The sequence below is a fragment of the Haliotis rubra genome, unplaced genomic scaffold (genome assembly GCF_003918875.1).
Source record: "Haliotis rubra isolate DU_JTF1 unplaced genomic scaffold, ASM391887v1 Scf503, whole genome shotgun sequence".
NCBI classification, from domain to species: Eukaryota; Metazoa; Mollusca; class Gastropoda; order Lepetellida; family Haliotidae; genus Haliotis; species Haliotis rubra.
In genome coordinates this window covers 380,657-500,673 of record NW_025767195.1, presented here as the reverse complement: position 1 = coordinate 500,673, position 120,017 = coordinate 380,657, and the positions used below count along the sequence as shown (strand labels likewise).

Sequence of the window (120,017 nt, the reverse complement as noted above, 5' to 3'; positions counted from 1 at the left end):
CGAACCTACACCGAAATAAAGCGTCACCTCACTTCCTAATGGGTAAATGAGTAAGTTGTTCATCTATATATTATATCCTTCCTTCCTTCTCTTTACTTTACCTGTTTTGATCGTTTTGTTTGTATTTTTCTTTTTAAAAGATTGTTTTAGGAACATGTCATTGAATCATGCCAAACAACATATATATTTAGTCATTATTTGTAGCCTGTTTCTTTGCATATTGGCTAAGAACATCTCTTTAACATTGTACGAACATTGTCATTCACATAGTGAATTGATATCTTCAGTGATAATCAAATTGCCATCATTCCACCGTTTGAACTTTGCTACTGTGTTGCCTGTTTTGAAACATGGAGTCGACATAAGAAGCTCTGTGATCACTTTATGGAAGGGGCCCACACATCCATCCTCAAATATTCAGCAGGCTTTTTTGAAAGACTAGTCAAGAGGACTAGTGGAAACCTTATTTGTAGAGAGTCTTGCTTGAGCAAGACAAAAATGTGAAAACTAAGGGTGCTTCTAAATGTTGTCTACAACAGTGCTGTAGTAATTTGTTATAGTGTATAAACTGTTGCAGGAACAGTGGCTTAAGGACCCTCATGTACTGTCAGAAAATTGTAATTTTTCCTTATCCTGACTCATGCTATATGCTTATCTCCCTTTTCTTTCGAACGGTACGTGGAAACTTGAATCCCTTTGCTCCCTGAAGCAAACATAAACTCACTCACCCAGTCGCGTTGCCTCCCTTTGCCTTTCCCGCCAATAGTGTCCCACGTGACCAGCACATTGGCATGCTCTTGTCACTCTCTCTCCTGAAGTAAGCCCGCACTCGAACCTACGGGGAGATCCGAAGTCCTGAGAGGGAACGGTTGATGCCCTGGAGTATCCATAGAAACGCCCTCTAGCATGAGTCAGGATAAGTATAACATATCAATTTTATCATAAAAATTATATTTTTACAACTTATCTTCACATCAAACTGCTTGGCCGTATCTCCACTTTATATGCAGTTAGCTGGTCTCCTCATGCATGGATGTTTATGAATTGTTTCGTATTGAGTGAGCGAGTTTAGTTTTATGCTGCCTTCAGCAATATTCCAGCAATATCATGGTGGGGACACCAGAAATGGGCTTCACACAACGTGCCCATGTAGGAAATCTAACTTCGACATGAGCAAATGCTTTAACCACTAGGCTACACCACTGCCCCATTTGGTATTGAACCACATCAATAAGTCATGTTACTTTAAATATATCACACCCTCTTGCCATGAATTAGATACTAGTAGTCCTTATATACAGGACTTTTATTTTGAAGTTTAAACTCACTCTTTGAAACACTTTGTTGAATGTTTTTCTTGAACATTGGCTAAAAATAGGAACAATTTGTCTTAAAGTTATAAATAGTCTTTTAAATATCTTCAAATATGGACAGAGTTTGATGTATTTTGTTACATACAGCTGTGACAAATGCTTATGCGTTGAGTCATATTTTTTTCTTTATACATAATTCATTTGTCAATATTTAGGATGTGAAGTACATGATTGTCATAATACAACTGAATGTATGTAAAGTTCATATAATCTATGTGCACTCACCATATATACATACATTCCTTCATTCATCAAGCTGTACAGGAATGTGCAAATGAATATAAAAATACTTGTAATATATAAGGTTTATATTTGCCCTTGTATTTGTGTGACTTCTTTTACAGATAACTGAATGGTAGTAGCATATTTACTTCTTTCATAACATATTTTCATGTATGTAGAGGCAATAAGTATTTTGAGTCCCATGACTGAATTCGGACCATGGACCTCCAGATGCAGGGTCAGATGCCTTGTCCTTGTGATGAAATGGGTTAACCCTGTCAAAGTTGACTAAACATGGATGTCATCTTTGGTATGATGCAACACGCTGCTACATGTGGTGCGAAGTTAATAATGCAGTCATTGACAAATGTCTTCCCAGTCTCATCTTTTGACCTTTGACTTTTCACCTTGTTTTTGACAGTTGGTTGTCTTAATATATGGGCTGGTATCCCTTTAGTATAATAAATGATTACAGAATTTTTGTGACGTTAGTACATTAGAGTATGGAACTGAAAAATGCAATAATTGTTATATTGAATAAAAAAGAGACAAAAGTGTAATAACACATCAAACTGTTAGCTTGAATCTGAGATATGGACAGTTCCCATCATGTGTTGTTCCTTTTCTGTGTTTAATAACCCAAGTCAGTGTCGTATTAAATATGACCACTTATTGGTCAGTGATTATGGCAGAAATGTTTGTGTTATATAATAATAATTATTGAAGTGATAATGTGAACAACTGACGGCCAGCTTTAGATAAAATACCTCTGACCTGGGCCCCATGTCAGCCTATTAATAATCAAAATAATTATGCTCACATCTGTTGACAGTAGTGTGACAAGACAAGATTGGGGTTCGAACATTTATGGGCCAGGGTCTCCAGGAAGAAAGCGTTCACAGCCCTACAACATGACATTCGTAAGCCTATGGTAACTACTATATGTCATGACACTATGAAGCAAAAAGAATGCTTTGTAGATTGGATCCCTGACCTGGTTATACTTGAGTTGACCTCAGTCTGGAAGGGAAGTTGTTAGAAGATATGAGGAAGTGCTTGACATTGTTTTGTTGTACCCTGTGTTGCTGGTAATGTTCTGCCAAATGTGATTGTTCATCTTCATCTCAAATAGATTTCTGACTAGCTATTCTCGAAAGTTTGTAGCCCTACGAACTTAAAGCCCATTCTAACACATTGGCTACGATCAAAGTTAAGAATTCTTAGAGCTACGAACGTTTCGAGAATAAGGGCCAAGGTTCTTTCATTGGCTCAATACATCATTAATGGACTAAAAATTATCTGTGATTATCTTCAGTATCATACATTCAACCCGTGTCTTTCATGTTTGTGTTTGCTTACATAATAAAGATCAGTTCAGCATCTGTTACCTGTTGTTTTTTTATTGATTAGGAATGAGCTACAGGTGTCTATGCAGATTTGCGTCTTTCATAAATTGAGATTTTTGGTTCAAAACCAGAACCGGCCATGATTGTTATCCCCTGACACTCGTTTAGCAGGATATAGTATTAGGCTCCGTCCGTACATACGTACGTACGAATTGGAATATCTTAAGAACTGTTAGATTCTTTTCATACTTGGTACCTAGGTTCATCACAGTATGCGAAAGGTCCCAGTCAAGTTTGGTGACCTTGACCTTCATTTCAAGGTCACAAAGGGACTTTAACGTTTTACCATTGTCTGCGAGATATTTCAAACAAACGTTCACTGGATTATCTTCATATTTGACTCCAAGCTTCATCTAGGGAAGGCGCAGGGCAAAGTTACTTTCACATAATTTTCAAGGTTTCAACAACACTTTGACGATTTCACATGTTAACCTGCATGGTAAGCTTGTCAGCGAGATATCAGATTCTCAAGAACCGTTCACCAGATTTTCTTCATATTTGACACCAAACTTCATATAGGGACGGCGCAGGGCCCATTCGATGGTGACCTACACGTTGGTGACCTACACGTAATTTTCAAGGTCACGACGACACTTTGAAGATTTTAATATGTTAAGATTGTCAGCAAGATATCTCAAGAACGGTTCACTGGATTTTCTTCAAAGAGTTTCAAGACTTATCTTGAATGTTTTCTTATAAGCAATTTCTTTATTACTATTTTTTTCTTTATTTCATACACCATGACATTCATGTCAAGGTCAAAGAAAATCAACTTAGTAACAACTGCTTGTTCTTGGTTTGGCAGCAAGGTTTTGTGGGTAGGTTTGGATTTCTCCAAAGACTTTCTTGTTATATTTCACTGACACCTCAAACTAAAATACACAGACTACCAAATGAAACCCATATGCTGGCTGATTGGTTGGATTGATGTTTAACACTGCACTCAGCAATATTACAGCCATATGGAAACTCCGATTGGGATAGGTGAATCGAAGTGGACATGGACTTCTGGCTGCTTTAAAGATTACTGCATGTGCTTAGTAATATGTATGTTGTATTGGTGTGTATACATGTGTGTTCGTGCGCGTGTGCTTTGGTCCTGACTTGTCGAAACCCTCTGAATAATTGGTCTAGCGGATAGAGTGCTTTCCAGGGAATAGGATAGGGCGTTCCTCTCCTTTTGTCCTACTGAAGACTTTGTAAGATGGTACGTGTTACTCTGCCTTGTGCTTCAGGGAAAAGCAGAGAATATCCAGTAGAATGTGTATTCTCAGTAAACTAGGACATGGTAACTGGGTTGGTTGAGTTGGGTTATTGTTTTACGCCGCACTCCGCAATATCCCAGCTATGTGGCGGCGGTCTGTAAATAATCCAGTCTAAACCAGACAATCCAGCATGTGTCAACCAAGTCGGCGAGCTTGATCCCGTCAGTCGCCTCCTACGACAAGCATGGGTTACTGAAGACCAATTCTAACCCGGATATTCACCGGTCCATTTTATCTGGGTTTCAGGCATGCATGCGAACACACAGGCTATATAACTGAATCAGTTTTGAACTGCATTAAATACTATTTCACTTCACTTTTCCCAGTAGTAGCATTGGCGACGTTAAACAGTTCACCCCATGCCACATTCGGTATTATTCCACCAAATACCCAAGTCTGGACCAGGCAGACCAATGGCTGACAGTGTGAACATCACTGTCAGGAAATAAGGACACATCAGCCAAGTCACCGGTTCACTACAAGACAGTTATGTGGGGTCAGTTTAAGCAGCACCTATACAATTAGACCAACTCTTACCTTATAGTAACAGTGAAACACAGAATACAGGGAGGGAGTGAGTGAGTACGGTTTTACGCTGCCTTTAGCACTATTCCAGCAATATCACGGCGGGGGACACCAGAAAAGGGCTTCACTCATTGATCCCATGCGGGGAATCGAACCCATGTCTTCGGCGTGACGAGGGAACGCTTTAACCACAAGGCTACCCCACCGCCCCTGAACGCGGTCATTTGTGAGTGAATGAGTGAGTTTGTTTTTACGCCGCTTTTAGCAATATTCCAGCAATATCACTTCGGTTGACACCAGAAATGGGCTTCATACCTTGTACCCAAGTGGGGAAACGAACCCGGGTTTTCAGCGTGACGAGCCAACACTTTAACCACTAGGCTACCCCACAGCCCAGAACGCAGTCATGAAGTCATTAAGTTATCATACAGTCACCCAAAAGACATACCCCTTACTTGCAACATCAGTCGTCATCCAACTACATGCATCATAGAAATATTTTAGAAAGCAAACACAAGACCGATTAACTGTGACTACAGCTAACCCCCAGGATGCTGGAGTAATCTTCTCAGCTACATATCTTTCTTTTACAAAATTTTCAAATAGTACTTTGTGCTGAGGATGCTCTGTCAAATACAATGCAATTTTGACATGCTCGCTTTTAAACCTGACTAACATTAATTTCAGATATATCATTTTCAAATGTCGTATACTGTATGTTTGCTGAACATGACCGTATATGGTAATGTGGGGAGGATTTCCCCCAGAATACAAATTATATTCCAAGCATGGGGATTAAACATGAGGTACTTGTTTCGAATTTCCCATAAAGGTAGGTAAAGTAGCTGTATCAATTTTAATGTCTTTGCAAGTGTTTGTTCAGTATAATTTACTGGTGACTGGTCAGTTCAGGCGATAGCTAGGCTTCACGTTACTTTTGTATTTGGAATATTTTTATGTCTTGAAGTCTTTGAAAATGATATGACGGCATCTGGCCAATTTAACTCCAGTGCCGTTTCTCTATAAGGTTAATTTATCTTCATTATCTGTCCAACCATATTCCAATAATCTAATCAAAATCAGTGAATGCTGTCAATCCCTCGCCAAACGTGCGGGGGGTATTTAATAACATTCAGCAACCCACACGTTGTAAGAGGCGACTAACGTAATCGGCTGGTCAGACTCCACGACTTGAGTGATGTATATCATTGCATCCCACTTGTGAAGATCAAAGCTGATGTCCAGACTCGATTATTTACAATCGGTCGTGATAAAGCTGGTATATTGCTGAATGCCGTGTTAAACAAATAACAAGCACACTCTTTACAGATAATCCGTAATTCCTCTCAGCCTCGACGTTGAGTTTGAGTTTGAATTATTGTTGTTTTACGCCGCCCTCAGCAATATCTAGCTAAAAGTACTGAGATCGCTTTGAACACGTGGACACTGGACAAGTATGGAGAATAATGATTTAGTCTTCTTAAGTTTTAGTTTCAGTGGAGAGTGGATGCGTCGCCACAGATGAGAGCTTCCGGGCCCTGTACCTCTCGGCACAGATGAGAGCTTCCGGGCCCTGTACCTCTCGGCACAGACGAGAGCTTCCGGGCCCTGTACCTCTCGGCACAGATGAGAGCTTCCGGGCCCTGTACCTCTCGGCACAGATGAGAGCTTCCGGGCCCTGTACCTCTCGGCACAGATGAGAGCTTCCGATGGCCCTGTACCTCTCGGCACAGATGAGAGCTTCCGGGCCTGTACCTCTCGGCACAGATGAGGGCTTCCGGGCCCTGTACCTCTCGGCACAGATGAGAGCTTCCGGGCCCTGTACCTCTCGGCACAGATGAGAGCTTCCGGGCCCTGTACCTCTCGCCACAGATGAGAGCTTCCGGGCCCTGTACCTCTCGGCACAGATGAGAGCTTACCTTTGCTTGAAATCGTCATTCCCTCTTTGTTGAAATACCCATCATGACATATGCTGCAACACGCTTTGATTACTGCATGTAGAAGGTTTACATCTCCACCGGAACTAAAACATATATCGATCTATAAGAAGACTAAATCATTATGCAGTATGTAGAAGGTTTGCCTCTCCACTGGAACTAAAACATATATCGATCTATAAGAAGACTAAATCATTATGCAGTATGTAGAAGGTTTGCCTCTCCACTGGAACTAAAATGTAAGAAGACTATATCATTACACAGTATGTAGAAGGTTTGCCTCTCCACTGGAACTAAAACATATATCGATCTATAAGAAGACTAAATCATTATGCAGTGTGTAGAAGGTTTGCCTCTCCACTGGAACTAAAATGTAAGAAAATCAAGAAGACTATATCATTACACAGTATGTAGAAGGTTTGCCTCTCCACTGGAACTAAAACATATATCGATCTATAAGAAGACTAAATCATTATGCAGTATGTAGAAGGTTTGCCTCTCCACTGGAACTAAAATGTAAGAAGACTATATCATTACACAGTATGTAGAAGGTTTGCCTCTCCACTGGAACTAAAATGTAAGAAGACTAAATCATTATGCAGTATGTAGAAGGTTTGCCTCTCCACTGGAACTAAAATGTAAGAAGACTATATCATTACACAGTATGTAGAAGGTTTGCCTCTCCACTGGAACTAAAATGTAAGAAGACTATATCATTACACTGGAACTAAAAAATGTAAGAACACTAAATCATTACACAGTATGTAGAAGGTTTGCCTCTCCACTGGAACTAAAACGTAAGAAGACTAAATCATTACACAGTATGTAGAAGGTTTGCCTCTCCACTGGAACTAAAATGTAAGAAGACTATATCATTACACAGTATGTAGAAGGTTTGTCTCCACTGGAACTAAAATGTAAGAAGACTCTCCACTGGAACTAAAATGTAAGAAGACTAAATCATTACACAGTATGTAGAAGGTTTGCCTCTCCACTGGAACTAAAATGTAAGAAGACTAAATCATTACACAGCATGTAGAAGGTTTGCCTCTCCACTGGAACTAAAACGTAAGAAGACTAAATCATTACACAGCATGTAGAAGGTTTGCCTCTCCACTGGAACTAAAATGTAAGAAGACTAAATCATTACACAGTATGTAGAAGGTTTGCCTCTCCACTGGAACTAAAATGTAAGAAGACTAAATCATTACACAGTATGTAGAAGGTTTGCCTCTCCACTGGAACTAAAATGTAAGAAGACTAAATCATTACACAGTATGTAGAAGGTTTGCCTCTCCACTGGAACTAAAATGTAAGAAGACTAAATCATCATTCTGCATGTAGAAGTTGTCTCTCAACCGGAACTGAAACAGGAGAAAACTAAATCAGTATGCTACAAGGAGACGTGCCTCTAAATATACACTCAATACCATACATTGAAAGACGCTCAATATAAGTGTTTAAATATGTTCGCATCAGTAGGGCTTTGTTTTCCGGCTAATGCAGTGAAAATATCAACAAACACAAGTAACACAGTAACATAATAAATGGCAATGTAAAAATAAGCACTTCACTAAATGTATTTGGTCAGAAAGCATGAGTATCGGATGACCAACCTCGAGCGAAGAAAACTCGCAGAGATCAGCTGATCGCCATATTGGGGCGGCGGAGTAGCCTGGTGGTTAAAGCGTTGGCTCGTCACGCCGAAGACCCGGGTTCGATTCCCCACATGGGTACAATGTGTGCAGCCCATTTCTGGTGTTCCCCGCCGTGATATTGCTGGAATATTGCTAAAAGTGGCGTTAAACCATACTCACTCACTGATCACAGAGGCCAGTTCACCGACAGTGAGCGAGTGGGACTGAGTGACTGTCCCACTCTGCCTTGCGTCGAGTCCGTGCTGAAGTGCGAGTTTACCTCTGTTCAGAACACTTAAGAAACCTTTGTGTAATGATATACACAAAACAGCGCGGGTATATATTTATAAAGGTTTCTCGAACAATTAGAGTTTGAAAACATTTGTAGTTTTGGTCAAATCCAACTCTAAACCGTGCTTTCATTTGCCAAACAGTTTATGTTTTGAGTAAATAAACCTCATGTTGTGTAGTTCGGTTTAGTTCATGACGATGCCTAAACCAACAGGTGTTCAAGCAGAACAGTGGACGCGTCTGTGCATGTTCTGAATTGGAACACATAGGCCATATATAGAACAGGCGTGTTCTGTTTTAGAACACATGTGTTCAAAGTCTGTGAGGTAGGTGTTCTAATTTCAGAACACAATGTGTTATCAGAAGACTGTGATTTCGTAAATACAAAACGAATGAAATACTTTTGACATAATCATTAACCTGTTAAGATATTTTAAGACAATGTTGAACATTATACAAGCGGACATTTAAAAAAGGTTGTAAGGAATTTATAATAATTTCTGTATTTTAACTTTAACCTTTTCTTTCCAGAAGGAGAATAAAAATACATGTATTTTGCAAGAGGAAAATGATTCCTCAAAATGTTCTAAAAAGCTTGGTAAATTCTGGTTATATGTGGTTTACAATTGATAAATAACTGAATAAGCAACCTCTAAAGTAGACTATCAGAACGCATAGTGTTCCTTTACATTTGATAAAATGAACACGTTAGGACGGTATCTGTTCTGTATGGTTTGATTTGGTATCTGTTCGGACGGCGTGTGTTCTGATTAGAACAGTTGATGTTCTAACAAAGTGACGTCGTGATAAGCATGCGCAGTTGTCTCTTCCCCAACGCTACCGAAAGCCGTTTGGCGCCACAGGTCAAAATGAAAATGCTGCCTGTTATTCAGCTTATCGAAGACAAAACAAGACTCAATCAGGGTGGAAAATCCAACAAGACCGCAAAGAGGTCATTAATAGAAGTTAAAAGGGTGAGTGGTATATTAAAATTCATGTGTTACATTATTTTCTATCCTGTAGTGTTAGGAAACTGATCATTAAGTAGGTGCATGTTACAAAGATTCTTCCACAATGTTCAAACGTGAATGCATATTCTTACAAAATGGAACCTGTTTTGTATATTGACTAAAACCGTTGGATAAGCGTTTTTCATGTTTGTTTGTGGGTGAAATAAAACAGTATTTTCATTCCAAATTGTGTGTCATGGATTAGAGTTCAGTTGAAATTTGAAATCACGCGTATGCCACATCATATATTTCAAAATGAATTATTTAGTGTAAAATTGTATATTATTTATTGTAGGATGTGACCGTTGATGAGATTGACGGGGCTCTGAAGACAAGCCTCAGAGGGTCCAAAAATCGTCGCTTTCGTCAGAGGTGATGTTCTGGTCGGCCTCCACATCGCTGCCGACACCGTGTCATGCGAGGTGAATGTCGCATCATGGCCATGGTATTGAAACTGATGGCGATGTACTACATTTTCAATTTAAGCTATCCCAGAGCATACACGATGTTTTTGTAGGTTCAGAGAACTGGGGAAGTTATCTCATCCTTGCCCGACCCTGAGATATAGGAGCTCTTTTTCAGTGTTTTCTTCAACGATGTGAAACTTTAACTGCATATGTTATAAGATGTGCACGAATGAGTTGTTGCAGTTCAAGTTAGCTTCTTCTCCTACACTCCATTTAGTCTAACAAAAGGATAATAACACATTTTCGTATTCAGTATTGGTGTTAATAAAGTTTTGAATCATTTCATATTGTTGTGGTTTTTATTCGTTCATGTTAGGCTGATGGAAGTGTGAAAACACTAGTGTTCTGAAATAAAGCTCAGAACACTCAAAGGGCGTTCTAAATCTGTTACAGCGTCCGAGGCGTCCGAGGGTGTTCTGAATTGAACACATACAGAACACACAAAGAGTGTTCTGAAATCTAGAACACGAGCGTTCTGTAAGTGGAACACTAGTGTTCTGAAATCAGAACACATAGTGTCTAAATCAGAACACTCTGACTGCGTTCTAAATCTGTTATAGGAAGGGTGTTCTCATAGTGTTCAGAACTAGAACATTTAGATTTAGAGTGTAGGTTTGACTTTGATTGCTTATAGAATATCAAGACTACCAGTGTCTCAGAGTCAGTTAACGGGGGGTCCGGTATGATTGAACGGTATCATTTCATCTGATGTATTTGAGGTGGGATATTGTTAGGTATTTTACAAGCGCTTCCAACTTAAATTGAACAGCAGGTTTTGGGAAGCAGGTGCGTGATTTTAAGAAGGGTGAGTGGGTTAAACTATACAATATATCTCTTATTGGGGATTGGGTGACGTCATTTAAAGAAACAAAATTCGAGTAGTGTAATTATTAATGTAATAAAGACATTCGATCTTTGGTTACAAGAAAACTATGCATGCATGCAGGCAGACATACAAAGGCATAGCCAGGAGGTTAAAGCGTTCTCTCGTCATGCCGAAGACCCGGGTTCGATTACGCACATAGGTATAACACGTGAAGTTCTTTTCCTGTGTCCAACGTCGTGATATTACTGGAATGGTGAAAAACCCAAGTCACGCGCAGTTCAATGTGGTTATAGAGCAGGAAATACCAATCACCAGTATTCGCTCCTTATGTAATATTTCAAAGTACACGGTGTATCTAGGCTCTAACTAACACTGACTATTAAACTGTTTTCATTATTGAGTCCCCGTGAGAAGATTTTGTAGTATTAATAACTTGATGAAAAATGAATAACTAATCAAAACAGAACAGAAATCTAAGCGAAAAAAATCTTCTCACGGTAAGTGTACCGCCCGTAACCCACGCTTGAAATGTACTTATATTATGATTATTTCGAGGGTTTATGGTTTAAGGTTTGGGGTTTCAGGGTTTAGGGTTAGGGCTAGGGCTAAGGTATTTCATAAAAAAACATCTAATCTTAGGCACAGAACGATAAAAACAAGGGTTACGGGCGGAAATCTTTCCCTTTTCACAATCATAAGGAATGTCTATTTATGTTATTGGGTGAAATGGTTATTGGTGAGGCAATACATGAATAAGTTGTATAATAGTACTGAGATTGGTTAAACTTCGCCATCAGATTATTATTTCTTTCCTATATGTCAAACTAATACGAAGCTCCTGAAGGGACATTTGCGTAACCAAAAATAGTAAAATAATCTCGTAATAACGACTTTAAAACTCGTTATAACGACTTTTAGATCTCGTTATAACAACTTTTCAAACACTCGTAATAACGACTTTTAAATCTCGTTATAACGACTTTTGGTGGCCTTCATCTACTTCTGAATTGGGTCTTCTGCATGGACTGCTTGAACATAGAGTTCATGGTTGGGAACGACGTGATGAGCATCTGTTCTTTAGAGTCCTGCGTAACATCCTTGCTTCCCTTGTTTGATCTGTAGCCTGGCTGAAATGTGCTTCCCTGACATAATGTGAACATAGTACATATTTTGAAACTAAACACAAATGCCACCTTTCTTCCCTTTCTGAACTAATTTCCGTTTTATGTATTTGCTTTTTATCTCTGTGTATCTCATCATGATTAATAAAAGACCGGTATAGTTATGTGTACTGACTTTAGCAAATCCTGAGTATATTTATGTGTGAAGGTTAGTGCTCTGTATAAGAGGCCATATTATTTCATTATCACAATGGCCAAGTTATAGCAAGCAGTCACTGTGCATGTTTTACCTGGTACTTCAGCTTAAATTTTGTCCGCTTGTTCAAGAAGTCATATGGCTGCTATGGCAACTAGGGTCACTCACTCACTCGCTCACCCACACTTTCACACACTCGCTGTCATCCACTCACTCACTCATGGGCAGTGGGGTAGCCGGGTTATTCCCGCTTGTCCGGCAGGCTGAGGGGATTAAGAGTTATGGGTGAATGGTTGTGCAAAGTTTGTTGATCATGAAATGTGTAAAATAATTGTGTAACTGTGTGAGATTATTTTCCTTTTTGTACTTAAAGTCATCATTAAATATTGGGTGACCAAATATCACAGACCGACAGGGGAGCAAAATAAGAAGTTCACCTTTTGTTCTCAGGGATTATCGCGCTCCACTGATCTAGAACCTTTAAACAATGTGCCGGACAAGTGGGAAGACCCCGGGTAGCCTAATGGTTAAAGCATCCTCTCATCTCGCTGAAGACACGCGTTCGATTACCCAAATGGGGACTATATGTGAAGCCCATTTCTGGTGTCTCCCGCGTAATATTGCTGGGATATTGCTAAAAGCAGCGTAAAAACATACTCACTCACTCATTCACTATCACTCACTCACTATCTAGCTCTCACTCACTCACACACTCAATCTGTTCCACTCGGCTCAGCCACTCATTCACTATCGTACGCTCACTCATTCATTATCGTATACTCACACGGCTCCGCTCTACCCTGCTCAGTCACTCACTCACTCACTCACTCAGCTCATTCACATCCATCCACATAACAGGAACATTTCCTTGTCCTAGTGATGTATTAGAACTGGATCAGATCTACAAGTTACTGCTGGTGGTGATATTAATAATCCACATCACCGCATATATACACTACACTTGTTTTAAGACTCTTGTTTCCCGACAAGAAGTCAGTATTCTTGTCAGACTTGGCTTGATGATATGTTCACAAACAAGGTCAGCTGTCGACATTATCCGGTAGAACGGCACTTCCCCAAGCATTCTTATCTGATTCCTTCCTTCATCAGATAGAGGTATCGGGAAGGGAAGTAGGGATGCTACGCAGGATAAGACCAGATGCTCATCAAGTCGTTCCAAACCATGAGCTCTATGTTCAAGCAGTCCATGCAGTAGACACAATTCAGAAGTAGGTGAAGGCCACCAAAAGTCGTTTTAACAAAAAAATTAAATTCGTTATAACGAGATTTAAAGTCGTTAATAACGAGATCTAAACATCGTTATTACGTGATTATAAGTCGTTATTACGAGTTTATTAGTCGTTATAACGAGATTTGAAGGCGTTTTTACGAGATTATAAGTCGTTATTACGAGATTTCTATTTTTACTTTTGATTACGAAAATGTCCCTTCAGGAGTGCGCTGTTGAACTTTTATTTGTATTGGTGGTGCAGCGCAGGCAGACTCTCTACATTGCCACCACTATAAGGAATGTTGCGAGGAGCTTTGAGAAATTCAGCCAATCACGTTAGAAGAATTCTGCGTGCCCTGACGTAGTGTCATTTTGCTGCAAAATGGCGGATTTTCAAAATAGTTGATATTTGCCAACTTCATCGTGTCAATGAATTACGCTTGATGGTCAGTATGCGTTAGAAATGCTATTGCATGCAGATTCAAGTAACCTCTTTCGTCGAAGTGAAAGTGAACATTTTGCTCTGCCCGTGAGTGACAAAAACAAAACATCGTGAGTCACCAGCGATCACGTACCGCGAAATTCGAGAATTTATCAAAACATGTATTGTAGGGAATTGTTCACTCGAGTGATGTTAACAAGAATGCTGCTAACCGAGGGCGGATGTGTTGACTCATCTACACTGATATCCCGTGATTTCGCCATCATAACCCAGTATGCTCAAGGGATTAGTTTTGGCTTTAAATTTAATGTTTGGGCCGAATGTTGTAACTTCAGTTTCTTCACTTTGGTACTTTCAATCAATCGTTAGGTTACATTTGTCAGTGCCAGCGAGCCTCAGCTGAAATGCCTCCACATTGAAATGCAAATAGACATCTTGATAGGGTCCACATGTATGGTGACATTACTTTTGTTTTATTTATGTAAAAAGCGTTTTGATGTTAGAAACGTTTTGATTATAAATCACTGCAGTGTTCACGAATAGACATTTTGGTCAGACAGAAGTTTACAACCCGCCGCCCCAGTGTATGGTGACTGAAGTTGTTTTATGTGACTTTGACACTTGTTTGCTGTTTATAAATCTTATGTTTGTTAATAATTTCAATGTCAATTATAAGATATTAAATCAGAAATGTGTATTCAATTTTATTCCAGTGGGTCCTGAGCATTTTCAAACGTTTTGAAATTACAGGACCCAATGTCCTGTGACTTTGATTCGTGAACACTGCACTGGCTAACAGATTGTTTCACCTTTGACCTCCCTTAGGGTCAAGCTGTTGCCCACTACCCCATAACTACAGCGATAAAGTTGTAAACCCTAGCTGTAATTATCAAACAGTCTTATGTGTACTGGTAGAGCTTGGTTGCTTTAAACAAAAAACAATAAAAACCTTTAAAATACAGCACCACAAACTTTAAAAATACGTCATAATACCCTTTTACGTAATGTAATGTGATTTTGTTCGAAAGCACATTCTTGAAACAATGCCCTATGACGCCTGCATGGCAACACGGTAGTCTAGCTCTGCGAGTGCGTATAAGCTCTGCTCACTGGTGTTTCATCTCTACAAGCTATGTCATTGCATAAGCCCAACAATGTTGAGAGTTTCCAGTAGTTGTATACTGGCGGATGCGCAATTTTTTGCAAGCACCAGTTTGAAATATTTTTCTTTTTCACTAATACACTCATATTTATTTGTATTACGGGTGCTGAGGTGTTATGTTTTGTGTATTATTGTATTTTGTATTTTTTAAATTTAGCGAGAATGCGTTACACCAGTCTATATTATATATATTCGATTATTCGCAATTTTGGTCAATGTTATTATTTAAATTATGTAAATATATTTTATATTTCGGTTTCTAAGTAACTATAAGTCTAAATGATTTACCAATGTGAACTGACATACATATATATATTTTTTCATTCAGTAATTTGCACCATTACATAAAAACGTTTATTATTAGTATTTTTATTTTTCGAAGTGGTAAAAATACATATTACTGGACACGTCAGTCATGTTTGTGCCGGTTCGGTCGATGCATTCTATTTATTAGGATTATTTCAAGGGGTTAGGGCTGAGGGGTTAGAGTTAGGGACCTAATCCAATATAGTAGTTACATGTCCGGTGTAATACGTGAATACCATTTGTTGTTTTTCCTTTTTGCATTTAATACTTTTTTCACACAAAAACGGGAAACCAAAAACGTTGAAAATACATTATGAAATGGTTTAATGTAGAAATTTTGGGCTAATGGAAATTGGCCTGGAATTTGCACTCAAGCCTCTTTCACACGCAACATAAATTTTGTTCAGTAATGATTCGAAGGCTAACTCACCCTCATGCCCTCACTACACATGCTCATGTCTCCCTCGGTCCTTAGTGCGATCCACATTATCCTTACAGTGTTCCCTACATCACTTTTCTGTCACAAAATCACAGATTTATATAAAAGCGCGGCATTCATGCATGCACCATGAAATCTACGTCTGACGCCTGACGTCAACAACCTTTTCAGTTTAAGGCATATCGGCTCATTCCACGCCACACGTTATCTTGCAGATTACGGAATGGGACGAGTGTGCCAAATGGCATCGGATCCATTCGGCAATTGTTCGTAGATAAAAATCACGAGATACCAAGTCTACCCATAACCTTCGTAATTGTCCGTGACCTATTCAACTCTTTCCGTTCTTTCCGTGACGTCACAGGAATGACTCGATAAATTTGCACATTGTGCAACAGTGTGGACGTAGCTCAGTCGGTTAGCTGTCGAGCTAACAATCCGAAGGTTCCGGGTTCGCGTCCGGCGGGTTCTCACAAACTGGTTGCTTGTCTTAATGACACGTGACCTACAGCAGAGATCGTCCTCACGAGAAGTTGTGGTGCTGTATTCTAAAGGTGCTCCGGGATTACGAGTAAAGATTTCTTTTGGAAATGTAGTTCACTGGTATTTTCAACTCTTTTAACAGTTTATCCATATTTGAAATACATCCCACAACACCTTTAATAAATGATTTCTGTAAATGTTTGCAATAAATGTAGATTTGTATAAACAGGTTACAGAGAAAAATAAAAATGGATTCCCAGGACTCCCTATACCTTGGGGAAGATTTCAGCATGGTTGCTGCCCAGGGAATGCGTCAGTCCATTGACAACCAGACACTAGGAGCTCCCCCAGCTCCTGTTGCAGCTTCCACTGTAGCCAGAGATCAACAAAGGTAAGGCTTGACATGGTTGTATAGTTCTGATAGAACTTTCAGGATGATTTCAATATCTTTTGCTGAACATGAATTTCCTGAACAGGCTGAAAGATGGTAAATACAGGTGTTAATTTAAAATTAGTGCATATTTTTTCATATATCTTACCTGTTTAGGTTTCCATAATGTGATGACAAATGTTAATGTTATAAGATGTACTAATTTGTTTTAGTGTAGATCATGTCATGTACTAAATTTGTTTTTGTGTAGATCAGTGTGTAAATCATGTGAGGTCATCAAAGTTTGACTTTGGAGAGACGTCATTCATAAGTTTGAATGTTAGGGTTTTCAATATTATTATGCTGGGGCGGTTGGGTAGCCTAGTGGTTAAAGCATTTGCTCATCATGCCGAAGACCAGGGTTCGGTTCTCCACATGCGCACAATGTGTGAAGCCCATTTCTGGTGTCCGCACCATGATCAATGGTGATATTGCTGAAATATTGCTGTAAGTGGCGTAAATCTAAACTCACTATTATTATGATTAATTTATTTTGCTCATTGTTGATGAAGGAAGAATGGTGTTATTACTGTAAATCAATAAAATAATGCGAGCTACTTATTAATGTGAAAAATGCGACTATATCTGAAGCGCATTAATAAATCTCGCATTATTATATTGTCTTTTGCACTCGATATCGTGATTACTAGTATTTGGTTTGGTTATTACTAGTATTTCAGGTTTGGATGCGAATACTAATAATCTCATTAGACTCATAGTCCCTGAAACTAGTGGAAGACTGTTTTTCTTCTCTTTATGAGCAAGAACTACTTATGTCTCAGGGACCACTGGTCTAAATTGAGTCCATGACCTACAGAAGTAACACCAGATGTAATGCATTTGTTGCAGGTTTAAAGAACTATCAATTGTAGATCCACGTGGATCTTTCTTAACATCCTCTGAGACGTCCCTTGTAAACACACCCAGGGATGAATACCCAGGGATGAAACTCTCCTTCAGTGGTTTTGACCAGCCAGGGGGAAACCAGAGCCAAGGCTTGACCAAGCAATCGGTCAATCTCATTGAATTTTCCAAAACCAAACATGAAACTGACAGGTTTGTCTTGTAATACCACAGCTTCTTATGGATAAAATATGTGTTGGTGGTTGTATCTGGTGAAAATAGTATGGGTTAACCGGGTTTAATTTATTGTTTTAAATGATAATTTTGAAGTCATGAAAATACTCACAAGTATTTGATTTTCATTAAATAATGTTGGCTCATCTACTATGTAATTGAGTGCTAATGAATGTAAGTATTATTATAATTATGTATTTACAGTGGCAAAAGGAAAGTACTGGACTTTAGTATTTACAGCACTATTCTGGCAAAATGAAAGTACTGGAAGCTTAGTAATATATATATGCAATTTCTGCCTTTGATAAATATTTATGTTCCGCTTTTAGACGGAAGGCAGATAAATCTCAGAAACAAATCTCAGTCATGGCTAATAGATCATACTCTCTCCGTTACCACTCTACGACAGTGGCAGAGCCTCCATTGGGACTACTCACATCAGCTCAAGACTTGACACTCAGAGGCAGGCTTCACTATGCGTCCATTACAAGTCCTCATCAATGCTCATCTCGAGGACCCTCTACCGCTCAGTCTACCAGATTACGTGAAACCACATCTACTCTGGTGGACCAAGAGATTGAATGTTTATGCAGGCGCCTCCTTAGTAGAGCCGAATCGAAAATTACATCTCTCACGAGACGCGTCACTAAAAGGTTGGGGAGCCCACCTTGCCGGCAGGACAGCGTCAGGCCTATGGAGCAAGCAAGAGAGCAAATGTCACATAAATCTGCTAGAGATGCAAGCAGTCATAAACGCCATAAGTCACTGGAGCAACCTACTACAGAACGCTCAGTTGATGATTCACACAGACAATTCAACAGTGGCGTTTTATGTGAACAAACAAGGTTCAACAAGATCACTGAATCTACTCAATCATTGTTTCAGACTGTTCGGATTTAGTCGACAATCTAAACATACATGTCAGAGCTTGCCACATTCCAGGAGCAAAGAATGTTTTAGCAGACGCCTCTCTCTCGGCCACACCAACTGTCACGACAGAATGGATGCTCCACACATAGATATTCAATCAAATAATCATGGAAATAGGATCTCCATTGATAGACCTATTTGCCACTCGATTCAACAAACAACTGACAACCTTCGTATCGCCAGTGCCAGACCCACTAGCATGGGCAACGGACGCACTAAGCATATCGTGGGAGGGACTCAACGCCAGACGCTTTCCGCCTCCTGCGTTAATCCCACAAGTCTTACAGAAAATCAGTCAAACGAAGAGCCTCGATCTCATTTTGGTTCCACCATACTGGCCTTGGAGAACGTGGTTTCCAGATCTCATGCTAGGAATTGGAAAACCAGTACTTCAGCTACCACTGCGCACCAATCTATTGATACATCCAAGACACCCAACAAGTGCACAAGACACCAGAAGCATACCAACTTCACGTGTGGATTGTATCAAGGCATGTTTGAATAAGAGAGGGTATTCTGCCAGAGCTGCTAAAGCGGTCACGCTTTGCACTACGTGAACTCAACTCGTGAACTTGTACGATGACAAATGGCACAGCTTTGTCAATTACGCTGCTAAGAAAGGATTTACAGCCAGATATGCTACACATCCTCAAGTGGCAGATTTCTTATGTTATCTACGCAAACTAAGAATCTAAAAGGCTCAACCTTGTCCACTTATCTTGCAGCCTTAAGTTCTGTCATAACTATGAGAACGGGCGCCAAGTTGACCAAAACACCGGAGTTACTCGGCTTTGTTACGAAGCGTTCGATTGGAAGATCAGAAACGGAAGTTTCAAGCTCCAGCCTGGGATCTAAATATAGTACTCCAACACCTCACGAAAGTGAGGGCTTATGAGCTATTGTTATCTGCTTCGCTTTTGAATCACTGGACCCACAAGACCTTATTCCTGTTAGCATTAGCTACTGCCGCCAGGATGTCTGAGATTCACGCTTTGGATTACGTAGAGAACACGCTTTGATGATACTCATAACATCGCCATCTGGGACTCCGCTGGGATTTTGTAGCAAAAATCAACTGCCAGGTCAACCAGACAGGTTGTTCCATGTCCCAGCTCTCTCATCCATACTTGGACCGCATGATACGATGGACCAATCACTTTGCCCTGTAATGCACTGAAAATATATCTCCAACGATCCAAGAAAAGTAGAGGGAAATTCAAAAGATTGTTTATCCTTATATCCACCGCTTTGCGGACAGAAGTGTCGCATACTACCAGAAGTGTCGCAGCACGATTTCTATTTGGATCAGAACTGTCATACTCACGAGCCTACAAGGCTGCAGAACTCGACCCTCCAAGAGCTTCTAATCCTCACGAAATTAGAGCGCTTAGCCTCAACTCTCGCTTCTACATGGAAATTGCTTTCGTTGAATACCATTATGGAGGGATGTTTTTGGAGATCCGATATGGTGTTTGCCAACCACTATCTGAGATATCACCACCAAGGATGTCTCAGGTATCCACCATTTCGGTCCCATGGTCCTCGCTCAACAGTTGACAGTTCAACGGAGAAGATAAGTTTATCTTACAGATTTATACTTATCTGATAACAGTACTAATAGCTACATGCTATCTATATATTGTTGCTTAAGTTCAATTTATTATCTTAAGCTCAGTACTATGATTCTATATCATACTACAGTGAAGCCTCGTTAATCCGGACGGTTCGTTTCTCAGTAAATTCGTCCGGATTAGCGAATAGTCCGGACTACTGAATCAAGACCCAAGTTGCTTCCCTAAGAATTACAAAAACGCGACCGAATCTGGATAAAACAAATAAGCATTTAATGTAAAGCTTAATTCATCACATCAATAATTTTACCGAGTGACATCCGTGATGTTGATCTGACGTGTCTGATCACGCCCTTCCTCAGCACAGGTGAGGTAATGTCTAACAAGCGATCTATTGTAGTATGCCTTGAATGTCCGAATTATTCCTGCATCCATCGGTTGAATATGAGGCGTGGTATTTGGTCACATTTAAGCAAAGTTAGCGGCTAGCACACTTGTGACTTGCAGCATTGTCGTAAAAGCAAAATCACTTTTTAGTCCACGTGACGGATCTGTCTGTCAAAGTACATTTACCAATCACAAAACAGTTAACTTGTCATCCACGCCTTTGTATTGTGGTGTCAATCAAAGTGTAAATGTACAGTATCTTCAGTCGGAGCTTTTATGTCTAATTAAAACAACAACCCAGTTGGCCAGTTAATTAAGTAAACATCGCCCGGCGCGGTGTTGTTACTGGTTAAATGAACACGACTTACAGCGTCGGACTGTGAAGCAATTTACTGTTTATTTTACTGATTGGTGACAGCTACTTACCGTCCGGTTCGGAAACCCGAATTTCCGGATTATCGAGGCAAATTATATAGGCATAGATTGGTAACAAGCTGATATCGGCCGGGGCTGAGACTTCGGATTATCGGAGTCGGACTAACGGGCTTCACTGTATATATATGCTTTCAACTCCTAGGAGTTCTGCTATTATATATATGTTCAGCAAGTTATCAATCCTTAAGCTCAGTCATATGTGCAATTCATAACATGTATTAGTTAACAAACTCTAAGTAGTTGGTTACTATTATACAGCTTAAGTTATATTATTTCTTAAGCACAGTACTATTATAGCTTATATATATGCATATTGTAAGCTTAATACTTTGGTTCATTATAAAAGTATTCACTATAAACTCTCAGAAGTTTATACTATCACATTAATGGCTTCAGTTTACCTTAATGTTGTATATACTTTATTATCTTCACTAAATTTGTAATAACCTTTATATGGCAGCTGATAAGTTAACAGCAGGAATTCTTCAGTTCAGTGCCTTTATGAAGTTCCCATAGGGTTATTACAATCATCTCAGTTCAAAATCACTAATTATTAAAATCCAAAGTATATATAATCCCACCTCCTGTTCCATGGGATTCTACAAGCAATAAGCATGAGTCAGGATAAGGAAAAATATGAAATTTTTAGAGTAAAATTAATATTTTATACTTATCCTGACTCATGAGGTCAGCCCTCCCGTCCTCCCCACTAAACACTTTGGATTTCTTCGGAAGTGTCTGGCTCAAAACAAAAAGGAGAGAGTGAGGCACATGGGTGCAGGTGGCTCTCCCTGCGTTCAAGCTTGTGGAAAGGGAGGTTACTCGTGGTGAGTACTAATGAGTGATTTTTATTGAAGGAACTTCAATTGGGAGATACATGTGTTCCACTAGGTTCACAAGAAGAAGAAGACAAGCAATAAGCATGAGTCAGGATAAGTATAAAACTATTAATTTTACTCTAAAAATTTCATATATGTGCTTCTTACAGAAACGAAGACTCTGACGAATATCATGGCAATTTGAGTGCAAGGTCCTCCTTAGGAATTCTGCCTGTAGAAGCTCTGAACGGTATGTAATCTGTTTGACAGTCTTTGAACCTTGCATTTGCATGTCACCATGGTAACCAAAGGCTGAACTGAATGTGAAATTTAGTGCTAAGCTTGTTGACTGTAACATATGACTATGTTTGTGGTGTCAGATTGTTTGGAAAGTTCACATGTACAGTTTGGATATATACCATGTCCATTTTGTAATTGACAGGGTTGTTCCAATTTAGTGAATTCATTGAACACTGCTTCTATCCAAGGAATTGAAAATTATCATCTCTTTCTTAAAGGTCACATGCAACCAAAAAGTCAAACATAATTAAAACACAATTATCACTTATTCATGACATATAATACACACTGCTGATTTTGAAAAAAACATATAAACAAAATTATAAGCGTACAATCGCAAATCAAAAGTGCAATATTTTGTACTTGGGTTTACTTCCCTAGAAACGAAGCAGCCGGGATACAGAACCCAGTCAGAGCGGGTGGGTGTGCTCTCAAGTGTAACGGCTGGTTCATTTGCCGACGTGCCCTCACGGCTCATTGTGTGTGTATATATAGAGATGTTGGGTTTTGTAAATACATGCTCATTTGTTGTGTATAACATTTTGCGATCAATTTTGACATCATAACATGTCATGTGTACAAGTATCACATCTGCCTGTCTGTGTAATAACATAATGTGACAGAGACCGAACTCGGGCCATAAATCAATGCGTTTTGTTTATGGTGTTTAGCCTGATAGGTGTTAAGTTCAAATTGCATGTGGTCAGTGATCGAAGTTGTGTATTGAATATTGTCATTAGCAGACAGGCAGGCAGACACATAGGTGTCAATAAAACAGACACTGAGTTTTGTCTGTGACAACGACATATCTATATCTCAGTTAGAAATTCTGTCTGCTAAATAATGACATTGCTTTTAAGTATCGAACTGAGAAAGTGACTTGGTAAGAAGAACGTGTGGTGAAATAGACAAATGAAATTATATAAACAGTTAAATCAGTAATCTACTGTCATAACATATAAAAAGCTCGCACAACTGCAATAGTATTAATCATATTTTCAGGAATAACAATTGTGACAATCAATGTAATTGGAAAGGAAAAAGGGGCGGTGGGGTAGTCTAGTGGTTAAAGTGTTTGCTCATCATGCCGAAGACCCAGGTTTGGTTCCCCACATGGGTGCAATGTGTGAAGCCTGTTTCTGGTGTCCCCCCGCTCTGATATTGCTGGAATAAAAGCATCGTAAAGCCAAACTGACTCACTCATTGAAAAGGGGGAAAATGCTTCCATCCCTCCATTTTCTTCCTTTTTACTGCTCCAAACAAAGGGAAATAACTCATTTTTCCCTCGTTCACTGGATGTCAATCTCAACGGCACATCGTATTGTCAGTCTCAACTTCCTGGGGAGCATACAGTTTACTGCTCAAAACAAAGGGAATTAACTCATTTTATGTTTGACAGAGTCATGAATTTCATGAGTAATGCGTCTTTTCTTTACAAATTGCAACTATTGAAACTAATCATGTGCTCATTATTGACAATCCCATCAGCAAATTTAAATGTTACTCAGTATGGTGCGAACACAGAATACATTGATATTTGTAGTTACACTCTTATTACATATGTTATATGATGTTTATAACTCGGTATTTAAAATTTCCCAGACTATGAGTTATTACCCATGGGTAAGTATTGATTCATCGTTTGTCTGAAGTTTGAGACCGATGCTTGAACCATGTAGAGCTATTCTGTTGGTCATGTTCTGTCATGTTGGTAGTTCCTTGTTATTGTTCCTTTGTCATCTTGGAATGTCAGCATGTCTTTCATTATTATGATTATCATGATTATCAAAACTCCTGAGCATGGAACCTCTGTTTCGAACTGGTACTGAGATTAGATTGTTGATGTTTACCAGACTAGAGACAGGAATGCTGCTGCATGACACAGTATGTATTATTATACAATTATAGACTGGTGATGAGGTCAATACCTGTTTTTATGGACCTGCGAAAAGCAGTATTGACCGAGGACGAAGTGAAGTCCGAGGTCAATATTGCTTTTTGCGGGTCCATAAAACAGGTATTGACCAAATTCACCAGTCCATAAGTGTTTTATTATGTAATTACCAAAAAAAGCTTCTAAACACCAAAACATGTCCATTTAGTCAAGAAAAGAAATTTATTTTTGCTACAAACCAATAACGTTATGTCAACAATACTGTGACATGTAAACAATAGAATGACGTAATAACTTGACGTCAAAATCTCTTTGTAGTAACTCAAGTCAGTATGACTTTTGGTCGGACCTGGGTTGGAGTCAATATGCTTTTCTGTTGACGGTCACGTGACCGCCTCTAGACCAATCAGGTAGCCGGAAATATATGCTTACATAATAATGTATGATGAGGTGCTTCCAGTGTATTCTACATGTGTCATCATTGTGTTCGATGTTGGACAAGTTGAGGAAATCAGTTTTTCATCCTACATTGAACTTTTCAGCTGGTCCCAAAGAGGTATCAGTTGTTTGTGAGTTTAAATCATCCAATCTGAAGTAACTCTTCTGCTTGAGACTTTGGTTTGGTGTGTTCCTACAGTCAATCATGATGAGGGGCGCTGGGGTAGCCTAATGGCTAAAGCGTCCGCTTGTCACACTGAAGACCCTGGTTCGATTCCCCACATTGGTACACTGTGTGAAGCCCATTTCTGGTATCCCTCACCATGATATTGCTGGAATATTGCTAAAAGCCACATAAAACCAAACTCAATCATGATGATAGAAACTGTCACAGAATATAAACTCTTGGATAATGTGATGATTTCTTCTCATTATATTCATGTGTTTGTCCTCTTTTAGTGCATTAAATAGGATCAGAAAATCTCTTTCCACTCACAAGCTTTTTCACTAAGCTCTAATGCATGAGTTTGAAAGTACTGATATGAAAATATACTGAAACACAATGAAAATCTAATATTGAGTACAGATAATCTCAAGGTGCTTCTACCTTCTTCTGATTTTAATGACATTATTAGTGACTAATTTCTGATTGGCTGAATTGACCATAACCTCAGACAGGAATTCCTTGTTTGGAGATGAATACCAAAGGCATTTGCCTATAGAAACTGAACATTTTTAAAGTGAAACAATTTATAGGATCGTAACTAAATATATCAAGGAACATGAATGTTATGTTTTCATCGTGTTTCAGTGCAGTGTGTTGGAACCATGGTGATTGTAAAAGTTGTGTTAGTTGTGAGCATGCAAAGGAAAAAAAACATGTTTGATCATGTTCATTGGAAGATCCTTTCTGAAGCTGGGCTGAAAGTCATTCAGTAGTGAAGCTTGACTTAGCATCAAGCTTGCTTCAATTTGTTTCAAACTCTCCAACTCATTTGAGACAACATGATTTTGGTAACTTAATTTGTGTAGTATCGTGTCTTTTTAGCTGTTCCTTGTTCGGAGGGGAAGGGATCCCTAAGGCTGTTAGTGACTGTAATCTTGATTTAGCTGTGTGTGTTTAAACTGTTACTGTTTGTATTGGCTTGCACCTTCCCTCCTTGCTATAAACAGGATGGGGGTCTGGCGCTCTTACTTGGTTGGTGCATGTCATTGTGTCCCAATTACGTGATCCGTGAAGATCCGGGTTAGAATTGATCTTCAGCAGCCCATGCTTGTCATAAGAGGCAACTAAAGGGATCGGGTGGTCATGATCGCTGACTTGGTTGACACATGTCATCGTATCCCAATTGCATAGATCGATGCTCATGATGTTGATCACTGGATTGTCTGGTCCAGACTGGATTATTTACAGACTGCTGCCATATAGCTGGAATATTGCTGAGTGTGACGTTAAACAACAAACCAACAAACAAAACCCACCCAATTATGTAGATAGTTACTCATGATCTCAATCACTGACTTATCTGGCCCCAGACTGGATTATTTACAGACTGTCACCATGTAGATGGAATATTTTTCTGAGTGGGGTGTTAAACAACAAACAAGCAATTAATATTCAAATGATGTGAGACAGGTGAGTGATAGACCCATTAGTTGTTTCATTTTTTTCGACCTCGTTAGCTTGTGCCGAGATGAGCTCCCAATAGGTCCCATTGGTCAGGAGTTATCACATTTCCATGTCAATAATTATTACTCATTTATCATCACCCATACTGATTTTACAGATCTGTCGGCAAGTCTTCTCCCTGTGACCTTGACCCAAGCCAACATGGAGAAACAGTCCTCCACACTTCCAGGATCTTTCAAAGACTCTGTAGACTCTGCTGATTGGTCGAAACAATACTCAAAAGACCCACCAATAGGCATGAGCCATGTGGTTGACACTGTCAAAAAGAGGCCAACAGATCGTGAAGAACCAGCTACTGCAAGACGAGGAGGAACTAACATGTGCTTGTTTAACGGGGGAGGCTTAACTGAGGTTGCTGAAACATCAGAAATGGAACAGAGCATCCTGGATGTCAAGTTCGAAGAAGATGAATTGAAGATGTTAGATGAAGACTTCAGCGACATTGAAGTGTCAGATTTGTCAGATGAAGACAATGAAAGCAAGAAACCCTCTTTATTTGGTCAGACAGACTTGAGTGATTTTTTAGAGATGGAGAGAAAGGTGAACGAAGGAAGTCCCTCCTTGGAAGAGGATGATGAACATGGTCAAGGTGAAGGTCAGGAGTCTGAGGAAGATGAGATACTTGTGTCTTCAAGGAAAAGTGTCAATGACATGTCTGTTGGTGAGTAGAATTCCACTGTTTGTATGGCTACTCAGATAAGATGCTATTTTATCATTTCGCATAAATATGTTGAAAATGTGTTGTATCATCATGTTTTGGAAATATCAGGTTTTTGTTTTCAATTGGTTTTTACTTCTTGATTGTGTCATCTTGTGTAAGACTGATCTTTTGCAGTTGTTATATTGAAACAAAACCTGTTTACAGGCCTTGACATGAAGTATTTCCGCCCAAGTCCCGTGCCCCCATTGCATAACACTGGAGATGGTGCAGATAGCTACAGACATCAGAGCAGCTACAGACCAGATAACACTGGGATCACATCAGGCCCTCAAAGTAATGCAGGTACTTGCCCCTTTGATGAATTATACCGGCACACTCAGGAGTCATAGCTGCCAGAGACCCGTGAAGATCCGTGTTAGAATTGGTCTTCAGCAACCATGCTTATCATAAGAGGCGACTAACAGAATCGGATGGTCAGGCTCACTGACTTGGTTGACACACATCATCGTATCCCAAATGCATAGATCGATGCTCGTGATGTTGATCACTGGATTGTCTGCTCCAGACTATTATTTACAGACCACTGCCATATAGCTGGAATATTGCTGAGTGCAGCATTAACCAACCAACCAAATAACCATACCTGCCACACCAGAGTTGTATCCCCTTACTGATAATGGCCATTAATACCCAGGGCCTAGATTTTCGAAGCTATCTTAGCGCTAAGATAGTCGTAAGTTAATGTTAATATATGGCACTTACGACTATCTTAGCGCTAAGAGAGCTTCGAAAATCTAGGCTCAGGTTCTCAATGATTATGACCTTTGGTTTGTTTCTTCATGTAAACATCAAAGATAATGGTCTTCCCTCCAACCTGCTGAATGTAATAGATTGATATAAAACCCTATGATTTTTGTCTGGATTTTCTTTTTGTGATGGGAATTGTTTACAGGGTTTTTAAGATGTCTTGGCAGTCTAGCATAAACAAATTAAACAAACAATTGTGGACATAAGTTCTCCGTCTAGACCTTTAAGATAAACCTAACCAAGTACAAATCCTGTTTGGAGATGTAAATTTGTTGACATATTTTCTTGATTAGTCATGTAATTTTACAAACCATGAATATCCCATCTGGTTCCTGGAGTTTTTCATACAAAAAGTTAATCAGAGATATGTCACAGTGTCCAGTGAGTGAGTGTCTGTGTTCCAGTAGACTTCAGTGGACCAAGTTCCCTATCCCAGCTGAGGAGGCAGTACCGCAGTGGAGACGGGAGTGAGATCGATACTGAGGATGAACTGGAGGCAGCCAGACAGGTGGGGAGATAGTAGGGTCATTATGACCCAGTCAGTAGAAAGAGTGGGTTTAACTTCCAGATAGTTTCTCAAACCTGATTAATTAGTTGAAGCAATATGAGACACATTGTGCCATGATTCTGTACAAATTGATCATATTACATCAGTTGAACATGCATTGGGTTTAGTGGCTATTTAAATATGTATTAAACAAACTTAACATCTTAGAGACTGACTAAACTAGCGCTGACTATGTATAACTTCACTACAGAGTCTAGCCCTGGATGAGGAAGACCCACGTGCTAGGCAGGTGCCCCGTCCTGGCCTGGAGGGGCAGCAGGATGAGAGGAGCCAGTTCTCCATGATGTTGAGACAGTCTGCCGAAGGGGACGTGGTTTCCTCCCCAGTCCCGGGGGATGGAGGAGGGGGTGGGGATGGTAGTAGCGGCTCAGAAAGGTAATCTTACCTTTGATTAGGAATTACATTTTCACTAGTCCCATGCATTCATAATTACTGTCAGTTAGTATGTAGAAGTGTAATAGCAGTTGCTGGTTTGGTGTCCACATTAGTACGCTATTGTAGTAAGGAAGTTTTCACTGGAAAACAATAGTATTCATGCACACTCAGATAACCTGTGGGGACGGTGGGGTAGCCTAAGGGTTAAAGCGTTTGCTCGTCACGCCGAAGACCCGGGTTTGAATCCCCACATGGGTACAATGTGTGAAGCCCATTTCTGGTGTTCCCCGCCTTGATGTTGCTGGAATATTGCTAAAAGCGGCGTAAAACCAAACTCACTCAGTCAGTCAGATAACCTGTCAATTTGGTAGGCGAGTGGTTAGAGTGGTTTAAGAATAGGCATATCTTTCCAAAGAAAGTGATATGCTACAATAGCTTTGTGAAACAAGCCCAGGTGGCCACGATGTGATTGGAGAAGAGACAGGAGTACAACTGTACTGACTCAATGTTTAATTGTTCCAGTGATGGACAAGTTGGATCCCAGCAGAACCACTCCCTGCTTCATAGGTTTGCACATGGTCAGGTCTACAGGCAGCAGTTTGACCAGGGAGATGCATTTCCAGAGGTAACTAGCTCATTTGATCCCTGATCAACAAAAAGATATCCAAGTGATCCTTGTCATACTGATAATGTAAAAGTTGTCAGGTCTCACATGAAAGTAGCAGCCTTTATAAGGTGATTGTGAGATAGCAAGACTATACTACTGTACTCTGAGTAAAAATGGCAGCCGGCTTATTTATACTTAAGAGCTGCTTGGATAAATAGAAAATCTATTTATGTTTAGATTGGAAAAGAACATGCTCTCTGTTTGAAACCAATAGGTGAAGCCCATTTCTAGCTGTTGATCACTGGATTGTCTGGTCCAGACTTGATTATTTACAGACTGCCGCCATATAGCTGGAATATTGCTGAGTGCGACGTAAAACTAAACTCACTCACTCAACTCACCTGCTGGGATTGTAATATACTGACATTTCAGGAGGCAAGAGTGCGACCGATGGGAGATGACCTGCTTTCCAGAGACGAGTTTGCTTCCACTAATGGTGACAACAACTCTGTAGCTGGCATTGACAGATTCTCGACAATGGAGGATGGCCAGAACTACCTGGTAGGTCTCTTAGTCAGGCACTGATGCATGACTCAGGTCTCAGATCAGGTACAGTTAGCAAGCACTTACAGTGGATTAGATCAGGGATAGAAATACTATTTTTTCTAAGTGTGCCTTAGGGCACCAGACAAATATTTTATGTGTGCCTTTCAGAAATCGAGTATGCCCACGTTTTTAGAATAATTAACAATGATGATAATCATTTGAAATTTATTGTTAAATAAAGAAATGGGTTTATGAGCATTCAAATATGTATGGTATTATTCAATTTGGAAAAAAATAATTGCTTTGGGGATTAAATGACTAAATGTGAGTTATGTTTCTAAAAAAATATTAGGCGTGTCGAAAGGGCACCGAGAACATCTTTTATCCGTGCCATTTCAATATTTACCATGCCATGGCACACTAATATATGGGGTATTTCGAACCCTGTAGATGGTTGCTTGGTGAAATTCTACATCAGTCTGATAGTTGCTTGGGCTACAGCTTTGCCCATCAGCAAAGTTACTAAACCTGGTATCACCTATAAACACATTTGTTGCTAACTGTTATAGAATAAAATGGAAAAAGTGCTTGCTTTGATTGTTTACTACCTGGATTGCTATGGAAGTAAACAATTAGTAAACTGATCCATTGACCAAGCAACAGTACACAGTGTTGTGGATTTATGCACTGTAAGAGTGACCCTGTCATTGTCAGGATAACTTTTCTTCACACTGCCCTGGTGAAAAATGATCTCGATGCTAAGGTGATCATATTTCCCTTACCTTAACATAGACTTATTAGAATCTTTGCATAGTGATTGTTTTGAACAATGGCACCAGACTGTTGCACCGAGTGTCACTTTAAGCTCAATGAGGATTGTTGTGTTGACCCGTTTTTCAGGCCTCTACACTGAGGAATGACATGGAAGACTCCAGGCTGCAGTCCCGCTTCCTAGCCCCTGTGGGTCAGTCAATGCGGTTCAGCGACACCATCTCCCAGCAGGTGCCTCTCAATGCCAGCTCCTTCAACATCGAGGACATGTTCCAGCCGGGTCAACCCAACACTTCCCAGGACAGCGGCATCAACACGGCCACCAACCAGGACCAGGGGCCACGGCTGGATGCTTCAGGATTCAATGCTGATGATTTCCCAGAGGTAGGGCTGCTACAGTAAAAATATTGTAATGCACTAGTTACTGCATTCTCTTCCCACAGAGCTTACTTGTCATATCTTCCTACGTAACCTCTCTTCTAATACGGCCCTTTCATGGTGTGAGCGTTCAAGACTCGTGATTGGAGGCAATCAGATTTAGTTGTGCAATCAGCGACGTTTCAAAAGTGATCATTCGCAAGGCCTCGGTAATTTCCGTATGCTTCGCGAAAACTAAACTTCTTCCCCTGCGCGATGCGCAAACGTTTCTTCTAGACAGAACTCAGTCATGTTATGGCGGATCAGTGGCGTCTCCATCACCCTCGTTGACAACGGACAAGCTAGCCATTAAACGTCTTGTGTGTAGCATCAACACAAGTCCCCGGCAGATGGGGGATATTTGTGGCCCCACATTTGCTTGTGTTAGTCAAGTTGAATCTAAGTCGATGTAACACGTGTTCTGATTGGATAGAAAGAAGGGAGATAATTCGTGTTGCGATCTTTTGTCGCTAGGGGATTTTACGAGAACCGGGAAATATGGCCATATTAGAACAGAGGTTCGTAGGAAGATATGACAAGTAACCTCTGTGGGAAGCGAATGTAGTTACTGGCAAACAAGGATAAGTTGGACCGGCGCAGAGAACGTGTTTACGAGAAGTAGGCTGTGCACGGCATTGAGCAAACCCATTTGGTTTGTGAAAGGTAGAACAGATGTAGGCTAGTGCACGTGCATTGCATGCCGATGAAATTGATTCAGCGCGTAGCTGCACACGCCTTGCTCATAAGACTCTCACATCGGTGTAGCAAGTTGCACTACACTTAATTGCGGACAGCCTGGTGCCCTTTCGCTAACAATGGCAAGCACCGGTGGGCGGCACTCATACATGCTAATACGGGTCAGTTGTCAGGTCAGTGCTCAACTTATCCTTGTTTGCCAGTAGTTTGTACACTGCAATGCTTTAGCCAGCTGTCCCTCTTTCCCCCGTCCAAAATTGCTTTTGTAGTCAAGTCCATCCCCAAACACACATACGAGTATTGTCCGATTATCTCATGCCAACATTCCCAACTTAGTTTGATTTTGTGAAGAGCATCAATAGTACACTGTGATGAGTGTAAGGATTTAGTAGATGTCATGAGGTTTTATCATGGTAGACAGTATTTTGAGGGAGTGAAGCTCCTTGAAATGAAATGTGTATGCAACAGGTATTCGGGTGTTTTTTTTTAAGATTCTTCCACTTTTCCAGGTTAAGGATCCCTTTGCTGCCTTCAACTCATCCATGGGATCTTTTGGCTTAAATTCCTCTGTACAACTTCATCAACCAGGGCATGACAGCCCTCCTGATTGGTCAGACAAAAAAACACACCAGCCAATCGGAGGCAACCAGTCTGTATCAAGCTCAGGCCTTGGTCAGAGCTTTGAAACAGGAATGGATCGTCAGTCGATGAACAGTGCCAGAGCTCCCTCTGGAGTCATGACTCCCTACCCCATGGTGAGGATGGTGGGGTGAGTCTGGGGGGAGATGCACAAGGACCCATGGCAGCTGATTCAGGACCAGCTGGGTCATGTACTCCTGCAGATGTCAGAGTCAAAGAGGCTCCTGGTGAGTGGAGATGGAAAGTTGCAAGGGACATGTACTGGTGTTATTTCTTGTTGCCTTGTCTTTGCCATCTGTATTAGCTGTAGATATTCTGTTTCTTAAGAACTGACTCCCAACTATTTTTGCACTTGTGGAGGCAAAAACATAAAAAGCAGTCTGTGTGCATCTGTGAAATCCCAGAAAACCTTGCAAGATACTTATTTGATATTTAAAGCCATGGTTACAATGTATGAAGCCCATGTCTTGGGTCCCCTGTCATGATATTGCTAGAATATTGCTGAAAGCTGTGTAAAATGAAATTCACTTACTCACTGATATTTAAAGCTGTGAAGAACTACACCACTGTGTACTATGACAACAACGGTGAGGGGTGGCGGATCTAGCCTTCCATAAGTCTCTGATGAAGGAGGCTTGTGAACAGAAGCAGCTTCTCAAAACTGAGGATGCCAAGTTGGCCGAAACTAAAGCTGCTGTACCAGAAAGTGAAGATTTCTTTGACATAGGTAAGCCAAGTCTGAATGTGCTTTTCATTTAAGGAAAGGATCAGAGTGTGATGTCGCATCTTCTCCAGCCCTCTTAATTCTTTATGAGCTTGATTTTCAACATGGTAATTCAGTCCTATTTATGATGTATTTGTTTTGTGTGATGTTGCTCATTAATATTCTGGGGTGGTGGGGTAGCCTAGAGGTAAAGCGTTTGCTCGTCACACCAAAGATCCAGGTTTGATTCCCCACATGGGTACAAAATGTGAAGCTCATTTCTGGTGTCCTCCACTGTGATATTGCTAGAATATTGCTAACAGCGGTGTAAAACTGAATTCACTCCCTCACTCATTAATATTCTAGGAGATGGATCTGTAAATAATCGAGTCTGGATCAGATAAAAAATGATGGTCCAGTGATTGATATCATGAGCATCAAATTGGGCCTGACTTTAGAGTTCCCTATCTGTTTGGACCTTTATTTATAATGAGATACAAGTCATCTGAAACACCTCCCGTATACACCTAATGAACATGGAACCGGTGCCTATGGTTTGTGTGTTATTTCTCCTTAGATCATGGAATTGCTATGCTGGATGCTGATGAAGAGGAATTTGAAAAGGAGAATATCTTCATGCAGGTTAGTGTAAATCTTCTATTCATTACATGAAGTTGATATGATTGGCAGTATCAAAAAGAGTCCTGGATGTCATGTTTCACTTTGTGTGTTATGTATAGCAGCATGGTTTTACGTGAAATGTAAATGTGGGTCCAGTATACACAAATGTGGAGATTTGACCCAGAACAACAATTCACTGTGTCCAGAGAGACTCAAAATATTATTCATTGTACCCACATCTATGATTTTGCAAAGTATTGAGTTGTTTCATTCAGAGCAGTCAGTGCATCATTTCATCCATCAGTCCATTTGATCAATGATTCATTCCAGGCTCTAAAGAAATTATCAAAACGTACTGTTCTCTTCACTGTTACTAGGGGTGCCACAATACATAAGTTTCATGAATCGATGCGTATCACGATACCCATGTCACGTTTCGATACATATCACAATACCTATTTAGCAGCATTATAGCGTAAATTTAGTTACATTTTGAGCATTAATATTTCATATTTTATGATTGTCCATGAAAAGATCAACATTTTTGGTTCTCTGAGATTAAAAAAGTTCTAATTTCCCATCTTTGTGCATGAAAAATAATCATAACTCTCATAGCATCAAAAAACATGATACAATTGCAAAATGTAAACAATACATAAACATATTTAAGCTGATACTTTCAAAACTAAATATTGATAATTGTATCATCTTAGAAAAAGTATCGATGCATCAATGTATCGTGGCAACCCTAACTGTTATTGCACAGAACCCTCGTATTGCCTGCAAGGACTATTAAAACTAATAAATAGGTGTCCGAGTGACCCCCATGTTTGTGAGTCGAGGTAAAACCCTGTAGTGGTTATCTGTGCAAATGTTCAAGGTTATAGCACATATCCAGCAATTGGGCTGATTAGGTATGATCTTGTGCCAAGTCTATACTGAGTGTGTAAAGGCTGATATTAAATATCTAGAAGTTGCTAATGGGCATATGGCAGTATGCTGTCTCTCATGCTTGTGTCAAATTAAAGAATTCTCTACTTTTGAACTTTCGTAAATTCATTGTCAAGTCAGGTCATTTATTGGATGATGAGAGCCTTGCCACATGTCTTACTCACCAGGCCTTCTTCTTGCACTGTTGGTTCCTTGTGGGGGAAATTGATAAATTGTCATCCAAAGTGTATAAAGATATTTATAAATGTACATAATGCACTTGCCCGTGTCAAGAAATATTTTCTGGTCCAGTAAGATCAGCTGTTACTAGTCCATAAACTTAAGCCTACTGAAAATACTAAACCCCAAATACACGTTCATGACATAACGTCTTGACACTTAATGATATAACAGAAAGTTGTAGCAGAAGTGGTTAAAATCTTGAAAAAGTCCAAATGCGTTTCAGTTGAGTGTTTGATATTGACTGATCATGCTAGTGAGTGAGTGAGTTTAGTTTTACGCCGCACTCAGCAATATTCCAGATATATGGCGGTGGTCTGTAGATAATCGAGTCTGGACCAGACAGTCCAGTGATCAACAGCATGAGCATCGATCTGTGCAATTGGGAACCGATGACATATGTCAACCAAGTCAGCGAGCCTGACCGCCCGATCCCATTAGTCGCTTCTTACAACAAGCATAGTCGCCTTTTGTGGCAAGCATGGGTTGCTGAAGACCTATTCTACCCCGGATCTTCACGGGTCGACTGATCATGCTAACTGTCATCTAAAATTTCCTGAAGATATTTTTCAATGTTGATAATGAAATTTGTTTGGAAATTTGCAAAAATCATGAAAATGCTCTAGTGGCATCTGTGTCTAGCAAAATGTTACACAACAGTCGCTTCCAATATCACTTTCTTGACTTCTCTGCCAAGAAATAAACAGATTCCCCACCTTGGCCTCTGATAACAATGTCCAGTTTTGTTGACAGGATGATAACATGTCCCAAGCACAATACCGAGATGTCATTGCTAATTCCACATCTCGCTGGGACAACTTCAACAACGATGCCTGCCTGCGGATCTCCATCGGGCAGTACTGGGCCACACGGACTGAGGTGCTGGGGACTCTGGAGGGGGATCCAAGGCACCCCCGGGTAGGCCAGCTCAGTAGGCGAACACAAGATAGGATTTTGGTGCTAGTGGTTGATGAAGCATGGCTTCTGTTTATAAATTTGATTTGGATTAAACTGCATCAAATACAATGAAAACAAGGAAGAATTAATATGAAAAATGTGTTTTCTGTTAAATGATCACCAGTAAATACATGTTTACTGTAGGTTCAACTTGAGAATAATAGGTTAAATAAAGACCTAACACAGTTTTCATCTTTGATGAACAAGAAAATGCCCCTAAAGTATTTCATTCTAGTTTTCCCATCAGCCAACCCCATTTTTTTCATAACAAATGTTTTAGAATTTGTGTGGCCAAAGAAAGATTGTGTAAAGAAAAATAAAACAATTGCAATAAACATTCAAAGTAATCCAATTTAGGACCACTAGATTGAAAGTGAAGTGATATCTTGATTAACTGTATAAGTGATTTGTTACTGACCATGATCCATGATGGTGCCTCAGCTGATTAAGTCACTAACTAAGAATATTGTTTTGAACACAGCCTGAGTTTGGGATGTTGGTGAAGACCCCACCTGGTAACCGCCGACCTGTAGCCCTGATCGATACCTCTCCTACTCCTAGTCAGCCCTCGGACATGAGAACAGCTGGTGTCGGGAATGAGGATGAAGGTATTGCTCGCTCGCTTACTCACACACTCACTCACTCATTCAGTCACCTTACACACTCACTCACACACTCACTCACTTACTCACACACACACACACACACACACACACACACACACACACTCACACAAAGTGAATATTTCCAGTAGTATTATCTGTTGAATGAATTCAAATAATATTGACGGTCTACTTTTGATTACATTGCTCAGTGAGCAAGACAGTATTACACACGCGACGCGCGACGCGACGCCTTGCGACGCGACTCACTCACTCACTCACTCACTCACTCACTCACTCACTCCACTCACTCACTCAGACACTTTCTCCAACTGTATATATTCAGTAGCATTATCTTTTGAATGAATTCAAATCTTCTACTTCTTCAGTTTTCTTTTGTTTTACAGGAGATCAGACATTGCTGAGTGAGAAAGACAGTACGTTCACTATAGATGAGATGACCACCACACCAAAACCCTCATCTTCTAGCATGTCACCTGTACGTCAGCAACCAAAACAGCTGATACCAACAGAGGGTAATCAAAAGTCTGGTTGTGATCGTCTGTCGGGGTCTAGCGGTCAGTCGTCAAGGGACAGCGACCACAGCATCACAGACAACAGTGCTTTATTGACAGTCAGTGCCATTGACAGCTTCATCAACAAGGTGAATTCTCAGTCTAACCCTGGTGATCTAGTCAGCACAATTATGCAGATGTCCAACAAGAACAGACTAAAAACAAGGACCTGAGACCTGTACAGGTGTTGGAGAAGAGGGTTGAGGACGAGAAGGCCGAGAAGAGGGCTGTGGAACAGGAAATATTTGTGGAGCAGAAGCAGGTTGGTGTTAGTTGATGCTGCAGGTGTTTTTGATTGAAGAGGTCATAAAAGGATAGTGGGTAGGAGTCTAAAGCAGTGTATCACAAACAAGTTGCACATATATGAGGTCAGTTTTTGAGGGCCAGTGACAAAGATTTAATGATCGCATATATATTGATCACTTAGGTAATACTCTGTTGCCATATATAGTCTTTGTCACTTGTATGCAAGTATCGACACAGGCGGAAATATTCATTGCATAAACTATTGAATGTTGCAATGTTATGATTCTTGTGTTGTAAAAAGTCTGTCTTTAACAGAAGATTGTTAGTGATATGTACAGTGCTTCAGCCAGGCAAGCACCATGGCGCCATTGACACTAAAAAATATACAGAGGCACTTCACTTCAATGCTAGAACGTACTCATTGGCTCAACATTTAATATAATCCACAGGTCTTCTATACCATGGTTGCCCGTGAATGGCAAAAGTCTCAACTGCATTGGGCACAACATTTATATACCATGGTTACCATGAATGCATTGCAACATTTAATATAATCCACAGTCTCTAACCATGCCATGAATGGCAAAAAGTCTCAACTGCATTGGGGCAGCATTTAGTATAATCAACATTTAATATAATCCACAGGTCTTCTATACCATGGTTACCATGAATGGCAAAAGTCTCAACTGCATTGGCACAACATTTAATATAATCCACATCTTCTATACCATGGTTTACTTGGCAAAAAGTCTCATACAACATTTAATATAATCCACAGGTTTCTATATACCATGGTTACCATGAATGGCAAAGTCTCAACTGCATTGGCACAACATTTAATATAATCCACAGGTCTTCTATACCATGGTTACCATGAATGGCAAAAGTCTCAACTGCATTGGCAACATTTAATATAATCCACAGGTCTTCTTATACCATGGTTACCATGAATGGCAAAAGTCTCAACTGCATTAACATTTATATAATCCACAGGTCTTCTATACCATGGTTACCATGAATGGCAAAAGTCTTCAATGGTTTCACGTGAATGGCAAAGTCTCAACTGCATTGGGGCAACATTTAATATAATCCACAGGTCTTCTATACCATGGTTACCATGGGAATGGCAAAGTCTCAACTGCATTGGGGCAACATTTAATATAATCCACAGGTCTTCTATACCATGGTTTTACCATGAATGGCAAAAGTCTCAACTGCATTGGCACAACATTTAATATAATCCATCCTTAATGGTTTACCATGGACTGGCAAAAGTCTCAACTGCATTGGGGGCAACATTTAATATAATCCACAGGTCTTCTATACCATGGTTACCATGAATGGTAAAAGTCTCAACTGCATTTAGGGGCAACATTTAATATAATCCACAGGTCTTCTATACCATGGTTACCATGAATGGCAAAAGTCTCAACTGCAAGTTTAATATAATCCACAGGTCCTCTATACCATGGTTACCATGAATGGCACTCAACTGCATTGGGGCAACATTTAATATAATCCACAGGTCTTCTATACCATGGTTTACCATAATGGCAAAAGTCTCAACTGCATTAGGTTTAATATAATCCACAGGTCTTCTATACCATGGTTACCATGAATGGCAAAAGTCTCAACTGCATTGGGGCAACATTTAATATAATCCAACTGCATTGGCACAACATTTAATATAAATCCACAGGTCTTCTATACCATGGTTACCATGAATGGCAAAAGTCTCAACTGCATTGGCATACCATGGTTACCATGAATGGCAAAAGTCTCAACTGCATTGGGGCAATCATTTAATATAATCCACAGGTCTTCTATACCATGGTTACCATGAATGGCAAAAGTCTCAACTGCATTGGGGCAACATTTAATATAATCCACAGGTCTTCTATACCATGGTTTACCATGAATGGCAAAAGTCTCAACTGCATTGGCACAACATTAAATGTAATGCACAGGTCCTCTATACCATGGTTACCATGAATGGCAAAGTCTCAACTGCATTGGTTTAATATAATCCTCTTCTATACCATGGTTACCATGAATGGCAAAAGTCTCAACTGCATTGGCTAACATTTAATATAATCCACAGGTCTTCTATACCATGGTTACCATGAATGGCAAAAGTCTCAACTGCATTGGCAGCAACATTTAATATAATCCACAGGTCTTCTATACCATGGTTACCATGAATGGCAAAAGTCTCAACTGCATTGGCACAACATTTAATATAATCCACAGGTCCTCTATACCATGGTTACCATGAATGGCAAAAGTCTCAACTGCATTGGCGCAACATTTAATATAATCCACAGGTCTTCTATACCATGGTTACCATGAATGGCAAAAGTCTCAACTGCATTGGCGCAACATTTAATATAATCCACAGGTCTTCTATACCATGGTTACCGTGAATGGCAAAAGTCTCAACTGCATTGGCACACATTTTAGTAGTTAAGGTGCCAATTGGCAACATTCAAAAACATCCTGGCTGAAGCACTGCATGTATTGATGCAGGTATACACCATTGAAAAGAAATGGAGGATTGTTGTTAGATTTTATTTGTTTTTCAGATTTGAATGATCGGGGTCACCAAACTATTAGGGTGTTATTTTTCTGTTTAATATAACTCAATCTTATCTTGCTTTTGCAGGAATTTTCATTTCCAACAAATAAAGCTGAATCCAAATCATTTGAGAAGTCTAGTCCCCCAAGAAAGCCATTGAGGGGTTCCCGCCTCCCAATACGCAAAGGTTCTTTGGCATCTATGTATGAGAAGGCATGGAAAGATCGACAAAGCACAGAAAAAGATGACAAGCCAACCACTGAAAAAGTTGTTCGGAGGAGATCGGACACGGTGAGAAGGCCCAAGTCTGAGAGTGCAGATCAAAAAGCAGGGGAATTCCCAAGGGACAAGAGTGTCTTGCAGGTTAAAAAGGCTGACTCGGCAGGAATGAGAAAGTGCAAATCTAGCTCTGTGTTAGAGAAACCAGTGCAAGTGAACACTGATTTGACCATCAAGAGTGCTAAAGAATTACAAAAGATGATGTCGGCAGGTGTTCGAACAAATAACCAATCTATGGGCAAGCAGGAGCCAATTAAAACAGTGCCTCTAAAGCAGGCGAATGAGAAGCTTGATAAGGCAAAGAAAGTAACACCTGAGAAAAAGTTGAATAATTCCACAAATGAGATAGTTGAGAATAATGACAGTTTTCAGAATGAGTGGGCGTCACCTCGTCCAAGTTTGGGAGGGGACTTTTTGGAAGAACATTTGAAATTCCAGAAAAAGGGAAATGCGCAACAAAATTTGCTGACTTCTTTCAATGGTGAGTCAAAAAAAGGTGAAAAGGAAAATATGTCTGATCTGTCAAAAATAAGACAAAATGAAAACTGTGACAATTTAGACGATGATGTTGACATCGCTGGGTTAAGAAGTGCTATCATGAATGAGAGGAGGAAGGACAGAGAGAGTGGTAATCAGAGCATGGCCAGAGGAAAAGGAGGCCCTGGCCAGCAGAGGTCAAAGCAAATGATCAACGCATGCCCAATGACCCCACCAGTCCTTCAAAAAACTGAATCTCATTTTAGGAAAGAAAATATTCCGTGTTACGATAATCGACACGCGAATGCATTTCCGGCTCAAATTCATCAAGATCATGTTAGTGTTAATGCTGGACAAAATGACATGGATGGTAACTTGTCTCAGACATCTGGCAACTGTGTTTCTAGTTGTGTTAAGGATGGGTATCGTGGTGAACAAAAAGCTGCTTCTTTCACCCCTAATGTGCCTTACAGTTGTAAGACAGACTCAGGGTTCAATGGGCCCACTGCGCATCACATACCAGATGGTACAGACTATAGTACTGTTTCCAACTATCTCAGTATCGACAAGCAACTCTCAAGGGATGAGATGGTAGGGACATCAGATATTCAGCTGGTTGAATCTCGCGGGTTTAATGTGATCAGAGACCAGGAAGTGACCCGGAATGTACCAAAGACTGGCAGCAGCTTGTACTCAAATAATGATCTTTCAAAATATTCAGATGGTGTTGGTGCTAAGATGACATGTGACAGAAGTTACATGTCTAATCAGTTGGTCTCAAAAGTTTCTTCATTTCATGCCGATACGTTAGATAAAGGTCTTTCAAACCATCCTCATCAACAAATGACAGTAGGTCATATGCAAAGACTTCAAGGGAACAATAATGATGGGCCACACTCTGGTTTCAAACCATCCATGCCCCCACCAGAGAAGGTGCCAAGTAAGAAGCCTACGCTTCTCACTGGGCAGTCTTTGATGAAGACAGAGTTTGCTCAGAAGCATCTAGGCAAGGAGAACCGGGTGGAGAATCCGCATCTGGATGACATCAGCTTTATGACAGACGACACAGCTGCTCGTAGTTTTCTGGAGCTGGAACCTCAGAACTTGTCGACCATGAGTCAAGTGTATGGATCTGAGGTGCCAAGCTTCTTCAACCAGATGCCGGTGTATCATAGCACACCCTTCCACGACAACATGCCGGTTTATCTGGAGACCAACACCACCGTGACTCCAGCCAACAGGAACGCCATCTCATCTACGGGTAAGTGGACTTCTCCAGGCTGGGAAACCAGAGTGAAGACCTGGTGGCACTGTGGTTCTCTGTCCTTGGTACCTTGGATCAGTCCTTGGTACCAAACATTCTTCTTAGAAACATCCATGAAGATCAAGGGTAGAATAGGTCTTCAGCAACCCATGCTTGCCACAAATGTCGACTATGCTTGTCGTAAGAGGTGACTAACGGGATCAGGTGGTCAGGCTCGCTGACTTGGTTGACACATGTCATCAGTTCCCACTTGCGCAGATCAATGCTCATGCTGTTGATCACTGGATTGTCTAGTCCAAACTCGATTATTTACAGACCGCCGCCATATAGCCGGAATATTGCTGAGTGTGGCATAAAACTAAACTCACTCTCTCACTCTTTTTAGAAACTGATAAGTGGTTTTTTCTAGGGTTTCACTGACTGGAAAATATGAATTGGATGTTTCTCCTTTTATTCAGTAGGCAGTTACTGTAATACTGAATATATTCAAGGTTCTAAATGTTCACATACAGCACCAAACGATAAAACACACAGTCACAGGAAGACTTCAATTGCTTCTGTGTCTGTCAAACTGTAAAATTAGTTATAAGATATACAGTCCAAAAATGTCTTAACTTGACTAAATTCATATTTCAGTGGAGTTTATTTGATTTGTTTGGATATTATCATAATAGTTGGATGATCTAAGGAGACCAAAGAGAGTTTTGCAGGTCTTGGATATAAGGCTGAAGTTGCAGACTGATGTGTGCAACATATTGGAGGTATCAATGGGGGTGGTGGATCTAGCCAAGCATATTATAGAAGTTCCTACTACTTTTGGGTCATGGGTTGTCCTGTCACCTATGGCAGATGATATTAAGATTGTTGAAACAAAGAGTGAGTGAGTGAGTTTAGTTTTACGCCACATTCAGCAATATTCCTGCTATATGGCGGTCTGTAAACAATAGAGTCTGGACCAGACAATCCAGTGATCAACAGCATGAGCATCGAACTGTGCAATTGGGAACCGATGACAAGTGTCAACCAAGTCAGCGAGCCTGACCACCCGATCCCGTTAGTCGCCTCTTACGACAAGCATGGGTTGCTGAAGATCAATTCTAACCTGGATCTTCATGGGTATGAAACAAAGAGAGCAATAAATTCATCAGTTACGTAGATGCTGAAGAATCATCAATTTCCAGGACTGTCCCCATCCAACAGTTTGTATGATTCAAGGAATTATGTTCTGTCGTTGTACTGGCCAGAATGTCATCACTGTGGTCTCTCTTCACAGATGGTTCTTTACAATGCACTATGATGACCCCTCGCATGTCCAGAACATGCATAGAGACGCCAAGCATAGTGACATTCCCTGATCCCTGTTGTGTGGGCATCTCTGTGGAGACGACCTTGCCCCTGAAGAACCCTACCCCTCGTTGGCTCCAGTGTGTCATCTTTGTGAAGGAGCTTAGCTTGAATGGCCGAGGAGTTGACCCTGAGACTCACTGTCCTTTCAAGATGAAAAACAAGCTCACAATTGAACCTGACTCGACAGAAAACATTCCAGTATGTTTTTGTTTGTGTTTTAATGATTCTGATGATTATAATTTGTGTATGTGTCTCTGAGTTTTGTTATTGGAAGTTTCAAACTTAACATAGTATTTTAATGATGATACTGTTGATACGTTTTTCCATTGCTTTAGTTCTCAATTTCTTTATATGTATCGTGTACATTATACAAGCTAATTCAGATTTTGCTGCAGCAAACCGAAACTTTGTTTCGTGAAAACTGTTAGTTTATTTCATTTGAATGAATAAAGAAATCATGTTCACAGATAGCCCTGGTGGTTATCCTTAGATCAGGTGGATAATATCAGTTCAATATTAGAATGGTGGACTGTGAGCTATGATTTATATCTTAATAGGAAATACATAACAAGGATTATAATAATGGTAATTATATGATTTGACTGTAGGTGATGTTCCTGCCCAAGTCCCCCGGAGCATATGTAGCTCAGGTAGAAGTTTTCTCACAGCCGTTCTTGCGAGACGGTAACATGATCCCTGATGGTCTCCCGGCAACCGTCACACTGCAGGCCATCTCAGAGCGACCGATGATCCAGGTTGTTACCGAGGAGGACAGCGCCATCCACTTTGGCGTGATGACGTGGGGGAAGAGTAAGGCCTCATCACTGACTCTGCGTAATGTCGGCAAGTCCATGGTGCCCCTAAGACTGGCCATCACTGCAGTGAGTGTTGGATCTGTTCCATTCAGCGTCTCATCAATATCAATTATTACTGTATTAATATGAACTGGGAAACTGTTACAGTAAACAATCTTTATGACTAACACACATGTAACAAACTGACGGGTACAACAAACTTTTCCTTTTGTCCAGGCCACTTGTACATTCTGTTTAAAATGTATATAACTAAAGTTAGTGGTCTCTCAGAGTTATAACCATATTTTACTTTAATTCCAATTAATTTGGAAATATTTACTAACATTTGGTGCAGATTCAGACCAAGATTTTGGCTTCTCTGTGGATCAATATTAACCCCTGATCCATGCTGACTAGCTGTGATTTCTCTGTAACGTGTAGTGTCGGGGTAGCCTGGTGTTTGAAGCATGGGTTGTCAAACTGAAGACCCGGATCTGATTCCCCTCATGGGTACAATGTGTGAAGCCCATTTCTGGTGTCCCTTGCCGTGATATTGCTGGCACATTGCTAAAAGCGGCGTAAATGTCACTCTCTCTGATGTAACATATTTCTTCCAGAGCAAGTCATGGCACTGCTTCATGTTTGACAAGTCACAAATGGGGAATGTCTCCCTCATCTCAAAGAGCAACCGACCCCCATCCCCAGCTCTAGGGAAAGGCGTTGTGAACATCTCACTCAAGGGCTATAGTGAGAATGGCTCTTCTATGTCATCTGAGGACATCAAGATATACTGCAGACCACCGGAAAAGCAATCTCACTCAGGTAGTTCATCATCAGCATTTTCAATACTGTTCAAAGTTCTCATCCCCAACTTGTTTAACCTGAAGGCACTTGGGAATTGATAGCTTTCATTAATTTGAAATTATCCATGAACAAGTTTAATCTTTATGAATTGGGGTTCTGCTGCTTCGCCAAGGCAGATTCTGCAGAATACCTCAGATTGAGGAGGTTCTTCTGAATCCCTCAGCTTGAACATGTTCTGCTGAATTCCTTAGAATGTGGAAGCTATGCCGAGTCAGTTAGTTTGAGAAGACTATGCTGAATCCTTTAGATTGAGGTTCTGCTGAATGCCTTGGATTGAGGGCGTCTGCTGAATTCTTTGGATTGAGGTACTGCTGAATCCCTTAGATTTAGGAGGTTCTGCTGAATTCTTTGGATTGAGGTACTGCTGAATCCCTTAGATTTAGGAGGTACTGCTGAATCCCTTAGATTGAGGAGGTTCTGCTGAATCCCATAGATTGAGGAGGTTCTGCTGAATCCCTTAGATTTAGGAGGTACTGCTGAATCCCTTAGATTTAGGAGGTTCTGCTGAATTCTTTGGATTGAGGTACTGCTGAATCCCATAGATTGAGGAGGTTCTGCTGAATCCCATAGATTTAGGAGGTTCTGCTGAATCCCATAGATTTAGGAGGTTCTGCTGAATCCCTTAGATTTAGGAGGTTCTGCTGAATCCCATAGATTGAGGAGGTTCTGCTGAATCCCATAGATTTAGGAGGTTCTGCTGAATCCCATAGATTTAGGAGGTTCTGCTGAATCCCATAGATTTAGGAGGTTCTGCTGAATCCCATAGATTTAGGAGGTTCTGCTGAATCCCATAGATTTAGGAGGTTCTGCTGAATCCCATAGATTTAGGAGGTTTTACTGAATCCCTTGGATTGAGGTGGTTCTGCTTAATCACCGTTTTAAGCAGTTCCATGTTTCCTTCAGTGCTGGCCCAGTACCCTCCAGATGAGATAGAGGCCCGTATTGATATCGAGGTGGACACGCCCATCCCAAGCTTGCCCCCTGTGGCCTCCATCAGACTGCAGGCAACCATCGGGGTGCTCCGACTGCATACACCCAGGAACATGGAGGTACGTCCAGCTCACTGTATATAGTAGGGGCTTCTGTATTTAACCGGGCAGGCAGTAGCTTAAAATATGAAAATGAATAAATGAAGCCTTGTGACAGTAGTAATGGTCAGTATGGTATTGTGTTTGCTGGGGATTATAACAACTATTCCAATTGTGGGTGTTCTTTAACGTGTCTGATGTACTAGGGTTCGTTAACATTTTGATTTTCTTACTTTTGAAACAATTATTTTATAAACTTGGTGTGAAGGTGTTAGCTACAAGTATGAACAGTGGATGGAGATGGTTTGACAAACACCTAACTGTATGTTGTAGACGATCCACCTGAAGTGTCAGGCTGGGAAGAGTGCCCAGGAGACCATCAAGCTGAAGAACTCAGGGAACATCAAGATGGAGGTGCAGCTATCAGTGCCACAGTTCTCCGACGTGTTCCGCATCACCCCCGAGAAACTGCTCATTGGCCCAGGCAGCTACTCCTCCGTCACTGTCTCCTTCCACCCCAGACTGGACAAGGACGTGAAGAAATATGACACGTATGTAGGGGAAATTGCTTCCCAACCTGAAGTTGTCGAATCTCACAGTAGTTGGTGTATTTCACTTACTATGTCTTCTCAAGGTCCCATTATTTGGTGAAGAAATGCATGCGAGTTTCAATCGTTTCCTTCAATTAGACAGTAAAGCTGTGTGTTTTCTTGTCAGATGTATGTGGCCTGGGACTTTGAAACTGAACTCCGACTCAACTGGCTCATATTATCAGATGGATGTTATTGTATTTTGAAACTTGTCCAAAGAAAAATGAAGTCATAACAGACCATTTAGGCTGATAGTGATGGTGTGTGTCTCAGTTGTGTGCCAAATAGTTTTCCTGAGTTTTGAGATCTGAATTACAGATTAATTACAGAAACATTGAATTACAGATTAATTACAGAAACATTGAATTACATATTAATTACAGAAACATTGAATTACAGATTAACTACAGAAACATTGAATTACAGATTAACTGCAGAAACATTGAATTACCGATTAATTACAGAAACATTGAATTACCGATTAACTACAGAAACACTGAATTACCGATTAACTGCAGAAATATTGAATTACCGATTATCTACAGAAACATTGAATTACCGATTAATTACAGAAACATTGAATAACCGATTAACTACAGAAACATTGAATTACCGATTAATTACAGAAACATTGAATTACAGATTAATTACAGAAACATTGAATTACTGATTAACTACAGAAACATTGAGTTACATATTAATTACAGAAACATTGAATTACAGATTAATTACAGAAACATTGAATTACAGATTAACTACAGAAAGAACTTCTGAGTTATCTTCTTTTAATTGTTGTTGGAGGCTACATTGGAAATCAGGTGGTTAGGTGAGTGAGTGAGTTTAGTTTTACTCCACACTCAGCAATATCCCAGCTATATGGCGGCGGTCTGTAAATAATCGAGTCTGGACCAGACAATCTGGACCAGACAATCCACATGTGTCAACCAAGTCAGCGAAACTGACCACCCGGTCCCGTTAGTCGCCTCTTACGACAAGCATAGTCGTCTTTTATGGCAAGCACATGGGTTGCTGAAGACCTATTCTACCCGGATCTTCACGGGTCAGGTGGTTAGGTATGCTGATTTGGATGAGGCATGACGTTGTATCCTAACTGTGTAGCTGGATGTCCATGATGTCAGTCATGGCCAGACTTGTTATGTAGCTGATATATTGCTGAGTGTGGTGATATATTTTAAACTAACAGATGGCTGGATAACACCTTTCCTCTATACCTAAAATGTGTGAAACAAGATGACATGATTTTCTTTTACAGAATCTTCGTGATGTACCTGCTTCAGGACGGTACAATGTACGAGTTGGTGCTGAAAGGGGAGGTCCAGCCCACACCTCATGGCCCCTTCCTGCTCAGTGACAAGTCCTACCTGGCATTCGGAGGTGTGGCCATCGGCAGGGCAAAGTGAGTGGATAGATGCTCTTGTTACCCTGGGTGTAACCTTTAGTAAGGTCTTGTTTGCAGATGATAAACTGTGCTTCCAGGATACCTACTTGCTCTGTGCCAAAGCTGTTAGTGTGAATAGTAAAGCCCTTGACTCCTCATAATTCCAAACAGGCAGGGGCGTAGGGGTAGCCTAGTGGTTAAACGTAAAGCGTTAGCTTGTCATGCCGAAGACCCGGGTTTGATTCCCTACATGGGTACAATGTGTGAAGCCCATTCTGGTGTCCCTTGCAGTGATATTGCTGGAATATTGCTAAAATTGGCGTAAAACTCACTCACTCACTCTCTCATTCACTCACTCACTCACTCCTGTTTTTTTAGATGTCATGAGTTTTTTAAAGCAGAATAAAATTAAGCACTTGCCATAAGTCTGCGCAATACTGAAGTGAAGTTAGCTTGAATTGGACCTGTGTATGCTAAAGACATTTTTTAAACTAATCTTATGAAAAGCTGTTGACATGTGTAATTTTGTGTGTCAAGTTTGTCTGTTCCATCTCCTGTACTGTTAATGTTATCAACTCATCTTTGTTCGTTTCCAGGCAACAGAAGGTCACCATCCTCAACAATGCCCCCCAGTCACTGAAGCTCAGCGTCGACATCCGATCCGACACCAACTGCTTCCAGGTGTGACATCCTCTTCATCAAAACATAACTCATTATATACTGCTGCTGTCTTTTAGTTGGAATACATCAGAGTGCAGCATTAAACACAAACAAATGAAATTTCAGGACTGAGAATAATACACAGTGGCTAATGTTTATGTGTATGTATGTGACTAATCACAGATTATTGGTTTTGTTAGCACCTTAAGACTGGGTGGTCAGGCTCGCTGACTTGGTTGAAACATGTTATGTCCCAATTTTGTAGATCGATGCTCATGCTTTTGATCACTGGAGTGTCTGGTCCAGATTCAATTATTTACAGACCGCTGCCATATAGCTGGAATATCGCTGAGTGCAGCGTTAAACAACAACAACCAAACCAAGACAAACTGTTAGTACCTGAAACATGTTTGTGGGTTTCTCCTTAGTGGCAAACATCTGAGACATGTTACTATTTTACATGAAGCATCAAACAGACTGGGGCTGGAACACCACTCACTCACTCACTCATGCACTCACTCACTCACTCACTCACTCTCTCTCAATCCAGCTGCAGAGTTCACTGAGTCGAACGGATGAGAAGATCCGGCGCCGTGACATCATCATCCAGCCGCAGGAGAAATTCCCCATCTACATGCTGTATGCGCCGGACTCTGTATCTCCCAACAGCGGAAAACTCGTCATCAAGCCATATGATCTGGGGACTAAATTTTCTGTAAGTGTTAACGCAAGGTCAATATGAGCTCAGGGAATTCCAGGCACTCTCAGCTATAATGGAGGTGATAGCATGAAATTGAGGGGGCAGAAGAGACAGCTAGCTGAATTGGATGGTGTCTGTGAATTGCTTGTTGCATGTCAACATACCCAGACAGCATGGGGTGATGCTCATTATATCAATCACTCATCTGTTTGTTCAAACTCATATTTTTTAGTGTTGATTTTTGAATGTTGGTAGAAGTTCCTCTCTGCAAGATGAGTTAATTTGACAGGGAATAACGTTCCGGGTAGTATGTCCAGTGGACTCTTGAGTCGAAGATTGGTGCCATGCAAAATATGTATTTTCCAAGAGAAATGTGAATATTGACCTCTATTATTTACTGACAGAAGATTGTGTATGATCTAAGTCCTTCAGTTGAAATAAATATGTATTTTCCCAGCTAAAACAAATCTTCAGATAGTGAAGCAGTCGAATCTGTTGTATTATTTAAATGATTATGAACAGAAGTTGAGTTCTGAATTCTGAATAGCATCGCTGATTTCTAAACTTTGAGTGCATGAAACTCAAGTTTTCTACATCCCAGGATTAGTTTTCAGTTTGTTTTCAATTTGTATGCACCCATGATGCAGTATGTAGCATCTGATTAATACAATGTTTGTTGTGTAGATTCCTCTCTCTGGCTACGGAGGACTGAGCTCCATCGCCCTAGAGGGCGTTGGTCAGTCTGGGACAGACAAGTACTTTGTTACTATTGGCCGCATCTCTATTGGCAACAACTGTCTCAGCAGAGTGGTGGTCACTAACTCCGGACAACGTTCAGCATTTGTCCGAGCAACACCTTACGAAGGTAGATATTGCAAGTGAAGCTGTATTGTTGTCCCATTTAAATTTAAGAATGTGTTGTAAATGTATGTAATCATATGAAATGTAATAGATTGTGATGCATTTAGTAGGGGTGGTGTTTTGTATTAAATCATTTGATTGCAGTATTGCAGTTTTGGAAATACTGTTTCCATATCTCACAAAATATCAATGTGAACTGGTGATAGATCTTATCATTAGGCCAGGAGCAACTGCATTGCATCAATGACTTCATCAGTCTTTACGTCCCTAGGAGGTAGTGAATTGGTAAGATCTTTGTGCAGTATCCCGATCTAAATATGACAAGATTAAATGGAATAAAGAGATACTGATTCAGGACATTTAAATCGGACACTCATGAAGTTACCTGGCTTTCAGATCTGCACTGCTCCAAGAACCTGGCCCCTGGGAGGGTGGCAATTGACCCTAACGAGTTTGTCCTCACTCCAGGCCAACAGAAGGTAAGCATGTTCATGCTGTGGATCAGGCTCAGGGGGACAAACTATTTTTAGTGCTGAGTATATTGTAACTCACATACATTGGCCTACTATAGTCAGCGCTCAGATTGGAGCACATATCGTCTTGTTACCATCCAGGGTTGGTCATTTGTTACATAATTGCTTAACGTCTCCGTCATTTAGTGAGTGTAATAAGAATAAAGCGCTAGCTCATTCTGCTCACCCCGATTGGATGATTATGATGTGTTGCTCATTGTATAAACCACTTGTTTGCCTGTTCCAAACTCAATTACAGACTGCTTTGATATGGCTGAAATAATGCTGACAGCAGCAAAAAAACAACAACATTCGCTAAGATATGTAGTTACCTCCCCACTCTAAGTGAAGAAGCTAAGCACATGTTGTGAGGATCCAATATTAGTTCCCAATTAGAATACCAGTGATGATATGATATTTGGTTGTGATAGTCATTTCTCACATCATTTAGGGGCATGTAATAAAATCAATTGTGTCAATTATGATTACTCCTGTGCACCAGTTCCGCTCAAGAACATTGTTTCCAGCAGTGATGTGGTTCAACGCTGAAATCAAAATGGTCCATCACTTCTGAAATGAAGATGTGGTATTAAGTAGTGCAGGGTGTACATATTGTAATGGAGGTATGATGCCTCAGGGTTCCAGATAAAGGCCGTATCGATGATGTACGGATACAAAGTATGCACGATACAGTAGGAAATAATTTAGGAAACGTAGCAGATACGCTCCACAGCAATGGTGTACGATCTTAGCATCATTTACAGACGTATACTGAGTCAAAAAAGAAACTTCACATTCTTTCTTCAGGGCACTATAAAAGAACAAGAGATGGATAGATGGTTATTATTTCATTGCTGAGATCTGTGTGATGTACTCGATACACTGACAGTGCCATAATCAGTTCCATTAGGCTACACCGCCGTTCCAAAACATGGGTATACAGAATGTCAAGTCACAAGAATAAAAATGCGAAATTTCTCAGTTCAATATCGTGTATGGCCGCCCCGCGCATTCACCACTGCCAAACACCGTCTCCTCATCGACTGTCTGATGCTTGTGAACACGTGGTTGGGGATTCTGCGCCATTGCTCTTGCAAGGCAGCACCAAGTTCCTGCAAATTCGGAGGTTGGTTCCTAAGACCACGAAGCCTTCTCCCAAGTGCATCCCAAACGTGCTCTATTGGATTAAGGTCAGGGGACCTCGATGGCCAGTCCATGACGTTGATTCCAGCGTTTTGAAGGAAATTTCGTGTCAACATCGCGGTATGCGGCAGAGCATTATCATGCTGGAACTGTACACCTGGGCCATGAGCCGCCATGAACGGAACGATTTCAGGGGTGAGCACCTGGTCGCGGTAAGCAGCAGCTGTGAGGTTTCCACGGATGACCAGAAGTCGGGAACGGTGCAACTTCCACCCACGAATCTGTCGACTTCCTGTACACAACATTGGGCATACCGTTCACGACGTCGTCTCCAGACTCTATGCCTGCCATCTGCGAATCTGAGGGTAAACCTGGATTCATCGCTAAAGACGACTCGATTCCAGTCTCTCTGGGTCTATCGGAGGTGACGTTGGGCCCACAGCAGACGTTGACGTTGATGAAACGGCGTCAATATTGGCCCACGATATGGACGCTGAGAATGGAGATTGGCAGCCCGCAACCGATTTCGAATGGTCTGTGAGGACAGTCGACCTCTAAACATCTCAGCCCTGGTTCATGTATCCGGCAGAAATCTGTCACGTAGGTGACGTAGGACGATTTGACGGTCTTATGCTCGTGACGTCACACGTGATCTAATCCGACCTTGGGCTTATCAGAAGTGGTGCCAGTTTGTTGTAGACCTTGCAAGTCATGCACAGTACGACGGCTGCATCCCATTGCTCTTGGCGACGCCAATAACTGATCTTCCCTTGCAACATGCCAACGGCACGCTCACGCTTGCACATTTGACAATCGTGGCATTTCAAGTACCGTTAGAACTGTGGTTTAAAAGTGTTTTTTCAATTCTTGAGGCCAATGCAAACACGTGCATATGATGAAAACCTCGATGCGAAGATCAAGTGATCGACTGCACGTGCAAAACCTGATTTGGCAGTAACGTCATTTGCACGACGAATGGATGGGTTTGAGTGGGTTTTGCTAACGTTTTTCTAGAGTCGAAAGATAGGGATCCCATTTCGGGATACATAGATGTATCATCAGAGAAAAATTATTCATTAGTTTTCAAATTACATTTTGTGAAGTTTCTTTTTTGACTCAGTATATTTATATGAAAAAGTATTGTTTTATTGTTTATTGACCTGTTTACACGAGAGAGCAATGTTGCGGTGCATATATGAAACGAAACACAAGATTACTGATACTCCATTAAATTCCATTCAGTACTCTAAATGTACTCTTAAGGTTTTCCAGTACTCCTATATTGAAAAAATAAGGAGTACGTACTCCTGATGTTGAAAAATTATCTGGAGCCCTGATGCCTCATGTAATCAAGGATGCTTCGTGTTTACAGTGGTGTCCATCAAATTGTTTTCTGTTCTCTAGACAGTCGTGATTGCATTCAGCCCGTCAGACCGTAGGCTGCAATCTGTGCCCAGCACAAGGAAATAGTGGCAGCCATTGCCTTCTACCACGGCGATGAGGTCAGCAGACAAAAGTACAGAAGGTATGCTTGCTTTATCATCAAAGGATACTGAGGCTTTTGAGGGTTTGTTTACATGATTTCCCACATTTGATTAACCACATTGGTGCAGTGACTGAACTGAAATATGAGCTTTCGTGAATACATGGGTTTGATCTAAAACATGCCATTGCTGTACTAATGTTATTGATGTGTTAAAGTACTGCTCTGTTTAAGTACTGCTCATGGTTAAAATGTCAGCTTCTCATGCTGAAGACCCACGTATGATTCCCTACATAGGTATAATGTGTGAAGCCCTTTTATGGCGACCCATGCCGTCATATTGATGGAATATTGCTAAAAGCATACTCACTCACTGTTGAAGTTAAGTAACGGTGAATATATATATATTTCTCTGGAATTTCATGAATCATCCAACTACCATGTACCTGCTTTACAACACATTACATTGGGAGGAGTCAGGAGTGGCCCTGTTGTCTCAGGTGCCTCAATTTGATGGACCACCTCCGTGGTGTAGTGGTTAGAGCGTCCGTCCGGAGAGCTGAAGGTCACGGGTTCGATCCCCGACCACGTCATACCAAAAGACATTAAAATATGGTACTTGTTGGTCCCTGTCTGGCGCTCGGCAATAATGGGTACAACAAGGACTGGTCGGCTCAGAGTCAGTATAATGTGTCTGAGTGGGGTGTTCACTGCGGCATGGTATCTCAGTGGGATAGCACTATAAAACCAGCTTCAGTCTGGGCTAGTACAAGCAGCCGCACATACACATACACACGCATGCACATCGTCATATGAGAGAAATATTCTCAAGCACGACGTTAAACCCAATTTCACCTCACCTCACCTCAATTTGATGTACACAATTGCTGAGTTGTGGCCCTTGGCACGCCAGAATGCTATGATGAGGTAGCCGACTGGTTAATGTTTGGGTGGACACACTGATGACCTCATTTTGACCCGCCACATGGTAGAATGTAAGAAATGCATCGCTAGAGTATCCTCACTGTGATATGCCTGGAGTACTTACACCTGCAGAACCAGAGCCAAGAGCTCCTTGAAACCCAACTCTTTATACACTGAACCTTATATGATTGTGTGCCTGTTGCAGGGGCATTCGACGTGAACGCTTGTCCAAGCCTCTGAAGTCTGTGGAGAACCTCGGGATGAAGGACATCAACTTTGATGTGAGATACACTGATGAGGAGAGTGCTGTGGTACTCAGTGAAGGTACAGAGCTTGTACATGGGAATGCTTTGTCTATGCTGTGTGTAATAAAAATGCACTATCTCTGTGCTCTATGCTGGCTTTCACGTGCGTCCTGCACCACTTCAGGCTTTTTGACAATATTAGGCTGATCTGTCTCGACATAAGTGGCATAGTGTTCAAAGTGGTGTTATATCTGTCTCTCTCACCAGAGGCCCAGATAAGCTGCATATCCGGGTAAAATACGCATAGAAAATTTCCAACTACGCATTGAAAAAATAATTGTTGCGTACCAATTACGCATTTAAAATGTTAGATACGCAAAAAGTTTAAAACAAATGCGTACAGAATATATTTATAAAAATCGCTTTCGTAATGAAAAAGACATTGATTGCTATCAAGTTGTACTGTTAGTCTAGGACAAGTGTTGTACTGTCAGTATAGGATGAGTGAATTTTATGAAATCATTTTCATTATATTTAAGTTGGTTTTGATTAGGTATGACTTAAGGCAGAACATACCTGCTTAGTAAACTTACTCAATGATGTAATACTTAGGTGAGTAAAATGACTGAAATACGCACATATTTGAAAGCAGTGGGTAACCGAAAATGAAATACCCACTCAACATAATACCCACTCCAAAAAAATTCAGTGGGTACAGTACCCACATGAGCTAAATCCTATCTGGAGCTCTGCTCTCACTCTTTAAGGAAAGGCTCAGATCTATTACACAGGACAGTCTTTCTTTATGTTAAATATGGCGTGTATGGAAGTTAGACATTAAAGTCCGTCAGCTGATTTCTCTTCCTCACCTCTGACTCACTGTGAAGACAATGAAGTTATGTAAAGCTGTGTGTTCAGAAAATAATTTTGCAGATTGTCTTCATGTAAGGAAGGAGAAGTGACTCTACTTTACAAATTTAGTTTCCAATGTGTTCTGATGTGGGCATTTAGGGCCCTGTTGAAAAGACACCATGATTTGCTCTGCAGAAACCCATGATCGTAGGTTTCAATTAGGATTATGTTTTTCTGACCCAATGCTCATGATGTCATCGGTTCCCAACTGCGCAGATCGATGCTCATGTTGTTGATCACTAGATTGTCTGGTCCAGACTTGATTATTTTCAGACCGTCTCCATATAGCTGGAATATTGCTGAGTGCGGTGTAAAACATTGAGCTTAAACTCTGTGATACAACTTGAATCAACTTAAACCAACTCACTTCCTCTTTTGTGATTTTATGCCCATTTGTATGTGCAACCGTATCACTATCAGTCCAATACTGTGGATGTTTTTATAAATTATTATACTTTCTTTAGTAAATTCTTCAAAACCCTCTTCCACCCTCCAGCTAAAGGTATGGCTGACAGTGCCAGTGACCTGCAGCTGTTCTACAGCGCCATCTCCAAGACAACACTAGCCCTGATAGGGGAGCCCAGCATGTATGACTCCCTGCCCATGCAGACCCCTCCCCAGCACCGCACCTACTCCAGCCTGGACATGTACCCCACCTCCCACCCGGGGCTGCAGCCAGTCACAGGGGACATGGCCAGCACGGACAAATCCCCACACATTGAACCCAGCAGGTGAGTCAGTCGACACTAGTCTCACATTGAGTCCACATGGCCAACACGGACAAATCCCCACACATTGAACCCAGCAGGTGAGTCAGTCAGCTGGGATATTTTCACCAGTCTCACAATGAGTCCACATGTCCGAGACTTGGAAAATTGAATTAGTGACTTTTTGTGTGGACTATCACATTTATCATTGAATAGATGGGACAGTGTACACCATCCCTTTTTGCAGTTTCGTTAAAAATAATGCAAAATTCTTACTTTGACTTTAAATGTTCAGTGACAAGTGTAATTGGTACTACTTCCTGTCTTGGGTTGTTCAGTCTCCTAAGAGTTTACATACTGTGTGACTAAAAATCCTCATCTATTTTTGTTTACAATTTTGAAAGGTTGTACTAACAATCGTGTAATTTGACATAAGTTTGGCCATCAGTCTCAGGTCAGTTCTTGTGACCCATGAAGAGCAGTGTTAGAATTGACCTTCAGCTTATCGTACGACTACTAAGAGGCGACTAATGGTCAGGCTCGATAAGAGTGATGCATGTCATCATATCATCATTTGAGTAGATCACTGTTCTTGATGTCAATCACTGGATTGTCTGGTCCAGACTTGATTATTTATTTATGACTGCTGTCATGGAGCTGGAATATTGCTGAGATCAGCGTTGAACAACAAACAGTCAGTTCTTGTTTGGTCTTCCTGGATGATGACAGTAGCACCAAAAGACATTATCTGTCATGCATTTTTAAAGTGTGTCAGTATACCTTTTAGATTGTTAGCGTGCCACAACACAATGTATTCACCGGCATCCGTACGTACGTATGTACGTCCCGATTCTTGTTAACGATAACTGTTGTACCCAATGTCTTCAAATTTGGTGACAGCCTACCGGTACTTTGGGGGATTACCCAGACACACTTGATTTTGGTGACCGTGACCTTATTTTCAAGGTCACCACAACACTTTGACCACTGTTGAAACTCTTGTTAATTCGATATCTCATGAACTGTTGTACCCAAAATGTCTTCAAATTTGGTGACAGCCTACACTGGGGGGTTATACAGACACCAGTTGATTTGGGTGACCCTGACCTTATCTTCAAGGTCACCACGGCACTTTGACCACTTTTCAAACTCTTGTTGACATGGTTTGGTGACAGCCTAGATTGTGTGATTATGCAGACACCAGTCATTTTAGGCATCTTGTATGTGACCAAAAAATAAGAAGTAGTAAATATGTTATAAATATTCCATTCTTTAGTGACGAGGGACATTACCATATCAATGGCAAACACTTGTCATGTTTAAGATTGTACATTGGACGACATGTCCTAAACCTCTCAAACAACACCAGTCCGCCCGGAGAGCAGAAGGTCGCGGATTCGAACCCTGACCGCGTCATACCAAAAGACGTTAAAATATGGTACTTGTTGGTCCCGGCCTGGCGCTCGGCATTAATGGGTACAACAAGGACTGGTCGGCTCGGAGTCAGTATAATGTGTCTGAGTGGGGTATTCATGCTTCACTGCGGCATGGTATCTCAGTGGGCTTGCACTATAAAACCTGCTTCAGTCTGGGCTAGTACAAGCAGCCGCACATACACACGCATGCACATCATCATATGAGCAAAATATTCTCAAGCACGACGTTAAACCCAATTTCACCTCACCTCACCTCAAATTACACCAGTACAGGTAATATTGACTGTTTCTCACCTATTGTGACACTGATACAGGGACTACGGCTCCAAGTATGGTGTGAGTAAGATTTACCACAGTCAGACCCAGCCTGTGTCCACCGAGAAGGATGAGGACTGGGAGCTGCAGCCCGATCAGCTGATACTCACCCTGCCTCCACGTAAGTGTAGCCTACAGACTATGTCGACTTTAGGGAGGAGGCAAACCATTGTAATTGGCTTCGCTGGTTTCAAGTCTATATTCTTTTGTAATTGATCCAAATATGTTTAAAGACTTATTAAAATCTTGATCTTCACAAGCCACTTAATAAAGGTTTCTCTGTATTTTAAGCCTTTGATACTACTTTTAGTTTATTTATTTATTTAGTTTGGATTATTTAGTTAGTTAGTTTGGATTATGGTTTAGAAATTGTGTGAATCTAATACCAGCAATTGTGTTTCTAAAATGTTTCCATAGAAATCTGATCCGATTTCAGCCATGCTTGTTCTGAGACGAGAATTCCTTTGACTGCCATACCTCTGTTACATAATTGCCATAGTCCTGTACTGTAGCTGCCATCACTCTATTCACATCTTCACAGTTTCCACTGTCTTCTTCAATTACTTGTATGGATAATAGTCTTTAATCAAACAAAGTAAAGACTCTCAGTTCAAATGTTGCTGTGTTGTAGGTGGAGAGGAAATTCCATCTCGTTCCTTCCAGATTCTCAACTTTGCCAGAAGGAAGATGAAGTAAGTATTGGTGAATTCTTTAAGAACTGTAATCTCCCTGTGAGCTCTCAATATGTAGGGATGAGTACTGGCAGAATTTTTTTAATTGAAGTAGATATAACTTCAGGTTGGTACAACTGAAGATTTGTTTGGGCCAAAATGTTTATGTGTGACTTGACAGTAATGTCACTGTAGCTATTGATGGTGTTCAGTGTAGTGTAACAGTACAGTAAGTTAAAAAGCAACCTAAGATACTGAATTTCACTATTCTGAGCTGTGTCTGTAAAGGAGCCATCATCCAGTGCCCACGGTTTTGAATCCCAGACTCAGTTGTAATTGCTCCTGTTCACAAACACAATACCAAAACTTAGTCAAAGTTGTAAACGTTTTTATGCTGTATCACATAAGTCCTTCCTCCCACATTTAGGAGACATGCTGTGATTTGAATGTTGAACACAGTGTTTGAACCAACTTACTGTCACTGTTTCCTTCCAGCTTCGACCTGTGCTGGCCAGGCCACTGTGTGCATGTCTCTCCCAAACAGGGAACAGTCAACTCCAGGTAAATGATAAATCCTTTCTCCCACTTGGAAGAATGAGGCATAATATATCCCTAATTTGGTCCTTGAAAGTTGGAATGTTTAATATGTTCATCATCTGGTTCGTGTGTCGGTGACCGCCTCCGTGGTGTAGTGGTTTTAGCGTCTGCCCGAAGAGCAGAAGGTCGCGGGTTCGATCCCCGACTGCGTCATACCAAAAGACGTTAAAATATGGTACTTGTTGGTCCCTGCCTGGCTCTCGGCATTAATGGGTACAACAAGGACTGGTCAGCTCGGAGTCAGTATAATGTGTCTGAGTGGGGTATTCATGCTTCACTGTGGAATGGTATCTCAGTGGGCTAGCACTATAAAACCAGCTTAAGTCTGGGTTAGTACAAGCAGCCGCACATACACATACACACACATGCATGTCGTCATATGAGTGAAATATTCTCAAGCACGACGTTAAACCCAATTTCACCTCACCTCACCTCCTGTGTCGGTATACACTGTTATTCCATCAGTTGTGATTTTATGATTTGTATTTGACACAGTTACAGCAATGAGTGCAGAGACCCATGGTTCAAATTACATGGCGCAGTTTACAATATTCTCGTGCAACATGTGCCATGTGCTTGTTATAAGTGTTTGATGTATGTAATTGGATTCCATTTTCATAGATTGATGCTCATGATGTCAATCACTGGATTATCTGGCTCAAACTCAATTACTTTACAAAAACATTTATTGGCATTCTTGAAGTTGGGGAGTCAATATTGAAGCATATGACTTTCATGGATAACAACTTCTTGTTTATTGCATAGAGTGATGTTTTAGTAGTAGATTCTTATATCAGCTTGATAAGATTGTAAGAATCTACACTGAAATGTCGTTCTATGCAATAAACGAGAAGTTGTTATCCATAAAGTCATATGCTTCATTATCAATTATTTACAGACTACTGTCGTGTAGCTGGAATATTGCTGGGCTCAGCGTTTAGCAATAAGCCATAAACTACACTGTGCAATTATATACATTTGTACCTGCAGGAGTACCTCCGAGCTGCGTGTGAGTCCACTCTCGTCTCTGCATGACAGGCTGGACCTGCTGCCCTGGGGTGGAACCATTCAGGTCAACTGTGATAACCAATACAAGGTGAGCTGGCAATGTTGTCACTCCACTGAACATCTTGCAGTATCATTGACTGACAACTTGTGATATTAATTATTAGGGGTAACTATTTAGGGGGAAATAAATAACTATAGCGATAGTCTATTGCGACGAACTATTGCAATTCTATTGCAACAGTTTTTTTCTCCTAGAATTGTCTCATTTGAAGTCATTTCCTAAATGAATGTATAGTTTATATACGTTGAAGTAGTTTCAGTCACTTTTGATAACTGACAAACTTGAAACCCAGATCAAGTAAACAGCCATGTTTGTTTTCGAGGTAACAGGGGCAGATAACTCTAAGTCAAAGTGAAAGAATCTGATAGTTTCTGTATTTTGTGCTGCGCATTTATCAACGGAAGTCAGTTGCTAAACTATCGGTAGTCACACATACTATCGATGCATCGATAGTTTTTCATTTCTGCCATCGATTAATTGCTATTGGAGACTCAGCAATTGCAATCCATCGATAGTTCGATGTATCGTTACAGCCCTATTAATTATTGTTTATTTCAAGCCACGTTTCTAGTTTTCTCACCAACTCAGTATGTTGTCCATATGCCATGGCATCTCCTCACCCACATGTCATCATGGCAGAATCATTGGGAGTATGGGTAACCTAGACGTTCGAGTATCTGTTTGTCAGGCCTGCTGTGTATTCCCTAAATGGGCACATGCTCAAAGTGGCTAAAACACCTACTCACTAGCTGGTTGGGAAGAAATGAGCAAAATGGTTGATACATGTTCTTTTACCTCTGCAATTATTGATCACACACAGAGTTATCTCCCTTTGACTATTTGGGAGGTTTTGAAATTCTGCCAGCCTGTTAAAATGAAAAGTCTTCCAAGATAATTGAAATGGATTCCAATATGAATGTAAATGAATTGAACTATAGATATATCACTACCTTTTCAGTTACTGAAGCTGCAGATCCGTGCGGATGTGAGCCTAGACCGCTGTAGTGATGTGTCACTGTCCAGCACGTCCCTCGTCCCTCTCACCAACCAGTCAGCCACGCATTCAATCATCATCCCCGACATGTCCCTTGACCTCAGCAACGACGTGAAGTTGGCCAACACCCAGATCAAGTTCCTCAACACCAGGATAGGGGAGCACTGCGGTAAGAACAAAAACAGTGCTGTGTGGGGTCCAGCTTCATCTCTGTGGCGCTGTCAAGATACTATAGGGAAAGGGCCTTGTAAGTCATAACAGCAGGTTTATTATCCCCACGGCATGTAATGCGGGGATATAGTCGTCGCCTCGTCTGTCTGTCCGTCCATCCGTCCGTCCGTAATCATTTTGTTTCCGGAGCATAACTCAAAGACCGTTCGATATTTTTCAACAAAAATTGGTAGATATGTCAAACAGAACCTTAAGTGGTGCCTTTTGCTATTTGCAGATTTTTGGCATTTTTATTTTTCCTGGTTGCCATGGAAACAAATTGAACTTAGTCTCAAAAGGGAGGGGTGGGCTTCGTTTCCGGAGCACAGCTCGAAAACCGTTAAATATTTTTCAACAAAACTTGGTAGATACAGTCAAATCCCGATGAGTCGAATCGCTGGGGACCAAGTAAAAGATTCGGCTTATCGATGTATTCGAGACATAGGTATGTCTATGAGGGTAGAAAAAAAAGATGATTCATTATTGAACAATTCCTTTATTCAGCACATCATATCTATTAGTGACATAGATAATGGATAATAATGGATAATGGAAACAAACATTATACAAATGAGAACACATTTCAATACTAGCACAATAAAAATACAAAATACATTTACCTCTTAAAATCCATGAACAAAATCTATCGGCAATCGATAGATATACTTGTACATGCCGCCATCTTGAATCTTATTAATACAAAAAGATGAACTCACTTCTGGAAAAAGTCTGACATTATTGTTTGTTTCTGTGAATTTCCCTTACATTTATCCACAAATTCACGGACGCTTGCCAAGTGGGAAAAATGTTCGTTGTTTGTACCTGGAACCGATATACAGATCATGAATAGTAATAACCGATTTGATTGAGTTAACTCAATGTCATGTGCCAATTCTTCCGTTTCCGTAAAATCACTAATCTGCCTTTTGAACTCACCCGACAATAGCGGAAAGGTGCGAGCCACGCTGGTTTGTTAATTGGATCAGTTACATGTAGTTGGATCACCAATTAACTTCTCATTGACTGACTTCGGCTTATGTATACAAGATTACTATTGTTTGAATCTCAAGGGACCAAATTTCCATTTCGAGTCATCGTGTGTATTTATGAGACGAATTCGTGTAACCGGAAATCAAATGATGACAAAAATAGCAGGGAATGGTCGGGACCGACAGGTACTTCGTGTTATGCATAATATTCGAGACACTGGCATTCGACTCATCGGGATTTGACTGTATATCAAACAGAACCTTAAATGGTGCCTTTTGCTATTTCCAGATTTTTGGCATTTATATTTTCCCGGTTTCCATGGAAACGATTCGGACTTAGTCTCAAATGGGAGGGGTGGGCTTCGTTTCCAAGGCTGTGTTAAGCCCATTTCTGGTGTCCCCCGCCGTGATATTGCTCGAATATTGCTAAAAGCGTCGAAAACTAAACTCAGTCAGTCGTTTCCAAGGCATAACTCAAGAACCGTTCAATATTTTTCAACAAACTTGGTAGATATATCAAACAGAACCTTAAGTGGTGCCTTTTGCTATTTGCAGATTTTTGGCATTTTTATTTTCCCCGGTTTCCATGGAAATGATTCGGACTTAGGCTCAAAAGGGAGGGGTGGGTTTCGTTTCCGGAGCACAACTCAAAAACTTCTTAATATCTTTCAGCAAAACTTGGCAGATATGTGAGGCAGATCCCAAAGTGGTGCCTTTTGCTATTTACAGATTTTTGTCTTTTTTATTTTTCTAGGTTTCCATGGAAACGATTTAGACTTAGTCTTAAATGGGAGGGGTGGGTTTCGTTTCAAAAACTTCTTAATATCTTTCAGTAAAACTTGGCAGCTATGTGAGGCAGATCTTGAAGTGGTGCCTTTTGCCATTTGCAGATTTTTGTCATTTATATTTTTCATCATTTCCATGGAAACGATTTGCACTTAGTGTAAAATCAAGCTGGACTTTAATTAACTGTCAGATGATTTGTTCTTTCAAAGATGTGGGGGCCGGGGGGATATGTCATCTTCTGATGACTCTTGTGTTAATTTAGAAGTTACCCCTCTGTGATTTAGCATAAGCTGATTGGTTTGAATCCGTGTCGTGTCGTGGTAAGAATGGTACATGTTGTAACCCTGCCTGGTGCTTTGCTTTAAGAGGACACAGACTGATCATTTCGAAGCCAATATACTGTGTCTGATTTGGGTATACATGTGAAAATGTGCATTCGACTGGAAAGTAGACAATCACAGACACGTGTCACTGATATGTGGAGTAATCTTGAATGCAGCATTACAACCCATTTCACTTCACCTGCTTTAAATTTTCAATTCTCAGTATGCCCAAACGTCTCCCCGTCATTCCTTGTCCTTTATCATAGAAACTCAAACATTGAATTGGTGATTACTTTTTAGATTCCTTTGTAGTCAACATGGTGTTTCATCATTGTATTTTTATGTCTTCCAGAGAGTTTGTTGGAGTTCACCAACACTGCCAATGATCCCATCTCCTGGAATGTTTCCTCGTTTGCCCCGGCCTACGTCAAGGTGGGTAACCTCATGATGTTGCAGTAACCATAGCAATGGCAAAATGTTCCATATATGGTACCCTTAAGGGAATGGTTTTCAACAAAAATCTTGATTCTTATAGTGTAGGAGAGGATGGGATAATTAGGACCCTATCCACAAAGCGTTCGTATCACCACGTCATTTTACGCCAATGATATAGCATTGGGTTACGATAGGTGGTAACGTTACGAACGCTTTGTGGATCAGGACCTTGGGCCTAGATTTTCAAAGCAATCTTAGCTCTAAACTAGTCGAAGTGCCATACGTTAACATTAACTTACAACTATCTTAACGCTAAGAGAGCTTCGAAAATCTAAGCCCAGGGTGCCGTTCCACTAACCGATCTTAGCCCTACGCCAATAGTAAACCCATAAAATCCCAATCTTAGCGTGACGTTACGATCGGCATACCGTTCAACTAACCAATCTTACCTAAGTCAATCGTAAAGTTAAGATTCAAAGTCTAAGTTGCTCATGACCAACTTAGGATAGCTAAAATCAATCGTAGAGAAACCAAAATGGTGGCTTTCCTATTCTATGTGAAAAATAAGAGCGAGCATTTCACCGTGAGCGTCCCCTAAAATCCCCCATGAAATGAATTTGTATATTTCTGTGATGTAAACAAACACTGCACTGAAGCCTTACAAATGTCAGGCCAGTCTGACCACTGTCGTCATGGGAACACAACCGAGCGTGTCGGTGTAACACATTTGTATTGTACAACAATATTGCAACGTCATGGTTAAGAATAGGGACAGCCATGAAGTGAACAATGTTCTGAAGCAAAAAGATACAAATATGTTTGATTTCACTGCGCATATTTGGTGGGGGATTCTAAAGGCAGACCGCGTGTTATTCAGGCACATATTAAAAGCTCTGACACAATTGACATTTTTAAAGTCCAGACTTAAAACCTGTTCTCAGTTTATTACTTACAATCTCGGCTGTAAATGCTCTCGTGTAAATTATCTGTACATGGCGCTTTGAGCATGCCCCAGGATGTGGAATAGGCGCACTATAAATATGCATTTATTATTATTATATTATGCCTGATACCAAAGCGTTCACACGCGCTTGCACCTGAAACCAAGGTGCTCACTACCCTAATATTTTGCTCCAGCCTTTTTCTCCACGTTTACACTTGGTTGGAAAAATACCAATGAAGGCCCGGGTTAGAATATTGAACTTCAGTAACCCATGCTTGTCGTAAGAGGCCACTAACGGGATCGGGTGGTCAGGCTCGCTGACTTGGTTGACACATGTCATCGGTTCCCAACTGCGCAGATCGATGCTCATGCTGTTGATCACTGGATTGTCTGGTCCAGACTCGATTATTTATAGCTAAGATACATAGCGTTAACTAACATGAACGCTCATATTAGTGAAAGCTATGCATCTTAGTTAGATTATTTACAGACCGCCGCCATATAGCTGGACTATTGCTGAGTGCGGCGTAAATCTAAACTCACTCACTCACTCAGTTGGTTCGTAAACTACTTCCATCATTTGCTAGACTATGCAAAGGGAGATAACTCGTGCCTCGCATTCCTCTATCTGATGCACAAAAGAGTCTCGATCTAAGCTTGGATCGGATCGTAAGATCGGGACCGGCTACAATGGGCCTAAAATCGGTTAGTGGAACGGGTGTAACTTTTAGCTAAGACGATTGTAAAATTGGCGTAACTTGCTAAGATTGATCTTAGATAAGATCGGTTAGTGGAACGGCACCCTGGTCTCTAAGCTTGCTGTCTTACAACATCAGGGTACACAGGCACTAGTCGATCTTGGCACTATAACTAATGTGAGTCTATGTTAAACTATCAGAGATATCAGTGTGCTAGGTGGCTCTGTGCAAGTGTATTCAACTATTGCGAGGTTTTATTGTCAACAAATCAAGTTAATTATAGCCCAGTCTTGTAGCTTATCTCTTTTACTCTGATAATATCGAGATATGAGTGAAGTACGGTTAAACGTTACACTTTCTGGAACTCACTCATGCAAAGGTTATAAAACCCAGCTAACTCGGACCCTCATAATTCTTGCTTGGCTTGCATGTTATAGTTGGACTGTTGTGTGTTTTGTACAGGGAGTTGACCACAGCAGTGACGTGTACCGTGTCACCTATGCTGTCTTCCAGTTCACGGAGAAGTCTGGGCAGCTCAAGCCCAGGGAAACTGCCAAGGTAGGTTGTCCATAGCCTTTTTCCAAGTACCACACATGCACTGGTCATGTGCTTGTATTGACAGCTTAGCCCCAAATATGTAAACTGAATGAGAACAACGTGACCTATCGTTTACTGCTGGGATCCTGCCATTGCCTTCAGGTTAAGCCACATTTCATAGTTTTTATCCCCCGCAACAATGAAGTTGCGGGGGATATAGAAACGAGTTCTGTGTGTCCATCCGTCCGTCCGTGCGTCCGTCACACTTTGTCCGAAGCATATCTCCTAAACTATTGGTGATAGCTTAACCAAACGTGGTACACATGTCAACCATGATCCCTAGATGTGCCTTTTAGGGGTTAGACCCAGATGCGAATTTTATTTTTTGCGGTTTCCATGGAAACATGACTTAGGCTGTGACTATGATTATGTCATCTTGTCCGGAGCAGATCTCCCAAACTATACATGCTAGCTTCATCTGACTTGGTACAAGCATGATCCCTAGATGTGCCTTTTGGGGGTTAGACCCAAATATGAATTTAGTTTTTCTTGGTTTCCATGGAAACGTGACTTAGGCTGTGGCTATGAGGATGTCATCCTTCCATGGCACCAAGTTAGGCTTCAACTGAATTTGATGGTAGTGCTCCTCTCTGGAGCAGATCTTAAAAACCTTTCAATACTCTCCTTCCATTTTGCTGTATACACTCCAAAACATTTGGCATAATCATAACTAGTAGACATATTCATAAAGAGTATTTTGCCGTTGCGGGGGATATTGATGACTTTGTCTTCTTGTTGGTGTTTGGTATTCTACCAACCAGAGCCCTAAGAAAACCTTCAGAAAAGAAAATAGTAAAAAATGCAAGTTACCATGAGCTCCAGTCAGTTTGTCAATTGTTAAGCCATCCCAAAGATAGTAGAATTCTAAAAGTTTTGCAGTGAATCCATATGCAGTCTGGCCTTTGCTGGAGTTTTTGAAATGCAAAAGTACTTGCATTCATTAACCCTGAGAAAACTGACCCACTAACAAATGTTGCAGGTGCCAGTGGTGTTCTTCCCACAGTCTAGCGGCACATTCACACAGTACTGGGACGTTAAATGCAAGATCAAGTCATCTGTCGCTGCAAGTTCTCTCACTTTCAAGGTGCATCTCACAGGAGAGGTAGGTTGTCCACAAAGTTCCACAGATTAATCGGTGCTTGTCAATACTCAATACTGTCTTCACGCCAGTTTGTTTTGTTATGCCACAGCTGTTTTGTTAACAACTAAAGTGATGATGCACGAACAGTCAGTGGTCTACCCCTAGTTATATCCCTGCACTAGAGTCATTATGTTGCAGGGTGTCGAGGTGGACAAAGATGTGCGTCCAGAGAAGCCGACCAGTACTGCCCGACACAGTAGTGCCTCAGACAAGGGCAAGAGGTCCAGTAGAGACAGGTACGTTCAAGGGGAGAATGTAACTGTGTTGACATTGTAAGCTGTCATCCGTTCATTCACGTGAGTTGCAGGCGCATAATACTGGGATTACCATACCAACAAGGAACCCCTTGGCTAAATCTTTGGACTCGTCTGTAATCTTTATGGTCACTCTAACTTGGAGGGAAAGTTCACATGGTCCCCATGGCTTTTTCTATAGGCAAATGTCGCTATATGGCTGAAATAATGCTGATGCTATGTAACATTACTAGGGGAGTCTGCATTCTGCATCCTGGAACAATGAGTGAGTGAGTTGAGTTTTACGTCGCACTCAGCAATATTCCTGCTATATGGCTGCGGTCTGCAAAGAATGGAGTCTGGACCAGACAATCCAGTTATTCCTGGAACAATGCTACATCATTGATGTATTTCAATAGTACAAGTGGATAATAGCTCATTCTGCAACCTGGAGCAATGTTGCAGAAGGGTTTGACATGAATATATTTTCAAGGGCTTAAGACATGTGTTTATGTGCCTCCAGTGTGAAGCGGAACAGTGACAGACCAATCCAGTTGATACAGTCTGTTGTTCATGCGGAATGTGATGCTGAGCAGAGAGTCACGGTCAAAGTACAGTTCCAGAACACCTCCGAGAAGGCCCATCAGGTAAGTTGATGGGGTTGTTCAATGTTTGGTATCACCAGTCTTGAGTCAAAAGATATTGCGTGTAACAATTCTTTAAAGTGCAGTGAAGTTCATGATTAGCTTGGAAATGTCTTTGAGTTTTTGCTTTTGTCATTTTTTATCGAGCTTATCAAATTGAAGTAATCAGGTGAAAAATATAGTGTGATTGAAAGTGCCACCTGTCTTTGATTGAGTCCATCAGCCATCATTTACATATTGTCGTCACCTCCATTTCCAGATTGAGGTTATTCCTTCACAGCCTCCATTCTATGTCAAGCACAAGACCTTCACTATTGGGTGAGTATGAACAGGAGCTGGTCTGTTGTACCCAATACTGATAGGGCCACAGGGGCGTTGGGGTAGCCTAGTGGTTAAAGCGTTGGCTCGTCACGCCGAAGACCCGGGTTCGAATCCCCACATGGGTACAATGTGTGAAGCCCATTTCTGGAATATTGCTAAAAGCGGCGTAAAACCAAACTCAGTCAGTCAGTGATAGGGCCACACCATTTATTCTGGATCTTTTTGTTGGGGATTCCCAGTTAGAATGGTTCCTCTGCAAGATTTGTTTGTATGAGGTGACTAAATGGGTCATGTTGTCGACTGGTGACTTGGTTTTGTCCTCATGCCCTGAATCGCTGCTCATGTTATTGACGACTGGAATTCTGCTTCTGACTGGATTATTTGCAGTTCGTTGACGTACAGCTGAAATATTGCTGAGTGCAGTGTACGCAACAAACATCTTTTGGTTTGTACGTTTTGCTGAAACTTTCTTTTAAACAATCCAGGGTGCCTTTGTGCCGAGCGATCATAGAACTAAGGTGACTGTACCTCCCATACCTTAACACAGACTTAAGGTAGTCTTAGCGCTAAGGTGACTGTAACTCCATACCTTAACACAGACTTAAGGTAGTCTTAGTGCTAAGGTGACTGTAACTCCATATTTTAACATAGACTTAAGGTAGTCTTAGCACTAAGGTGACTGTAACTCCATACCTTAACACAGACTTAAGGTAGTCTTAGCACTAAGTTTGTGTTGTACAATGGCACCCAAGGAAGTACCATGACAATATTGTATGCTTCTACATGTATTAGTTCTCCAGTTTCTTTTTGATAATGATCGAGACAGTTCATGTGATAAGAAACTGCTCAGACTGCTCTGATTCAGGTCGTCAGCATGAGTTTTTGGGCCACATAACACTGTCGTGACAGAGCACAAACATATGACCTTGAAACATATGGGTATTTTTCAATACACAAGGAAACTGCAGCAATCCAGGCTTGTCAGCAGGGCTCCAGACCAATCAAATTTAACCGAGATGATTCACTGCAGTATGTGGTTTCCTTAACAACCTGGATTTCCAAAACACGACAAGGGAAGCCCTAATGTGTCGTTATCATGTAAATTCAAATATGGGACACTGCTTGAAATCAGATTGATATGTTTTTGATATATACGTCTGTAAATGATCGACTGTACACCATTGCTGCGTATCTGCTACATTTTTCTTCAAATTTTTGCCTACCGTATCTTGTATATTTTTTGTCCGTACATACGCCGATACTGTCCTTATTTGGAGACCTGTGCCATGAAAGGCGACCCTAACAGGTTTGGGTGGTCAGGCTCACTGATGGAGATCGATGCTTATATCAGTCATTGACTGAATTGTCTGGTCCAGGTTATTTACAGACTGCCGTCTTATAAGTGAAATGACGCTTGGTATAGTGTTAAACAACAAACAAAAGACACACCAGGAATACTGCTGTGGCCTGAAACACAATCTTTGTCCTCGCTCTGATTTATCAACGTCACTTAAAACACCATTTCAGGTATATCAGCCTAACGTTCATTGCTGGCCATCTGAGACACCTTTTCATACTGTATTGTTAGATAGATTTTCTTCTTACCGCTAACCTCTGTATTCAGTTCAGGATATGTCACTCATGGCTTGTATTAGGAAGTGACAAAGGAATTAGTTGTGTCGTTCATGTTATACTTCGCATTTGGGTGAATACTGAATTGTTTCCAATCAGTGCAATATTTATGTTAGTCCCAGGGTCCAGCTCCATCTGTCCTGGTTCAAGTCATATTTACAAGCATGAATTTAAAAAGAAAATGCCTTTCATTGATGCATATCAGTATATCGACTCAGGAGTATAATGATCTGTTCATTTGTCTATTGTTACCATAAAAGTTTTATCTGTATGTGTTTTGATAAAAGATTATTGACAGACGTGCAATTAATCAACTTAATGGTGAATATGAACTATGCTCATCAATTAAATATTGCATGTTCTGCCTTCTTATTGTCCGTCATTACCATGGTAACAATAACAATTGTAACTGTTTTTGTGGCAGTGAATTATTAACAACATATTGATATTCATTCTTTTGTGTTGATACCGCTTCGAGATTTAACATTTATTAATGTTACAATATATGGTGACATCCCTGATTGTGTACAGTTGCTAAGTATGGCGTTAAACCCTATTGACACCCACTCACTCACTCACAAAGAACTATGACATTAATGAGACAAGATCCAGTCATGTGAGTTTATATTAGGACGTTTTAAATTGCAGCACACCTAATTGTAACCAGACTGTCTGGCTTACTAATCAGTTAATTTAATCAGTCGAGCCAGACTAATTTTACTCTGTCATCATAATTAAGTCTTGTTGACACAGATGTGTCTGTCTACTAGGAACACCAGACTACCCTGCCAATATTTCATTTTAAAATACGAATAAACACACTTCACTGATTATTACGTGTGAAATTCTGTTCCAGTGCTAGAAAGATGCTGAAGTATCCTGTTGAGTTTAAACCAACTCTCCGCGGCTCCTTTGACGGTGTGCTTGTATTCCGCATCGATCTGGGTTACAGCGTCAGCGCGCAGCTCAAGGGACACAGCAACTGAGACAATGAAGAACGGCCAAAACAGACCATGCTTGATTTTAAGCATTTATTATGTGTATTACATCATCTGACTGTACCCACTGCCGTTATGAAATACTCACCGATTCTCAACATTCGGTGTATGAGAGTGCTCAAAATATTGTGATTTACAGATAAAACAAGAGTGGTGTGAGAATTATCTTCTTAAAATGAGACTTTGTCAACTGTAAAGCCTTTGTGCAAGAATCGTGTTGGTGCTGTATTTTATGTTGCACCAGAACGGTTTGTACCCGGCTTTAAGTTGGTATTGTCAAAAAGTGTTCACGTTTTGAACAAAGTTATGATTCTTTATATATTTTGTACCTTTTCCTTTACATGGTGCATTATGCATGCTTAGATGGTGCATTATGCATGCTCACATGGTGCATAAATGCTCACATGGTGCATAACGAATGGTAACCAAAGATACTGCCAACGAAATATTGTTAAATAATTGTGTACTTCCATTGAAAGTGTTGCGATCCAAAGAAACTGTTGAATGTTGGACTGCCCCGATGAATGGATAGAAAATATCATTAATGGATAATTCTGTATAAAGATGTATTGTTTGATGTTTAGTTGGGTGTCATTTAGTCTTTTATTTTAATAAGACATTTGGATAATTGTATAGTGTGGCATTGGCATGCTGACTTATTTACCCACAGGTCTCTGGTATGAGTGTGTGGTTAAGTGTAGACAGGAACGATTCTACAGATCTTTCAAGTGAAGACTGGTTCGCTTAAGGATTTAAACTTCATCAGAACAAACAAGCTGAAATGACTTCTTGGAGAGGCATATAGAAGTTAGAGAACTAAAGGACAAGGTGTATGGATGAAGGATTTCTTTATTACAAATAGAAGCAACATATCAGGGTAGTGTTCAGTAAGTTGAAATGAATATACACCCTGCCTTCATTGAAACTAGAGCTGAGAGATGTGGCTTAAAGAAGTAAATCATTGATAAATACCATAGGGAATTATCCGTGCATTTCGCTGATGTAAGAACTGGACTGGTCACTACATAAACTTAGTGAAAAATGAAGGGTGGACTCGATAGGTATTTCTTTCTTCATTAGTTCGTTAGTCTGTTCATTTATTCATTGTTTTACCACTCATTTACTGCTGTGTACATGTACTTAATTTGGTGTTGATTATTTGTTTCTCATTGTGCTATGTATGACGTGCAAGGTCAGGTCGGTGTTCTTGCAGTGCTGAGTGTCAATAGAGAAGTGCAGGGATGGCAATTTTCCACTGATCTGCGGATTTCCGCTGATTTTATTTCAAATTGTTTAATTGTGAATCGTCTAAATCCATTGAGAAACCCTCACTTTGATGACACAATATTACGTTTTCAGCTGAAAATAGATTTTCCTGTTGTCATCCCTGTATGTGAAGGAAGTCCGTCAATACATTTCCTTCATCTTGGTTATCTACAGTATGCTGCTAGAAAACAATCTTCAATTTTCCTCCAAACTTAGGATTCAAATCAATATACATGCATGAAAGTTTGTTTGGATTGTGTCATGAATCATGTTGCGATGTTATCATGTTTTGTGTGATTTATGAGTATCGATTTTTGTCTCCAGTGGCTGATATTGTCAGTGACATATCGAGTATTCACTGCCAAACACAAGGTAACACCGGCATGCGTAACCAATACATGCTCCACATTCGGTGCATATTTCAGTCTACTTGCTTGTCATGCCATGGATAGCTTAAACTCACACACTCACTCACTCTTTTTTCATAATGTAAATTCTTAAACATGCTACATCATGACTAAAATACCAATGACGCTACCTGATATCTTGTTATCATCAGCATTACTAACATACTACCATTGCTACCTGATACTGTATGTGCCTTACTTCCTAGAAGATGATGTAAAGTCTGACTATATCACATTGCGTTGTACACGCTTATTTCAAACACTGTCTCATTTCCCTGACATTTAAAGTGTGCGGTAGTTCTGTTCTTGCTGATCTGATGTTTATTGTAAGCCGCGATACTGAACACATTCCATGTATACATGTATGTAGAAATGATGGTGTGGACTAATATGACATGCTGAAGAATCTCAATTATGTGTGCTTTAACAAATGTGTACCCCTGTTGCTGAGAAATACGTTCACATCCTTGTGAAGAGAGCAGGTGTGGTCTTGTAGAAGAACAAGGGCTTTGTATGTGCTTGAATGGTGGATATCCACATTACGTTACAGTCATGCATCATCAAAATAATTTCAATTTTGCATGTTGATTTCTAAAACTATAAGTGCATACCTGTAGTATTTACTGTAAGGCGAGACCAATTTTATTTCTTGTTTTACGGATTTTTGTCCTCAGAAAAACTAAAAACAGGAGGGAAAAATAAAAATCACCAGTCAAAGGAATATTCTTTTTAAATACTAAAAGTATTTATTTTTGGCAATGTATTAAGTGTGTATGGAGCAAAAAACAATAAAAAAAAGTGTTTTGGCACTTTGGGCCAATAAAAACATGAGGATTTAATTTTTTCAGCGGGGAAAATTAATGTTAATTTTTTTTCTTATTCTTGAAAAGAATATGACCAGCAGATCCGTAAAACAAGAAATAAAAATGTTCTGGCTTAAGGTGGAAATGCAATGAAATTGAATTTATCATGGACAAACCTTCATTTTGCAAAACTTCAAGAAATTAGGTTGTCTGATGTTATGATTGAATGTAGCCTTATGGTTACATGGTATGTTTAAACGTAAAATGAACATCGAATTGGTATTGTCAATATTATATCTTGTGTTTTGCTTTGCATGTTTTAAATAGTGCCCAATAGTAACTGTGAATTGTGTAGCTTAATATTGTGTGTGTGTTTAATGTATGGTAGTATTATTGAAGATTCTATATCATCTGCTCCATCGCCCTAATTATAACTGCCAGTGTTATACTATAAGGCTGCTGGATTTGAATACTGAGGGTGCTGAATCTGTATGAAATTACCTCAGATCAATAGAAATATGTATCAGCACTTAACATGTGTAGACGATGCCTGACTCACCATTGTATCGCCACACTGGCGGAGAAAGGGGGTGGTCAGATAGCTGTTACCACAGACAATGCACGTCGGGGCAGGGTTTTCTCGGTGGATATGGTGCTACTGTCTTCCTACCTTACACCCTGCATTATTTACGCAATTACTGTTTGCTCACTGGTTGACACAGGTATATTTTGAATCATTGATTTCACCAATGCAGTTTCTGACAAAATCCCAACTGAATTGAGATCGTTGTAATTAATATACAGTGTTCTCTTCCATGACCTTGTTTTATTTTGTATATCCTTCTGGGGTCAGGCTCTGGGTACTTTGTGTTAAGTGTTTAAGATAGTTCATAATTTAAATGCTGTATTTGATTGTGAATATGCTTTTTCAGATATTGGCTAAAATTCAAGGTTTTCTGAAAATGGAAAATTGGCCAAATCAACTCCAAGAAGCAAATGAAACACACAAGGAATTATTTACTGGACTAAGCTTGGGAATGAAATAGTAGCAGGACAGCATTCAACATGTACAACCAATTATGAAATATCAGAAGAATCCTTTTTAAACTTTAAAACATAAGGGACTGTTCATAATTTATGGCAAGGGGGTGTGTGATGATTTTTATGCAGAAGCAGGTACAATGCGAATGAACCCCCCCTAAAATTTACATACAAAGTAAGTGACCCCCTTTGCATATCATATACAAAATCATTAACCCCCTAAAATCATCATCATATCTCTCTCTCTCCTTTAATTTCTTTTTTCTCCCCTCCTCTTTCTTCTCCCCTCTCTCTCCTTTTTCCGCTCTTCTTTCCTCCCTCCCTCCTCTCTCTTTCTTTTCCTCCTTCCCCCTTCCCTCTCTCCCCTCTCCTCCTCTTTTTATCTCCTCCCTTCTCTTTTTATCTCCTCCCTTCTCTTTTTATCTCCTCCCTTCTCTTTCTCCTCTCCCTCTTCCTCTCTCTCTCTCAAATTATGAACACGTTCTGTTTGGGCCAGAAATTAACATGACAGAATGACCTCCGACAACATTATGCATTTCTGTACATTGATATTAGATCTTGAATTCCTTGTTTATCCTGTACATATAACCATAGAGGTTTAGATTTCCCACATGGCTACAATGTGTGAAGCCAATCTGGGGTATCTTACGCCTGATATTGACGTATAGCCATACTATTGGTTTGATATTGTATTTTCAGCATAACACATACCAGAAAGCATTTAGGGACAGGGAGCTCATGTATTTGAGTATTGCAGCAGTGTTAAAAACCGTAAACCAGTTGAAAGTGAAGTTATACCCGGATCCTTTTCTGGGTCTCGTTTATGTTAAATGCTTCACTGTCCGTGGTTCATGGGTTGTAATTTCAGTGTATTGGAAAAGACTCAGTGTATAAAGTCTTGGACAAATTTCTGTCAGGTGAGAGTAAAATTACTGACTTTTTAAAAAAAATATTCTTAAATTTTTACCACTCAAAAAACGTTAAAGAATGCCGTGTATTTCTGTGGTTAGGTCTCTTTGAATGACAGAAGTTCCATAGATTAACAAATAAATTGTTTGATAGTTGTCATACACTTTATTGGTAATATCACATTCAGCAGAAAAAGAAGTTATTCATAAAACATAATTATTTACGAAATATAGTTACATTTGGTGTTGAAAGTGAAATATGGGTGTCATTTCCCCAATATTTGTGAACTTCGGAGTGGAAATGAATAGTCAGATTTTGCTGTATCTATACTTATAACCTAGTTTTCATTTTCTGTATACTGTCTTTCAATATACCCTTGATCTCTAAGGTAATGATTTATAATCAATTTTAATTGTTTTGTAACAGGAGGTATAAAACATAAAAGATTCTAGTTTTGTTGATCATTACAGAATAGTGGTGAGCAGACACTACAATTTCATATCACGGACAAATAGTCTCGGTAAAAATTATGATGCAATTTGAGTCATGAAATACAAACTTCTGAGTAAGTTTTGTGAATACATGGATGATCTTCTGGGGGTGGATACAAGTGATTCATCTCTCTGTATTGAACTAATTGTATTTGTTTAAATTGTATCCAGCTTTGTTTGTGAATGGAACATGTTATCACATTGTTTATACAACACTGATTGAAACATGGATACGTTTGTATATTACCTGCATGTGATATTGTGATATATGTACTTGGTAGTATAACACTCATTGAAGAGGCAGGCTCATCAAGGCTGAAACCATCATGTCCAGTGTCCATGTGGCCAGGAACTACTGTCTGCCAAATGTTTCTGTTCCAGCCTCTTCTGTTTATCACTGGACAACAGCCTCTAACAATGGGTGTTGTATGGCCAGGTGGCTGTGAATGCAAGATATATGAAACTATTTATTGAGCCAGTGTAGACCATCCTTACTAATCCAGGGGGTTTCATATTCAGACTTTAACTGTTCATTTGTTGGTGGTGTAGCCTAGTGGTTAAAGTGTTTGCTGAAGACCAGAGTTCAATTCCCAACATGAGTACAATGTATGAAGCCCATTTCTGGTGTCCTGTGATATTGCTGGAAGTGGTGTAATGCTAAACTCACTCATTTGGTGTTTATGTAAAAAACTGATATAGTTTTAGTTGTAAGTTAAAGGGCTGAGCATACCCTTTTGTGTTGTTGTTGTAAATATTCTAAATTTTGCGATTCAAAAATGGGTGTTCCTTATTCGTTTAAAGCGTTCATTTCATATGTCAAAGCTGTAATTGTATATCTCTTACTTTACTATCTTATTCAGGACATACCACACCAGTCTACCCATTTCCTATTCATCCTACAATAGGGGTGGTGGGGTAGCCCAGTGGTTAAAGCGTTCGCTCATCACACCAAGGACCCGGGTTCGATGCCTCACACAGGTACAATGTGTAAAGCGCATTTCTGGTGTCCCCTGTCGTGATATTGCTGGAAGATTGCTAAAAGCGGCATAAAAACCAAACTCATTCATTCACTTTCCCTACATTACATTGTACAAAAGCTTGAAATTTCCATAAAAGAAAAGCAAACAGTTACTTTCCCAAGAGAAATATCAAATTTAGTAATATAAAATATTTTTCAAAGGCTGACACCTGCTGAGTTGTGCTTACCCTGGATTAGTTGGGATGGGATAGTATGTGATCTCTGCGTTGTGACTGAAGGTGGTTGGCGGACTGTGATAGCAATATATAGAGGTGGCTGCTTAAAGAGTAGAAAGGGTGAGATCACAGGGATTATGACATGGACGCAATAATCAACATTGGTCAATTTTCTACAAAATCTTATGGCATCAGGATGTATGTTAACAAGGAAAATGTTTGTCTTTAAACAATTTAAGATGGTTTATCACTGTAAAATGATGCCAAATATATGTGTGAAATCTATCGGTACACTTGTCATTGTGTCTGTGATCTGAGAATTTGTGATCATTTATGCTTCACAAGAGAAGTTAAAGAACAGTTGATTCTTTCATATTACTACATTGAATATATGTATGGAAGAATAGTCCTTAACTTCTGTTGTGCAGTATATATTCTCCCAAGCATGTGATGCTGTTGTATATGATATAGGACATATTCCTGGACAAATCTCACCTCATCCTCTCTCCTTCAGGGTGATATGTTCTATACCATGAATGGAGCAGGTGTTCATTACCTTGAATGATTGAGAATGGTGGCATGTGAGACTCCTTTCAATTATTTTTGTATTGCTGATTTTCCAATGAAAATGGCCGAAATCATGTGACACCTAAACATAGAGTACATCAGTTGTAAATTGGGTGTGCTTCTATATGTTTGGGTATAATGAATCAAAATATTTTTGTGATGTGTTGAAGGTGAGCTTACGATGCAGTGCACATGATTATGCAATAAATGCTGTATCACCATGTTCCTGTTCTGTTTCATTTCACTAGACTGTCTCACAGTCCCTGAACCATAGTATTTTCCCTACAGCCTGGCCCTCCCTGCAGTGTTAAAGCCCTAATGAAGCAAGTTTCCCCAGGTTCCGAATCTCTGGTCTGCCTTGGGCTCCTTTTCATTTTAAATGGGTTTATTTGTTACAATCAAACTTATATATTCAGAGACTAAGCGTTAGTCTAAGTCTACTGTTTTCCTTGGTGAAGATTGGACTACTGGAATACCTTTACGTCAGTGAGATGGAGAAATCTGTGGGTAGCTGAAGTAGGAGGCAGTTTGTAATTGGATTCTTGTCCAAAGCTAGGTAATGCGGGATATGTTTAGGTATTAATCATGCAAGGTTCATTATTTTGGGGATATGTTTGTCTGTAGTGTTGTCACACAAGTTCATCATAAATCAAACTATCCTTGGTGGAGGCAGTCTGATTTCTGGCTGTGCCTCTCCAATTTGCGGACAGCCACTCTTGTCCCAGCCGCAACGCGGAACGGGGATTATGTATTTAACAGCGTCCGTACAACCATACGTACGTAGGTCCCGATTCTTGTTAACTCATGAACTGTTGTACCCAATGTCTTCAACATTTGGTGACAGCCTACATTGGGGAATTTCGCAGACACCACTCGATTTGGATGACCTTGACCTTATCTTCAAGTTCACCACGACACTTTGAACACTTTTCAAACTCTTGTTAGCGAGATATCTCATGCACTGTTGTGCCCAAAATCTTCAAATTTGGTGACAGCCTACATTGGGGGATTCGGCAGAAAACAGTTGATTTGGGTGACCTTGGCCTTATCTCCACGGTCACCACTACACTTTGACCACTTTTCAAACTTATGTGAACGCGATATCTCATAAAACATTGCACCCAATGTCTTCAATTATGTCGACAGCCCACATTGGGTGATTTCCGTCATCTTGTATGTGACCAAAACATAAAAGGTAGTAAATATGTTATAAATATTTCATTCCTCAATAGCGGCGGGTGACATTGCCATATTGGTGGCAAACACATGTTATTCTCTGTTATCACCCTTGTCGCATCCCTTTCCTCCCTGCTGTTAGTCTGATGGTGACAAGGCATGTTTGGGGCATGGTGGTTCGAGCCCCAGCAGCAATACCAAAACAGCAGGCAAGGTTACCTTGCCTTGACATTAGAGTGAGTTTAGTTTTACGCCGCTTTGAGCAATATTCCAGCTATATCACGGCGGGGGACATCAGAAATGGGCTTCACATAATGTACCCATGTGGGGAATCGAACCCGGGTCTTCGGCGAGACGAACGAACGCTTTAACCACTACGCTACCCCACCGCCCCCTTTGACATTAGAGGTAAACCGAGATGTCGGTGTACTGTGTCTGTGCTGGACCTCTTGTTAATATCCATTGATGTGTGTGTAAGATTACCTAGTTGCATTTGTCGGGAAGCGTGGTCGTGTCAGCCCACTTCAGTTGGAGGACATGGGAGGGTACATGTACTTTAGAGTAAGGCATGCTTTGGGCAGTTTTGTGTTCTCACACTGCTCATTCTGTGATAGTGGCGGTGGGGTAGCCTCGTGGTTAAAGCGTTCACTCGTCACGCCAAAGACCCGAGTTAGTTTCCACACATGGGTTTCTGGTGGCCCCCGACGTGATGTTGCTGGAATATTGCTGAAAGCGGCGTAAAACCAAACTCAGTCAGTCAGTCCACACATGGGAACAATGTGTGAAGCCCATTTCCGGTGTCCCCCGCCGTGATATTGCTGGAGTATTACTAAAAGCAGAATATCACTACAAGGTCGGCAGAAGTCCGAACAAGTACAAGCTCACGTAGGCACATACGCACATGTTCGTGAACCCTGATATAACATGTTGAAAACCTGCTTGAAACAAATACTCACTAAATATATTTCACAAATCTAATAATACTGCAGGCCGCAATATATCACCATTTTCAACAACAAAAATCCAACAAATAATTATTCATTACTTTAACGTGTTCGAGAACGCTCCCGGTGCTAGTGAAGTTATTATCGTGTTGATTTAGTTGTGGGGTTGAGGTAAAAGCGTTTGTTCCATTCTCAAAACGGGTGTGATGTCCATTATTGTACAACCGAGCATGCTGTTTTGCTAAATTTCAAAGATCATCACATGACACATGCTCAGAAGCTGTTCTATCAAGGATACAATATTCAAGGGTCGGTCGGGTAGCCTAGTGGTTAATGCGTTCGCTTGTCAAGCTGAACACACGGGTTCGATTCCCCACATGGGTACAATGTGTGAAGCCCATTTTTGGTGTCCCCGGCCATGATATTGCTGGAATATCGCTAAAATCATGCTCAATCACTCAATATTCAAGGCCCCAGTAAAGCTTTCAAAAAGTGGACAAGTGGAGGATATTTCCATTTGTGTCGCATAAGTAGCAAAAATTATGTCCAATACAATTCCCTATTTTGACACGTACCACACATTTCCGTGTTATTTTTCTATCTGTATATAACAGATGCCATGGGTAGGGCAGGATACATTCATCCTTCAGCGAACACCTCTTGGATTGTGAAGTATAAACACATGTTCATGGTGTAGAAATTGTACAGTCGACATTTCTTTCAGCAGAGATTACTTATGGGTGTGTCACCTGTTTTTGTGTACCCATCGAGATATGCATGGGCTCCATGGGGATTGCGTGTTTGAATCGCTCCCCAGTACCCCATGCTTGGCGTTAGAGGCAACTGAGGGGATCAGGTGGTCAGACTGTTATTTGAATGCGTGTCATCGTAACCCGAGAGCCTGGGTCAGACCGTCCTGGTGTAGCTGGAGCACATCTAACCGCGGCCTTAAACAACAAACAAGATGTCAAACTCTTAGAGCAAGTAAGAACTTGAGACATTCTTCCTGGAAGGAACACAGGCTTGCTTTGAGAAGCGCCCGAAAATATGCGACCTTTGTAAAAACTCCCTTCAAACGTGGTGAAGATTACGATGTATGCATGTTGATATTAAAAAAATCTGTTTAAAGAAAATATTTACAAAAAATACATCCCCTATCACACGTTCGTCCTTGCCAGTCACGATGTTCTGCGTCAAGATTTACGTCTATTCTGACCTTCCAGACTGATAGGTTATTTACTTGTTACGTAACAATAGCGTTAATACAGTCAAACGCCAGCACATGCAGTATTACCTTACACTTCTCTAAACATTTTACATCACCGTTGTTTCTTGCTGGCGTGAGAACGCATGCATTGTACTGTTTATTATCACTATCCTCGCACTGGAAGGTCTCCAGTACACCTGCCGCTACCTTCTCTTGCCCCTGGACACCTTAACCTTACAACATCATTGCAATGCGGAAGAAGCGCCCACAAAGAGAACATCCCTGGCTCGCCCCTCTCTTACACGTGGGATTAATCCGGCGTACAAACGCCGTGGGTTTTGATAGATGCTGCTATTCAGCGAAGGTTGGAGTATCTTGTGAAACACCTCAATGGGTCAGAAGGTGTGTCTGAAGGCTTAGATTCAGGAGCTTCTCAGCAGGATTCTTGACTTTGATACGCCCAGTACAGTGCAGATTAGGCGCGGGTCGGACATACGGTCTTGTATGTGATGCACGTGTGTGTAAGATTACCTGGTTGCATTTTTCGGGAAGCGTGGCCGTGTCAGCTCACTTCAGTTGGAGGACATGTGGGAGGGTACATGTACTTTAGAGTAGGGCATGCTTTTGGCAGTTTCTGTGTTCTCACACTGCTCATTCTGTGATAGGGGCGGTGGGGTAGCCTCGTGGTTCAAGCGTTCGCTCGTCACGTCGAAGACCCAGGTTCGATTCCCCACATGCATACAACGTGTGAAGCCCATTTCTGGTGTCCCCCGCCGTGATATTGCTGGAATATTGCTAAGAGCAGCGTAAAATTCACTCACTTATCCTGTGATATGTTTGCCTTTGTACAAAGCAATGTTAGCTCTGAGATGACGGTTCCACCTTTACCTTCTCACAGACTTGCGATAGTCATAGAACTAAGGTTGTTTTGTCCAACGGCACCTCGGAGTTTAAGTCAATAATTAAAATGTAAGATCAAGTGACGTAAATCTTTCCTTGCCTGGAAATCAGATTTAGATCCTTTTAATTTTGTTGGAGTAACATTCATCAGAACCAGATGGTTAAATAACTATGACATGTTTGTCCGTCTTCTTCAGATACGGCTCGACAGACGAGGAAACGTGGGACTTGTTCGCGAGAGAAAACTTTTTTTCCCCGAATTTCTCGCTTTTCACATGAAATGCATTTTCACAAAGGTCGTACACAAGTGTGCAATCAGCTGTCAGACAAGCGCATGTTTATGCTCCCTGTTTTTGAAAGGACGGCTCTTTCATATTAAGCAAACTGAAAACGATCAAGTTATACGACACGGGTGACCGTGACAAAAGGAGGAATATGACACCCTTTGTATTCCACAGCTATAAAGAGCCACATTAAAACACAACAGGAACGAACCAATTCCGCCCTTGTTTTATTGTCCCCTTAATTTTCTGAGAGGGTCAGTCGAATTTGAACTGAATTTCGAACCGCAATCATGCATTTGCTTTTATTCAGATTTATTGGAGAAAATTCAAATAGTTCATATCTCGGTGTGTTATAACCATTGACGGCAACGGGATTCTGAACAGCCTGCACGATTAGAACGAAGGGCCATAAAAACGGTTAACAAATATTCCTCAGAGGAATAACTCGTTTCATGCTAAATGTCCAAGGGAGATAAGCCTATCTCTCAAACACATGCCTGTCTGGAACGGTGCTCGCAAACACCCCCACCATACATCAGTAAAGGAGTGATTACAGAAAGGCGAAATTTAATTGGCCGTATTTATCAAACTCCTCAACTATCCTTTCAGCGGCGTAACGCCGTGTTTCTTTGATTCCGTGGTGCACGGGGGTGCAACAGGACACGCTGACCCACGCTTAGGAGGAATCTAGGAAGACAGACGAGTATCAACCATCCACGTGCAGGATTGTGTTCATATCGATTACGTTGTACCAATTTACCCCGCGACAATGAACCAATGCTGATAAGACTAATTGACACTGAGGGAAATCAAGTCGCCGCCATCTTGGCCCCAGACGATCTATCCGTTTCTGGCAGTCGCTAATTCTCTCGCAAGCGTTGCTTCGTTTCACACCAGATGATCAAAGCCTGTGTGAGCATCCCGTTCGTCTGCTATCAAATTTGACGGCGTCTTTTCACGCTGGAAGAAACGCTAGGCTTAAACATCAAACGGGGGGCACTGGGGATTTCAAGGTCATTTGTTGTGCTGAGGTCACACTAACGTTGAATGTGGCAGACGCTTGTATCAGGAGGCAACTGAGGTCTTTTGTCTGTCTTTTTGATATCATTATTGCTCTGAGTTATGGTGTAATGATATTCCATGTTTCTGGACGATGAACAGATGGCAGTTCCAGGCGCGACGCTGAAGCGAGCACGCTGAAACAGATATAAAAAAGGGGAAAAAACGTCACTAAATGAAGACATTATTTAACAAAAGTCGAGAAACCTTTGTGAGATTGTGAATCAATTTATCTGAAGATCGCATGAACATGACAAGGTGACCATGCCCGACCGGGCGGGTTGAGTTTCAGAATCATTTTAGCAATTTTACAAGCTTATCACGCAAGGGACACCCTTAATGGAAGACGCACAATTAAAGCTAAGTAATCGAACCCGCGGGCTGCGCAACGATAAAAGTTAGATCGTAACTGCAGGCAGGCGATACTCTGTGAAGTAAGAGTACCTGTATCTACGACGCCTTTTCTGCCGAACAAAGGTGTGCATGCACTTAAACATTTTTTTATCAATGCTTGTTTTATGAACAATATATTGCAAGCTATAGGGTCGAAGCAAAATTTGAAAAAATCCGAAACATGTTTGAGTGAGTGATTTTATTTTTATGCCGCTTTTAGCAGTTTTCTAGCAATATCACGCGGGGGACACCAGAAATGGGCTTCACAGATTGTTAAACATGTTTGAAGTGTAATGTGTAAATATATAAAAAGAATAGAAAAACAACCCAATATTGATGCGTCTTAATTCCTGGGATAATGTTTGGCACTGACTTTGGTCTCGTTTGTAGCACAATCAATGACAGTTCAAAGATTTCCCAATATGTTCAGTATGTAGACAGTTTTCTCGGAAATTACAATGTGTATCAAACTCATCCGGAAGACTGACTGACTGACTGAGTTTGGTTTTACGCCGCTTTTAGCAATATTCCAGCAACATCACGGCGGGGGACACCAGAAATGGGCTTCACACATTGTACCCATGTGGGGAATCGAACCCGGGTCTTCGGCGTGACGAGCCAACGCTTTAACCACTAGGCTACCACACCGCCCCTCATCCGGAAGAATGTCGAAGAGATCTATGTCAACATTCTTTCAATATTTCAAGTGACCACGCCGAAAATAATTAAGGCATCGCTCTAACAACGTAATGAATGTTTTTGATCTGACAAGAGTAAACTGGCATACAAATTTTCATACGGATCTGCAGCCATACAGTTTCGTTGAGTTCAGATAAACTGACGGACAAAAGAAAGTATCCACTTAAAAAACGCATCTGCCATACGATTACAAACGTTATGAAAGCTTACTGGAAGGAGAACCGCCGTGGAGACCCTGGCACACTACAATTTGTTGTAATGTCCACTATGGTTGGTTGGTTGGTTTGTTGTTTAACGCCGAACCCAGCAATATTACAGCTATATGGCGGCGGTCTGTAAATAATTGAATCTGGACCAGACAATCCAGTGATCCACAACATGAGCATCGATCTACGCAATTGGGATACGGTGACGTGTATCAACCAAATCAGCGAGTCTGACCACCCGATGCCGTTAGTCGCCTCTTACGACAAGCATGGGTTGCTGAAGGCCAATTCTAACCCGGATCTTCACGGGGCAATGTCCACTATGACATTTGTATAAACTATATCGACATCGATAAACCATTGTTTCATTCAAGAAAACGTGTATACCTTCATTTCCCCGGAGATGATCACAACATGCGTGACGTCACTACAGTTTATTATTGATTTTATATTCGTCAGATGGGTTTCTCAAAAACTTTGAGCTGATGAAGAATTTTCGACAAATCCCTCATGAAATTACAAAATTATCATCAGCTGATGCCATGAGGTTCTTGACTCAGAGTGTTTTGAACAAAGCATTGCCCGACAGAAGACATCAATAATGTTTATTGATGTAACGCCTCTGCCTTTTAAGATCCTGTGTTGGGAGGCTTCTATTTACGGGAGTAATTGTGTGATCTAAAAACGACCATATGAGCTAAATGATAAACTCAGCACCAAAAACAGCCTCCTATCTACCACGTGCTTGCTTGTCTAGTTAGTGGGTGATATTTGGAGGATAATGGAAGAGCGGCGAGAAACTACGGATATATCCGCCCTGAGAGAATTCCAAGTGCATGGTCCAAGCCTTTGGAGCGACTGACAGCTGATCAGTAATTCCTTGTTTCGAGTTCGTTGGTCTATTTATCATTTGTCCCACGGGAAGGTTCGGTTTTCTAATCACCCGATGTTTCAGTGGCATTAGCGATACTGTGAGATTTTAATGTTGCAATCTAACCCAGGCGATTATATTTCAGACTGTTCTACTTAAACACATGTTTTCCTGCATCCTATTCCAACCCTGTAATCAGATTTCGAATTCATTTGCTGTGTGAAACCTCTGTTAGTAATGGGTCGTGTCGCATAGCAACATGAAAGTGTGACGTCATTTGTCCTGTGACCTCATAAAGCATCACTGTCATATCAGACGCCAACAGGGACAAATGCACCACGGAAACAAAACGATCTTAGCTCTACCGCATTTTAGGACTAAATGAAGGTTTGAGAGTTTTCTCACGATGGCCTTAGTGCCGGGATCACTTTGTGGACTGGGGACCTGAATAGACATAGACGTGTATTCTGTTGTTCGTATCTCGCACCCATTGGAAGTCAACACTCCGTATTTGCACCAACGAGGTCCCAAGATTTACTTACGACTTATGCGTTTCTTTTGAATGATATTTTTGTTTGTTTGTTGTTTTACGCCGCACTCAGCTATTTTCCATCTATATGGCGGTGGTCTGTAAATAATCAAGTCTGGAACAGATAATTAAGTGATTGACATAGTGAGCATCGATCTACTCATTTGTCTTTTGAATGAATGATGTACCGAACCTACAGTGTTCTTATGACGAAAAGCCACCGATTTGTGACGTCAAGAACAATATATGACTTCATTCTCTTTTAGTAAGAGACCCTGTTTTCTGTGCTTGAGGATATACCCAAGAGCTAAGAGCTATCAGTTATCGTTTCCGAATGAATAAATCCCCGAGACTTTGGATGAATCTAATAACCAGAGCTTTATACAAATTTAGCATGTTATTCAACTCCACACTCGGCAGAGTTCAAGCTATACGACGATGGTCGGTAAATATGTTTGGACCAGACAATCACGTGACAGACGAGGGTCAACGCCAATTGGATTCAACGACAAGCATCGGACAAATACACACTGGAAATACTGCAAAGCGTTTGACGTTAAAGCATACCGAGAGACTTCACTGAAAACAAACTGTATAGTTGTTTTGACGTAATCATATTAGTGTGTGACGTCATTTGTCTTGTTTTCAAACAATGGTCATACCGTTTCAGCAGATCAACCAATATTCATTTCTGAGAAAAGTGAAAGAATGTTTAACGCCGCACTCACCAATATTCGAGCTATATGATCGTAATATAAGAATAACCGATCTTGGAACTTCACTGAATATATTCACTGGGGACAGATATACAGTAATTCATCATAGCTGATAGGTACACATTTCATGTTGCTTAACGCTCGACGACGGTCTGTACGTAATCGAGTGTGGACCAGACAACCGAGTGATTGACATCAAGAGCACTGATCTACGCACATGGGACAGCATGATGTTCATCAACCAAGTCAGCGATGACGTCACTCGATCTCGTTAGGCACCTGGTACGACCAGTTAGGTAGATGAAGACCAGTTCGAACCCGGATTTTCACTGGTCTATTCTCGAAATATTCTCGTAGTTTATTTCAACTTTACACAAGGATGTTGATTGCCCTACATTTTGTAGTACAAAAAGAGATGGGGTAGCAAGGGGTTTAAGTGTTCGATCATCACGTATAACTCCACTTTTCAATTCCCACAAGAGTTAAATGTGTGAAGCCCTTCCCTAGTGTGTACCCCGCCGTAATGTTGCTGCAATGTTGCTAAAAGAGGCGCAAATCAATCCCACTCACTCACCCACTCACGAATTAACGGATTGTGTCCTTTTCAAAAAAATATTTCCCATTACACCTCAAACAGTATCGTCCGGAATAGGGGGTTTAAGCGGGGTTCTGACTAAAGCTGTTCACTGTAAGATGTTACAATACTCAAGTAGAAAAACAACAAAACTTAGGCCTACATAACTGTAGGCACAAGGGGGCACGGCTGTCCTATACGGCCTTTATAGGGACGGTGATGTTCATTCATGTGAAGAATTACAAGGTAATGGCAACACCCACCTGGTATTTGAGACACGATGTTGTTGCCGCCGACATGCCCTCAACCCATGTGCAGTGCCATTACCTCGGTGGTGTACGAGACAAGGGTTTCAGGTTGCTATTCTCGGCTATGATTAGTGTCTTACGAAAGAATCCGCAGGCTTGATGACAGAAGATACAACAACAGCCGCTGTAACAGTCTGAAAGGACTGACGTTATTAGGAAACGTTTTGTCTGTCACAGATGTCAGTGTCTACTTGAAAAACACTCGCTTCAGCAAAAATACCCTAGCTCATAGACAAGGCATTTAGTCAAGTCTTACCTTCAGTACAAACATATGCAGATTATATTCTTATTGGTACTAAATACATTAAAGAGCCGAAAGTACATAACACGAGACAAAGAGAGACGTACATACATGCTGAGCGGGTTAGGCGGCTGACTTTGTGTGCTGGCGATTAGGTGCCCGACTCTGATGGTGTGGGTTCGAATCCAAGATGGGACTCAACCTAACAAAAGTACTAGAATATGTACTTTACTACGAGAGTGTAATCCCAAATATAACATATGTTACATTTGACTATTTTCTAAATGGCATTGTGTATTCATACGCACGTGCTATCAATATTGATCTTGTTGACACATGTCATCGGTTCCCTATTGCGTTGATCGATACTCATCATGTCAGTCACTGGATTGTCTGGTCCAGGCTAGATTATTTACAGACCTCCGTCTGTAGCTGGAATGTTGCTGAGTGCGGCGTTAAACAACAAACAATCAACAAGTCATCAAGACCACCCGTTTTAACGAGGTCCAGCTGTATGAGGATTAATGAATAATTCAGTTTACGCCACTTTCAGCAAAATCCCAGCAGTATCACGGCGGGGGACACCAGAAATGGGCTTTACACTTTGTACCCACGTGGGGAATCGAACCCGGTGTTTCGGCGTGAAACAATAACCTCCAGTGTACCCCCGTGCCCCAATCATACTTTAGGTTGCTGATATAGATGGTGAGTGGATGGTCACAATGGGGATAACAATATACAGTCAAACCTCGTTATTCCAAACGATATATAGTTATATAACAGATGACCGGGATGTAAAGAGCAATTTTACTGGTATGTGATATGTCTAGGTTTGTCATGTCTGGTGTCCCCCGCCGTGATATTGCTGGAATATTGCTAACAGCGGCGTAAAACCCAACTCACTCACTCACTCTGGGTTTGTCAGTGCCATGCTCGCGATCGAAAGTTAAGCTCTGACACCTTCATCACTTCGGTATTCCCCCTTCACCAATTCTCACAGAGAATGTCCCAATTTGAAAGACACAAATCGTAAAAAACTAAAGACAATATTTCTGTCACCTATTGTTGCTGTTTTATTGAAGAAAGTGTCACATTGTAGCACTCAAGGGGAGCTTGTAAAAATTCCATCACATCTCATACAATACCACCCTGCACGATCGTTGTAATCTACGGTACTGTTCTTTATGATGGCTGCATAACACATTGAAGGGAGATATCATTCACAAAGATCAGTCGTTAATCCCATAGTTGTGGTTCGTTAAGGAAACAACATTACATGTAACATCCTCTCCACTCAATTGAGTTTGTTAGCATTATAACAATAAAGTTGATCAAGTCAAAACTCTTGAAAATATAACTTTATGTTATACTGTTAAATGCAGTTCTTTATGCAAAAGAAGACGACAAAAAGAATCGACATCTCAGAGGTAATATCATGAACTTCACTGACAATACACAGCATTTATAAAAGGTAATATTATTGATCGGGTTGTGAATGAATGCCTTTGTAACGTAGATTACAGATTTGCACAAAAAACATTTGTTCACATGAATAACATTCATTCCTTCTTTCTCCCTATTCCCTTGTCCGTAATCCCGCTGGATCTCGGCATGAGTCTTGCCCATTCTGTGAGAATTCAGCAATGATACTTTGGTAATCTACGTTACCAAACTGTAATCTACGTTACCTTACAAACTAATTCATTGGATGTAATAATCGTCCTCATATAGACTGATTTTACAACAACTTACCATATATGAAAGTCATTAATGCTACTTGATTAGCAATAAATAAAATATTCATAACAGTTACCGGAACATGTGATAGCTATGAAGGTATTACTTGATTCATTCCAATCTTCGTTACCATGCTTTGGGGAGCGAGTACAAAATTGAGGTTAAAGATATGTTGCAGTTTTTTTAAGAGATCGAAATTTCATACGTTTAGGGTCAATGTCAATATGTCTAAAAAATATATGTGATATTAACAGAATTGATGCAAGCTTCACGAAATACAACTTTTGTCAATCTTTTGAAATGATGGCTAACGATACCCAAATATAGCGATCATTTCCCAGTGCTTCTACCGAAGAACTTCTCAACAGTAGAACAATTGTTTTGAAATATTGTGAAACCATATCCCTATTATGAAGTAAATTAACGACCTGTTTCGCGGGGAATTTCCCGAATAAAGATGAAGTTTCCCTTCCAAATTTGAATTTCGTGAAATGTCACTCAAGTGCTGCGATCATGTGACAGCAACCGGTGGCAACTGTTGTAGGTTATCAATTTTATTGGCCTGAGTTCTCTAACTATGCAACGAAGCGAAATCTTCTATTATATTTCCAGTAATATTTTGTAAGATTCCATATCAGGTGGTAACGTAGCTGCATAACGTAGAGGGCGGTGGGGTAGCCTAATGGTTAAAGCGTTGGTTCGTCACGCCGAAGACCCGGGTTCGAATCCCCACATGGGTACAATGTGTGAAGCCCATTTCTGGTGTCCCCCGCCGTGATGTTGCTGGAATATTGCTAAAAGCGGCGTAAAACCAAACTCAGTCAGTCAGTCAGTCATAACGTAGATTACTTTCACCGTTTGCAAACTACCATGATCTTGACTGGAAGCATATTGCACTCCCTTTTCGGTTTTATTACACTATGAAAACACAAAGCATTCATTCTAATCACTTTTATAGGTAGCTGTTATTCATGTTTCCGTACAGTAATGGTAACGTAGCTTTCATGCTTAACACAACTATTTTTATAGGCCGGGTTCGTCTTTGTGTACGGTTTTATATGGTACGATGTGTTCCAAGATGACACTTTTTCTACATATAATGTATCCAGTAAAAACTTGCGAGCTTTCAAAACAAATGTTTGTCAATATATGCATTTTACACTGCATTTTACGTTCTGTAACGTAGATTACCGCTATTGTGGCGACATATTTCGTAGTGTCACATTTGTTTTGTTTATTATGATAATCCCTTCATTTTTTCATAGGTTTTACATTCATGTACGTACAACCTATGGGAAGTGATTTTAAACGCCTATGATGGTAAACATACTAATTGTATCCATTTGTTTAAACACAACAGCTTTGGCGACACCAAGAATGAATAAATTGTGAGACATGTTTTGATTGTTACAAACAAAATAGTGATTTCCAGTTGATTTCTACGAATTATACCATGTTTACTTGGTAGTACTGGATGCGTATTTGACTTATATTCATGTTTATTCGTCTGCTAAACAAGTACAAATCAAAACGACAGAAGAAATAGGTAATTGGGCATTCTCTCTGAGAATTGGTGCCTTACATCAAGCTGACACACGACAGGGTGGTTTAGAAGCTGAGTTGGGTTGGCGAGACCGACGAGCATGGTTTGTGAGTGAGACGGGTGAACAGCAAGAAAGGTTAGTGAGAGAAATGAATGAGACCGGTAAGAGACGCAGATGGGTCAGCCAGGCAAGTGAGTGACTGAGTCAAGTGAGACAAGTGAGACAGTCGAACCCAGGCAAGTGAGACAGTCAAACCTAGACAAGTGAGACAATCGAACCCTGACAAATGGGACAGTCGAACCCATACAAGTAAGACAGTCGAACCCAAACAAATAAGTGAGGCAGTCGAACCCTGACTAGTGAGACAGTCGAACCCTGACAAGTGAGACAGTCGAACCCAGACAATGAGACATTCGAATCCAGACAATGAGACAATCGAATCCAGACAATGAGACAATCGAACCCAGACAAGTGAGACAGTCGAACCCAGACAATGAGACAATCGAACCTACAAGTGAGACAGTCGAATTCTAACAAGTGAGAAAGTCAAACCCAGACAATGAGACAGAGACAGTCGAACCCAGACAATGAGACAGTCGAACCCAGACAATGAGACAGTCGAACCAAGACAATGAGACTGTCAAACCCAGAGACAATGAGAGACAGAGACAGTCGAACCAAGACAATGAGACAGTCGAACCCAGACAATGAGACAGAGAGACAGTAGAACCAGTCGAACCCAGACAATGAGACAGTCGAACCCAGACAATGAGACAGATAGAACCCAGACAATGAGACAGTCGAACCCAGACAATGAGACAGAGACAGTCGAACCCAGACAATGAGACAGTCGAACCCAGACAATGAGACAGAGACAGTAGAACCCAGACAATGAGACAGTCGAACCCAGACAATGAGACAGAGACAGTCGAACCCAGACAATGAGACAGTCGAACCCAGACAATGAGACAGTCGAACCCAGACAATGAGACAGAGACAGTCGAACCCAGACAATGAGACAGTCGAACCCAGACAATGAGACAGTCGAACCCAGACAATGAGACAGGGACAGTAGAACCCAGAGAATGAGACAGTCGAACCCAGACAATGAGACAGAGACAGTCGAACCCAGACAATGAGACAGTCGAACCCAGACAATGAGACAGAGACAGTCGAACCCAGACAATGAGACAGTCGAACCCAGACAATGAGACAGACGAACCCAGAGAATGAGACAGTCGAGACCAGACCCAGACAATGAGACAGTCGAACCCAGAGAATGAGACAGAACAGTAGAACCTAGACAATGAGACAGAGACAGTCGAACCCAGACAATGAGACAGAGACAGTCGAACCCAGACAATGAGACAGTCGAACCCAGACAATGAGACAGAGACAGTCGAACCCAGACAATGAGACAGTCAGAACCCAGACAATGAGACAGTCGAACCCAGACAATGAGACAGTCGAACCCAGACAATGAGACAGTCGAACCCAGACAATGAGACAGTCGAACCCAATGAGACTGTCGAACCCAGACAATGAGACAGTCGAACAGACAATGAGTCGAACCCAGACAATGAGACAGAGACAGTCGAACCCAGACAGTCGAACCCAGACAATGAGACATTCGAACCCAGACAATGAGACAGAGACAGTCGAACCCCGACAATGAGACAGTCGAACCCAGACAATGAGACAGTCGAACCCAGAACAAAAGTACAAGCAGGCGGCTGAGTCGGACAAGCTGGTTTTCTAATTGTCTGCTATTCCATGCACCTGCTTACAGTAACTGTCGACAGGACTGCGACAGTTGTGCATTTCATCAAGCAAAAACAACGGCAGGTAGTTTGGTGACAAGGCGTGGATGAAAATCTAATGTATTTTTAAGGCAAAAGATATTTGACTTTCGTCAGCCTCAGTCCACACAAAACAAAACAAGCGCAAAATTCCATACGTACAAAACCATTATAAGCATGAACGTAAACTATGGAAGCGTACTCGTGCCACGGTCTAAATTATTTCATCATGAACGTATAAATTACGTATCTGATTCAACTACGTGAATGAAATATCATCTACGTAGTTGAAAATATCATCAACGTATATGAAGTATGTGAGTGTGGCACTAACACGTTTCCGTACTGGACAGAATGTGGGAATTCACTTTGAAGCACTTTCTTCCCTACGTCAATGGCGACACGTGTCGACCCGACAGTAAATAACACATGCAACAAAGCACGTTCCCAGTCATTTATGTCAGTTCGACATCAGACAAGGATGTAGCTTCTACTTAATATAGGCCTAGTCAGTGTTTTAATATAAGGGACCGTTCATAATTTATGGTTACGGGAGGTGATGGTGAATTTAAGGGGAGTGGGCACCCATTTTGTTCTGGGGAGGTAGGAGGGTCATCAGTTTTGTACACGTGTACTGGGGGGAGGGAGGGGTTCAGCAAGTTTGAACAGTGACATATTGAGATATTATGCTTAAAATTATGGGAAGGAGAGTGTCATTGATTTTGCACATGACAGGGGTGGGTGGGTGGTGTCCCACTTACTTTATACATAATTTTAAGGGAGGGGAGGGGAGAGTAATTCACACTGTACATGCTTCTCCATTAAATTCATCATCAACAACCCCCATCCCACCCAGCCATAAATTAAAGGCAGAGTATTGGGACATTAACAATGTCACTGTAGGACTAACTGACTGACTGAGTTTGGTTTTACGCCGCCTTTAGCAATATTCCAGCAACATCACGGCGGGGGACACCAGAAATGGGCTTCACACATTGTGCCCATGTGGGGATTCGAACCCGGGTCTTCGGCGTGGCGAGCCAACGCTTTAACCATTAGGCTTCCCCACCGCCCCGTCACTGAAGGAAACGTACATGGAGAAAAAAAGGCCACATTTCTAATATGTTTTGATCGGTTTTGTTTTTAACGATTTAGATTGCAACTGCTATTTTATATCCATGGACTCAGAGTTTATGAAAACAGTCCATTCTGCCCCCACTTCATTCCATCCTCAAATCAGGCCATCGAAATTAAAAACCTAGGGATCCTTCATAGTAATATCAAACTTTTGGGAGCAACCATTTTCTTCTCAGGTGGGACGATTTGAGATCAGCAAATTCAGGATGCCAAAGAGCTAAATTGATCTTTTCCAACATAAACTGATGTTTTTAATGAATATAAAAAATCCCGAACTATATGTTCTTTGGACACTTTGGTATCATCTGCAAGAACGCTGACTCTTTAATATAGTCTGCAAGAAAAGGACTCATGATGTGTTGCATCCATCAAAGCAAGGAATATGTTCTTCGTTTTCAGTAAAATAGTGGCTCGATAAAGTTTCTAGACTCAGTTTCGCAAGACTGAAAAAAACCCAGATAGCCAAATTCTATGAGTCACTCAATTTTCACAAACATTTTCTTTGGCCACTAGTTTGGTAGTGTAAGACTATTATCAGTATGTTATAGTCTTTACCTTAATTTAATGCCAATATGATAATTAATTAGAGAGGCAGAATATATTTTCTTTTTGGGAGTTGGATTAAGTACATACTGGTATACTGCTTACATTAAAGGCATTAAACCCAGAGACCATTTGTGTCCCGAGAAAGATTTACCACTAAACAAATATAGATTCTAAAGCAAAAACAGTCACCTATAGATACATTTTCTGTATATTTTTCAACTGATCAGACATAAGGTAAATCTGTTGTATTTTCACTGAATCCCACACAACGTTGTCCAGACACACACATGGCCATTTTGTATATGCATCTGTCGTCTGCACCTTCCCGCCAAAAGCCAGGTGTGCTCGCGCTCGGCCCAGCTGGCTTCATGGTAAGCGAAACACCCGTCGAATCTGACATTGAAAATGCAAATATTTAGTCTGGTGAGACATGAGTTGATATGTGCTTTAGGTATGGCGGAATAAACTGTAAATAGTTATAACTGCAGATATGCTCTGCGTGCACCTGAGCTGGGGCGACCAAGCAGATGGCCCTTATCTTCAGTATCGTTTACCCCGTAGTTTCAAACCACTGTATCCATGTATTGTTGTGGATGTTCAAGCTAGATGAACCTCTGAAATATAAGAAGGGTTTCCACAATGTTCGTGTTATTAAGTCTTGTCTCAGTCGTCCATTAAAAATCAATTTTGTAACGAAGCTCGAAAATAGTTCTGTTATCACTGATTATCTCATCTGAGCATTTAAAACCAATTTTAAATTATGGAGTATTAACGGAGTGACTGATATCTGTTCGTGCACCTTTGCTTCTCAGTTTAGGCGGGTCATTTTGCTTTTCAAGTTGTGGGAATCAGAAATATGGTGTAAGTTTCAGATCCATGTTTTGGAATGAGATAAGATATTTCAGTAGACGTCAAGTGAGTGAAATTGAAAAAATTCCTATTTGACTTCATTAGAAAAATACTCCTTTCGCCGTACGTAAACAGAGTTTAAAATTTTGATATATTTGGATCTGAGTATGTTTTTGCAAAAAATCATTTAGTGTTAAATAAAATGTTTTTCTGTGTCAAGATGACTACAGCATCCACTAAACATTAACCGACTACCTGTAAACAGCCAAGCAGCTTGATGTATGTGTGCAGACAGGGCCTCTGTAAGATCCGCGAACAAAACCTTTATACCATAGATATTTTGAGCATTATTATTCGTATAAAATGTCGCGTCTGGCTTGAGAGATAGACATCTCTCAACAGAGATAGCTGATGTAACCCCCTAGGCCGTTTCAGCAAGGTGAAGTATAGATGCCAGCAAATTACACACTAGGAATCCGCCGCCCCTCCCGGGAGAGACATACAAAACCATACCCTACTCTGTGTTCATCTGAAAATACTATATAACCAGCAACCATAATTGCTTGTAAATTCGGTGCAATTTCCCTTCATTTAAATTCAGATGTTAATATGATTTGAGACTGATTCCTTAAGTGCCGTTGATGATAAAACGCTGAAATTGTGACAAACACACACCAAATTTTGATGTTGCACGTGCGAGTGTCTGGGAAAGCTAACATCCCGCTGCGCACGACACTTGAGAGTGATGTAACTGAAAACCCGCACCTGCACAGCGCTCCGTCTGTGATGTTCATCACTGAAATGTACATGTCTGAGACGGTCTCGGACGATCCTCCCCACGTGCGCGCTGCGTATGTTATCGTCTGCTGAATGTAAGTACATTTATCTCGCCAGACGTGAAATGTTTATTGACGCACGTGCAGTGCCTGGTGTCATAAAGTTCGTCTGCTTCGTGGCGCAGACTTACACAAGATGACGAACCAACATTACAAAATAATTGTAGGGAGGTTGTTTTTTATCGTCTGCGATCAATTCCCCTTCTTTAGCGCGCCAGTTTTTGACTGCGTCTCTATTTATAACAGTTATTTTGGCTTCAGTTTGATGTATACACATGCAATTAGAAAATAACTGTATCATTCGGGGTGATTATCCTACTGGCATGAATGAGTGTTGTAGGAGTCGTGAGGGTCCTTTTATCGTCCGGGTCTCCAAAGACGTATCTGTCCTGACAAATATTTTAGGTGTGATCATTTTTCGCCATTTTTGGACACCCGAACGCACACACAATAAATAATACATTTCCTGAAATATAGATAACCTAATTCCTTCTCACAGTGCCATGTCGTTCATTATGAACAGACCCCCGCCTTCCCGAACATCGATGTGGGTATATCTCACCACAACCTTCATCCAAACTGAACACGGGCAGGGCGCTATTTGAGATATATCCAGGTGTGTAAGGGGGAAAATATGGTCCAAGAAGGTTACCACTTACTACAGTGAGTGAGTGAGCATGGTTTTACGCCGCTTTTAGCACTTGAATATTCCACCGATATCACGGCGGGGAACATAGAAATTGGCTTTATTGTACCCTTGCGGGGAATCGGTTACGGGTATTAGGGGTATTTTGTTAACAAACCAAGGAACCATGTGATTCGAACCCAAGTATCTAATGTGCGAAATTTACGCTGGTCCTGTGGTCCCTGGCTAGTAAAAATTCATCAGGGCCACTAAATGATAAGTTTGCAGTGGTCCTGGTGGCCAGTGAAATTGGTATTGATAGTTAAGTAAATATACGAATGTTATTTTGGTCCAGCGAAATACAGACAGGACCTCTAATTATTGTCCACTCAATGGTCGGTGTCTTCCCATTTGTGAGAACTCCCAATTGTGAGACACATTAATTAATGGTTCAGTGCACATAGGTGGTGTTTCCACATCCCTACAATGAAAGTTGGATCAGCCCAGTTGTTGAAGAGTACCCACAGGAGTCATTGATGAGTAGATTAATGAAATAGAGTATCAAAGATTTTATTTACACAGAAGAAATAGACTATTATGAAGTTTGACAGTCATTTTGGTTTAAACATATTTTATTATTATTTATGAAAATGAATTGGGATTGGTGAGCAAGTATTACTGCTTATGTTAACACCGCTCCCATACAACATAAAATACAAAATGAAATGGAGGATGTGACGTCATCGATATTGACTATTGCATAAATATATTTTTAAGTATACATCAAATACAACTATTCTCTAAGTAGTCATAATTAGAGAGTTACAGTTGTGTGTGTCTAACAAGCTATTGTAGGAATATAAATCAATCATGAGAAGGTTGTTGGGTTAATTTATGTATTTTCCTGAGAAAATTTGAAGCGTTGTGTCTGTATGATATAATCGTGGACGAATTCAACTATTTTCTGGTTTACACAATGATTAAATTCTTTGTTTCCGTTCAAAATGGTATCCAGGTTATAAGGGGTAGTGCCGGGTAAAAAGGATTTGGCATAAGAGGCAGTTCGACTGTAAACTTGTATTTTAGAGTTATTCTTAAACTATATCTTGTAGATTCGGAGACGGAGTAAATCTGAGTAAGTAAATTAATTTCTCTTTCAAATGATCACGAAGTTACCCACACAAAGTGTATATTAATCAATTTATCTTATAAAGTTTCATTAAGACTTCCACAAGATTCAGTTACATAGCAAATCAGTAATTAGCTAGGGTTAATCCATTCTATCAGACAGGGGAGTATGGTGTGTTTTCTTTGTTAATTACCTACTCCACTGTCTCATAACTGGGAGTCTCACAATTGGGAGTTCTCACAAATGGGAGTAGACCCAATGGTCCTGTGGTCAAGTGGGAAATTTTGAAAGGTTTCTTTCCCTGTAAGTACTTCAGTTTCGGGCGCGCTTAAAGGACCTACTTTGCTAAATGCGACCATTTAGGACACCACACATGCTATACGGTGTCTTCCCGTGAAGACGACATTTGGTATTACAGTGAAAATCCTTGATGTTTCGCCGAGGTAGATTCATGTTGTTTTAATGGATTAGTGAGGTGGGTTATACTATAAACTGAACTACATAACGAAATCGGTGTTCATTTACATGATATCAACTCACATAGTAATATGAACATGATATCAACTCACTGGTTGTTGATTTCCATTGATATCAACTCACAGCTTATTGACTGACATTGATTGATTTCAACTCACTACTAATTGATTGCCTTGACACTGATTTTAATTCACTAATTATTTGTTGATATTTACTCACTAATTATTATTGGTATATATCCTGCCTATCCGCAACCCAATGCATCACTTTCGAAATGGCAAATCAGCAGTTAGAGTACAAGTTCATTCCAACTTCACGTGGAGGAAGGTATCTCTGTATAGATGGATACATGTTTAGAGTGAGTCACAAATGCAATGCTGCATCGTGGATGTCATGGATGTGCCTAGATAAGAACTGCACTTCAACTACTTCTACAGTTGACATCATCACCAAACGTCCTGGCCAACATTAATCACTTCTTATACCCAGGTAACCGTACTGACTGTGACGAAACACAACGCCGCTTTTAGCATTATTCCAGCATTGTCACAGCGGGGGACACCAGAACTGGCCTTCACTTCTTGTGAGTGAGTGAGTTTTACACCTCTCTCTTCACACTTTGTACCCGGGTCTGTTGACTATTGATACCCGCGAAGGTCCAGGCTAGAATACTGGTCTTCAGCAACCCATGCTTGTAAGAGGCGACTAACGGGATCAGGTGGTCAGGCTCGCTGACTTGGTTGACACATTTCATCGGTTCCTAATTGCGCAGATCGATGCTCGTGCTGTTGATCACTGGATTGTCTGGTCCAGACGCGATTATTTACAGACCGCCGCCATATAGCTGGAATAAAACTAAACTCACTCACTCACTGTTGGCGACTGTGGCGAAAAACAACAATGCGCGAGGTTTTACGCCGCTTTTTAAATTATTCTATCCATATCACGGCAGGACATAAGAAAAAATATGGGCTTCACAAATTGTAACCATGTGGGGAATTGAACCCGGGCCTCGGCGTGACGAGTGAACGCTTTAATGCACTAGGCTACCCCACGGTCCCCGAAAACAACGTCACTTACTCGGAACGAGTATTCAGGGCAAAATGATTTCAGTTTGATTATGAAAGAACAGATTTAGAAAACGCATCATCAGACCAGACACAATAACGTGAATATTGTGATTGACTGATAGTTTTATAGATTATTTCCCAATAACGGTATGATTAGGTGTCGATCATGAGTCGGCTGACATATGACAAATCTCGCGCCGAGCCCTTTCTTTAAACCAGTACAACTAAGTATGTGGGAATTACGAGACGTTATACGGAAATGCGTTGTCTACTGTCTACCATGATTGAGGCAGACAAAATAATTTGCCTGTTACACGCAGAAAGAATCTATTCTTGGCAAAGTAATAGAGCATTTTATACAACATCAAACACCAGACGACGTCGCGGAAAGACTTATCAAACACGCCGCCGTTGCTGCGGAATGATAGAGTAATCGTTCGGTTCGTGTATTACTACACATCAGTCCGAGTTACAACAAAATAGTGCCACCCAATATCTTGTTGAAATTGTCTATGTGACGCAAGGGCAGACTTGTTCTCGTTATACAACCGAATTGGATCTTTTTGTATTGAAAACAAAACGTTCAGAGGCAAACTGGGAAGGTAATTAATCTCAAAAGGTCTTTCAGAAGGAGAAAAAAATAATTTGCCTTGTTACGGATGTTCTTCTTTTCAAGATGCGCTTGACCAAAAGTGAGGTGAAATAGGATTTCACGATGTGACGGCGATCGCTGCGTGCGCTTTTTACTAGTCCTTATTAATACCTGTGTTATAACGCTGGCCTACTCAGGTGCAATGTATGCTTTAGTTATGGAACACTGGCCTTCCGCTCTCAGGACAGATGTACTAAACAAAGAAGTCGGACCGTTTGATCAACGGACAAGGAAAACATGGCGGAAACGAATAAATAAAAAAACAAACTGCTTATGATGTCACTACCAACTCAGCACAAAAATGTTATAAAAAACGCGTGATTAACTACGGCACATCCAAAAAGCTAATTCCAACTCAGTATTTTCCTGTGCTCTCAGACCGAAGAATACTTACTGCGTAAAATAAAGACTGAAAGCCCACAGAGGGAAACACATTTCACGACAAATTTCTCCCAGACGGTGAAAAACCTCCACAAGTTAGTTTCTTTCTCGGTTGAAATTCTGCTTGTAAGAGTGAAACTTTGTTTTAATGGTATTGTTTGTCTTGCTGATGGCGAAACTAAGTCCAAATGGGAAACAGTGTCCTGATAACAATCGTGAAACGAGATATTACCTATTGGATATGACATTAACGCCAGACGACATGTCTTCATGTATAGCTGTAAACTGATCTCCTTTGCATGTACATGTATGTCAGAACAGATATATATAGGAAAACTAATTTGTATGGCTAGTCAACTTCAATAAAGAAGTTGACTATCCATACAAATCAGTTTTCCTTCATCTTCACAACTTCTAAAATGCCTCTCAAAGAAACAGATATATATAGATATGAATTTTCAAAGATAAAGGTTGCCATTGTATTACAAAACTTTGTCGAGAAAGTTTGTTTGCTCTAAGCAATATTCGATTCAAATGTAACTAATCGATTCAAGACCAGAGTTTGACGTCATGGGCATCAGTCTACGCAATCTGCTTGTCACAAGAGCAATCGGAAATTGGTTTGGGTTGGTTTGTTTAATCCCACACCCAGCACTATGCCAGGTAAATTACAAGGGATGTTGGTTGGTTGGTTGTTTAACGCCGCACTCAGCAATATCCCAGCTATATGGCGGCGGTCTGTAAATAATCGAGTCTTGATCAGACAATCCAGTGATCAACAGCATGAACATCTACGCATCTACGAAGACATGTGTCAACAAAGTCAGCGAGCCTGACCACCCAACCTTACGACAAGCACGGGTTACTGAAGATCAATTCTAACCCGGATCTTCACGGGTATAGCGACAGTCTGTACCAAATTAATTCCAGACAATTCAATGATCGACATAATGAGCATCGATCTGTGCAATAAGGATACGATGACAAGCAGCAACCAGGACTGCGGTCTGAACGTCCTATACCGTTACTCGCCTCTAACGACAAGTATCGGCTGCTGAAGACCAATTGTTACCCGGAAATTCGCGAGTATCAAGTGAGTGAGTATAGTTTTACACCGCTTTTAGCAATATTCTAGCAATGTCACTGAGGTGGACACCAGAAATGAGCTTCATACTTTGTACCCATGTCGGGAATCGAACCCGGGCCTTCGGCGTGACAAGCAAACGCTTTAACTACAAGTCTACCCACGCTGCAGTAAGGACACTACTTCAGTTTAGTTCAGTTGAGTACATCTTGCCCTCACTTCCACATCCGGGTCCAAGCTGACCAAAGATTATGCAGTCGAATATCCTTTTGGACTATACACTAAAATGTCGTTCACATTTCTGCTGGCTGCAGTGAGTGAGTGAGTAAGTTTAGTTTTAAGCCGCTTTTAGCAATATTCCAGCAACATCACGCCGGGGGACACCAGAAATGGGCTTCACACATTGTTCCCATGTGGGGACTCGCACCCGGGTCGTCGGCGTGACGAGCGAACGCTTTAACCTCTAGGCTACCCCACTGCCCCTTCAGACTGATCGAAGAGAAATGAGTTGTTTTTTAATCATTGTTGAACTTCTGATTAAATTTAAATTTTGAATTAAAATATTAAAAATCTAATGGTTTAAGATCTCGTCTGCCGGTTTCCTGGTCACAGTACCACACTGTCTCGTAATTTCAACAGGCACGAATGCAATTAATAATTACTGTATCCTTTAATGCCTTTATCGATCCCTTTTCATCATTGACATGTCTGTCGATTGAAAATAGGATTCAAATTTACAAATAATTCTTCCTCGTTCTTGGCCTGCATTGATTTTAGCATAGGTACAAGGTCGCAGAATGGCGGAACATTATTGATCCCGGTCACAATCTACAAAATCCTTTCTTAGGCTTTTCAAAATTGGCATCATTCCTCAACCCTGCATCCAGACCTTTTTTGTCACGTGGTCATGTCAGCGCGTCCTGGACATGTCAACTAGGTCACATGACCCGCTCGAGCAATGACAGATTTCGTCTGGCCCGACGACGGTGGAGCTCTGTACGGACACTGCGGCACCGGCCATCTCTAAGAAAAGACAACGACCCATTATAAAATTAATAACCGTCTTCATCAGAATGTAATATGCTCATCACTGTTACTGCCATTGATTTAAGACGAAAATGAGATCCATTATGCTGGGGAAAAACTGTTAATGTAAAATATAAGAAGCCGAGGAACCTGGTGTTACGGAGCTGTACCGTATGACGTCATAAGGACCATTAATCTGAAGCCCGCGTTATTGAGGCCCCGGAGCAGGCAACATGCCTCTATTTAAACATGTTTATTTTGCGGATGTGGGACATTCTCTTCTGCTTTCTGAATGCCCCTTGGTGGATCATTTTGCACCCAATGTACGTGGCATGGCTGAATTCGGGGGGCTTTTATGACCCTTCCTAAATCCGCTTCATTCCTTCCTGGACAATTTGCGCCAATTCGTATTGCTAATAATGAGTTTGGTCCACGGTTCCCCAAGCACGGCTTTCATTCAGCGTTCATCGCCGAAAGGGTGACATACCAGTAGTCGCCCACCATGTACCACAGATGGCGTTAACAAAGACGTCTTCGCCGCTGAACCTCGTCACCGCATCGCATACCCTGTTCCCTGGCATCCAGGTCAATGGACGTTGGACTTGGCTGAGCAAGAACCAGTCGCTTATGAACGGAATAAATGTTTTAATTTAATTTAATTTTAAGTTATACTTCACCAAATCATATTCAGTCTTTTTTTAAAAAGATGATGGACACACATATTTTCTAGCAGGTGACATTTTATGCGGAACTGGGGTTGGTCTGTTCAGCGTCCTGTAGTCAGAGTGAGTGAGTGAGTATGGTTTCACGCAGCTTTTAGCAATATTTCCAGTCATATTATGGCCGAGGACACCGGAAATGGGCTTCCAACTTTGTACCCATGGGGAATCGAACCCGAGTCTTCGGTGTGGTGAGCGGACGCTTTAACCACTAAGCTACCCCATCGCCTACCTAGTTTTATGTTTAGTTTTACTATGCACACATGTACATGCAATAGCTGTGGAGGTTTTAGTTCTTTACATATGTTTCACATCACCATAGACGTGAGTGAGTTTAGTTTTACGCCGCTTCTTTATGGCCAGACTATGCACACATGTACATGCAATAGCTGTGGAGGTTTTAGTTCTTTACATATGTTTCACATCACCATAGACGTGAGTGAGTTTAGTTTTACGCCGCTTCTTTATGGCCAGACTATGCACACATGTACATGCAATAGCTGTTTCTTTACATATGTTTCACATCACCATAGACGTGAGTGAGTTTAGTTTTACGCCGCTTTTTATGGCCAGACTATGCACACATGTACATGCAATAGCTGTTGAGGTTTTAGTTCTTTACATATGTTTCACATCACCATAGACGTGAGTGAGTTTAGTTTTACGCCGCTTCTTTATGGCCAGACTATGCACACATGTACATGCAATAGCTGTTGAGGTTTTAGTTCTTTACATATGTTTCACATCACCATAGACGTGAGTGAGTTTAGTTTTACGCCGCTTCTTTATGGCCAGACTATGCACACATGTACATGCAATAGCTGTGGAGGTTTTAGTTCTTTACATATGTTTCACATCACCATAGACGTGAGTGAGTTTAGTTTTACGCCGCTTTTGGCAATATTCCAACAATATGGGGACACCCGAAATGCGCTTCACGTATTGTACCCTGTGAGGAATCGACCCCGTGTCTGCGGTGTTACATGCTGGGCTATCCCACCGTCCCTACTATAGATGAGGTGAGGTGAAATTGGGTTTAACGTCGTGCTTGAGAATATTTCGCTCATATGACGACGTGCATGCGTGTGTATGTGTATGTGCGGCTGCTTGTACTAGCCCAAACTTAAGCTGGTTTTATAGTGCTAGCCCACTGAGATACCATGCCGCAGTGAAGCATGAGTACCCCACTCAGACACATTATACTGACTCCGAGCCGACCAGTCCTTGTTGTACCCATTTATGCCGAGCGCCAGGCAGGAACCAACAAGTACCGTATTTTAACGTATTTTGGTATGACGCGGTCGGGGATCGAACCCGCGACCTTCCGCTCTCCGGGCGGATGCTCTAACCACTACACCACGGAGGCGGGTCCCTACTTTAGACGTCAATGGGATATTATTTAGGTTAGTGTAACCTTAAAGCCTTTTTTGCTCCTTATTAGGAATATTTAGCTCTGTAATTACAACCGGTGGAACAATAACTCGGTATTGTTCTGTGAGTGTGAAAGGGCACTAGGGTGGCTGAAGGCACTACAGTAGGGCTGGGACGGGTAGGAAAAAATGGAATCGAGTACCCGCATGTACTTACCCGAATCGGAATCGAGTACCCGGAAATGTATGGAATACAGTGCTTCTGTCAACTTTCTGAATATTCAATCACGATTTGACAGAGATTATTATAGAAAACTTGAAAGGATGGCAATAAGACATTGAAACTGATCTTAGACTATTTAATTTACGTCTGTTTAACTAATATAAAGAGTAATACCATTACCATCCTGGTTCTCATTGGTTTGTATAGAAACCAATGAGAGGCCCGGGATCCAGGATGTACCATTACTTACATTCCACGGCACTTTTCGTTCCTGCTGTTACCGTGACTTGACAACTCATTGCTCATGTGCAGATAAATTACAGTCGTTAATAATAACCTCCATTAACCGGACAATACCAAAGATGTAAACGTGTGTTACGTCAATGAAAAAGACAAGTTATTTTGTCAACTAGTAGACAACTACCTTCAGATGTGATATTCTAACTGAACCTATAATGTTTTACATGAAGACTTTATGTACTTACATAGAATAAAAATTCATTGATGTAATTACTGACTGCAGAATTCTATACGAGATTTTTTTTCAGACCGGCAAACTGTAATGCAACTGAGTTCAGCAACATCGCAAAATGCTTCGCTGGAAAGACTGGTCATGTTGTTCTGTTGCGCAACTCAGTTGCATTACAGCTTGTCTATTATACATTACAGAGTACAGATAAATACAGGGCCGTGAATAACTCATTGGCCGTATATGAAATATTTGTAGTGAGTAAATGTTTATCCTTCCAGAAGATTATTAAAAGTCGCATTGAAATACTTTTGTTTGAATGTAGGGATAAAGAAATGTATCTAAATGCTATATTTTCACGTTTATATAAAAAAGCCACAAAAACTATTGTTATTTAAATATTCTAAAATGTATCTAAGTGAACAATACGTATCTCCATTGGAATAACTGTATGCTGATTGTTATTTGTTAAACTATAAAATGTACAGTAACTGAATGGCATTATATGTGCTCTACGTGAGTTGTGCTTCTATATATATTTCTGATCATCTTTCTTCCTATTGTCATGATAATCAGTCGAACATTGTATTTGCAAATCAGAATGTGCTCTCTCAATAAACGTTCGTTTTATCATGTTAATTCATTAGTTTTAATTGAAATTCCCAACACATACAATCATTTAATTACAATCTCTTTAACGGTGAATGCATCAGAGGTACACAATGTAATGACCACCTTCATGTTTTACGTTGTGTTTTAGAGCAAGATGTTTGTGCATTGAACTTGTACTGCTTCCACAATAAATAACATGGTACTACAGAGTCGGCATTTGGTTCTCTTGCCATTTGCAACAAGCTCAAAATGAGCCCAAACACTCAACCTAGTACGCGTGTCGTCCATTTTGCTCTAAGTTAGAATTACATGCCCTTGAAATTAGAGTTCTCACCCTTTCCGGGTACTCGATTCTTTGAAATAGGACTCGATTCCAGCTGTACCCGACCCGGATTCGAGTACCCGAGTACCCGTCCCAGCCCTACACTACAGACCGGCGGGACGGTTTGTGGCGACAGAATTCAATCACCGTGTTCGAATCTCGGATTTGTTCTAATTATGATTGTTGTTTTGTCACCATGCCAGCGGATTTCACCATGATGGATAAGTGAAGATCCGGGTTAGAATGGTCTTCAGTAACCCATGCTTGTCGTAAAAGACGACTAACGGGTTCGGGTGGTCAGATTCGCTGACTTGGTTGACACATATCATCGTATCCCAATTGCGCAGATCGATGTTCATGCTGTTGATCACTTGAGTATCTGGTCCAGACTCGATTATTTACAGACCGCCGCCATATAGCTGGAATATTGCTGAGTGCGGCCTTAAACAACAACCAAACCATGGTGGTGATCGTTTACGTGCGGGCCATACTCTGTTCCCGCAGATACGCCATTCGGTCTCCGCAGATAGGTTATCTGGTTCCCGCAAATACGTCATACGGTTCCCACAGATTCGTCATACGGTTCCCGCAGATACGTCATACGGTTCCCGCAGATTCGTCATACGGTTCCCGCAGATACGCCATACGGTTCCAACAGATACGTCATACGGTTCCAGCAGATACGTCATACGGTTCCAACCGGTCCCCGCAGATACGTCATGCGGTTCCCGCAGATACGTCATGCGGTTTCCGCAGATACGTCATCTGGTTCCCGCAGACACGTCATACGGTTCCAACAGACACGTCATACGGTTCCCTCAGATACGTCATACGGTTCCCGCAGATACGTCATACGGTTCCGACATATACGTCATACGGTTCCCGCAGATACGCCATACGGTTCCCGCAGATACGTCATCCGGTTCCCGCAGATACGTCATACGGTTCCAACAGATATGTCATACAGTTCCAACAGATACGTCATATGGTTCCCGCAGATACGTTTACTTTCCTTCACTTCGTCTCTTAGTACATCTGCATATCCATCATAATTTCCGTCATATCCATCTAAACGTTCGTCATATCCATCTTAACGTCTGTCATTCTGTGAGTTTGTGTCAATTCGTCTGTCTACCAATCCGTCAGTCACAATCCATAGCCTCTACAGCTTCACGGCATCTGTCTGTATACGCATGAACGTACACACATACTAGATATCTATCAAGTTAACTATCAACCTCATCTCGTAAGTCCCTGTCGCTGAGCGCGCTAATGGTGTTTTAAACTAGGGACTACTTTCTTCAGTGCCAAATGTTTTCCAGACAGACTCAATACATTTGTAGACAACACTATCAAATTACACGTGATTAGAGACGTTGTGTGACCAAAGCATTTATCAGGAAGATATTATTCAATTTATTCCGCTTTCGACAGCTATGGGCGATGTTTCTTGTCCAAGGATTGATTAGACTGGCGAACATCTTTATCCATCTCTATCAGTGTGCGCCGTATTAGTCAACTACTGTCTGTCTACAGGAACAGGATCAGCGACTGGTTCGAAGAACATCGATAAAAATTGGTTGTTTAGTAGTTCTTTTAGGTAAGTGAGTTAGTGAGTGGCTTTACTCCGCTTTTAGCAATATTTAATCAATATCACAGCGGGGGACACCAGGAAATGGGTTTCACGCATTGTACCCATGTGGGGAATCAAACCCGGGTCTTCAACGTGACGAGCGAACTCTTTCACCTTAGGCTACCCCACCGCCCCCTTTTAGGAGTGAGTGAGTGAGTACAGTTTTGCGTCGCTTTAAGCAATATTTCAGCAATATCACAGCGGGGGACACCAGGAAATGGGTTTCACGCATTGTACCCATGTGGGGAATCAAACCCGGGTCTTCAACGTGACGAGCGAACGTATTCACCTTTAGGCTACCCCACCGCCCCTTTGGGAGTGAGTACAGTTTTGCGTCGCTTTACAATATTTCAGCACACAGCGGGGGACACCAGGAAATGGGTTTCACGCATTGTATGCTCAAACCCGGGTCTTCAACGTGACGACACGCATTCACCTTTAGGCCACCCCACCGTTTGGCATGTACGTTTTGTTCCATCTTTTTTATATTCTTTCCAGTTGTATTTCCTGACACCGACCACTATTTCTACCTCTACATGCGTTTACTACCCAAAAGACGTTAAGCAAAGAAAAGCATCGTACAGCCATACTCACTCGCTCACTCTTGTGTAGTCTCCCAGGCCCCGATGCTCGTAACTCCCATCCTTTAACATAGACTTACGAGTCTTAGCGCTACGATCGCTTTGAAGAATGGGGCCCTTGCTTTGTTGGAAATGTGAGTCTGCTCACCCGGCGGTCAATGGGTACCAGGCGACTGATCATCGTCATATGAAAAAGCATATGTGTTCTTTAACATCTTTTGGTAGTATATACATGTATTTGCAGATTTGACGTAATAACTAAGCATATACTTTGTATTGTAATGATCAGTGTGGGGCCTAACGACTGATGATATTTGATAATAAGGAGATGAACAGTCTGAGCTTTGAATGGCTACGTTGTCTGTAAAACCGACCGCTTTCAACTGAATCTGGAATCGAAGGCTCAGTGATTTCAAAATTCATGGTAGAACGAACATTTACCGCAACATAATATATTCATGTCGAAATCAACACTTCGATTTGAGAAATTGTATCTATTCTACTGTAACCGAAACATCGATAGTCCTGTTTGCTTTGGTTGGTTTCTGGTGTCCTCCGCCGTGATATTGCTGGAATATTGCCACCCACTCCCACCCACTCACTCACTCACTGCATTAGTTGTATGTCCGGAAACTCATAACCAATTCTTGTACCGGTTGACATGATAGTTGATTCGCACGTGCATGTCGCCTCACAAGTGCTTATGTTGCGTTTGCTGTCCTTGTCGGGCGAGACCGCCTCTGTGGTGTAGTGGTTAGAGCGTCCGCCCGGAGAGCGGAAGGTCGCGGGTTCGATCCCCGGCCGCGTCATACCAAAAGACGTTAAAATATGGCACTTGTTGGTCCCTGCCTGGCGCTCGGCATTAATGGGTACATCAAGGACTGGTCGGCTCGGAGTCAGTATAATGTGTCTGAGTGGGGTATTCATGCTTCACTGTGGCATGGTATCTCAGTGGGCTAGCAATATAAAACCAGCTAAAGTCTGGTCTAATACAAGCAGCCACACATACACATACACGGGCATGCACGTCGTCATATGAGCGAAATATTCTCAAGCACGACGTTAAACCCAATTTCACCCCACCTCACCTTGTCGGGCGAAGGAGAGGATGATTTAACACTTGAGGTCGGTTTTGGAGCCTTACAAAGGTGTTTAAACAAAGGTATGGAGCGAAAGTATTGCGCAAGAAAAACTTCCATCCAGTTTTTACATACGAAGAAGATACTGTATCAGGGTAGATGTAAGTATCATCCACGTAGATGATATGTTTTACACACTTATTATCTTTATCATTATTATATTATAGGATATTTATATAGCGCACATATCCACGCAAGTAATGCATGCTCAAGGCGCTGGTATTTTGTCCCTCGATCATTGGATGTCAATCTCAACTCCCTGGGGAGTATACAACTCTTGCTGCCACAAGGCGCACCGAGTTATTGTGGCTTTCTCATCCTAACGAGGTACCCATTCACAGCTGGGTGGACTGGGACACATAGTCACAGAACTTTGGCCAAGTTTACTGCACGTTGCTGTACCCGCAACTAGGTGTTTGCACGTATTCATGTGGCCACCATCTGGTCATATACCAACGGATTCGTGGGTTCTTTTAAGTGCACAGGGTTGTGCGGAAAGAGTCTGCACACAAATTTGACCCCAAGATTTTTACACCCGGTCACAGGTGGGCTCGATCCCGACACCTCAACCTCGCTGGATCAGTAGCCTGGCACTAACCCACATCCACACAAATGTATTATTATCTTTTCTAAAACGTTGTATTTTTAAGGCATGTAGAGAGATTCTATATTTACAAAAAACATTCTTAAAAGGGACTTATCATTAAGAACACTGATATATTTTGCAGGTCCAAACATCGATTTACATTGTGAATAATGACTAAGAAAACTGGATGAATTGACTGATGCGTACCAATTCTGAATATATATATATCTTTTATTCGTTGTTTAAATGTTGACAAAACATTTTTATATCACCAACATCTTGCTTAAACCAAACATAAGAAAACTCGCTTGAAAATAACATATTTCTCACATCTGAAGCCCATGAATACTTTCCACATTTATCCAGTGATAACAATATTTGATAGCTTTGATGGGGGTAGCGATAATCAGGCATTCTTATAAGTTTAATCCAGTATCTAATAACTCTCATTTGACTCTCAATATGCATGTTATAGCGTCCTGTTTCGCCAAGTATGGCTTTATTGGAAGCAAATGTACCTACTGTAAGAAATCTTTCAAAATAGGATGCATGGACATTTTCAATGGTTTCGAAATAATTTGCTCCCCATATTCTATGGGAAATTATGAAATGATTAAATATGTTAAAAGAAATATATTAAATCACAACCTTTTGTAATATGTTATAAAGGATCAAAGAAAGTATTCATTTACACACACAAATTTTTTATGTGTTTTCATTGTATTCTAAACAGTAAACAACACCAGCCCAAATCCGATAGCCAGCGCGTATGCATATGCTTAAATTTGCTAGTACACATGAAAGGCAAAATGGTATTATATCTACCTAAATACTTCTTTATAGAGTCGCAAAGCGTAGTATTTTAAGCAAACACGTTGCTCGAAGTGAAGCCTTCTTTTCTATATATTCTCAACAAACACACTGTGTCACAAGCGTTCGGTCCGGCTTGGCTCGTGTCGTGAAAAGCACCTAACACCTCAAAGGTGTATCTTTAATTGTGCTTAAACCCATAGATTAGTATTATATCTACCTACATATCACATTGAAATGTTACAAAATGTCCGTTAAAGTGAAGCCCTTGTCTGCCCACCCTCAAAATAGCCTCAATCAAAAGTGTTCAGTCTGTTCGGCCTGACTTGGCTCGGGCTGTCAAAAGCAACTTAAACCTCACACATGTATCTTGAAATGTGTTTAAATCCGTAGATCAGTATTATATCTACCTAAATGCCACATTGTGATGTTACAAAGAAAACTGGGTCTATAAAGTGGTATTAAGATAGATATAACTATATTCATTGGATGTATATATAAACAGAATCTAGGATTCATCTGTGAGACTTCAAGATAAATGTGTGTTGTTTAAGTTGCTTTTGACAGCCCGGGCCAAGTGGGGTCAACAGAGACTTAACACTTTTGATTGAGGCTATGTAGAGACAGGAGAGTGAGTGAGTTTAGTTTTACGCCGCACTCAGCAATATTCCAGCTATATGGCGGCGGTCTGTAAATAATCGAGTCTGAACCAGACAATCCAGTGATCAACAGCATGAACATCGATCTGCGCATTTCGGAACCGATGACATATGTCAACCAAGTCAGCGAGCCTGACCACCCGCTCCCGTTAGTCGCCTCTTACGACAAGCATGGGTTACTGAAGGCACTTTCTAATCCGGACCTTCCAGGGTGAAAATGGAGAGAGAAAAGGACTGGAAAAGTGATATATAGGTAGATGTAATACTAATCTGTGAATTAAAACGCAATTCAAGATACATGTGTGAGGTTTAAGCTGCTTTTGACGGCCAGAGGTATGCCGGACCGAACAATAGTGGCGGTGATTATGTTTAGAGTGTGGGGAAGAGATCGTTTCATTTGCAGATGGGCATGCCTTAAATACAATGAACAGTGGCCTTCTAGGGTGGTATTTGATTGGATATAGGTGTAAAAACATTTTCGGGTCGACAGAAATGTTTATCGGGACTGACTGAAGCATTTTTGCGTTTTAAATCCTGTTTCGTTTAACGATTCGTCTTTTAGACGTAACCTTGGTCAGCCACGTTCAGAGGCCGATAACCACTCGATATAGTCAGACGTCGCCCGTTATTTTTGTAGCCAAAAATATTTTACAAAGCGACGTCGCGCAAGACGTCGTCTTTTTTATGCGACGTCGCCCACGACGTAGTTCTTTTTTTACGCGCCACGCGATTGCAATTATAGGACACCATACAAATGAGATTTTACATATACACTGCTACGACGTGTAACCACTGCAGTTGTGCTCTGTACATGCAGAACGTGATTTCACAATGTGTGGTCCTGTTTTTTTTAATGACTCATAAAATACCTTGTTCCTCATCACAACGCATGTTCGTAAATCAAAATGTGACAAACCCGAGTCTGGTCGCCAGGGTTGACCAGATTCAACCTGAGATGATCAAGGGTAAATGTGGGCAGCTTCCGAAATAGAAATCCTAAAAACCTACCTCAGATATAATGACGACAGCAAGGACACGAAGCATCACAACAGATATGTTCCAGAAGTCATGAAAGTTAACAGCTTTTTCTTTGCCTGTCAAGGCTACCTTGTACCATTGCTATTTAATGCATACATACTACTCACACTTTGCTAAGGATCACAAAAATTCACAAGTTATATTTTGGAATTGTATCCATTTGAAACTGGATAAAAAATAACATGGTGACCCCACTTTAGGCAAACAGTGACTTTAATCTAACCTTACGTACTTGATACATGAGTAACCATAAAAATGGTTTCATGGCACCAATCAACCATTTTGCAAATCATGGAACAAGTCATTGACAAGTACACAACACCTTTCAATACCAGGTATGGGTTCGACAAGATGAATTGACAAACTGAAAGCTAGGATCCACGCTTACAATAAGCTTAGATACTTAAACCAAATTTGACCCCACATCATAGTTTTCTGTTGAATCCATGATTTGATCCTTAGCAAAGAGTGAATAGTATTCGGGTTCGATTCTCCACATGGGTACAATGTGTACACCATTTCTGGTGTCCCCCGCCGTGATATTGCTGGAATATTTCTAAAAGCGGCGTAAAACCATACTCACTCACTCATTACACGACCTTAAACATGTTGTTTAATCCTAAAATTCTGCCGACTGCTTCAAGTATCAATTAGCTTCGCACATGTGAAACACGAGGATCACGGTTTGACTTTTTCCTGTTTCTAGCTGATGTCTGATCTCTGCAAATGTCATGTCATCAATCAGTCTCTTCCAGCAACACTATCTGATACATAATAAAGGTATGGATTTCACATGTTTAGATACCGCCCGAAGATATGTCTGTTGTGGCCAAGGTTAGGCAAGACAATGTTTCAAACGTAAGTCGAGTTTCGTATTTCTTAATACTTTTTTATCATTATCCTGACATTAGATTCTGATAACAAAACGAACACAATTTCAAACCATATATCAGACATATGGTATAAACAAAAAAATAATAAAAAAATAAAAACTGACTGCATGATGTCATCCGGAGTTCTGATTTAGCAAGCCCTTACAGCCGTTTACATACCAACGACCTTGGGTCTTCCGCTCAAGCCGTTTTGCGTACGTTGTTCCATTTTGTTTTTTCCCTTCTAATTAATCCCTACCTCAATGTTTCCTGTTTGCACGTGCGTAATGACCCCGTGACGTCATGGTGGGTGACATGAAACATATTCTGACAGGCGGGAGTTTGACAACATGCTGCACGTGCAATCAAGTACGGACGTGGGGCACAGTTGGGATGGGCATACTGACGCAAGGAAAATGGTTGATCATGACCAGGATATTACAAACACTGGCAGTTCAAATTAAACTTCATAATATTTCTCAAACCGAGTTTATTCAGTGTTGAAAAATATGATTTTATGGGTTTTTTAGGAATATTATCCACACGTTCCACACAGACAGATATAAATGATTATACACATGCGCTTGATGCTTAAGTACTCTTTTTCGCTTATTTTGCAAATTCACTTCCTAAGCGGAAATATTAATTTGGTTCAGGTCAAGTTATAACGAACGGTGTGTTGAAGTGTGCAGCAGGCCCAGTTTCCGTTTTCTTGACCAGACCAGTTTTATTTCTTGATTTGTGACTCACGTAGATTCGTGGAGAGGAAGAGAGATACAAAAAGTAACAACGTTTTCGGTGTTGATTTCATGTTAATTTTCTAATGGCTTTAACAATTTTTACAATCAAAAATAACTTTAACATATATTAAAACATAACATTTTACGAGTATTTTCCATTGTTCATACTTTTGAAACGTAAAAGGTAAATGTATGTGTGCATTTTATATGAACTAAGCTAAATGTAATTCAAGCAATACTTACATAATCACATGTATAGCGAACAAGTAGTCGCCGTCATCAGATAATCATAATAAAAGTTCAGGACCTTAAACAAATTTTGGAGAAGTCAGTATGACATCTCTGTGTTTTTTTATGTTCATACTTCAGAAGACTAATCGTAAAGAGGGTAGCCTAGTGGTTAAAGCATTTGCTGATCATGCCGAAGGCCTTAGTTCGATTCCCCACATGTAAAGCTGTTTCCTAGTTTCCCCTCCGGGATATTGCTGGAATATTGCTGAAAGCGTAAAATCTATCTCTGAAAGTAAACAAACAACTTCAGTATGCTTCAGTGCACCATATACACCATTGTTGCTGTCAATAACTGTAAATTGTAAATTGGAAATGTCTTGGAAACATCATCTTTCCAAAATTGGAAATGCCTTGGAAACATCATCTTTCCAAAATTGGAAATGTCTTGGAAACATCATCTTTCCAAGACATTTCCAAGCTTGTAAATGTGGACTTTTTTTCCAGTGTGTTGTTTGTTTGTTGTTCGCCCGGTCAGCAAGATAACGCCCATATCTCGGTGGGGATGCCGAGTCAGGAGTGGTCCCATGCAGTCTGTGTGAAAATTAGTCAAAGGACATTTATTCTAAGCCGACGTGGCGATCTGGTATTGGCAGGGCAGAAAAGTTGATCTAATCAATATGATCTTTTTATTTGCCCCAAATAACACAATCAAAAACAACCAATCACCGTTCACTGTAGTCCGGACAAAAACCGAAAATTTATTCAATGATATTTGGGATAATGAAATTTTTAACAATAACAGACGGGCGACTGATGGGGCCGCTAGGCTTCGTGAATGATATCAGGTTATCGTATCCTGACCAATTTATCAATGAACCGTATCAATGTACGTATCAATGTACGTATCAATGTTTTGTATCCATTGTTCGAGATCATCCAGATCGCCAATAAATCCTGTCCGACTATTACATTGCCTGGTCGATCTATCGGGCAAGTAGAACAACAAGGCAGTGCTGGTTCATGTCGTGCAACGTAAATACGGATAGTTTTGTTTGTTGTTTGTTGTTTAACGCAGCTCTCAGTAATATTCCAGCTATATGGCGGAGGTTTGTAAATAATTGAGTCTGGGCCAGACAATCCAGTGATCAACATCATGAATATCAATCTACGCTGTTGGTCAACCAAGCTAGCGAGCCTGACCTCCCGTTCCCGTTTGTCGTCACTTACGACAAGCATGTGTTACTGAACACCAATTGTAACGTAGTGCCGTTTCACGAAAGCCTCTTAGCGCTACGACGTCCTAGCCGGTACGACCTACTGAAGGATGTCCTTGCTTATGATGTAAGACCATTCCATGAAGACAATTCTCAATAGTGTCGCCATATCAAACGCTGACTGACGATGACGTAAGCCAGTTACAAGTGCCCGTTACCTATCGTATGTTAAGAGGTTGTTTATGATGGGGTGTAAAGTTAGGAGGTGTTCGTGGAACAGCACAAAAATGTAAGAGCTGCTTTACGACGTTGTTCTGTACGGCGTAGCGCTAAGAGGCTTTCGTGAAACGGCACCTGGATCTTCACTGATGCGAGGGACTCACTGGGTCGGATGGTCAGGTGATGCGCCTGGCTGGCTGACATCGTACCACGACCACATCGGACGGCGCTCATGATATCGCTCACTGGTCTGCATGGTTCGAACTCGTTTATTGACAAACCACTGTGATAAAGATGAAATACTGCTTACTGTGGATGTATTAGACAAACAATGGCACGAAGGTGAATAAAAGAAAAGTTTTAGGCAGCATTCAAAAATTAACGTCGGTCCGAAGCCGACTGAAAACCACTCGGACCTACAGCTTTCGTTTTCTGAAGGTCCTTATCATGGCGGACAGCTTATTTATCCCTAATAACTAAGAGTGTTATTTCCACATTCTGATCAGGACTCACAAGTTTGAATGATTCTGGGTCTTTAGGACCTGCAGTTTTTCAGGGTTAAGGGCAAACAATAGTTTCAGGGCTGTCTTTTGGCACTGAGGGCGGCTAAAAGTGGTTCTATACATATATGGGTAACATGGGTGAAGAGTATTTCTGGTGTCCCCGCCGTGATATTATTAGAATATAAGCTGCGTAAAACCATACACACTCTTTCACCATTTGAACTCTAGCGTTTTCTATGTTACGTCTTGGCAATAAATATACTTGATAGATCTATTTGTCATACCCTGTCACTCTGTCGTGCATGCATTCTACTATTCAAAGTAGGATTCTATTTCAATTACGTTTGATTAAGTGCGAGCACATCAAAATATTTTAAATTAATATTTATCTTAACATCTTTCTTAAACAAGAAATAATCTCATACATCTTACACGAAACTTGAAACAACATATTTGAAAACCAATACAGAAAAAAAAATATTAAGAAATTGAAAATAGAAGTTTGAATGATAAGCTTCATTTACCAGTCCAAACCGTCCATTTCTATAATAGATTAAACTGAAGTTTTGATAAAAATCATCATACTCCTAAAACCATTTTGTTACTTAATTTCCTGTCAAATAAACTAGCAAAGGGACTACGAAACATAATAATGAGTGCTAGAATAAAATCAAAATCCACAATAGTGCCGCCGCCATACAGCTGGAATATTGCTGAGTGCGGCGTAAAACTAAACTCGCTCACTCACTCACCACAATACTGATACAGAAAATATACCAGCATTTCTAAATCCTTATGACCCGTGGAGATCCGAGTTGGAACTGGTCTTCAGAAGTGTTCTCTGTGGAGATCAAACTTGGTATTGGTATTCACCAAACCATGCTTATACCCCGTGTAAGATCCTGGTTAGATCTGGTCGTCAGCAACTCATGCTAGTTCTCCGTGAAGATCCAGCTTGGAATTGGTATTCAACAACAAATACTTGTTCTCTGTAAAGATCCGGCTTAGAATTAGTCGTCAGCAACCCATACTTATCCTCCGTGAAGATCCGGGTTAAAATGGGCCTTCAGCCACACATGCTAAATGTGAAGATCCGGCCTAAAATGGGCCTTTGGCCACACATGCTAAATGTGAAGGTCCGGCCTAAAATGGGCCTTTGGCCACACATGCTAAATGTGAAGATCCGGGTTAAAATGGCCCTTCAGCCACACATGCTAAATGTGAAGATCCGGCCTAAAATGGGCCTTCAGCCACACATGCTAAATGTGAAGATCCGGCCTAAAATGGGCCTTTGGCCACACATGCTAAATGTGAAGGTCCGGCCTAAAATGGGCCTTTGGCCACACATGCTAAATGTGAAGGTCCGGCCTAAAATGGGCCTTTGGCCACACATGCTAAATGTGAAGATCAGGGTTAAAATGGGCCTTCAGCCACACATGCTAAATGTGAAGATCCGGCCTAAAATGGGCCTTTGGCCACACATGCTAAATGTGAAGATCAGGGTTAAAATGGGCCTTCAGCCACACATGCTAAATGTGAAGGTCCGGCCTAAAATGGGCCTTTGGCCACACATGCTAAATGTGAAGATCCGGCCTAAAATGGGCCTTTGGCCACACATGCTAAATGTGAAGATCAGGGTTAAAATGGGCCTTTGGCCACACATGCTAAATGTGAAGGTCCGGCCTTAAATGGGCCTTTGGCCACACATGCTAAATGTGAAGGTCCGGCCTAAAATGGGCCTTTGGCCACACATGCTAAATGTGAAGATCCGGGTTAAAATGGCCCTTCAGCCACACATGCTAAATGTGAAGATCCGGCCTAAAATGGGCCTTCAGCCACACATGCTAAATGTGAAGATCCGGCCTAAAATGGGCCTTTGGCCACACATGCTAAATGTGAAGGTCCGGCCTAAAATGGGCCTTTGGCCACACATGCTAAATGTGAAGGTCCGGCCTAAAATGGGCCTTTGGCCACACATGCTAAATGTGAAGATCCGGGTAGAAATGGTCTTGAACAACACGTCCTGATCGTGAGAGGCGGGTGGTAAGACTGCATGTTGTCGTATCCCAATTGCGTATATCGATGCTCATGATATCAATCACTGGACTGACACGATCATTTACAGACCGAACCCCATGTAACTGGAATATTGCTGAATTTAACAACAAATTGTGCTTTCATACTTTCAAAATCTAAAATAAAACACATATTCACGATGAGAAAGAAAGGCTGTCATTTCAGTCAAACAGAGTGAGTGATATTTGAAGCAATAGTCCAGCTTATCATGGCCATCATGATTACACATCAGAAATGGGCTTTACAAAGTTTACCCGTGTGGTGCTGAATCGAGCCGTGGCCTTCGGCGTGACAAGCGAACGCTTTAACCACTCGGCTACCGCGCCGTCCTTTTCATAAGGGAAAATGACGTATCGATCTCCCTCGGCTACGAATAACTGCCCTTGTTTTCAACTGTTCGTAATCCAAGACATGTAACTGAAGGCAAGTAAGTTTTTTGTTCCTTGATTGTTATCCTGGAACATGATATATGCTTTTGGTCACGGTGTGCTCGTTACTTTTCCTGATGCTAAAAACAGATGTCTGGATCCCGAGCCACAGAGCGTTCGTAAGCCCATGATAAACTATTGAATTACGACGGGGCGTAACGTTACGAACTGAGTGAGTGAGTTTAGTTTTACGCCGCACTCAGCAATATTCCAGCTATATGGCGGCGGTCTGTAAATAATCGAATCTGGACAGACGATCCAGTGATCAACAGCATGAGCATCGATCTGCGCAATTGGGAACCGATGACGTGTCAACCAAGTCAGCGAGCCTGACCACCCGATCCCGTTAGTCGCCTCTTACGACAAGCATGGGTTACTGAAGGTTCATGCTAACCCGGACCTTCACGGGTAAAGTTACGAACTCTTTGTGGATCGGGACCCTGAGCTATATTTTATGGAAATACTTTAAAATGTTTACAAAGAGAAGTTGAAATTCGCCTAGACGGAGATTGTACAGTCAGAGAACAGTTAATCTTTTCCGCTCCGCCTTAACATACGACTCAAAAGAAATGTTATATGCCTTTTCTAAATATGACAATATTTTAGTAGAATATCTTCTGCAAATAACCGCCGTGTTTTTGCTGGAATATTGCTAAAGGCGGCGTAAAACCATACTCACTCACTCACTCACTCACTCCGCGAATAAACCTCATACCAACGAAATATACAAACATGCCTGCTCATCTCAACCTCGACTCGGATAAACCGGCTGCATCTATAGATTGGTATTATGTGTAATTAGAGGAGAGCACATTATATAAGAATCATTG

General features: G+C 40.9%; 1 protein-coding gene and 1 long non-coding RNA gene across 2 annotated transcripts; one reads left to right on the top strand and one right to left on the bottom strand.

Annotated features, from left to right (window-relative positions):
- The first annotated feature begins 13,873 nt into the window (after positions 1 to 13,873).
- On the top strand, positions 13,874 to 73,435 carry LOC124291964 (centrosomal protein of 192 kDa-like). The gene is given in 46 exon segments (XM_046729048.1): positions 13,874 to 13,953; positions 16,569 to 16,730; positions 17,619 to 17,825; positions 22,158 to 22,237; positions 26,407 to 26,970; positions 27,175 to 27,312; positions 28,182 to 28,285; positions 28,536 to 28,720; positions 29,243 to 29,345; positions 29,760 to 29,888; positions 30,774 to 31,028; positions 32,267 to 32,512; positions 32,600 to 32,654; positions 32,989 to 33,123; positions 33,677 to 33,741; positions 35,644 to 35,808; positions 36,329 to 36,455; positions 36,857 to 37,194; positions 37,197 to 37,286; positions 39,933 to 41,862; positions 43,139 to 43,410; positions 43,821 to 44,093; positions 44,624 to 44,828; positions 45,774 to 45,919; positions 46,232 to 46,449; positions 47,762 to 47,905; positions 48,484 to 48,568; positions 49,098 to 49,262; positions 49,932 to 50,112; positions 50,505 to 50,587; positions 53,168 to 53,176; positions 53,209 to 53,288; positions 54,376 to 54,494; positions 55,824 to 56,058; positions 57,785 to 57,906; positions 58,417 to 58,477; positions 58,952 to 59,017; positions 60,044 to 60,149; positions 61,081 to 61,285; positions 63,777 to 63,856; positions 65,963 to 66,058; positions 67,077 to 67,199; positions 67,377 to 67,474; positions 67,995 to 68,118; positions 68,375 to 68,433; positions 70,925 to 73,435. Coding segments are annotated over 45 exon segments (8,544 nt in total). The 5' UTR covers positions 13,874 to 13,953; positions 16,569 to 16,587; the 3' UTR covers positions 71,055 to 73,435.
- Positions 73,436 to 83,356: 9,921 nt separating this feature from the next.
- On the bottom strand, positions 83,357 to 87,634 carry LOC124291979. Its single transcript, XR_006902335.1, has 2 exons — positions 87,566 to 87,634; positions 83,357 to 83,451 (listed from the first exon to the last, which is right to left on the bottom strand). It is a non-coding gene; the product is annotated as an uncharacterized LOC124291979 (long non-coding RNA).
- Positions 87,635 to 120,017: the final 32,383 nt, after the last annotated feature.